The sequence below is a fragment of the Monodelphis domestica genome, chromosome X, assembly GCF_027887165.1.
Source record: "Monodelphis domestica isolate mMonDom1 chromosome X, mMonDom1.pri, whole genome shotgun sequence".
In the NCBI taxonomy this organism is placed as follows: domain Eukaryota; kingdom Metazoa; phylum Chordata; class Mammalia; order Didelphimorphia; family Didelphidae; genus Monodelphis; species Monodelphis domestica.
The window spans coordinates 43,811,515-43,955,693 of NC_077235.1; the positions used below are offsets into that span (position 1 = coordinate 43,811,515).

Genomic DNA, 144,179 nt, shown 5'->3' on the forward strand with positions numbered 1-144,179 from the left:
GAAATTGAACAAGCTATAAACAAATTCCCTAAGAAAAAATTCTCCAGGACTAGATTGATTCACAAGTGAATTCTACCAGACATTTAAGGAACAATTAATTCCCAATGCCTTCCTTCCCCAATGTATATTTCTCTTTCAATAAATGATGCTAAACTTTTCTATGACAGTTCCTTCATCTCATCTTTGCTCTGCAAAGTTCTGGTGTCAGTCAATTCATTCCAGTCATCTGAATGGGGATTTATGTTGATGTGGATTTGATTTTGCCTAAAAAGTTTTATAATACTGAAGGAGGGACTATTATTTCAAGTGTGAATCAAGTACCATGCAACATCCATTTCAGCTACTAGATTATCTAGCCGGATGGTCATAAATGGAACAAAGCTGAAACTAAGGCTATTCAATGGATAGAAGCAATTTGAATCCAAGATGAAGGACATGTTTTTAATAATAATAATAATAATAATGTTTATTATACAACATCAAATGAAAGGAAGCATGGTATAATACCTAGAGGGCCAGCCTTGAAATTAGGAAGACCTTAGTTCAATTCAAGTCTTGTGTCTGATATCTACAGGCTGTGTGATCCTGGACAAGTTACTTACTCTCATGGCACACCAGCAACTACTCTAAGCCTTAAATGTTGCAACTAAGATATATAATAGTTTGTGGGAGATGAAATCACAGGCACCACTTCACCCTCAAACAAAACACCCTATTAAACTCAAATTATATGATTTCATTTTACCTATGGATCATAAGCTTCCTTCTCTGCTTTAGGAGATAGTTTTCACAAGCAGCTGTTGCTTTAAAAAGAGCTTCTTCCAACTCAGTAAGGGAGTCTCTCACAAGGTCTCAGTTTCCTACTCTATAAAATAAGGTTGGATTTGAGGATCTCTGCCCTTCTTGCTCTATGTCTTATAGATATTACCATGCAGGTGTTAAACTTTTTTTCAGCCACAGGACACACTCTTAAGGCATGTTCTCTGGATACCCTCCATGTCTGAGATGTCCTCTCCTTAGGGGCAGATGGGTAGCTCAGTGGACTGAGAGCCAGGCCTAGAGATGGGAGGTTCTGGGTTCAAATTTGGCCTCAGACACTTCCTAGCTGTGTGACCCTGGGAAAGTCTAGCCCTTACCACTCTTCTGCCTTGGAACAAATACATATTACTGATTCTAAGATGGAAGGTAAGGGTTTTTTCTAAAAGAGATGTCTTCTCCATGGAGTCTCTGGATGCCTTAGAATCTCAGCTAAAATTGTACCTTCTGCTAGCTTTAGCTATAAGAGAAGAACAAGAAATTGAAGGAATTAAAGTAGGCAATGAGGAAACTAAACTATTTTTCTTTGCAGAGGATATAGTATACTTGGAGAATCCTAGAAAATCAACTAAAATTAGTTGAAATAATTAATAACTTTAGCAAAGTTGCAGGATACAAAATAAGTCTACATATATCATCAGTATTTCTATATATTTCCAACAAAGCCCAGCAGCAAGAGTTCAAAAGAGAAATTTCATTTAAAACCACTTAAGATAATATAAAATACTTGGAAATCTACTTGCCAAGACACAGAAATAGTATAAACACAATTACAAAACACTTTTCACACAAATAAATTTAAATCTAAACAACGGGAAAAACATTAATTGCTCAGGGGTAGACTGAGATAATATAATAAAAATGACAACCCTACCTAAATTAATTTACTTATTCATTGCCATACCTATCAAGCTACCAAAAACTATTTTTTAAAACCCCCACCTTCCATCTTGGAGTCAATACTGTGTATTGGTTCCAAGGCAGAAGAGTGGTAAGGGCTAGGCAATGGGGGTCAAGTGATTTGCCCAGGGTCACACAGCTGACAAGTGTCTGAGGCCAGATTTGAACCTAAGACCTCCTGTCTCTAGGCCTGGCTCTCAATCCACTGAGCCACCCAGCTGCCCCCTAAAAACTATTTTATAGAACTAGAAAAACCAATAACAAAATTCATCTGGAAGAACAAAAGGTCAAGAATATCAAGGGAACTAATGAAAAAATGTGAAGGATGGTGGCTTGGCAGTATCAGATCTTAAACTGTACTATAAAGCAGTGGTCATCAAAACAATCTGGTACTGGCTAAGAAATAGAAAGGTGGATCAATGGAATAGACTTGGGGTAAATGATGTCAGCAATTTAGTGTTTGATAAACCCAAAGATCCCAGGTTTTGGGATATGAACTCACTAAATGACAAAAACTCCTGGGAAATTTGTAAAACAGTATGGCAAAAATTAGGTTTAGATCAGTATTTCACACCCTATATCAAGATAAGATCAAAATGGGTATATGATTTAGACATAAAAGGTGATACTATAAGTAAATTTGGGGAACACAGCATAGTTTACTTGTCAGATCTATGAAGAAGGGAAGAATTTATGAGAAAACAAGAGACAGAGAACATTATAAGATGTAAAATAAATAATTTTGACTATATTAAATTAAAACAGTTTTGGACAAACAAAACCAATTTAACAAAGATTAGAAGGGAAACAGCAAAATGGGGGAAAATTTTATAACAATTTTCTCTGATAAAAGTCTCATTTCTCATATATATAAAGAACTAAGCCAAATTTATAAGAATTCAAGTCATTCCTCAATTGACAAATGGTCAAAGGATATGAATAGGAAGTTTTCAGATGAAGAAATCAAAGTTATCAATAACATATGAAAAAATGTCCTAAAGCCCTCTTGATTAGAGAAATGAAAATTAAAACAAATCTGAGGTACCACCTTATACTTATCAGATAGGCCAATATGACAGGAAAGGAAAGTGATAAATACTGGGAGGGATTTGGCAAAATTGGGACATGAATACATTGTTGGTTGTGTTGTGAACTGGTCCAACCATTCTGAAGAGCAATTTGGAACTATGCCCAAAGGGCTATAAAACGATGCATAACTTTTGATCTTGTAATACCCCTACTAGATCTGTATCCCAAAGAGATAAAAAAGAGGAAAGGATTTACTTGTACAAAAATATTTATAGATGCTCTTTTTATGTTGGTAAAGAGTTAGATACTGAAGGGATGTCCATCAACTGAGGAATGGCCGAACAAATTGTGGTACACAATGGTGATGGAATACTACTGTGATATAAGGAATGATGAATAGGATGATTTCAGGAAGAACTAGAAAGACCTACATGACGTGATGCAGAGTGAAATAAGAAGAACCAGAAAAACATCCTACATAGTAACAGCAATATTGTGGAATGATCAAATGCGATAGACTTAGTTACTATCAGCTACACAGTGATCCAGAACAAGTCTGAGAGACTTATGACAAAGAATTCTATCCACCTCCAGAGAAAGAACTTTTGGAGTAGGAATGGAGATGAAAGCATATGATTTTTCACTTGTTTATTTGGGTATATGTTTTGGGGTTTTTGGTTTTATATTATTCTCTTACAAAAATGAACAATATGGAAATACATTTTACATGATAATACATGTATAACCCAGATTAAATTGACTGCTAGCTGGGAGGGGGAGGCAATTTGAATCATCTAACTCTGGAAAACTTATGTGGAAATTTATTATATATAATTGGTAAAAATAAGTTAAAATGTAGAATTGTACATTCTACAGGAAGTCTATCTCCTTAATTCTAGCGCTTTTCTCCTAATGCTTATTATCTATGTGTCCTCTATATCACTCATTTATACATAGTTATTAGTATGTTGTCTCCCCAGGAGTTCCTTAAGAGAAAGGCTGTCTTTTGTCTTTCTTTGAATCCCTAGAACTTAGCCCAGTGCCTAGCACAAGGTAGGGTTCTTAATAAATGTTTACTGACTGACTGCCACTGAGGTGGCATATGAGAGCACATTGTCACTTTCATTCCTCACCAAGGACATAAAAATGAACATAATTCCCAGTTTACCTACTCCCTGGACTGTTTCAACTCTTCATCTACTCCCCTCCCCTTTCTAGCTCCCCTTTAAGCATTGTCTTACCCCAGGAAAATGTAAGCTCCTTGAAAGTATAGACCATTGTTTTTCAAAAATATATTTGTATCCCTGGCTCTCAGCATAGTAATTGCAAGTAGTAAGGATTTAACAAATGTTCTATATACCTCTGTTTCTAATGCCAGAGGCTGGTGGGGGTGGGGTAAGCAAAAAAATGGTCTGGATCTGAAGTCAGAGGTCCTAGGTTTACATAAAAACTTTGAAACTTACTACTGATGTAACATTGTCCAAGGCCCTTCATCACGGTTAGCACTGTGCCTGGCACTTTGAAGGTATTTTATTAATGTTTGTTAACTGATTCATTCACCTCTCTGTGTCTTTCAGTTCTTCAACCTGAAAATAAATTGGTTAGATAATCTCTATGGTCCGTCCCTTTTGATTCTAAATCTGTAATCACTTTTTTACTTTCTCACTATGACCTTGATGGTAAATGGGGGAATCATATGTTCTGGTTCCAGGCTTAGTGTTCTTTCCAACATATTAAACACATTGGGATTAGGTATTAGACTTTACTAATTTTTATATGCCCTCGATCAGCCAACACAATATTTTACCAAGAGTAGGCACATAGCACATGTCTGATGAAGTAATGAGCATTCATGGAAGGGCAGAAGAAAAAGAGAGACAGTTTCTGTCATATTGTTTCCCCTCATCCTTTACAAAGAAAATAATAAAGAAGCAATTGGCAAGCTATTGGAAAGCTGGAATAGTCAAGATAAGGAAGCTCTTCCTTTAAAACTGCAGAACTGATCTAAGAAGAGATACTTTCCCATTTTTTAAAAACCCTCACCTTCTTTCTTGGAGTCAATATTGTGTATTGGCTCCAAGGAAGAAGAACAGTAAGGGCTAAGCAATGGGGGTCAAGTGACTCGGCCAGGGTCACACTGCTGGACAGTGTCTGAGACCAGATTTGAACCCAGGACCTCCCATTTCTAGGTCTGGCTATCCATCCACTGAGCCACACAGCTGCCCCTCCCATTTCTTTTGCAGAATGGAGGAGCATAGAAATTGATTAGTTCTATGAGTTCCCCTATCCCCTTTTTTACATTTTAAAAATTCTTTATTATAAGGGATAGCTCTCTGGGAGAATAAAGAGAGGAATAAAAAGGGAAATATAAGTGATAAGAGTAAAATGGAGTTACTGGGCCTAGCCTACCATTTATTACACCAGGCTAACTAACTCTTGTTGAACTATACATATCTTCTAGTATAAGAATAATCCTCAATGGAAACAAAAGCATTTTCTAACTTTCTAGAGTTTCAGGTTCTTATACAATTTGTCTGAAAAGTATTCAGTTCTATTCTTACTAAACTCAATGATGAAGAGAGATTTATTAGTTCCAACAAGCAACAAAAATAACCTTCACTTTCTTGGATTATGTAATAATAGGTATGCATTATAAGCTATAGGGGAATGACTCCAATAGAAGAAGCTTAGGACAATAGGAGCCACATACAGAGATCAGGACTATTACCTTGGACTTTGTGGGTGGCTTTTGTTGTTGTTCTTCAGTTATTTCAATGTTTTTCTGACTCTTTGTGACCCCATTTGGGGATTTCTTGGCACAGATAGTAGAGTGGTTTGCCACTTCATTCTCCAACTAATTTTACAAATTAGAAAACTGAGGAAAATTAGGGCCAAATGACTTGCCCAGAGTCACACAGCTAGTGAATGTCTGAGTCCTTATTTGAACTCAGGTCTTCATGACTCCAGACCTAGCATTCTATCCATTGTACCACCTATCTTCTCTCCAGGGTGCATGCATTCAGTGAAATATTTAGTGATTCCTTTGGATAAAGAAGAATCAATAATAAAGGTGATGCCATATAAGGACTGGTTGAAGACATAGGGCATGTTTCTCTTAGAGAAAAGCAGATACAGGAAGACCATGCTAGCTATCTTCAATGACTATCACTTGGAAGAGAGATTAGAGGTATTCTTTTTGTCCCCAGAGACTAAAACTAAAAACAATGGGTAGAAATTTTAGTATGGCAGATCGAAGGCAAAAAAGGTTTTCTAATAATTAGAGCTGCCCTTAGACAAGCCAGTTAATTTAGCACCACCATACTAAATTTAATGCAAATTAAAAGGAACTATATATTAAATTAAAAGTTCTACATAGCAGATTTATGGCTTCACATACAATCCCTAATTTCTGGCTTTCTTTATACCTGGAAATGTTCATGTTTGTTGAAGATTTTCTAGTTCACAATAAAATTTATTTTCCCAAAATTCAAGTTGTCCCAAAGTAGAATGAAATGGATTGCCTTAGGGGGATGATCGGTTCCCCTAACATCAGAGGTTAGACTTTGAGACAAATAAAGCTAGACTTCTTGAACATTGAAGAATAGAAGATTCTTATTCAAGTATGGCTTGAACCAGATGACCTCTGAAGTAAATTTCAACTTGGAAATTCTATGATTCTGAATTTAAATACCTCTTTGGTACTATATTTCAAAAAAACAAAATGATATCAACTTTATATTACAGGAGCCCTGAGAACTTTTCATCACAGTAATGAAGGCATGCAGAGTAAATGTGGTATAATGTAAAAAGGAGACTAACCTAGGGGATCTCTGAGGTCCGTTCCAACTCAATATCATGAGTCACAGAAGTAGAGAATGTTAGGAGAAAAACCACTACATCTAGGAATCAAGAAAACTGAGGCTCTTATTGGACCTTTATTTGACCTTGAATAAACCATTTCCCTCCTTGGGCTTCAGTATCCCCAATTGTGAGGGCTGGATCAGTAACTATCTCTAATGTGTCTTGCAACTCTAAGATTCTAGAACTAATGAGTCAAGTCAGTTAGGACAGCTAAACTGATTTGTACAAGTTAACTCCAGTTGAATATATTAAATGTAGAAGAGTCTGCTCTTATGATAGGAAAGACATATTATTTCTATTTTAGCAATGGTTTGTGGGAAATTTAATCATGGAGAAAGCAGAAAATTGGTATCAATAATCCAAATATGAATCTGAGAAAAATATGTTTGGTTAGAGTACATATCATGACATAATCAATCCCCAGTTGGGAAGGGAGGGGAACCTAATGGTCTTGATTAGCAGCAAGTCCATCATGGATATTTTTCTTTATAAAGTAGCACAAACAGTAATGGACATATTTTCCTGATTTCCCTGCAATCACTCCTGAATTTTATTGTCTATTATATCCCTTTGTTATGTTTGAATACTATACTAATTACCAAATAGGATGGAAAAAACTCACTTCATCTTAAACAGGAATATTAAAGCCTCAATTTACTGGAATTTAGTTAGCCAAAACTCATGGTTAACTAGATGTGTGCTATACTAAATATTTTGGAGAAAAATGAGCAGAAACAGGAAACAAACTTATATCTATTAAAAAACCAACTATCAGGGGTTGTCCTGGGGTCAGTACAAATTCAACCCAAAATGCCTGCACCTTCTACATCTAGTCCTAAACAGTTCAGAATGATGACCCTGAAAGGTTAAATGAGGGTCACTGGATTGTTCCCAAGGCAGAACAGTAGACTAATATAGCTTAGCATTTTTAGCAAAAAGAGAAGAAATGAAAATGAGGTTCCAGTTAACTTTTTATTAACTATTCTTCAGGTTGCCAGTTGATATTGGACTGTGTCCAATTCATTGCACACTTGGTATTTTTTCACAGTGTTATGGTTACACACAACTCCATTCATTTGCTTGAATTAGTCTCCCCTTCCCATAAGGAGAGCACGGAACCATGAAACACCAGAATTGGCAATCCCGCACACACTATTTCCACCTCTAAACAGCCAACCCACTGATTCATTCTGCCTAGTTTTTGGCCTCCTGGTCAGCCGTTTGTGGTCCCGTGGGATCCAGTTTGTAAGTCGGATGGTCCAGCTATTGTCCGTCACCCTTGCTACATGACCCTCTTTGTGCGATTAACTGCTTTGGGTACATCTGCCACCCCTGACCTTCTGTGGAGCTCCTCATTTGTCATGTGGTCACACAGGAAGATTCTGCACATCAGTCTTTACACAGTGTGTTGGGTGACCGCAAGATCCTGCTCTTTGCTCATCATTATGAGCCAGCATCCTGATGTGTAGATCTTGGCAAAGCAGCACTATAGACTTGCATAATTCTTAATTTAACCCATTTTTCTGATGACCAAAAAATTGGCAGGTGAAATGAGTACTCCCATTTTGTAGTTTTAGATGATTTTTTACATTTCAAGCATGCTTCTTTTTTTTCAAATCCAATCCAATGTCAATTTATTATTTCAGACTACCTGTAGGCATCAGCCTCCTTGTGATGAACTGTCTGAGATAGCTGTTTCTTTTTAAGTTGGAACTTTGTGCCACTGAATTTTGCATGGTATCCATTTATTTTGTGTAACTGAACATGACCCCCTGAAGCACAGTGGGAACCATAGGAGAAATGAACCAATAAAAGGAAAACACACCCTTCTACGGATTTTCTGGATTTCACCATGTGCACTTTTTTCTAAGTACTTGAGAATTTGTAGTTGCCCAATTGGCTAAGAGAAAACAAATATGGGCTTCTACTACAGGATCAGAAGCAGTTGCTTAGACAGACTATTTACTAAGGAACAGGAAAACCAAAGTGCTTGGTTTCTTAAAGGAAAGGGGGAAAATAATCCCATATTACCACAATGCAGCATCAGTCCAATGCAAATGGAAAAGACTGGTGGCTTATTAATAGGCTCGGCCTGTAGCAAGGCTGCCTTCCCGGCTTCAGTTTGAAATTGATTATTTTAATACAGAATTCCTGAATGAAAGAGGTTCTTGGCCTTTTCCTGGGCTGTTGAATAATGTATGTGGGAGAAAGCAAATAGCAGCAGAGGGTCTCAGCTGCGGGCACAATGGGGAGCGCTCAGAGCTGAGGGGCCACATTAGTTTATCATTGCCTTGTCAATCCTCATAGCCTGGGAATCGTTGGACGGCCTGGAAAGCAGCAGCTGCCCGACGTGTGGTAAGCTGACCGGGGCACTTTCAAGAGACGACTCCATTTACCCATCTCAACACAAGATATTGATTTGCCTCCAAAGCTGGAGAGAAAGGAACTGAGTCAGAAAATATCCAGAGCTCACCGCTGTTTTTTCTGATCTATGTTCCCCTTTCCCCAGTCATAGAACCCTGGCTGCTTTCATCACTTCCCCTCTACCAAATAAGGTTTCTCTTCCTTCACAGAAATACTGTGACAAACATGAAGCTGATTAGTAGACTGACTTACTCCAGTGCTATGCAGAGAGTCACACTCTGTGACTCTGTGATTTGAGAGATGCCCCCCCCCCCCACTGAGTGAGGCAGAAGGGATCAATAGGTCATCTAGGTGGGGGGAGAGGGGAAGGGTCTTCTGGCTGGCAAAGGGGAGGTGGGAATACAGAACCCCTTTTAAAAACATTAAATCCCATCCCTGGTTGCTGTCAAATCAGCTGAGAGATCCCAAACCCTCAAAGCAGCCCAGTGTATTTACCTAATCAGGATCCAGAAATGCAGACAAAACTTTGAGACCAGCCCTGGTAGTTGAGCCCTCTGTTATGCTAAACAAGCTCAGGAGGAGGACAGGCCCAACCATCTGCTGGAGACATGCATAAATCGAGATGTGCATAAATCGAGTAGGAGAGAGAAATACTGGCTGGTGCATAATGCAGAATCCTAGGGCCCATCCTGGGAAAGATCCTAACAGGCTTGTTCCAAGAATGCAGAAAGAGACTCTGTATTCCAATTAGAGAGTTGTTTCTTTCTTTGTTTCCCTTTCCTGAAAAATATCAACTTGGCCTGAGGGATTCCATAGAGTGCCCACAGCACTGCCATCCTCCCAATCAGCAAAAGTGATCAATGAGCATACTTGAAAAGTGAAGTTTTTGTCTTATGACACCTCTGCGAACTTTGTTCCAGTCAAGTTAAGATTTGGTGAAGTCAGCCGTTGTATAAAGGACATGACCAGTACCTGCTATGACCGCAAAGGGTCAGGAAGAACCCAATGCTCCAGATGAATCTTTGCTCCTGCAACTGGCTAGCTGTCAAACTTCATCCCTTCAGCTTAAGATGCTGACTTTTTTTCCAAATGCAACCACCCTTGATGCTGCTTACATTTTTAACTCTCATCAGTGATTTGTATCTATTCTGATTGGAGGATGAGAACAGCTTTTGATAGTGTGTGTGTGTGTGGGGGTGGAATCCATGTTAAGTGTGTCAATGGAGTACCGTAGTAAGCCAACTCAGGATACCATAGGGAGTCTGGGGGCTCTAAAGTGATCATTTCACCAAATTTATCATATTACTTGGGGGCTCACTCTGAATAGGGTGCTCACATTTGTGTTGTAAAGGGTATACTGTTGGATTTGGTTTATAAGAACTGTGTTTGAATCATGCCTTTGACTCTTACTAGTTATATGATTGGATCAAGTCCAATAACCTCTCTGAAACTTGGTTTACTCATCTATACAATGGGGAGTGTGTCCTATAGACCCTACCCTACAAGGCTGTTGTAAAGTTCAAATGGGATAATGAATACAAAGTATAGTACAAAATTTTAAGCAATAAGCAGCCATAATTATAATTAATGATATTCTAAATGTGAACCCTCATCAAAAAAATATCAGAAGAATGAGATACTACTACTACTACTACTACTACTACTACTACTACTACTACTACTACTACTACTACTACTACTACTACTACTATTACTACTATACTACTTATAATAATCTTAGCAGATGCTTTTAGCCCTAAATTTTTCTTAGCAAAACAAGTCAGGAAAAATATAGACCTAATCCACAAAGTCTTCAAAGCTATGCCTTGTTTAAAACATTCATATTTGAGGAGCGCAGAATCTGGGAGCTAGCAGAGATCTAAGAGGTCATCTAGATCAGCATATCCTTGAACAAGAATCCATTTTACAACTTACTTGACAAGTTCCTAGCCTTGCATTTGCAGTTGACTGCTCTTTGGGGGCAATGCTAATTGTCAAGAAGGTTTTACTAACCTCAAACCTAAATCTGACGCTCAGTAATTTCTACCCAATGCTCCTGGTTATACTCTCTGGAATCAAGTATAACAAGTCTAATTTTTTAATCTTATAATTCAGCCATTTAAGTCTTTGATGTGGTTTCCAGGTAAGTATAGCAGCAGTCTAGATGCGGGATACTTCCTCTCCCCAGCACCCACTGAAATAGACTACCTCAAAAGAATATAAAAACCATTTTCAGAAGAATGGAGGAACTCTACAGTAGGGCGCAGCATTGAAGGTACGTGGGATTTGGGCAATTTCCACACTATAAGAAAGTAAAAAAGCTCCCATGCAAACGTGAGCTGATCTACCTGCCCCCACCCCACCTATGGAGCCAGAGTCAGAGCCAGCGCATGCCAGAATCAGTGAGTGAGAGAGGGGCACCTCTAGGTCCTAGGACTGCCGGGGACCTACTCCTGAGAGCAGTTACACCTGAAACCCCTGTGCACTGGGGAGTGCAGACCATGGGCGCTCTCATGAACAGTGGAGGCTGCAGAGATTCAAGAGCTTGCCTCAGGCAAAAACCTTGCTCCTTAACTCCATAAACAGAGAACCTTCCGTCTCACTCAGATTTCTGACTAAAAAGGGAAGGAAAAACCACCATAGTAATGGCTAATTGTGCCCAGGACCAACAAACACCCTCCAAGAAAAAAAGGAAGAAGGCATTGACCCTGGAAAATTTTTATGGAGGAAAAACTCAGGCAACAAAGGAAAAAGAGGAAGAAATTAAAACAAAATCAAAACTTTCCCCAAAAAATGTAAATTGTCCACAAGCTCTGGAAGAATTCAAATTGGAGCTTATCAAAAAGATGGAAGCCTTCTGGCAAGAGAAGTGGGAAATAATTCAAAGGGAAAACGACAGTCTAAGGGACAAGAACTCCCAATTGGAGAAACAGCTGGAAGCCACAAAAAGCAGGATAGACCAAACTGAAAAGGAAAACCAGTCTTTAAAGACCAGAATTAGGAAACTGGAAGACAATGATCTTGCAAAACAGCAAGAATTAATAAAGCAACGTCAAAAGACTGACAAATTAGAAGAAAACATAAAATATCTCACTGACAAGGTGACAGATCAGGAAAACAGAGGAAGGAGAGACAATTTGAGAATCACTGGTCTACCTGAAAAGCCAAAAATAAACAGAAATCTTGACATCATACTACAAGAAATCATCCAAGAAAACTGCCCTGATGTTCTTGAACAAAGGGGCAATATAGACATTGAAAGAGTTCATAGAACACCCTCTACACTAAATTCCCAAACGACAACTCCCAGGAATGTAACTGCCAAATTCCAAACCTTTCAAGTTAAGGAGAAAATTCTACAAGAAGCCAAAAAGAGAAAATTCAGATACCGAGGAGCAGCAATCAGGATCACACAAGATCTGGCAGCTTCCATACTAAAGGACCGCAAGGCCTGGAACATGATATTCAGAAAGGCAAGAGAACTGGGTCTTCAACCAAGAATCATCTATTCATCAAAACTGACTATATACTTCCAGGAGAAAGTATGAGCATTCAACAAAATAGAAGATTTCCAAGTATTTGTAAAGAAAAGACCAGAACTAAGTGGAAAGTTTGATATCCAAACACAAAGATCAAGAGAAACATGAAAAAGTAAATATGAAAGAGAGGGAAAAGGAGAAAAATGGTTTCTTTTATTCAAACTCTCTTCTTTAAGGGCTATAATTAGATCAAATTATATATACATACATATATATATATTAATATATGGGGAAATGTTATTTGTAACCCTCAAAAATTGTATTCATTATTATAGTGATTAGAAGAATCACTAATAGGAAAAGAGTGGGGCATTAAGGGCTATAAGATGATATGCAAAAAAAGAAAAAGGGTGGGCAGGAATCAGTGATGGTACCAAGAGATACTTGAAGTAATAAAATAAATAGAATAATCTTTTTCAAACAAAGATACACATGGGAAGGGGAGGGGAAGAATACTCTTATAAGAAGGAGAGGAAGAGAGTGCTAATAGGTAATACTTAAACCTTACTCTCAGTGAAATCAACTCTGAGAGGGAAGAGCATCTAGATCCATTGGGATCCTGAATTCTATCTTATCATACAGGATAAGGGAGAAGGGGAAACTAAGGGGGTAAGGGGTAGGGAGTAAAAAAATGGAGGGAACTTAAAAGACCTTAAACAAACAAGAAAGGAACAAAAAGAGAGGCACCAGAAAGGGAAGCATAACAAGGGAAGGGGTTAGGGGGATTGTTGAAAAGTAAACCACTGATTTAAAAGGATATAGCAAAAGAAGAAAGGACAGAAGTAGGAGAGGATATCAAAATGCTAGGGAATTCACAAGTGACAATCATAACTTTGAACATGAATGGGATGAACTCACCCATAAAACGTAGACGAATAGGAGAGTGGATTAGAATACAAAATCCTACCATAAGTTGTCTACAAGAAACACACCTGAGGCGGGTAGATACTTACAAGGTCAGAATTAAAGGTTGGAGCAAGACCTATTGGGTCTCATCTGATAGAAAGAAGGCAGGAGTTGCAATCATGATATCTGACAAAGCCAAAGTAAAAATAGACCTGATTAAAAGGGACAGAGAAGGTAAATACATTCTGATAAAAGGGAGTATAGATAATGAGGAAATATCACTAATCAACATGTATGCACCAAATAGTATAGCACCCAAATTTCTAATGGAGAAACTAGGAGAATTGAAGGAGGAAATAGATAGTAAAATTATACTAGTGGGAGACCTGAACCTACTAATATCAAATTTAGACAAATCAAATAAAAAAATAAGTAAGAAAGAGGTAAAAGAGGTAAATGAAATCTTACAAAAATTAGAGTTAATAGATATATGGAAATAAATAGGGACAAAAAGGAATACACCTTCTTTTCAGCAGCACAAGGTACATTCACAAAGATTGACCATATACTAGGTCATAAAAACATGGCATACAAATGCAGAAAAGCAGAAATAATAAATGCAATCTTTTCAGATCATAAGGTAATAAAAATAATGATCAGTAAGGGTACATGGAGAGCCAAATCAAAAATTAATTGGAAATTAAACAATATGATTCTCCAAAATCGGTTAGAGAACAAATCATAGAAACAATTAACAACTTCATTGAAGAAAATGACAACAATGAGATATCCTTTCAAACTTTATGGGATGCAGCCAAATCAGTACTCAGGGGAAAATTTATATCCTTGAGTTCATATATTAACAAATTAGGGAGGGCAGAGATGAATGAATTGGACATGCAAATCAAAAAACTTGAAAGCGAACAAATTAAAAGCCCCCAGAAGAAAACCAAATTAGAGATCCTTAAAATTAAGGGAGAAATTAATAAAATTGAAAGTGATAGAAGTATTGAACTATTAAATAAGACTAGAAGCTGGTATTTTGAAAAAAAAACAAAATAGACAAAGTATGGGTCAATCTAATTAAAAAAAGGAAAGATGAAAACCAAATTAACAGTATCATAGATGAAAGGGGGACCTTATCTCCAATGAAGAGGAAATTAAGGTAATCATTAAAAACTATTTTGCCCAATTATATGGCAATAAATATGCCAATCTAGGTGATATGGATGAATATTTACAAAAATATAAATTGCCTAGATTAACAGAAGAAATAGAATTCTTAAATAATCCCATATCAGAAAAAGAAATTGAACAGGCCATCAAGGAACTCCCCAAGAAAAAATCCTGAGGGCCAGATGGATTAACAAGTGAATTCCATCAAACATTCAAAGAAGAGATAATCCCAATACTATATAAACCATTTGACATAATAAGCAAGGAGGGATTTCTACCAAATTCCTTTTATGACAAAATATGGTACTGATTCCAAAGCCAGGAAGGTCAGAAATGTTCTCCATTCTCTAGTTCTCTAGAAAACTACAGACCAATCTCCTTAATGAACATAGATGCAAAAATCTTAAATAGGATACTAGCAAAAAGACTCCAGCAAGTCATCACAAAGGTTATTCACTATGTTCAGGTGGGATTTATACCAGGAATGCAAGGATGATTCAACATTAGGAAAACCATCCACATAATTGACCATATCAACAAGCAAACTGACAAAAATCACATGATTATCTCAATAGATGCAGAAAAAGCCTTTGACTAAATACAACACCCATTCCTATTGAAAACACTAGAAAGTATAGGAATAGAAGGGTCTTTCCTAAAAATAATAAACAGTATATATCTAAAACCATCAGCCAACATCATCTGCAATGGGGATAAACTAGATGCATTCCCAATAAGATCAGGAGTGCCCATTATCACCTCTATTATTTAACATTCTGACAGAAGCAGCTGGTGTATCCACATTAACCATGCTGCCACCACCTTTGAAGATGAACGACGTCGACGTCTCGCCAATGTGCGTGAACACCGACACAGGCCACAACCGCACCTCCCGTAACAACTGGCGTTCCATGCCCCATGTGCCACAAACTCTGCACCTCAGCCTTTGGACTTCAAAGCCACATGAGGGTACATCAATAGATGATAATGCACAAAGACAATTGTCATTCTCGGTAACCGAGAGACTACCACTACTACTATTTAACATTATACTAGAAACACTAGCAGTAGCAATTAGAGAAGAAAAAGAAATTGAAGGTATTCAAATTGGCAATGAGAAGACCAAGCTATCACTCTTTGCAGAAGATATGATGCTCTACTTAAAAAATCCTAGAGAATCAACTAAAAAGCTAGTGGAAATAATCAACAACTTTAGCAAAGTTGCAGGATACAAAACAAACCTGCATAAGTCATCAGCATTTCTATATATTTTCAACACAGCTCAGCAGCAAGAAATAGAAAGAGAAATCCCATTCAAAATCACCTTAGACAATATAAAATACTTAGGAATATATCTGCCAAGACAAACACAGGAAATATATGAACACAACTACAAAACACTCTCCAGACAACTAAAACTAGATCTGAGCAATTGGAAAAACATTAATTGCTCATGGGTAGGAAGAGCTAACGTAATAAAAATAACCATCATACCCAAACTTATCTATTTCTTTAGTGCCATATCCATTGAACTTCCAAAAAATGTTTTTACTGGATTAGAAAAAACCATTACGATAGGACGAGCCAATATAATAAAAATGACCATCCTACCCAAACTTATTTATCTATTTAGTGCCATACCCATTGAACTACCAAAATACTTCTTCACTGATTTAGAAAAAACCATAACAAAGTTCATTTGGAAGAACAAAAGATCAAGGATATCCAGGGAAATAATGAAAAAAAAACCACATATGATGGGGGCCTTGCAGTCCCTGACCTAAAACTATATTACAAAGCAGCAGTCATCAAAACAATTTGGTACTGGCTAAGAAACAGAAAGGAAGATCAGTGGAATAGACTGGGGGAAAGCGACCTCAGCAAGACAGTATACGATAAACCCAAAGATCCCAGCTTTTGGGACAAAAATCCACTATTCGATAAAAACTGCTGGGAAAATTGGAAGACAGTGTGGGAGAGACTAGGAATAGATCAACACCTCACACCCTACACCAAGATAAATTCAAAATGGGTGAGTGACTTAAACATAAAGAAGGAAACCATAAGTAAATTGGGTAAACACAGAATAGTATACATGTCAGACCTTTGGGAGGGGAAAGGCTTTAAAACCAAGCAAGATATAGAAAGAATCACAAAATGTAAAATAAATAATTTTGACTACATCAAACTAAAAAGCTTTTGTACAAACAAAACCAATATAACTAAAATCAGAAGGGAAACAACAAATTGGGAAAAAATCTTCATAGAAACCTCTGACAAAGGTTTAATTACTCATATTTATAATGAGCTAAATCAATTGTACAAAAATCAAGCCATTCTCCAATTGATAAATGGGCAAGGGAAATGGATAGGCAGTTCTCAGATAAAGAAATCAAAACTATTAACAAGCACATGAAGAAGTGTTCTACATCTCTTATAATCAGAGAGATGCAAATCAAAACAACTCTGAGGTATCACCTCACACCTAGCAGATTGGCTAACATAACAGCAAAGGAAAGTAATGAATGCTGGAGGGGATGTGGCAAAATAGGGACATTAGTTCATTGCTGGTGGAGCTGTGAACTGGTCCAACCATTCTGGAGGGCAATTTGGAACTATGCCCAAAGGGTGCTAAAAGAATATCTACCCTTTGACCCAGCCATAGCACTGCTGGGTCTGTACCCCAAAGAGATAATGGACACAAAGACTTGTACAAAAATATTCATAGCTGCGCTCTTTGTGGTGGCCCAAAACTGGAAAACGAGGGGATGCCCATCAATTGGGGAATGGCTGAACAAACTGTGGTATATGTTGGTGATGGAATACTATTGTGCTAAAAGGAATAATAAAGTGGAGAAGTTCCATGGAGACTGGAACCACCTCCAGGAAGTGATGCAGAGCGAGAGGAGCAGAACCAGGAGAACATTGTACACAGAGACTAATACACTGTGGTATAATCGAACGTAATGGACTTCTCCATTAGTGGCGGTGTAATGTCCCTGAACAACTTGCAGGGATCCAGGAGAAAAAAACACCATTCATAAGCAAAGGATAAACTATGGGAGTGGAAACACCGAGAAAAAGCAACTGCCTGAATACAGAGGTTGAGGGGACATGACAGAGGATAGACTCTAAATGAACACTCTAATGCAAATACTATCAACAAAGCAATGGGTTCAAATCAAGAAAACATCTAATGCCCAGTGGACTTTCGCATCGGCTATGGGGGGTGGGGGGGAGAGGAAAAGAAAATGATCTATGTCTTTAACGAATAATGCTTGGAAATGATCAAATAAAATATATTTAAAAAAAAAAGATAAAAAAAATAAAAAAAAAGAAAAAACCATTACAAAGTTCATTTGGAAGAAGAAAAGATCAAGGAGATCCAGGGAAATAATGAAAAAAATACAAAGGAAGGTGGCCTTGCAGTACCAGATCTCAAACTATACTATAAAGTAGTGATCCTCAAAACAATTTGGTACTGGTTAAGAGACAGAAAGGAGGATCAGTGGAATAGACTTGGGGTAAATGACTTCAGCAAAACAGTGTATGACAAGCCCCCAAATCCCAGTTTTTGGGACAAAAATCCACTATTTCACAAAAACTGCTGGGAAAAATGGAAGACATTGTGGGAGAGATTAGTTTTGGAACAACACCTCACACCCTACACCAAGATAAACTCAGAAAGGGTGAATGACATGAACATAAAGAAGGAAACTATAAGTAAATTATGTGAACACAGAATAGTATACATGTCAGACCTTTGGAAAGGGAAAGATTTTAAAACTAAGCAAGACTTAGAAAGAGTCACAAAATGCAAAATAAATAATTTTGACTACATCAAATTAAAAAAGGTTTTGTACAAATGTAACCAATGTAACCAAAATCAAAAGGGAAATAACAAACTGGGAAATAATCGTCATAACAAAAACCTCTGACAAAGGTCTAATTACTCAAATTTACAAAGAGCTAAATCAATTGTACAAAACATCAAGCCATTCTCCAATTGATAAATGGGCAAGGGACATGAACAGGCAGTTCTCAGCCAAAGAAATCAAAACTATTAATAAGCACATGAAAAAGTGTTCTAAATCTCTGGTAATCAGAAAGACGCAAATCAAAACAACTTTGAAGTATCACCTCACACCTATCAGATTTGGCCAACATGACAGCAGTGGAAAGTAATGAATGCAGGAGGGGATGTGGCAAAGTCAGGACATTAATTCATTGCTGGTAGAGTTGTGAATTGATCCAACCATTCTGGAGGGCAATTTGGAACTATGCCCAAAGGGTGCTAAAAGAATGTCTGCCCTTTGACCCAGTCATAGCACTGCTGTGTTTGAACCCCCAAAGAGATAATAAGGAAAAATACATGTACAAGAATATTCATAGCTGTGCAGTTTGTGGTGTCAAAAATTGGAAAATGAGGGGTTGCCCTTAAATTGGGGAATGGCTGAACAAATTATGGTATATGTCGGTGATGGAATACTATTGTGCTCAAAGGAATAATAAAGTGGAGGAATTCCATGGGAACTGGAATGACCTCCAGGAATGGATACAGAGCAAAAGGAGCAGAACCAGGAGAACATTGTACACAGAGACTGATACACTGTGGTACAATCGAATGTAATGGACTCCTTCATTAGTTGTAATGCAGTGATCCTGAACAAACCAGAGGGACATAGGAGAAAAAACACTATCCACATTCAGAGGAAAAACTGTGGAAGTAAAAACACCAAAGAAAAACAACTGCTTAATGACATGGGTCAAAGGGGATATGATTGGGGTTGTAGACTCTAAATGAACATCCTAGTGCAAATACCAACAACATGGAAATGGGTTCTGATCAAGACGACACGTAATACCCAGTGGAATTGCATGTCAGTTTTGAGAAGAGTGGGGGGAGGGGAGGGAAGAATAGAAAATGATTTTTGGAACCAAGGAGTAACGTTTGAAATTGACCAAATTAAAAAAATAATGTCAAAAAGTCTTTGATGTTAGCTATCATGTCTTCTCCCTCAGCTCCCCATCCCGTCAATCCTCAGGCCTCCAAACAATACTCTTTAAGGTGGGAACTTGAACTTCACTATGCCTGTCATTTTCTACTAGACATTCTCCAGCTTATTAATTCCCATACTGAAAAATGGTACTCAGAATTGAATATAGTCAAATCAGGACAGAGTCCAGTGGAATTATTACCTCCCTTAATCTGGACAACATGACTCTCAATGTAGCCTAAGGCTGCTATAGCTATTTTGATTTGAACCTAAGACCTCCCATCTCTAGGCCTGGCTCTCAATCCACTGAGCCATCTAGCTGTCCAACTTTTTGACTGCTATATCATGTTAGTAATTCATATTGTGCTTGAAAACTAAGAAGAAGAACAATATTTGACAATTAGACAGTCTTTTATTCACTTTACAGATAAGGCAACTGAAGCACAGAATAGGTAAAGTACTTGTCTACTATTATAGAGGTAGCAAACACCAGAAAGAAGATTCAAATCCAAGTCTTTCTGACTTTGTCTTATACTCGGTCCCTTATACCACATAGAGATGATCATTTATCATTTATTAATATTGTTTGAGCCTAAATGCTCAGAGACTGGATGCACTCAGAATGTTGTCCTGATCTCAGTAATTCTCTAGGAATGCTGGAGATAACAGCAAGGAATTCTGGGTTCTACCAGGTCCTGGTTTCACTCAAAATATTCTTGTTTTGGCTCCCTCCATTCAAGTTTTTTTTATCTTTGCTCATATTTTTTGAATGTTTATATTTCCTAATATGTATCTCAATCTATACTATATAATATAAACCTTCTAGAACCTGAGCAAGAGGGAGCCATAACTCCCTTCTGATTCACTCTCCTTTAACAAATGACCTAATAAATTTCTAAAACTATTTCAGACGTTGGGATTTGTCCTCACAAACAACATATTCTACTATCATTATTTACTTCATGCAATGGTGTCTTGCTGATATCCTCATTTTGTACTTTTGACATTGATTTTTTTGAACTCACATGTATAACTTTACATTTATTTCTACTAACTTCCATCTTACTAGTTTTAGGCCAGTATTCTAGCCCATCAAGATCTTTCTGAATTCTGACTCTTTCATCCAGGGTGTTAGTTATCCTTCTCAACTTTGTGTCATATGTGGATATAAAATAGATAAATATACCATCTATGACCCCATCTAAGTCACTGCTAACAGCAGAAGGCAAAGTATGGCTCTCTGAGAGAATCCACTAGTGATTTTCCTTCAAAATGACATTAATTCATTAATGATACTTATTGGGTCTAGGCATTCAGCTAGTTCTGAATCCACTTAATAGTCTTATAACCTAGCCCATATCTCTTGCTACTTTATAGATAAGGATAGCATAAAACTGCTTTGATGAAAACTAAGTAAACCAAATTTCTTGCATTCCACTAATGTATCATTCTAGTAACCCAGTCAAAAAAAGAAATGAAGTTACCTTAGCGGAACCTTTTTTTTTAATAAGGCATATTCCTTCTTTATGGTCATTGCTTCATTTTTTGATATTTACTAGTCATCATCGTAATAATAAAGTCTAGAGTTTACAAAATCATTTATTTGTAAAATCTCATTCAGAAGGACACTAGGAGATTATAAGCAGTGTCACTCATGAAAAATAATATGAAACAGAGAGATAAACAAGTTCACAGAGAGTATGACAAAAGACCCACTTAACTCAGATCATCTTGAAAGTCTTTTAAGATGAAATTGGAAGGGAGGTGCAACAGATAAAAATGGAAAAGATATTTATAGATTTCTACTGTGTTTGTTTTCCATTATTGGCAGTAGAACTCTCACATTCCGAATTTAATATCATAGTAAGTCATATATTGCAGGAAAAATTAGAAATCGCACTGAAAAAGGCAAAGATGAGAAGCAGCGGGACTAGAACAAATATGCAGAGAAAAGGTTCATGATGGAAGAGGATTTTGAAGGGGGTGAGAGGAATGATTCTCAGATTATTTAAAAGAGATACCAAATGTCTTGGAAAAAAATCAGTGTAATTACTGTCAAAAAGGAAGGGGTTAGTGGGGAGCTCAAATGAAGAAAGATCAATAATGACTTCTGGCTAAGAAGGCTGACTGAAAGGAGGCAGAACACCTATCTCCTAAATATAACATCTAACAAAAACCTAAAAATAATGCCAGATTCAATGATTATTGAGAAATCCAGTGTCAAATTTCTAGGAAAGCCTTATTCCATTCCAGAAGAGAAAAAAATATGTTAGGCAGAAGCCTACAAACAACAAGAAAGGCAGAAACCAGAGAAGAAACCTTCAAAATAGGCAAACAAGAGAGTAGTCTCCCAGTACCAGAGATCAGCTAGAGACATGGGTAGCCTTCAAGGCTCTGAGTCTCAATTCAGTAAGAAGAAAAAGTTACCATAAAGAACCCCAGGTGGTTATAAAAATCCAAGGTGGTTGCAAGAAGTCCTAGAGTGCCTCAGTAATGAATTAGGATCAGTAACATTCAGACTAGGACAATCTAGGTGCATGGGACAGGAGTGGGCATTAAGGTGCCTGACACTCTGTGTACTAAGATGCTGCAGACAGCCCTGAATACACACAACTCTGAATCTCATAGGATATGGGCAAGGAGGGTAGGAGGTTAACCTTGACAGGTGGAGATTGGAACATGAACCCACATACCCCACACTGAGACTAAGTAGAGACTTCTATCCTACCCAAAAGCATAGCAGAAGACAGAGCCAGGTCCTAACACAAAGTCTCAATTCAGGATTTAAAGCTGAAGAGATGATTAAGTAGAAGACAAAGATGAATGCAAAGAAATAAAATAGTTCCAAAGATAACACCACAATCCAATCTAGAAAGAGAGAATTTTGTAACTTTAAGCAAAGACCCAAAGGAAAAAGTAGATATTCCACAGACTACATGAATATCTAGAAGAAATGAAGTTAGAGATAAAAACTGAAATAAATTCTTGGAGGAAAGAAATAAAAGAAGTAGCTTAAAAAAGAATGTGGTTAATTTTATTCTTTTAATAGACTCCCTGAAAATTAGAGTAGACTCAACAGAAATGAATGACTATAAGGCAGAAATATTGGAAAAAATAAAAAAGATGGAAAACCAAGCAAATATAAGGAGTCTGCTTATTAATGATTTGGAAAACATGACAAGAGGATATAATTTAAGAATCGGTAGACTCTAGAAGCAGCTCAGTAGCACAGTAGATAGAATGCTAGGCCTACAGTCAGGAGAACGTGGGTTCAAATGTGGCCTCAGACACTTTCTAGCTGTGTGACACTATGCAAATCACTTAGCCTTGATTACCTAACCCTTATCGTTCTTCTGTCTTAGCAATCGTGATTTTAAAAAACCTGGATATTATATTTCAAGAAATTATAAATGAAAATTGCCCAGATATTTTAGGATCAAAGGGCAAAATAAAGATAGTTACCAATAACATCCAGAAAGAAAGCACAAAAGAAGGAATACCAGAAATATCATAGTCAAAATCCAGAACTTTGATTTTTTTAAAAATACCACAAGCGTCCAGAAAGGGGCAGTTCAAATATCAAAGAATCAAAAATTATACAAAATCTAGTACCTTCTACCACAAATGAGATCTTGGAATATTATTTTCAAAAACAAAAGAGATATATGTTTGCAAACACAAATAACTTATCTAGAAAAGTTGAGTATAATCCTGTAATAGGAAAAAAACCCTGATCTTTAACATAATAGACTACTTTCAAGAATTTCTGTTTCTTAGTGTCTCATAAAGTCATTAGCTTCTATTTGCCCAATTCTAATTTTTAAAGACTGACTTTCATCCATGACCTTTTGATCTTCCTTTTCCATTTGGTCCATTCTACTTTTCATGGAACTCTTCTTCACCAGATTTTTTTACCTCTTTTCCCAGTAGGTTAAGTGTGCTTTTTAAAAAAAAAAAACTCTTTTCTTCATTGGATTTTTGTGCCTTTTTCCACGTGATCAATTTTGCTTTTTAAGATGTTATTTTCTTTTAGCATTACTTTCATTTCTTTTGCCAATTTTCCTTCTTATCTGGTTTTTAATTCCTTTTTGAGCTCTTCCAGAACTCAAGACCAATTCCCATTTTTCTTTGAAGTTTTACGTGTGGCTGCTTTGCTTTCACTACTCCCTACTGAATCAGTGCCTTGTTCTTGTTTGTTCCAATAAAAATTTTCTTTGGTTTGGTGTTTTTTTTACTGTTTGCTCATTTTCTCATCCTTTTTTGCCTGTGGTCTGAGAATTTGGAAAACTTCTGATTCAGTCTTTTCTGCTAATGGCTTGCAGGACTTAGAGCACTGTGAGCTATTTTTTTCCTGGGACTAGGGGCTTCACAGAAGCCTTGAAAGGGCCAAGATCTATCGACTTCAGGGCCTCACTATTGGCTGGTGCCAGGGCTTGGGACTTCAAGGGGTGGGTGTGGGGAGCTCTGCTATTGGCTTAGGCAGAGCCCTGGGATTCTAAATTGGCCTATGCCCAGGTTCAAAACCTGGTGCAGTAGATTGGGGGTGATTGGTCTACTACTCATCTGTGGGTAGTTTTACTTCTAGTTCCCTCATATCCTGTGAAAAACCAACTCTCTCTGCCTGCCTTTTGCGTGGATAGAATTTGCTCCCCTGAACTCTCTTACCCAGTATCCCATTTATGTACTCACACTGAGTGTGAACACTGTGTGTGCATATACATGGGATAAAGTTTTGGTGTGATCCTGCCTCTCTCTTTTTTTCTCTGAACGTGGCTGCTGAAGCTGGCTTTGAGCCAGGCAGGAGAATTTATACATGTGGTCTTAGTTTAGTTAGATAATTAGGTTTTGTACATCTATTTTTTTACTTCTTCTACTTCAAGTGCTTATTAATAAACTTTATAAAAATAATACTTGGAGTTATTGATATTAATTTAAATCTTATACTTTCAAATTGCTTTCTAGAGGAGAGGCCCTTCACTCCATCACCATATTGGTTCTGTGACTTCAGTTGTTTTGAGGAGCTATTTTAAGGTTTGTTTAGAAGGATTCTCAGAGTGATTCCAGCTTTTACTGTTACTAAGCCACCATCTTGGATCCACCCCCTATCTCTCAAGAATTTCTAATGAAAATGCCACAGCTTAGTAAGAAATCTAAATTACAAATGCAAGAATCAAGAGAAATTAGAAAGGTAAATAGGGGGCAGCTAGGTGGCTCAGTAGATTGAGAGACAGATGGGAGGTCCTGGATTCAAATCTGGCCTCAGACACTTCCTGGCTATGTGACCCTGGGCAAGTCACTTAACCCCCACTGCCTAGCCCTTACTGCTCCTCTGCCTTAGAACCAATATTGGCTCTAAGACAGAAAGTAAGGGTTTAAAAAAGAAAGGTAAATATATTGGAGCAATTGGCAAAGGCTATATGATGATCTAGTGCTAATATTCTGTGAATGAGACAAGTGCTTTAGGAATATCACTTTGGCAGCTCTATGCAGGATGGATCAGATCAGCAAAGCAGTGTGATATAGTATATAGGGAGTCAGCCTATAAGTCAGGAAAACCTGAATGACAGAAAGACTTGCCAAGGATGAGCTGCCTCTGTGGTCATTTTGTTGTTCTGTTTGTACAGTGCCTTAGCAAAATGAGGTAGTCATTGCTTGTCAGGGAGGGATGGGTGAACAGGTTTCACATCTCAAGTCAACTGAAATCTGGTTTATTTTCATCAGTGAAGTATATTTCGAGGACTACAGGGCCACAGTAGGCTTCATTCTTGAATGTCATCAAATAGCCTAAGGAAATCCTTATAATAATTGCTAACATCTAGATAATACCTATGAGGCAGGCACTGTGTTAAATGCTTTATAATTGTCATCTTATTTGATCCTTATGACAATCCTGAGAGGTAGATGATATTATTATCCCCATTTTACAGATGAGAAAAGTTGAGCAAACAAAGGTTAAGTAACTTGATTCATTGCAGGATTTTTCATACAGCTGTTAATTTCTTCAGATCATATTGTCAACCAGGTCTTAACACCAGAGAAATAGAGTAAGAGACATAAGGGACAGAACTTGATTTTCCTGAGGACCCTGTGAAGAGCAAATAAATACAAAGATTTAATTACATGCCACTTGGTTCTCAGATGTTGAAAACAGGCTGATTAAAGTGCAGGTGCCTACTGAGAATCACTTTAAAGACAGCTATTTTAACATGCAGTTTTGAAAGCATCCTTTTTTGTGTGTAAATTAGGTTATAAAGTATACCATGTATACCTCATCAGTTACTTTTGCTGACACTGAATCCTGCTGCTACTCGATGTAAATTAGGCTAAGAAAACCTAAGAATGAATTCAGTCTACAAAACTCTAAAGTTTGAGGGGTCAGGCAGTGGGTAAGAACAAATGTCCATCTACAGTATCTACACAAGATGGTGAACTGGGCCCACAAATGAATAAAAAGAAAGACATCAAAGTAGATTTTATGTACAGTATTTCTCAATGACTCCAAGATACTCCTGGGGAAAAATCTTTTAAAAATTACAATTCTTTAGGAGATATTAGAAATATTAGAATAACACAATTTATTAAGAATCAAAACTATAGTTCATGTAAAGGGTAATGGGGAGCTATATGCCAGGGATAAATAGGATATAGCTTCTTAGTAAAGAAAAATTCCTCACCAGATTAAGCATAAAAGATATAAAAGAGATTTTCCAGCAACTGAAATAAAATTTATTAAAATATATCATGCAGACATTACCCTGTCCTTTTGGAAAATCAAATCTTTTGTCCTTCTTTAGTTCAGTGGCACTGTTACTCTTCTCCTTTTAAAGATCACTGATAATGGCTTAGCATTTCTGTTACTTCTTTCAGTCTCATGGGATACAGTTGGTCTGGAACAGGTGACTTGAACTCACAAATAGTAGAGAGTTATATACTCTTACTTATCTTGAGTAAAACACTGCGTTAACCATTTTTATGCTGTTTTCCTGTCTAAACATTATTGCCCCTGGCAAAACAAGTACAAAAGAGTTGAGAACTTTTTCCCTTTTGACTTTTTAATATCTATTATCACTTTTCCATCAACCTCCAAGCACTACACTTTCTTGAAGATACAAAAAATCAAGACATAAAGTACAAGAAAAACAACTGCTTGATTATGATTACATGGGTTGAGGGGATATGGTTGGGGATGCAGACTCTAAATGAACATCCTAGTGCAAACAACAGCATGGAAATGGGTTCTGATCAAGGACACAAGTAATACCCAATGAAATTGCTTGTCGGCTGTGGGAAGGGTGAGTGGAATGGAGGGAGGGAAATTTCGTGATTATTGTAACCAAGGAATAATGTTCTAAATTGACTAAATAAATTAATTTAAAAAGCAAACAAAGAGAAAATAACTCACTGGGAAGGGCTTAGGCAGTTGTCTTCCAGTGTTTCCTGCCTTAAAAACACATGACTGCTGGATCTCATTTTTTCCTTTTGATTTTTAAGAATTGGCATTTTTAATGTCTCATTCCTTTTGTACTATATCCCACCCATTCTCCTTTTAACCAGAAAGCCATCCTTTGTAATAAAGATTTTTAAAAGAAAAAATAACTATTAGACCTATATCCCCAAAGAGATCAAAGAAAAAAGAAAAGGACACATATGTACAAAAATATTTGCAGTATCTCTTTTTGTAGTGGCAAAGAACTGGAAACTAATGAAGGGCCCATCAACTGACGAATAGCTAAACAAAATATGGTATGTGAATATAAAAGAATGGTAAAATGCAATAAGAAATGATTACCCAATTGACAAATGGTCAAAGGATATGAATAAGCAGTTTTCAGATGAAGAAATTAAAGCTCTCAGTAATCACATGGAAAAAATGTTCTAAATTCCTATTGATAAGAGAAATGCAAATTAATACAACTCTGAGGTATATAATACAACATCTCCCACCTATAATATTAGCCAATATGACAGTAAAGGTAAGTGATAAATGTTGGAGGGGATGTGGCAAAATTGGAACACTAATGCATTGCTGGTGGAATTGGAACTGACTCTAGAGAGCAATTGGGAACTATGCCCAATGGGCTATAAAACAATACATACCTCTTTGATCTAGTAATACCACTACTAGGTCTATATCCCAAAGAGATAAAAAGGGGAAAGGACCTACTTGTGCAAAAGTATTTAAAGCTATTTTGTTGTGGCAAAGAATTGGAAATTGAAGGAATGTCCATCAATTGGGAAATGGCTGAACAATTTGTGGTATATAATGGTGATGGAATACTATTGTGCTGTAAGAAATGATGAACAAGATGATTTTGGAAAGAGTTGGAAAGACCTACATGAACTGATACTGAGTGAAGTTAGCAGAACTAGGAGAACATTGTACACAGTAACAGCAATATTGTAGAATGATCAACTATGAAAGACTTAGCAACTCTCAGCAATACAGTGATCTAAGAGAGTGAAGGCAAACCTATGACATACATGCCAAAAGGGCACACCTGCAGCCACCCACCAGAGTTTGTTATTACAAAGCTCTACTCAGGGTGGAGCTGTTCCCCTCCCCCTCTCCATGCACCTGAGGACATTTCTCATTTCCCCCACTCCTCTGCCCAGTAGTCCAAAGGGAGCACTTTCTCCCTCCCCTGTCTAGGGCAAGGCACTGGGCAGAGGGAAGGAGGACTCACAGTCTGCATGAGGGTGTGGCACAGATGGCAGCCTGTTGAGTTTGTGGTAAAGGTGATTCCTGTGATGGGGTTGGAGAGAAGCTAAGTTTGAGGGAAGCATAGCTCAGAGTAACACATAGCTGGAGGGAAGCTGAGTAGGAGAGGAGTAGAGACTTCGGGCTAATCTCCCCCTCTGCACACATGCCTCTCATCCTCTACCCCTCTGCCCAGCAGCCCAATGAGAGTGCTTCCTCCCTCCCCTGTCTGGGATGAGAGGGGATCTGGGGGTTGAAGTGGGGGTGAAGGGCACAGCACTCAGTCTGGGGGGCACTGGGGGCAAGACTGGGCACTCCATCTCTAAAAGGTTTACCATCACCGATCTAGGAAAATTAAGAGGGAATTATGACAAAGAATGCTATGCACCTTCAGAGAAAGAACTGATGGAGTTGGAATGCAGATGAAAGCATGCAATTTTTCACTTAAGTTTATGTGAGTTTTTATTTTGGGGTTTTTGTTTTTTATTATTCTCTTACAAAAATGAACAATATAGAAATATGTTTTACATAATAATACATGTATAACCAAGATCAAATTGCTTATCATCTTGGGGAGGGGGGAGACAATTTGGATTGTTTAATTTTGGAAAACTTATGTGGAAATTCATTATATGTCATTGGAAAAAAATAAAATATCTTTATAATAAATAAATTAAAAAAAATAAATGATGATGGTTTCAGTGAAACCAGAGAAGATGGGAAATTTAATGCAGAGTAAAGTGAGAAGAAGCAGGAAAAGCATCAGTATCAACATAAGTATAGTGTAAGAGGACTGGAAAGGTGTGAGGGGGATAGTTTATAAAGGACTTTGAATATCAAGTAGAGGATTTTGTATTGGCTCCTACAGATAATGGGAATCCTCGGGAGTTTATTGTGTAGAAGAATGACATGATCAGACCTGTGCTTTAGGAAAATTATTTTGGTGGATGAATGGAGGATGGATTAAAGTGGGGAGAGACTTGAAGCAGACATACCTATTAGCAGGTCAGGGAATAAGGGCCTGCACTGAAATGGTGGCATAATCAGAAGAGAGAAGAGACATATTTGAGAGGTACTGACATGATGAAATTAATAACTCTTGGTAACAGATTAGATACAGAGGGTGAGACACAGTGATGACTTGACCCCAGGTTGAGGACTTGGGGGCCTGAAAGGATAAGATTGCCCTCTATAGTAGTAAGGAAGGTAGGAAGGGGGTGAATTAGGGGGAAAGATAATAAGTTTGGTTTTGGACTTGTTTCCTTAAGATTTATACAATTAACAACAACTCTGTGAAGGTAAACAACTTTGAAAATCTTCAGAACTCTGATTAATGCAATAACTAATCATGATTCCAAAGGACCCATGATGAAGAACCCATCCTCCTGTGGAAATGGAGAATGAGATATACATTTTCAGGCATAGTCAATGCAAAAATGTGTGTTGCTTGACTATATTTTGTTTTTACTTTTTTTTCTAATGGAAGAAAGAGAGGTGAGATGGTAAAGAGAAAAAAATAAATACTTATTAATTGGAAAAAGTAAAACAAAATTAAAATGCTATTAAAAAGAGAATAAAAGTAGTTCAGTATAACCAACCAACCATGACTAGTAGTAGATATAACTTTTCACCCTTGTAATACCTCTGTATTGAAAGGAAGAGGTAGATTTTCTCAACCTTTCTCTGTGGACTATTAAAACTGACCTGTTTCTTTTTTGATATGAACTTAGAGGGTTAATTGCCCTAATGACTAGGCAATTAGACTAACCAAACCATCACCAGGTATAAAGCTTAAAAACAGGCCTGGCTGTAGATTTTCAATATTTTATTAATCAGAAAGGAGAAAGTGAGGGATGAGAGAGAAAAAGAGTAGAGGTAGAAAGTTTACTCTAATCTAGTTTTCCCTTTATGCTGGATGTTCTACAGCAGCCTCAGTCAGTAACCACATAGAAGTAGAAGAGAGATCAAAATGTGCTCTGACCCCGATTTATCAAACTTTCTTTCTGCCTACTGACTCTTACATGTCATGCCTCATGAGCCAACTATCACCCTCCTTTGCCTGCATGCCTAGAGGACCCTCCAGGGGACATTGGCTTGCTTCCTGCCTAGTTGTCCCCTACCCTATATTGCTGGCTTTTGTGTTAACCAGAGGGGGCACCAGAATTTGTATTCTATCTTCATGCTCAAAGTCCCCTCAGTAACTTCCTTCACACAATCGAAAGAGCTAAGATAGAGGAAGTCCATTAATACCCAACCCAGGTACAAGAAATAGAGGTTTTTAATAGGATAACCTTGTATCAATCGAGTCATAGAGCAATGTACTAAGCCTCATAAGACAATGGAATAGGCTGCATATTCTCTATGGCAAAAGGCCCTTACTTCTTTAACAATTTTCATCCCTCTCTTTGGGTTGAGAAATCTACCAATGAAAGTTTCTCATCCATATCTTTCTTGGCAGAAGTGTGCAGAATTCGTTGTTTTAATTAAAAGCATATTTCTCTTGTCTTTTGGCACATACCAAATTGTTGCTAGCTAAATGAGAAACACAGCAAAGTCAACTTGTGCCAAATCTGTGTTCTCCCAGTTAAGGAAGAGTAGAAAGCTAGCATTTTCCAATGGTAAACACAGTAGTTGGGGCAGATGTACCTTTCTTCACCATGGTCTCTCAGAGGGTACAAATGCTCTGTACCAGTCAGTCCCCAACAGCTAATATGCATTCTTGAAATATTGGGGAGGTTAGCATGTAACTTATAGGTGTGTAAACCCTTCACAAGGGATTTCTTTTGATATTCTGGAGGAGAGCAAACTGATTCCTATGTAACAATGTACTTTCTCCATCCCTGCACAAAGAAAGGGTTATACAGAGAGTGATTAAGAAAGGAAGTTCTCTTGGCACCACTCAGATGTTGAGGCTTTTGTATTGTAAATTTAGTCAAGAGTAAAGGAAAAGAAAATTATATTAGAAAAGTAATGGCCTTCCAAAAACTCCATCTACAATATTATTAAGATCCACTATGGTCTTGGAGAAATAAGCCCTGATGATAAGTTCCATGTGCTCTCACTTTAGGGGGGAAGAATGTAATTATACTGTAAAAAATGTCAACTCCAGCATGTTTGCAGAGTATTACTTTATTTTGTTTTGCTTTGTTTTCTAGGTCATGCATGCATTATCATGCAAAACATATTTCCTTATAATTTATTTTTGTATGTGAATAATCTTATAAAACCTAAACCTCAAATTATATACCCAAATAAACAAGTGATAAATCATATGTTGCCATCTGCATTTCTGCTCCCACAGTTCTTTCTCTGGAGGTGGACAGTATTCTTTTTCATAATCACCTGGATCACCGTATTGCTGTTAGTAGCAAAGTTTGTCATATTTGATCATTCCACAGTATTTCAGTTCCTGTGTATAAAATTCTCCTGGTTTGCAGAGAATTACTTTGAACACCCTTGAAAAACAAAGAACAGGTACTAAAATTCCTGACCCTGCTAGGCACCCAGACAGGTCAGGAATCAAAGTAGAAATTACTCAGCCTGCTTCACTTCTGATGAGGTGGCTCAGAATAAACTTCCAACAAAAAGTGACTGACTGAAGCCACTCTCAGTTGTGTCTAGTTAGCATTCAACATCATCTAGGACACCTCTATAATAATTGGCACAAAATTTCAGAACTAATGGCAAAAAAAGACAAGGTCTTTATTCCAAGTAGAGGAATTCTAAACGCATGTGGATAGAGGAAAAGACTGCCTGAGACATGATTTTATTCAGACATCAGAAAGGGAAGATATCTGATATAAGGAGGAAATTATTTTTAGTTGATTACAGAGCTTTCAGGCTAATTTAAGAGAAAGTGAAGGGGAGGGCAGATAGAGAAATTAAAAAGTGCTATCAAACCTTATATTTGTGAAACACGTCATAAAGCATGTTTATAGCTATTCTGATTGGAGCTTCTTCACAGCCTGTGAGGTAGGTTAAGTCAGGTCATTCTTCTCATTTTATAAGTGAATGAACTTTGACTAAGAGATAAGTGACTTAAAGAAGTAGTAGCAGGGTCAGAACTAGAACTCAGGGCTCCAGATTCCTCTATTGGTATTTTATGATATTGCCTCTCTAATGATGCTGGAATGTTGATACCTGTGATGTTAAGCTTAGAGAAGAAAAGATTGGGTGGTGGTTGGGAAAGGGGGAAAGTATAACAAATGTTTTCAAAATTTTGAAATGCTGTCATGTGGAAGAAGGATGTGACTTGTTCTGTTTGATCCCAAAGGATGGAACTAGGTGCCATAGGGAGAAGCTACAAAGAAGCAGACTTAAACCTAATGGTAGGGAAAATTTCAGAATAAATAGAGCCCTAGGTAGAATGAAAGGAGGTAGTGAATAGCCTCTTAAGAGAGGTCTTCAAGCAGAGATTGGATGCCCATCTCTCAGGCAGTGTAAAAGGGAATTCTTCATTCTCTTTGCCAAGTTCTATGATGGTGAACCTATGACACATGTGTCAGCACTGACACACAAATCCATTTTCGATGACACGCAGCCGCATATGGATGTATACAGAGAAGTATGGGGCCACATGCTGAGAAGGATATTTTTTTTCTCGAAGTGACACATCACCTGAATTATGCTTGTTTTTTTATTGAATTTTGACACACCAACCTCAAAAGGTTTCCCATCACTGGCCTAGTAGGAGCTAACACTTTGGTTAACAATAATTTAAGTACCTCACTGGATTGTGAAGACAGGATTAACTCCCTTTGTCTACCTTTTGATTGAATTAACATAAGCTTGAACTAGGTGGAGGAGCTCATAAACCACTTGGTGAATTCACACCCTACTTAGTGCTAGGTGAGAAGCCAGTAAGATACTTGGAAGAGCTCCACCCCTTTTTAAAACTCAGTCAGAAACTTGTTCTTTAAAGAATTCACAAGAGAGTTCACACCCTCAGAAACTCAATCACTCAGTAACTTGTAAGAGTTCACACCCTGGGCTAGACAATGTGCTAGACAATTTTGGAAACTGTGATTGGCCCCTGTGAAGAGGGGCAGAGACAAGGAGTCATCATAAAAGCAAGCCCTGAACTCAGTCTGGGGAGATGGTCTTAGAGAAGATTGTCTGAAGAGACTGTCTTCTGGAGATTATCTAACTGGGAGAGTAGTCTTCGAGGGAGCTTGCTGGAGACTGAAGCTTGGATAGTGGACTTGGAGCTTGGCTTCAACTTCGGCTCTGACACCTGGACTACTTTTTTGGGTGAGTGAAAGGCTGACTACTTTCCTAGTTTCCTAAGAGACTAGCTACCATCTTGGAGGAGGCTGTGTGGTTACTCACCACTAGCCTCCCTGGTTGAGAGCTTTTAGGTTTTTATCCCCATCACATTTCTCTTCTTTACTATTCCCTCTCTATTTGTAAATATTAGTAAATAAATTTTCTGGCTCAAGATATAATAAATATTGGCAACCATATAATTTTATAAAATTATTGTCCAACCATTAAATTAAACCCTTACATTTCTGGCAGACCATGGAGATTGTGACAGTACCCTCAAAATTTTCCCACAATTTTCTTGAATTTTCCTTCACTTAGGTACTATCTCAAGTCAGCCTTTTTCTGTTTGTTTTTCAGGTAAAGAATGCACTTGTATGGCCACTGAGGTCCCTCTAAACACTTGAGATTCTTTGGAATTCACTGCTCTCTCACATTTAAACCAGTCTAACAATTTTATGCTGCTTATTTCTGAAATTAAGTCGCCTGAAACATCCAATAAAATTCTATGGCAGTACCTAGCTAGCATTTAAATTGTTTGATCCAGTCAATTTTACTGTCAAATAGAATATCTCTTCCCTTGTTCATAGAAATAGAGGAGTAAAAGAAGTATAGGCCTGTGCTATAAATTAGTAGCTGGGGTCTCTCCTGGGCCTAGCATTCAAACTAGCTGACTCAGTCCTCAAGAACTACTCAGCTCACTGGGAAGAAAAGGCCAAATAGTGATCTGGCAGTATTCTTCAGTGATTTCACAGAACTGACCAGTCATTTTTTAAAAACTGTCTCTGCCCTAACTTGTGTGGACAATCTAAAGCTACTACTACCCAGGACTGTCTTTTTGGTCAAGGCTTCAGGCTCCTGCCCCTGCCCCCATCCCCTATTCAACCAGGGCTCAACCATCTGGCCTATTGAAATGTCCCTGTCCTGTACTTAATTCCCTTGGGGTCAGGATCTGTGCCTTCCCAGGTGACAGGCCATCTGATACTCTAACCAGGAATGGTCTCTAGGGAGACTCCCCCACTCCCTAGGCAACAGGTAATGTGTTAGTAAGGTTCTTCTGTAGACAATGTTCTTCTCCTTTGTTAGCTAATCCAAAGGAGCAGGAGTTTCTGGTCAGTTATTGGTGGGGGGATATTTGGGTGTGTGTGTGGGGTACAGAATGGCTGCATCATGGCAGGCTGAGGCAGGGCAGAAAAAAAGACCAGAATTAGAATTCAGGGGCAGGTGAGGCCCTTTCAAAGCACAGCAGAAGCAGCCACTTGCTATATTCCCCTATACAAAGGACTAGTCCAGGCCATATGTTCCATTCCGTACTTGGGTGCACACTGGTTGCTGCTGTTCCATCACAGCAGATCCTTTGCATTTTGCATTATGGATTACTGTGGGCTTATAGGTTTTCTTGGCCTAATTTACATAGAGCAGCAGAAGGGCTAAATGTAAGCAAGAGAAACTGGCCAGGTATATACATGGTGTGCTTTATCATCCAAATCACACACAGAAAAAAGATGCTATCCAAATTGCAGGTTAAAGTAGCTGTCTTTCTAGTAATTCTCAGAAAATATCTACACTTTAATCAGCCTGTTTTCAACTTCTAAGAACCAAATGGTATGTAATTAACTCTTTGTACCTGGGTACTTTTCACAGGGTCTCTAGGAGAATCAAGTCCTGGCCTAAAGAAATTAATGGTGTCATAGAATCATCCTATCTGCATAAGGACTTCCTTAGGCCACTTGGTGACATTCTAGAATAAAGCCTCCTGTGCCCCTTTAGTCCCTGAAACATACTTCACTGATGAAAATTAACCAGATTTCTGTTGACTTGAGAAGGGAAGCCTGCTCACCCTTCCCTTCCTGACAATCAATGAGTGCCTCATTTTGCTAAGGCACTGTACAAACAGGACAGCAAAATGACCACAGAGGCAGCTCATCCTTGGCAAGTCTTTCTGTCATTCAGGCTGTCCTGACTCATAGGATGACTCCCTATATACTATACCACACTGCTTTGCTGTTCTGATCTATCCTGCACAGAGCTGCCAAAGTGATATTCCTAAAGTACAAGTCTGTACTTGTCCCACCAGTGGCTTTCCAGTGCCTGTAAAACAAACTTCCATGTTGGTCATTTAAAGTCCCCTGAAAACAAGATTAAGGTGAAACATGGATACCCATTATCACCCCCATTATTCAGTATTATAAGAGAAATGCTAACTATAGCAATAAGATAAGAAAAAGAAATTGAAGGAATAAGAATGGGCAATGAAGAAACAAAACTATCATTCTTTGCAGACTATATGATGGTATACATAGAAAATGCTAGAGAATCAACTAAAAACTAGTTGAAATAATTTACAACTTCAGCAAAGTTGTGAAAGATAAAATAAACCCACATAAATCATTAGCATTTTTATATATTACCAACAAAGCCCAGCAGGAAGAGATAGAAAGAGGAATTCCAGTGAAAATAACGGCAGGCAGTATTAAATAATTGGGAGTTTACCTGGAAAGACAAATCCAGAAACTATATGAACACAATTACAAAACACTTTTCAGACAAATAAAGTCAAATCTAAACAAAAATAAAGTTAAATCTAAACAACTAGAGAGATATTAAATGCTCATGGGTACGTAGGCCAAACCAATACAATAAAAATGACAATTTTATCTAAATTAATTAACTTTCCATTCAAAACACCAGAAAATTATTTTATAAATATAGAAAAAGTAACAAAATTCATCTGGAAAAACAAAATATCAAGGGAATCAGTGAAAGGAAATGTGAAGGTAGCTTAGCAGTACAAAATATCAAACAGTATTACAAAGTATTAATCATCAGAATAACCTCATATTGGCTAAGAAATAGAATGGTAGATCAGTGGAATAGATTAGGTACACACTACCCAGTAACAAATGACCAGAATAATTCAGCTTTTAACAAGTCCAAAGATCCATGATTTGGGGACTAGAAATCAGTATTTGACAAAAATTGCTGGGAAAATTGGAAAGCAGTTTGATAGAAACAAAGTATAGACCAACATCTCATACCATATACTAAGATAAGATAAAAATGACACACAAAGGATGATATCATAAGCAAATCAGGGGAGCATGGGATATTTCACCCATTAAGATTTATGGATAAAGGAAGAACTTATGACCAAACAAGAGACAGAAAACATTATATAATGTAAAATGGTTAACTTTGATTGTCATACTTAAAAAGTTTTGCACAAACAAAACCAACGAAGGCCAGATTAGAAGAAAAAGAAAGAAATTGGGGAAAAAGGTCTCCTTTCTCAAATAGATAGAAACTAGGTGAAATTTATAAGAATAAGTCATTCCCCAATTGAGAAATAGTCAAAGGACATGAAAGGCAATTTTAAGAAGAAGAAAAATGAAAAGTCATGTAAAAATGCTCTAAATATTTAATGTTTAAAGAAATGCAAATTAAAACAACTCAGAGATATACCACAAACCTATCAAACTGACTAATTTGACAGGAAAAGGAAAATGACAAATTTTGGAGGGGGATGTGGAAAAATAGGAACAGTAATGCACTGTTGGTGGAGTGGTAAACTCATCTAACTATTCTGGAGAGCAATTTGGGAATATGCCTTAAGGTCTATAGAACTGTGTAGACCCTTTGTCTGAGCAATACTACTACAAGGTCTATATACCAAAAGAGATCAAAGGAAAAGGGAAAAGACATATACGTACAGAAATATTACAGGGTTTTTGTAGTAGCAAAGAATTTTAAACTGAGGCATTATTTATATGCAAGAGGAGTGTGCCTGAATAAGTTGTGGTATATGATTGTTAAGGAATACTATATTGTGTTATAAGAAATGATGAGCTGGGTAGTTTCAGAAAAACCTTGGAAGACCAACATGAACTAATGAAAAATGAAATAAGCAAAACCAGAAGAACATTTTACACAATAATAGCAATACTGTAAGGACAACCAACTGTGAATGACTTATTCTGAGCAATAAAATAATCCAAGATAGTTCTGAAGGACTAATGATAAAAAAAGCTATTTGCCTCCAGAGAAAGGTCTGATGAAATTTGAAAACAGATTGAAGAATACTTTGTAAATCTTCATTATTCTTATTTTGGGAATCTGCTTTTCCTTTTGCCACATGGCTAATAATAGAAACGTTTTATATGGCTGCACATGTATAATCCATATCAAACTGCTTGTCTTCTCAAGGAGGGAGGGGAGGGAGGGAGAGAGAATACGGAACTAATTTTTTTTAATTGAATATAAACATTTTTATATGTAATAAAAAAAACCCAAAAATTCAATTTAAAAAAATCTCCACAATCTGGTTCTTGCCTACCTTTCCCAGATTTGGGTATATTATTCCCTCTTCACATACTCTATGGTTTTGTCAAACTGGTCTACTGTTTTCTCTACACTGCATGGTCCATCTCTCTTATCCCTGTGCTTTCTCACACACAATCTCTCCTGCTCCCTTCTTCAAATTCTGACCTTCTGTCAGAGCCCATTTTAATGCCATCTCCCAGCTGCTAAAGCTCATTAGAAGCTATTTTTTAGATATTTTATAATGTGTATGAATTATATTTCCTACAGGATGTGGGCTCTTTGAGGGCTGGGTCTGTGTGCTTTTTTACCTTTGTATCTCCAGCACCTAGCATAGTGTGCAGAAAGCAGTTGCTCAGTAGATTCCTTGCTTTGGGGACTGTTGTCTAGCTACTCTACCAAGGCGCTTGCCCTGAATACTATGATTGAATATGGTCAATAACAGTATCTGATATTTCTCTGGCACTTTAATGGTTATAAAGTGCTTTACATGATCTCTTTTATGCCTCACAATACCATGAGTTATTCTTTTTGGGGGGCTTGGATACTCTTTCTTTTATCTTAAAAACATTCCCACATAAGATTTCCAAAATTATATGATCCATATTATCTCCCTTTCTTCTTCCTTCTTCCCTCCCAGAGCTGACAAGCAATTCAATCTGGGCTATACATGCAATATCACACAAAACATATTTCTATATTATTAATTTTTTTTGTGATTTTGGCATGATGAAATGCTTTTTTTCTATTTATTTTATTTTTTATGTTTTATCTTTATTTTATTTTAACAAGTTTCCATATAAATTTTCCAAAGTTATATGATTCATGTTGTCTCCCTTCCTTCTTCCCTTCCCCCTTCCAGAGCTGACACACAATTCAGTCTTATACATGTATTATCAAGGAAAAAAATTCTGAATTGTTCATTTTTGAAAGAGAATAATCTTATAAAACTAAAACCCCAAAACATACCCAAATAAACAAGTGAAAAATCATATGCTTTCATCTACATTTTGACTCCAACAGTTCTTTCTCTGGAGGTGGGGAGCATTCTTTGTCATAAGTCCCTCAGAATTGTTCTGGATCATTACATTGCTGATAGTAGCAAAGTCTATTATATTTTATTGTTTCACAGTATTACTGTTAATGTGTACAATGATCTCCTGGTTCTGCTTATTTCACTCTGCATCCGTTCATGTAGGTCTTTCCATCTCTTTTTGAAATAAAAAATTCTATCTATTTGCCATTTCTTATAGCATAAGAGTATTCCATTATCATCATATACCACAATTTGTTCAGCCATTTCCCAACTGATTCCCCAAAATCCCTTTAGTTTATGATGAAGTATTTTTATCTCCATTTTACAAATAAGGAAACTAAGGCTCTGGGTAGAATATAAACTCCTCAAAGGTAAAAGTTGTCTTCATTTTTGTTTGTATCCCCAATATCAAGTACAGTGCTTAGGACCATGTTTCCTGAATCAAATTGAAGTGATTTGCCCTTAGTTGCCCTGCTAAGAAATATAAGTGTATCTGAACCCCAACCAATAGATTGTACTGGCTCTCACAATCATTCCTGAGAAGTAGAGACAAAGACACTGTGGTAGTCATATAGGATCAGGAAAATGAGAGCAGTATGCATTAAGAGTGAGAGATAACAGATGGACAATGAAACTGGTTTCCCCATTGATGCCTAGAAAAGCACAGATAAGCATAGAACTGTCATAGAAAATAACTCCTTTTGAAATCTGGCATAGGGTTGGTGACTATATATGTTGATGAAGTACCAGAAGTCACTACCCTTTCTCTAGAAACAAAATAAAAGCACTGGACATGAAGATATCCAACCAAATTTATAATGCACTGGTCCTTTGTCACATCAACTTAAAAAATTATTTTATTGATTAAGAAAAATTTTCCATGGTTACAAGAATCATGTTCTTTCCTTCCCCTCCCCTCATACCCCTCCCATAGCCAATGCACAATTACACTGGGTTTTACATGTGCCATTGATCAAGACCTGTTTCCATATTATTGATATTTGTACTAGGGTGATTGTTTAGAGTCTCCATCCCCAATCCTATCCCCATCGACCCATGTGATCAAGAAGTTGTTTTTCTTCTGTGTTTTTGCTCCCACAGTTCTTTCTCTGGATGTGTCACATTCACTTTTATGGCAGTGGTTCTTAAACATTTTTGGTTCACTTCACCAAGCAAACTATTTCACAGAGTGACTCACCCACCTAGTTTAAAAGCTGTTCCCACTTAAATAAAATCTCATTTTAAAAAGACTAGTATTACTTTTCATAAGGTGCTAACACCAACAAAATATGGAGAATAGCAGGTTGAGAATAAAAGATAAAGACCTAAAACCATTATAATCTAATGCATACCAAAATCCTGAGGCCTAGTAGAGAACTATCTAGGATCAGAGAACAAATACCCTCTTCTCCCTAGGTTCTTAGGATATCTCTCTTCTGATTTTCCTCCTATCTTTCTGAATACTCCTGTCTCCTTTGCTAGATCCTACTCTAAATTACTCCTTCTAACTATAAGTGTCCCTAAGGATCCTATCCTAAGCCCTTTTCTATTTTCCTTTTATACTACTTCATTTGGCAATCTCATCAGCTTCTAAAGATTTAATTATCATTTCTATGCTATCCATTCTCAAATCTACCCACCTTACCCCAATCTCTCCATTGAACCCCAATTTCACATCTCCAAATGCCTTTCAGACATTTCAAATGTAGACATCTGAAACTCACTATGTCCAAAACAGGCCACCCCAAACCCTCTCTATCTCCTATCTTCCCTATTAGGCTAGAGGACAACACAATCCTCTCAGTCTCTCAGGTTCAAAACCCAGAAATCCTGAATTTCTCACTATCCTGCAACCTTTCCCCCTCCCATATCTAAGCTGTTTACTTTTGCAAGATCTTTTTTTTGGTAAACCCTTAACTTCTGTCTTGGAATTAATAGTGTGTATTGGTTCCAAGGCAGAAGAGTGGTCAGGGCTAGGCAATGGGGGTCAAGTGACTTGCTCAGGGTCACACAGCTGGGATGTGTCTGAGGCTAGATTTGAACATAGAACTTCCCATCTCTAGGCCTGGCTCTCAATTCACTGAGCTACCCAGCTGCCCCCTGCAAGATCTTTTGAATAAACCCTTTTCTCTCCTCTGACACTGTCACCACTCTAGTGCAGGCCCTCATCACCTCACACCTAGACTATTGTAATAGCCTGTTGGTGGATCTGCCTGCTTCAAGTTTCTCCTCAATCTATTCCATTCTCCCCATTCATGTCACTTTCCCCCCTACTTAATAAACTTCAGTTACTTCCTATTGCTTCCAGGAGCAAATACAAAACCTTGCTTGGCATTCAAAGCCCTTCATAATATAGTTTCCTCCTACCTTTCCAGTCTTCTTACACATTACTCCCCACACATACTTTTTGATCCAGTACCACCAAACCTTTGACTGTTTCATGAACATTTACATGGGTACAAGATTCGTATTCTTTCCATGCTCTACCCCCACCCCTCTCCCATAGCCAACACCCAATTCCACTGGGTTTTACATGTGCCATTGATCAAAACCCATTTCAATATTATTGATATTTGCACTAGGGTGATCCTTTAGATTCTACATCCCCAATCCTATTCCCATTGACCCGTGTGATCAATCAGTTGTTTTTCTTCTGTGTATCTACTTCCATAGTTCTTCCTCTGGATATGGATAATGATCTTTCTCTGGACATTTTCACTATAACTCCTTCCTAGGACACTCTTCTCTCCTCTGCTCTGAACACGAACTTCCCCGGCTTCCTATAAGTCCCAGCTAAAATTCTACCTTCTACAGGAAAATTCCCTCAAAACCTTCTTGTATTTTCTAATTCTTTCCCGTTTATTCAGTATATAGCTTGCTGTGTTTATATTGGCTCACATGTTTTCTTCCACCTTAGATTGTAATATCCTTGAGAGTACTGAATGTCTTTTGCCTCTTTTTATATCCCCAGCACTTAGAACACAATACTGCCATCCAATAGACATTTAATAAATTTTTATTGAATGAGATAAAAGATACCCAGAGAAGACCACCAAGAGTCTTGACTAGAGTAGATAAGTAGACCTCAAGACACTGTAAAGGCCAAGGAAGCATTGAGACCCAGGGAGAACTAGAACATGCACCAGTATTCACAAGATATAAATCTTGAAGCATATTCTGCTTATCCCCCTTTCTGAACTTGTCCTGTCCAAGGCAGGAGTCAATGGTGGAAGATCTAGGCTGAACCCTGCAGCAGGGAATAGCTAATTAGCAACACCTGGCTTCTAAAAGGAACCTAAGGGCAGAGGCTGAACAATGCTCTTGGTAAGGAAATACTGAAGCAACCAACAAAGGCAGCCATTAAGAAATTAGTGATTCATGCCCTAAACCACAGTATAGATCCTGCCAGGTTCAAAACATTAATATCTCAGGGGACAAGCCTACAGACCACCTAGAGAGACCACCATAGGTCATTAGTGACTTTATAGGCCCCTTCAAGAACTGTTCTTCTATCCAAGCATTTGTAAAGAAAAGACCAGACCTGAACAGAAAATTTGATTCCCAAACAACAGAACTCAAGAGAATCATCAAAACTAACTAAGAAAGGGGAAAAAACCAAAATCAAAACAAAACAATAAATAAACAAACTTTTCTTAAGGGACCCAATAAGTTAAAATGAGATGAATCCCTACAAGAAAAGAGGATATTGATAACTCTTAAAAATTGTTATTATCACCTGGGTACCTAGAAGAATTATACTTAGAGGGAACAGTGACAAACTGTATAGGATGAAATACCAATACGTAAATATGTATATAGATATATGTATGCATAAATATATATATATATATATATATAACTAGAGTTTTAAAAAAGAGGTTAGTACCAAAAGAAATGGGAAAAGAAACAAAATGGGGTGAATAAGAAGGGATGGGGGAGGGAGGTAGAAAGGGAAGTAAAATAAGGGTGGGAATTAGGGGGACCAATTAAAAACAAAACACTGGTATAGAAGGAAATAGTGAAAGAAGAAAGGGCAGGACTAGGAGTGGAAATCAAAAGGCTGGGAAATACAAAGCTGGTAATCATAACTCTGAATGTGAATGGAATGAACTCACCCATAAAACACAAGCGAATAGCAGAGTCGATTAGAAACCAAATCCCTACCAATATGCTGTCTACAAGAAACACACATGAGGAAGGTATACACATATAGGGTAAAAATAAGAGGATTTTGTAGATGACAAGATGGTCTACTTAAAGAATCCTAGAGAATCAACTAAAAAGCTAGTGGAAATAATCAACAACTTTAGCAAAGTTGCAGGATACAAAATAAACTCACATAATTGATCGGCATTTCTATATATTCCAACACATCCTGGCAGCAAGAATTAGAAAAAGAAATTCCATTTAAAACTACCCTAGACAATATAAAATATCTAGGAATATTTTTGCCAAGACAAACACAGGAACTATATGAACACAATTACAAAACACTTCACACAATCAAAACTATATATAAATAATTGGAAAAACATCAATTGTTCATGAGTAGGATGAGCTAACATAATAAAAATGACAATCCTACCCAAACTAATTTACCTATTTAGTGCCATACCAAGAAACTTATTTTACTGAATTAGAAAAAAACAATAACAAAGTTCATTTGGAAGAACAAAAGATCAAGAATATCAAGGGAAATAATGAAAAAAAAATGTTAAGGAAGGTGGCCTAGCAGTACCAGATCTTAAACTGTACTATAAAGCAGTGGTCATCAAAACAATATGGTACTGGTTAAGAGACAGAAGGGAGGATCACTGGAATAGGCTTGGGGTAAATGACCTCAAAAAGACAGTGTATGATAAACCCAAAGAGCCCAGCTTTGGGGACAAAAATCCACTACTTGATAAAAACTGCTGGGAAAATTGGAAAGCTGTATGGGAGAGATTAGGTTTAGATCAACATCTCATACCCTACACCAAGATAAACTCAGAATGGGTGAATGACTTGAGTATAAAGAAGGAAAATATAAGTAAATCAGGAGAACATAGAATAGTTTACCTGTCAGATCTTTGGAAAAGGAAAGATTTTAAGACCAAGCAAAATTTAGAGAATATTACAAAATGTAAAATAAATAATTTTGATTACATTAAATTAAAAAGTATCTGTACAAACAAAACCAATGTGACCAAAATTAGAAGGGAAGCAATAAACTGGGAAAAAAATCTTTATAACAAAAACCTATGACAAAGGTCTAATTACTCAAATTTATAAGGAGCTAAATCAATTGTACAAAATAATCAAGCCATTCCCCAATTGATAAATGGGCAAGGGACACGGATAGGCAATTTTCAGATAAAGAAATCAAAACTATCAATAAGCACATGAAAAAGTGTTCTAAATCTCTTGTAGTCAGAGAAAGGCAAATCAAAACAACTCTGAGGTATCACCTCACACCGAGCAGATTGGCTAACATGACAGCAAAGAAAAGTAATAAATGTTGGGGGGTGTGGCAAAATTGGGACATTAATGCATTGCTGGAGGGCAATTTGGAACTATCCCCAAAGGATGCTAAAAGACTGCCTGCCCTTTGATCCAGCCATAGCACAGCTGGATTTATACCCCAAAGAGATAATAAGGAAAAAGACTTGTACAAAAATATTCATAGCCACACTGTTTGTGGTGGCAAAAAATTGGAAAATGAGGGGATGCCCTTTGATTGAGAACTGGCTGAACAAATTGTGGTATCTGTTGGTGATGGGATACTATTGGGCTAAAAGGAATAATAAACCGGAGGAATTCCATGTGAACTGGAACAATCTCCAGGAAGTGATGCAGAGTAAAAGGAGCAGAACCAGGAGAACACTGTACACAGAGACTGATACACTGTGGTACAATTGAATGTAATAGACTTCTCTACTAGCTGCAATGCAATGATCTAGGACAATTCTGAGGGACTTATGAGAAAGATCACTATCCACATCCAGAGAAAGAATTATGGGAGTAGATACACAGAAGAAAAACAACTGCTTGATCACATGGGTCGATGGGAATAGGATTGGGGATGTAGATTCTAAATGTTACACCCTAGTGCAAATATTAATAATATAGAAATAGGTCTTGATCAATGGCACATTTAAAACCAAGTTGAACTGGGTGTTGGCTATGGGAGAGGGGTGGGGGTAGAGCATGGAAAGAATATAAATCCTGTAACCATGTAAAAATATTCTAAAATAATTAATTAAATAAAAATTTCCAAATTAAAAAAAAGAAACAAGCTAAAAAGAGAATAAATAGATGGGAAGTTCTAAGTGACTCGCACTTTGAGACAGCTATGTAGATACCCAATGGAATTGCTTAGGCTTATTTTCCTTATTTTGTACTGCTATAGAAGGTTGATATTATCCTGACCTGGAATAAGTAAGGTCTAACTGCAAAAAATACTTCAAGGCTCAACTTATTTATTCCTGAAATAAATCACAAAATGTTGTTACTACACCCTAGTAGACTTCTGTTCATGATCTGCCGAGGCCAGAAAACTTAAATGAGAGACCAACTTTCTTCTTATGTGCCTCTTCACACTCAGGACTGCTGACTGTCAAATGACTAACAGACACTTCATCACAGCATCCATAATGGAAGCCTTTCCAACTAAATAGGACCTGCCAGAGCTTATGTACCACTGACATAACCTTAAAGAGCCCAAGTTCACTTCTTTAATGGGCAAGGCCTCTTAAGAAGGCTCCAGCAGAAGTGTCCTCTATCATCACAAGAATTAAATAATAGTAATGGAGGATTTGGCTAAATGCAGCATGTGATGAAATGCCAAATAGGAGGAAGAGTGAATAAGTAGTAGTGATAACCTTAATTACTCTAGCAGACAGAAGAGAGGCAGAGAGACCCACAGACAGAGGCAAAGGTAGAGAGAATGAGGAAGGGAGAAAGAAGGGGGAGGAAGGAAGGGACAGAAGGAGAGGGGGGTAGGTGGGTAGATAGTGTTGTGGATGTCTATATTGAGAGAGGGGTAGGATTTGGGTTAGGTCTTGAAGGGATAAGTAGGATTTAGAGAAGTAGGGAGGAGATAGGAATTCTAGGTAGGTAAATTGAGTGAACAAAGTTTTAGAGAAAGGAAAAGGAATGACTTGGGAAATAGGAAGAATCGTAGGTGGGTTGACTATTTAAATGATCACCTCAGTTGTCTCAGAGTAGGATTGGAAAGCTGCCACCAAAACAATTCTTTCAATGGGTTTGTTGTACATGGCATTTACTATTGTTACTATTTATTGTTGTAGATATAAAGATTAGTAAAAACTCTCAGTATGACACTTGATATGAGGATTAGAAATATGTTCTTCTTTCAGTCTTAGATGATAAAGGGGCCCTTCTTCATGTCTCTGCCATGAGAGACTTCACTCTGTCATTCCCATTTCCTATCTTGACTTCAGTCTTTCACTATTTTCAGGATCTCTTCCCCAAGCCTACAAACATGTTCAGTTCTATTGTGTCCTATAAAAATCTTTCCCTTGACCTTGCTGCCCCCCACACTATTGTTCTATATTTCTTCTATATCCTGTGTATACATGGTTATTTACATGTCACCACCAACAGAATACGCTCTCCTTAAGGGTAAAGATAGTATGTTTGCACTGTTTTGTACCCCTAATGCTTAGCACAGTGCCTGGAACATAGTTCTTGCCTAATAAATGCTTGCTGATTGCTTAGCTACCAGGTTATCTTTGTCAAATGCTACCAAAAAAATAACATCAAGGAGAATGAAGACTATGAAAAGGCCATTGGATTTGGTGACCCTAAGTCGAGCAGTTTCAGTCAAGTAGTGGAGACAGTGATAACCTTTTAATTCCTATGCTCTTGTTTTTGAGACAGCCCAGGACACTGAAACCAAGACCAGTGAGCATAAGAGTACCCCCAGATCACCAGACATGCTTCTAGCCTAGTCCTCACAGCTATCACTGAGGGGAGAAATCATTGTAGAGATGAGGCCTATTTTCCTCATTAAACAGGAAGACGGGCACAGTAGCTGTGGTAGTGAAAGCAATAAGCATCATTAGGGGAAACAACCGCTATGAAGAAGTTGCCCAAAAGTGGCTGTAGGCCCATGACATTCACAGGCCAGGTTAGCCAGCCTACTTGAAGCAACCAGGCATCCTGAGGAAGAAGAAAATGGCTGCATGTGCCAGGCAAATAAAACTACCAACACCAATTGACCAACATCTCCCCTCTTACCTTGATGGAGAAAGTCCAGGAACCTGAACCCAAGAGCTTTTAGAATAGTAATGTTTCTAAACTAGTGCCTGCAGCCATCATCCTGAGAAGCAATCCTCCTGCATGTGCTATAGCCATAGCTACCGAAGAGCCATAAATGAAATCTTTTCCCACCAAAGACCCTGGCCCTGTCAAATGACTCAGCATTAGAACCTGATATGATTTTCTAAGTGGAAATGACATTAAAGAAAAGAAATTACTATCCATTCTGTTGCTGTAAACTAGGTACCATGGGAACTTTCCATCTGATTTGCAGCTGGAACGCTACAGTGGTATTTTCTATCCCTACAGAATGGTCGCTCCTTAAGAATAGAGATTGTCGTACTTTTTTTTTTCTGTAACCCTAGCACTGAATTCAGTACTTTGCATATAGTAAGAGCTTAATAATTTTATTTAAACATTTTCAAATTTGGAACTATGCTCAAAGGGCTATAAAACTGTGCATACCATTTGATCCTGTAATATCATTACTGGGTCTGTATCCCAAAGAGACAATAAAAAAGGGGAAAGGACCTACTTGTACAAAAATATTTATAGCAGCTCTTTTTGTAGTGACAAAGAATTGGTAATTATGGAGATGTCCACCATTTGGGGAATGGTTGAATACATTGTGATACATGCTGGTGATGGAATACTATTGTGTTATAAGAAATGATAAACCGGATGATTTTAGAAAGAGCTGGAAAGATCTGCAGAAACTGATGCAGAGTGAAATACGCAGAACTGGGAGAACATTGTACATGGTAATAGCTATATTAGATGATGATTATCTAGGAAAACTTAGCTACTCTCAGCAACGCAATGATCTGGAACAATCCTGAAGAATTTATGCCAGGGAATGCTATCCACTTCCAGAAAAAGAAACTATTGGAGTCATATTTCACATCAGTGTATTTATGGTTTTATTTGGGGGGAGGGTTGGTTATGTATGACTTTGCTTGTACAAGAATGACCAATATGGAAGTGTGTTTTGCATGACAATAAAATAAAATAAAAATAATAATCTTTTAAAAATTAAAAATTTAAATTTAATTAAAATTTAAAAATCCATCCATTCATGCAGCTTAATGCTTCATGCTCTGTAATCTGACTTCTGACTTTATCTCTCTACTGAAACGCTTTCCTTAAGATCACTAAATTCAATGACCTTTTCTCAAGTCTTCACCCTCCTTGATCTTTTGGTAGCATTTGACATACTTAACTGGGCATATAGTCAGTTAGCAAGGATTTTAAAAAGTATTTACTATGTTCTGGACACTGTGCTAAGTGTTGGGTATACAAAGAAAGCCATTAAAAACAGGATTCCTGCTTGACTCCAAAGGGAATATATTCTAATATGAGGGAAAACAAGTAAATCACTAGGTACATGCAGGATAAATATAAAATAGAAGGGAGGGAATCAGAAAGGAGAGGTATTAACAGCTGTGGGGGAGCAAGAAAGGCCTCTTGCAAAAGGGAGGGTTTGAGCTGAGTCTTGAAGAAACCTTGGAAAATTAGGGGGCAGGGAATTCCAGGCAGAGGGTCAATGCAAAGGCAGGAAAAAGGGAGCTGCATGTAGACCACTACTGATGGATTGTAGAGTATAAAGAAAAGAGTAAAGTATGAGAAGCGACCAGGTTGTGAAGTTTTAAATGCTTTCCTAATAGAAGACTTTATATTGGATCTTAGAGGAAGTCAGGAGCCACTGGAACTCACTGAGCAGAGGAAAGCCACATTCAGACATATATTTTAGTAAAATAACAGTAACAATAGCTAACATTTAAATATAGCTCCTACTCAGTGCCAGACACTGTGCTAAGTGTTTTACAACTATTAGCTCATTTGATCCTCACAACAGCCCTGGGAAATAGGTGCTATTATTATCATCCCTACTTTATAGATGAGGAAACAGAGGAAAACAGGGATTAAGTGACTTGATTCTATGCAGGATGATTTCATATAGCTGTTAATTTCTTCAGGCCATACCATTAGCCAGGTTGGAGAGGCAGAGTAAAGGGCATGGGGGACATAACGATTCTCCTGGGAACCCTGTGAAGAGCAAATACAAAGAGTACCTATTAAGTGCCAGACATTGGGCTAAGCACTTTATAAATATTATCTCATTGGATATTCACAACAGGGCACCATTATTATCCCCATTTTATAAAGAGGAAACTGAGGCAGAAATTACTTGCCCAAGGTCAACCAGTTAGTAAGTGTCTGAGGCTGAATTTGAACTGGGGTCTTCTTGATTCCAGGCCTATGGCTCTATTTGGCTGACTCAAAAATCACCTAGAAATGTACATCTTGGAAAATCACCTTGGAAACTCAGTGGATATAAACTGAAGCAGAGAGAGACTTGAAGCAGGAAGACCAATCAGAAGTATACTGCAGTAACTCCCGTGAGAAGTGATAAAGACCTAAACGTCGATGGTAGCTATGTGAGTGGACAGAAATGGGCATAAATGTGAAACACTGTAATGGTAAAAAAGACAAGATTTGGCAACACAGTGACTGGGCGAGATGAATGAGAAATGGAGGATGACAGTGAAGTTGTAAGAATGGTGGTATTCTCAACCACCTTTGTCCTTTTGCTTCTATGGCACTGTTTTCTTCTGGTTTTCTCCCTGGCATGTGATCACTTCTCAGTCTCTTTTGTTGGTTTCTCCTCTTTTTGTCCACTAGTAGTAGTAGTCTCTCGGTAACCAAGGATGATGATTGTCTTTGTGCATTTTCATCTATGATAAATGAGTGTGCACAAAGACACTTGTGTGTGAAGGAGATTTAAGTGGAAAAGTCGGTTTACAGAGACAGTCCCACTCTCTTGGTGTTGGAAGCCTGGGTCCAGTGGCACGAAAAGTCGTTACACCTGGAGACTTCCTCAGCTGCATTGGGTGGCCATGTTGTCTTTTGTGCTCCAACATGCCCTAAGCACTCCACAGTGCTTTGTTGCGTCGCCCTCTCAGCCGTTGAACCTTCTTCCTTCTGTTCGGCCGAAGCAGTCTTCACATTCTGGGTGAGCAAGGCCCTGGTTCACCAGGGGTCTACGACGTGATGGCCCGATTTTTGTCCACTAAATGTTGGATATTCCTTAAGGTCCTTTTCTGGCCTCTCTCCCTCAGTGATTCTAACCACTCCCTCTACTTATGTTCATGTGGATGACTAAATATGATAAATATGCATCCTCAATTTCCCCTCTTCCATCTTTCCAATGCATATTGGAAACTAGGTATTCTTGGGCCCCTCAAACTCCCTTCTGGGTCCCAAAATCTTCCCTTTCCTCAAGGTTCTTTATTTCTACTGATGCCACCATCATTTTCTCAGCTACCTAGGTTTCTCTTCTCACCATCATCTTTGACTTTTCCCATTCTCTTACCCCTTACGATCAGGTGCCAAATCTTAGAGATTCTAACCTCACCCGTTTCACATCTTGCTCACAATGAAACCAGCTTAGTTTAAGGCCCTTCTTGCCTCTTGCTTTTGTGATTTTAACAGCCTCCCAACTACTTCTTCTGCCTCTACTAAATTCCCCTTTTCAATCTATCCTTCATACAGCTGCCAAAATCATCTTCCTAATGCACAGGCATGATCATATCACCACTACTTAAAATCTTTCATTAACATCCTATTGCCCCTAGGATAAAGTAAAAAAACTCATTAGCCAAGCACTGAAGGATTTTAACCACTGGCTTCCAATCAATTTTTTCCCCAGCTTTATTTCACTATATTCCCTTTTAGTCACTCTTCTAACTAACCAAATGGCATCATCAGCTCTTCCCAATCTTTTCCTGTCCTTGCCTATCTTCCTTAATTCTCACAGGCTATTCCCTAAAATGGAAACAATTCCTCTCCACATTTCCAGTTGTTGAAATTCTCAAGTTCCAATTTAGGGGCTGCCTCCTTGAGAAAACTTTCCCCAATCACCTCTATCCTTTCTCCCACTCCCCAAGAGACCTCACTCTTCTCAAGTCCCTCTACCTTATATTACTTTCTACTTTTGTACATGGTTTCCCTATTAGATTTTAAGTTTCGCAGTTAGGACTATTTTCATCAAGGTCTTCATATCTTCATCCCATAGTGTGGTACCTGGCACAGAGCTGTCACATGAGAAAGCCTTGTTGAAATGAATTGTTTTTTCATTTGTTAACTGAGCTGAATTGGTTTTTATCTATTTATCAGTAGGTCTTGCATATGTCCTGCATGTTGATAATACTCAATATTGACTATATATACAAGGAAACACACAGTAACAAAATTTTATATAGAATTTGATAGTATATGAAAAGAGCTTGCTTTCTTTGCCACCAATAATAAATGTATAGTTAAGTCATTTGTTTAAAATCACTCCAAGTTTAATGGGAAAATGTAGTAAAATAGAGGTTTAAATCATTAGAAAGGTCACACACCTGTCTTTCTTGCCCCCTCCTGCAAAAGACGCTGGGAGATCGTGTCCACACAAAGACTTATTCCTAGTCTCTTGCACTACCCACTAGACCAGACTGTATTTAAAAGGCAAACATAGTATTTAGATTTCACTTGCTCAGATTCTTTCCTCTAGAGAATGCCAAACTTCAGTTGGGTTCGGGCTATAGTCTGCTTTTCCTATTTCTATCCAGGCTACCCTTTTACAAACTATTTAATCTGGAACTGGTTACTGGTTTAGTAGATAACACAGTTTTAATTTATTTGCTAAAACACTTGGCCTCTCAAACCCTTACCACCAGTTATTTACCCACTATTGTTAAGACACAATGCCTCTGCTCTGTGATAGAAGCTTCAGTCACAAATGGACTTGTGTTATCTAGGCTTTATGGTGGCTTATAACAGTGATTATTTCTTATCAGTTCCTTTTTTCCTATCAATCCTAATCAGAAGGGAGACCTGGGCAAAGCAAATCCAGGACTCTTCCTCTCTAGTAAAAATGGGGGTGAATGCCTAGTTAAGAAACTAGGCATAATGCAAACCTTAGTCAGATCCAGTGTTCTAATCTCTTCTCCCAGGAGGTCTCCTTCCTAAATTTCCTGATCTTGGAAAGAATGCTGGGACAAGAGAAGGAACACTTGGGCCCATATCTCATCTCTGGCACTTACCAAAGACAAGACTCATCCTCTTTAATGAATTTCTCCATCTATGAAATGGGAAGACTACCTGTAGTACACACACGTCACAGGATTATTCTGAAGTCCAAATGAGATAATTTTTACAAAGCATGTTTACAAACGTGAAGCACGATATAAATAGTAATACTGTTCTAAGGCAGAGGAAACGAAACAGAGGATACAGGCTGGAGTATAATCACCAACAACATATTCTCAACCAATACTAAATCACTTTCTTGAAAACTATTCTGGAATCTTCCCTCATGGCCCCTTACTGACATAATCCCTAACTTTTAGTTCTGTGCCAGTTACTAGTCTTCCTAATTACTCACATCTCTCTCTCTCTGACTCCTTGTCTTAAGCTCAACAGCCTATCAAAATTGATTTTAAAAATTCCCTCTGCTAATTTTTACAATATGGTTTTCTACAATATGTCATTATATAAACCATCTTGGTCTAAACCATCTTGTTTCTGGATTTTCCAAATCAATACCAAAGGAAGTAGGCAAGATCTGACAGACCATAAAAGGCTAGAAAACATCAGTTCTAAGCCAAGAACAGATGGTAAATTGGTTGTCTCAGGAATTAAGTTCAGAGCTTCCATCAGAAGGTTGTTTACCAATTATAATCCAGAAGGGTTGAGATCTGTGTTGGTAAAAGGAATACCTAACTGGATAGAACTCTAGACCCTGGAAGTACTTATGTAAGTAAAGAGTAGCCTAATTAGTCAACGTAAGAAATGTTAGAGGAAAGAGAAGTTTGTGGGGAAACTATTGTTTCTGATTTACATTTAATGCTTGAAAATATATCCGAGAATCAGAAAATCTTAGAATTGGAAGGAATCACATAGGCTATGCAGTCTAACCTGTACCTGAACAGGAATCCACACTACAACATCCCCACCAAGTGGTCATCCAGTCTCCTTTAGAAGAACTTAGTGAAAGTGACTCTGCTACCTCCCAAGGTAAACTATGCCATACTGAAACAGACATCATTTGAGGGGAAATTTTCCTTATCTTAAGCTTACATCTATCTCCACAACTATTACCCATTAGTCATAGTTGTGCCCCCTAGGGTCAAGAAGAATAAGACTAATACTTTATCTGTATGCCAATTTGGCAAATCCTTGAATGTAGTTAACATGTCTCTTCTACCTTCTAAGACATCTTCAGGAATAAACTAATAAAATTCAACATTTCTTCGTATAACATGGGAGTTAACCCTCACATTATCCTTCCCACTCCCAAACATTCTGGCTTGACAATGTCTTTTTCATAAAGAAAAATTAACTAGGGGAGCAAGCATTTATCAAGCATCTACTATGTGCCAGGCATTGTTAAACCACATAAATCTAAAATGAACACAACACTTTAGCCTAGGCTTGATATGGACACAATGACAGTGCTCTCCTATTGTATAGTATATAACCACTTGCATTTTTGGGACATACTAATAACTTTTTTTGGATATTTGAAACATTTATTAATATCTTTTGTTTTTAAATCTTTTTCATTTTCTAATATATTTTCCCTACCCCATCACTACCCAGAGAGGTATCCCTTGTCAAGAAAGAATAAATTAAGAAGAAGAAAAAGTTTAACTCAACTAATCTATGCATCAACCACAGTGTATCAATTCTTCCACAACCATAATATTTTATTTCTGCAAATGGGAGATTTGTATTCTCATGTCTCCTCCTCAAGGCCAGGGTTGGTCATTATATAGTACAATAAAGATATATTAAGCATTTACTACATGCCATGTACTTTGCTAAGTACTAGAGATAAAAATAAGGAAAAAACAGACTTTACCTCAAGAAGCTTAAAATTTAATGGGGACAACACACAAAAAGATGATGAAAAGGAGGGTAGTGTTCCCAGGCAGGGGCATAATGATGGTGGAGTTGAAACCAAGCATTGTTGCTAGTGGGAAAGGAAACGTTGGCTGAGCTTCTGAATCTTTGCCTTTAGTTTCCATTTTGTTTTGCTATTCTTTCAATTTATATCATTGTGATCATTGTACAAATAATTTTGCTGGTTCTATTCAAATCACTTTTTATCAGTTCATAAGTTTTTCCAAGGCTCCTTTTATTCTTCATATTCACTGTTTCTTATGATATAGTAACATCACAGGTATGGACTACGATTTGTTTTGCATTATGCCAGTTGATGGCTATCCACTTTGCCTGCAATTGTTGCTACTTAAAAAAAGGTGATGCCATACATATTTTGGCATATATGGGGCTACCTTTGACCTTCTGGGCTTATATGCTTGTAGTAGGGTTTGGGGATTAAAGTGTATAGACATTTTGATCACTTTCTTAGCACAATTCAAAATTGCTTTCTAGAAAGTTTGGACCAATTCATAGTTCTATCAACAGTATTTAGTGTGCCTGTCTTTCCATAATTCTTCCAATACTGCTTAAAATTCCAATCTAATTCTTTTTTTTCTGAATTGCTGGATATGAGGTGAAATTTCAAGGTTGTTTTGATTTATACTGATATGATTATAATATCTTGAAGCAATATTCAAAATGGTTGTTAATGGTTTGCAATGCTTTTTCAAACTGTTTGTTCATATGCTTTGACCACATATTCTCTGGGAGAATGGATCTTACTTAGTCTTATATATTTGTGTTTGTTTCCTATAAATCTTGGATATCAGACACTTGTCAGAGATTTGATACTAAAAAATTTTCCCGATTGATATCTTCCTTTCTTATCCTTGTTATGTTAGTGCAGAAGCTTTTTAACTTCATGTATTTGAAATTATTTTATCTTTTTCTGATCATATCTATCCCTTTCTTGGTTAAGAATTGTCTCCCAAATGATAACTGGGAAAGGTACTTCATCTGGTTCTCTTCTAATTTTTTAATGTGACCTTTAATATTCAAATCCTGCATCCATTTTGAGCTTATTGTGATATATCCATGTCACTGACTTATAACGAGAATGTAGTCCACTAAAAATCTCTGATCTTTTCATAAGCACTATAGGTTAGCCATGCCTTCTCATTCTGCACTAGTGCAGCTGAAAGGGGACCTTATTCCAAGGCTTTATACTAGCTCTTTCTCTTTTCTTTCTATACTATTTCATTCAGTGATCTCAATAGCTCTCACAAATTCATTTATTTTCTATCTCTATGTGGATGATTCCTAGGTCTATTTGTCCAGCCCTCATCTATCTCCTGTGGTCCAGACCCACATCACCAGCTGCCTGTTGGATATTTTCAACTTGATGTCCTGCAGGCATCTCAAAGTCAGTATGTTCAAAGTGGAACTAATTATCTTTTCCCAAAACTCTCCCCTCTTTTGAAATTTCTGCTCATTTTTACTACTGTCCAGGGCTCCGCCATCTTTTAGTCACATATCTTTACAATCTTGTGGTCACTTCTTGATCTTCTTTCTCTCTAATCCCCACATAGACAATCAATCGCCAAATCTGAATCATTTCTTTATTTACAAAAATCTCTCCCACAGGACCCCTTCACACCACTGATTCAGCCATCACTTTAGTTTGGACTCTCATCATTTCTCATCTGAACTACTGAAATAGCCTTTTCATTGGTCTCCCTATCTCAAGTCTCTTGCTGTACCAATTTACCTTCCAAAAATAGCCAAACTGGTTTTCCAAAAGAGTAGGTCCACCTGTGCAATAATCTCCAGGGACTCCCTCTTACCTCCAGGATGAAATTAAAACTCTTTTGGCACTGAAAATCAAAGGTGTGTAAAGTACTGAGCAGAGTGGCCAGGTTGCTTTCTTTCTGCCCCACCTCACTTAATTCAGACCATTCCTACTTTCTCTGTCTTCTTAGATTCTCCTCTCTTCAAGGCCCTCTAAAATTCAAACCTATTGGCTTACTTGTAGCTCTTCACATGAAACTTCACCTACCATCTTCATTTTGTTCCCCATTTTTTCTGGAAATGTTTTCCCTTCTAAACTTTTACTTTTAGGATCCATAGCTTTCTTGAAGACTTAGTTCAAAGGGCAATTAAGTGGCTCAGTGGATAGAGTGAGGTTTGGAGACTGGAGGTTCTGAATTAAAATGTGATCTCAGAAACTGCTAAGCTGTGTGTGATCCTGAACAAGTCCAATTGCCCAGCCCCTGCTGCTCTTCTGCCCTAGGAGATTCTAAGACAGAAGGTAAAAGTTTTTAAAGAAAAGACAACTCAAGCACCAACTCCTTTGGAAGGCCTTTTCTGACCACTCTTTCATTCCCAAATGCTAGAACCTTCCCCTCTAGGTTACTTTTCCTCTACAACTCCATATCTATCTTATATGCTATGATTTATAGAAATTACTGTTCAGAAATTGAGCTCCCCATTACAGTTTGAGCTCCTTCAGGAGATGGACTATTGTTTAACTTTGTATATATCCCCAGCACTTAAGATAGTTCCTGGCCTGGCCCATCAAATTTAATAAATGCTTGTTCATTATCTCTCATTCAGTTTTATCTGATTGTATTCTATTATAATTATAGCATATCTGTATTCTATTCTATTATCATTATTCCTATTCATTATATTTAAATTCTATCATTTCAACCTAAGGTCTTCTTGGATCCTGACTCTTTAATCTAACATATTGGCTGATACCCCAGCTTAGATTCATTTTTAAATTTAATAACCATGCTACCTATGCTTTTATCCAAGCCATTAATAAAAATGTTGAAAAGCAAAGATGCAAGGACAGGTCCTGGGAGTACTTTCTCTCCATCCTACTCTTTGGGTATTGCCATTTCAATTCTGAATCCATCAAACTCTACTCTCTCCCATCCCACACTTTCTCTATAAGAATATCTCACATTTATAAAGCACTGTTTACAAAGGCTTTCCTTAAAACTTGCAAAACAGGTAATGAAATATAACTATCACCATGTACAAATGGAGAAACTGAGAGGTGCTATGGCTTGGTCACAGCCACGGAGCTAGTAAATATCAATCGTAGAATTAGAAACCCAGCCTGCTGACTCTAAGTCCAGGATTCTCTCCACTAGATAATAGTTCCACAATGACAACATGAGAGATCATCAATTGCTGCACATAGTATTCCCCTTAAAGACTGATCTAGTAACCCTGAAAAAAGGAACTGAGGTCACTCTCACGTTACTTATTCTTTTCCTTTTATTTTTTCTTTAATTTTTTCTTTATTTTTCCCCAATTACAGGTAATAATTTTAACATACATTTTCTAAAATTATGAGATCCAAATTGTCTCCCTTGCTCCCTTTAGGTCCTTCTTCTTGAGATGGTAAGAATTTGATTTGGGTGATCGTGCAAAACATTTCCATATGGGATATGATTTGTTATTAAGGAATCTTTGCTGCCAGTTAGTGCTCATCTTTCTGAATGGTTACAAACTATTTCTTAAATAATATGATCTAGAATTTCACTTAAAATTTATATCAAGCTTGCCAGCTTATAATTTAAAGATTACTTTCCCTTTTTAAAAAATGTACCATTTTCCTATCTCTAGTCCTTTAGAAGCTCTCCAATTCTCCACTTTGATATCCTTCTTGCCCTTAACATAACTTTTTTCTTTATTATTCTATGCATCTATCCATGGCCTCATAGATGAAGCCCATTCTAAGCTTTCTTACTCCTGAAATTATTCTTAAAGGACAAAGCTACTCTTTCACATTCATCCTTAGTTACTTGCCCTTGTTAGCATTTTCTATGTATCTTTTAAAAATCTCCAGTGGTTAATAGGTTTCCTGTGAATCCTTATCAGTCTCTAGAGACAGCTTTCCCCATTTCTTTCTAAGATCATTTGGTTTTTCGTTATTAGAATTTCATTTTTTGAGTGCTTGCAAATTCCCTTGGGGTGATTTCCCTGGTAGAATGTCATATGATAAAATACTACTTATCCTTCCTCTGAAATTCTAAAAACCAGTGTTCCCAAAATCTGAGGTGTAAATCACTCTTCTCTCTTGAAAATTCAAAGATGGAAAGGTTACTTCCTCTCAAGATTCCCATCTTTTGAAATTCAGAAAACAGTTCTTCCTTGTTAATTAAGATCATATCCAAAAAAGGTTTTTTTTCCTTTATAGCTTCAAGCCTTTTAATAAAATTATCACAAAGGATGCCAAGAATTTTCAACTATTCTGTTTCTATCAGAGAAAGAACTGTAGCAGATATCCACATTACTAAAGACTTTTTTTCTACTTTACATGGAAGGTTTCTGATCTGTTTCCTGAACAATCAGGTTTCCTTCTTCTGTATAGACAGTACCCTGGCACTGCTATTGCTCCCCCTTCTCCCTCTGATCTTAATTCCAGTGTTTTCATGAATATGAGAGAGAAAGAGAGAGAGAGAGAGAAAGAGAGAGAGAGAGAAAGAAAGAGAGAGAGAGAGAGAGAGAGAGAGAGAGAGAGAGAGAGAGAGAGAGAGAGAGAGAGAGAGAGAGAGAGAGAGAGAAACTAAAATTATCCTTTTGGTCTTTTCCTTTTGAATAAGACTGACCATTTCCTAGCCATATGCTAGATAGGAGTTTCTGCCCATCCAAGACTCAGTGATATCAAAGAATATATCAATTATCTAATGCATATACCAAGTTTATTTTGATCACTAGTTATACTTGGTAAATTTTCATAGAGCATCCGAAGTCATGAGTTTTGCTGAGTATTGTCTCCTGTGGAGTACCAGTCTTTTTTTACTATTATTCTACTTCCTATGCTGTAGCTGCTACTTGCCATGGTGTCTGACTTAGTATAAATACATAGGCAGTTTTTTTCCTTTTTGCCTCTATTGTTTGATTAAAACTCTCTTGATCAGATTTTTCAGGGCTAAGCAAATAATAGTTTTTCCTGGCTCTCATTAAGTGTACTCCATCCTTCTTCCTCATGAGAGCTTTTCAAATACCTGAAGACAGATACCATATTCTCCTCCATGGCTTTCCTTCTTGGAGCCAAACAACTCCACTTCCTTCAACCAGTCCTGGTGCAATTTAATCTCAAGGCCTTTCCCCTCCAGGTCAACTTCCTCTAGATGTATTCCAGTTTATCACTGTTCCCTAAATTTTCTCTTCTCTGACCTAAACATTCTCATTTCCCTTAAAAGACCATCACATGGTCTTCAGTTGTTTCCCTCACAAACTACTAAAGCTTCCATTTCCAGACAACTTGAATGCCAAATTCAATAGCTGTTTCTCAGTCACTGACACACAAGTAATTCCTAGTGTCTTTACAAAATCACACTTCTCAAAAACAAATGAGCAGATATCTTAAATCTCTAAGGTGGAGAACATCAGGATACTTTCTGTACTCTGCAATATGATACAGCTGGCCGAAGAGACAGAGTTTGTACATTCACTGAGGTTCTTTTCCCTATTTCTTCTGGTACATAATGGGTTAAGCTGAATGCGCCTGCTGCTCCCAGGCTCAGTTCACAGAAGCCTATACAATGCTTTGCACACAATGTATGCTCAATAGCTGTTGACCATTGTGTGTAGATTCCATCTGCTCAGCTACCTCTCCGCCTCCAAATGACTTCTGGGTCAGTCAGGATTGGAGCCCAGAGCTAGGAAAGACACCAGTAAGTTCCTTTTTTGGGAGGAGACAGGTTGGGGGGTGGGGCAGAGCTACTATTTTGTTTCTCGAAAAATGCTGAAAAATACACACCAACCACAGTCCAAACTACAAGCCATCCTCAGGACACAAACACTCAAGAGTTTCCTTTCAAAGGATATGCCCCAGCAGTAGGAAGAAGAGCTCTCCTCTGCTTCTGGGGCAGCCAGGGGAGGGAATTCCCTTTCATCTTCAGACCTGGGAGACCGGAGAGGAAAGAGATATGACTTGGTTTCCAGGTTAGGACTTCAGAGATTCAACTTGGAATTTATGGTGGCTTTTGTAGGTTAACATGGGAACCTACCTATCATATATGCCATCATTTCTACGGAAAAATGTTTTCCACGCTCCAAATAACCAGCTTAACAAATTCTTAAAAAGCAGGCTGATGTTAAATTGGTGACTGACTACAGGAAAAGGTAGCATGTATCTGCCCTAAATTCTGTTATCTAGCCACTGCTTTTCTGTTTCTCATGTATGAAGAGACGACCTACAGTTATGAATTAGGAAGGATTTGGAATATGCTAATGATTGATACTTGCTGACTAATGATAAGAGTGACAAAACAGGACAGCAATATAGCTGATAATTAAAAGGACTGTTACAGTTTGTAAAGGACCATGCACACATTATTTCATTTGCACACCAACCACAACAATCTGATGAGGTATAATCATCTCAATTTTAAAGAGGAGGAACCTGAAGTTAAGGGACTTGCTAGTAAATTTCACTAGGAGGATTAAAATCCAAGTCTTCTTAACCAAATCTAAGTCTAAATCCATTCTACTATGTTGAATCTCATAATAATGTAAGCGTTCAAAAGAGCTGGGATTCCCTGAGGTGAGTGCCTACCGAGCACGAGTGTAGCCCCTTTCATGCCCTCCTAGATTGTCTTCATGAACTACTGAGATAAAAGCCATTATCACCTGGTGGCCTGCCTTCTGGTGCACCTCTTTTCCAGGCGGGCCCTTAGATAGTAACCACAAATTTAGTTCTCTTAACTGAAGCCTTTCCAACTTGGTAGATGTTAGTAGAATTGGTGTTCTTTTTGGTGTTGTCTTTAAGAAGTCAGTCACCTCACATCACTGTAAGCCATAGGAAGTAGGACTTTGGTGGAAGAACATCAGAGTAACTCAGTTATAAAGTGAAAATTTCAGCCAAACAGGTTCCTTTGTCCATGTGATACCAAATCACAAATTTAACTAATTCATTCCCCACTCTACTGGTCAAGTGCCTGGGTACCTTTCAAATCATGAAGATACGATCTCAGTTTCTTCTTGAATAACTCTGCTTGTTGGTTGACAAACAACAACAAAATATACACAATGAAGAAGAGAAAAAGGAGATCACACAGGAAGCTGTGAATCTCTATAGGTGCCATGCTAAGCACAGTTTCTTATGATACAGCTTAGAAATCTTTTAGTACTGAATTCTGTCATTGGGGACACATAAAATATACTCAAAGTTAAAGAAAAATCCAGATTTCTCTCTCTGAACAAACGGTAGGAATTAAGCTATTTCTGGTCTCTTGAGTTGTGTTCATTTTTTTCAAGGGCACTTACTGTTGTAACAGACTAAATAAAAACAAAATAAATTAAAAACTACTAATTACCTCCTCCCTGCCATTGCTCTCAAGTTTTCTTCCTTCTAAATATTCTAAGAACCATCTGTTGTTTCTAAGTACATTTCTTCACAAGATCATTAATTTAGAACTAAAAGGGACCCTGAAGGTCTGTCAGTTCAGTATCATCACTTTACTGATAAACTTAGTTATTTGCTGAAGGACACAAGAGCAAAGAGTGGCTTAGCCAGAATTTGAACCCAGGTCCTTTGACTCCACATCTGGCACTCTTTTTGCACTGTGTCTCTTTGTCTTGTTCTTATTTGCATACATATTTGTGCCATATGTAAGTATAGGCTTTCCAAATCCAAAATTGTATAATTTGGTGGAGAGCTTCCATTGGGCATTATTCTGATAAAAAATGGCTAAGGTGCCATAAAGGGAATCTGTTGCACATCCAGAAAATAACCCAGCTATGATCAATGGGATAACCAATCACAACTCCAAATGACTGATGATGAATTCTAATTATACTCTTTTACAGAGAAACTGTGGATTAGAAGCACAATATTAATCAAAGATTTTCATATAGGACCAATGTGTAGATTTGTTTCATTTAACTGTACTTATTTGTTACAGGGGAGGGATTATTTTGGAGAGTTAGGGGAACAGGGATTGGGATGCCAAAAAAGAAAAGGAGCTTAAATGAAACATTTTAAAAATACATAGAAGAGAGCAGGAGGTCCAGAAGGGGACATAGATAAGCAAGGCAATGCTTGAACTACTATATAAATTTAATACATGCTCTCATAAAAAACCTGAGCTACAAGAAATAATTGTCATAGCTCTATATGTGATCCTCTTTTTCTGTTCTTTACTGTGTATAGGAATGTTTCTCTGGTCAATATTTGTCAAATTCATAATAACAAAAAAGGGATAGGGATAGGTAATTGAGCTATGGTTTCATTAGTTTAGAGAATTTCTGCTAAGAAAGTTCCCTCTACCAATGCAGATCAGCACCTTTTCTATAATTTAGGAGTCTTAGTGAGTTTCCTAGGGAACTGAGATGTCAAATACCTTGCCCAAGTTCACACTGCCATTACAGGTCAGAGGCAGGACTTGAATACAGGCTGCCCTAATTTTGAGGTCAACTCTAACTATTACAGAAGACTACTTTCTATAATAAAAATAAACATATAAAATAAATCATTTAAATAAAACCCAAAAAAGTGGAAAGGAAAAAAAGAAAAAGAATGTATCTAAGCTATAATAACTATTTGACAAGGAAATTCAGTGAAGGTGGCAAAAACAGCATTGAAAAGGGAATGAGAAGACTTGGATTCTAATCTTGACTCCCATTTACTATTTTTGTGGACTTGGCCAAGACATTCAGTTTCCTCAAGGAAGGAAGGGACAGAGGAGGGAATTTGATTAGATGGCCTCTGAGGTCTCCTTTACCTCTACATCTATTAATTCATTCACACTTATTAGCTGTGCCACATGGACAATTGAATAACCTCCCTGGAAGTCAGATTCCTCATCTGTAAATGTTCAGATTGAACCAGGTAACCTCTCAGGTCCCTTTTCAGCTTAGTGATTCAGAATTTTTTCTCCACTGATTTTGTTGTCAGTGCAATCTAATGAAGAAGGCAACCTGTTTTGGAAAGATAATCTAAAAAGAATCTCATCTTCACACCTGAAGACAAGCCTTTCCCATTTTGCTTCAGAGAAACATTCCACAAAAGTTAACTGTTCTTTTTCAACATATATCAGGTAACGACCTAAACAGGTAATCACCTCTAGACCTAGAGGGAGCTAACACTGGAATCTTATCAGTGAAAAGAGATGTGTTTTAGAGTAAAAACAGTGGGAAAATAGATCATTTATCCAAGCCCCTTGCCAGGGATTTTCTAAACGATGGAAGAGAGAAAAGTCTTTGAGAGCAATGGGCTTGACTTGGCTGGCATATTTCAGAATATCGGAGATGATCACAAAATCTAATGAGCAAAATGAAGGCTGAATCTGTTACAATAATAAAAGGTATAGTTTTATTTTTTACAGCTTATAAAAGTGATATTGTTTTTACCATAATGCTCTTAATTTGGCTCCATGGGATGCCAAGATCAAAATAATTCATGAAAACTAAGTATAAGATGCTTAGGATCACAGATTTCAAGCAAGAAAAGACTTAGAGATCTTCTATACAAATGACAGTAAACTTTTTAGAGACTGGGTGCCCAAACTGCAACCCTCACACCACATGTGAGGCCCCACTCCCACCCTCACCCCTGCCTTACCCCAAAACGGGATGGAGGAAGAGCTCCCATTAGGTTGTTGGGCAGAGGGGCAGGTGATGGGAGATATGTCCTCAGGCGCATGTGAAGAGAGGGAAGGGAGCACCCCTCCAGCACACGTGAGATAGGTTTGCTAACAGGGTTCTAGACCAACCCCATCACTTATTATCACCTAACAAAGAAAAGTAGAAAGCAAAAAGGAGAGAGTGGTCATTTCCTCAATTTATGATCGGATTAAACAGTAGAAATCAAGCAGTCTTTTGGCCAAATCCAAGATTCTTTCTACTATATCGTGCTACTTTTTTTAGCTTGTAAACCATTCACTATATAAGTATGAGCTGCTATTGTTGTTCAGTTACCTTCAAGTCTTTATGACTCCATTTGAGGGTTCTTAGCAAAGATATTAGAGATGTTTTTCAGTGCCTTCACCAACTCCTTTTATAGATAAGGAAACTGAGGCAAAGAGGGTTAAGTGACTTTTTTGGGGTCACACAGCAAGTGTCTGAGGCCACATTTGAACTCAGAAAGATGAGTTCCTGACTTTGGGCCTGGCATTCTATCTACTGCATTGCTACCTTGATGCTCAAATAGGAGCTACACAGGAAAAAACACTGAGACTCAGAGAAAGGTTATTTAGCCATAGTAACATATATTAAATAACAGATTCAGAACTTAGTCCAAGGTCCTCTAATTCCAAGGCTAGTCCACCTTCTATAACACTATGCATTCCCTCATCATTGAACATGAATTGTAAATTACACAATAACATTGTGAACAGTAACAATTTCTTCTCAAAAGTAGGGAGGTGATTCAAAGTAAGGTGCATTTTAATTTAAAATCCAGGAATTTTTGATTTTTTGTTTGAGATTGTATTTTACATAAAAATCTAAGATTTTGATTTTGTTCAAGAAAAGATCTTCAAGAAAGAAGCTTGATAACCCCTGAATCCAAAGAATGAACTATTACAGAAAAATGCAGAAAACCTACATTACATCCAGAAGATCAAGAATGAACTTTGGATATGGTTGATTGAACTGAACTTTGATTGAACATTTATTGTAAATGTACACATTTATGTCAAAAGGGACTGCCCCTAATTTGGCTTTCTGTCAATGCGCCCAGCAAAACATTGGTTTTGCTTTCTTTCTTTTCTATTTCCTCCCTTACTACTCTATTTTCCTCTTAGAAATTTGAATATTGTGTATATCTATAGTTAGAAGTGCATTTAGGATTATAAGATGATTATGTTAAATGATCAATGGGGAGACTAGTATCCCAATGATCATCAGGGGGGAATTGTGAACCTTAAAAATTCCCAGACCCTACTTCATAAGGCTGGGTTAAGACCATTCCCCATTGGGACCAATCCCCATTTAAACAATGAAGGAACTTAGATCAGAAATGTGAGAACTCTACTTATATCAGAAATGTGAAGACCTCTACTCCACCCATACTTAAGCCTGCTTTAGGGGAGAAAACTCCTTGCTAAACAATGAAAAGTACTTAAACCCATACTTAAGCCATGCCTATTTTTGGATATAATACAAAGGGGTGCTAAGTACCTATAAAGGTCAGGCAAATTGTGAATTTACAAGGAACAAAGAGGTGAAAACTTACTCAGAGATTCTAGTCTACTCTGGTGTGAATTACTCAAGAAGATTAGTCTACTCAGGTGTGAACTAAGAATGGTCTGTCCTTTAAACGTCTACTGTGATTGGTAGATATAAGGACTTAGGGGAGGTGACATAGGAGAAAATGCCCTTTAAAAGGAGATGAAAAGCTCTCTCTAGAAACAGTCATCTGGGAAGGGCTGCCTTGAAGGGTCTCTCTAGAGACTCTCTCGGGGACATTTCAGATTGAGGATTGAGCTGGTGAAGGCAGCTGAGATGGAGCTGGCCTGGTGTCACTAGAATCCTTGCTTGGACAGATCTTGTGGTGAGTGATTAAGTACTGACTGATCTTTTCTCTTAGGGCTTAGGCCTGGGTTGGCCAGGACTGGCCAGGGCCAGCTTACCCTTTTCTCATTATTTCCTTTTTCTCTCTTTCTCTCTTTCTTTAATTCCTCATTGTATCAATTAATTAAAATCTCTATAAAACCCAGTTGACTTGGGTATATTTCATAATTGGGAATATTTCCTTGGTGACCACCTTATATATTGATTTAAAAACAAGACACTGTAGTGAAAACATATTTTCTGCGGTCACAATTTACTCGTCCACTCTTATATCTATCACAATTTAAATCTTCCACTATTTTAACTCACTACAGTTTATGACCTCAACCATTTTAATTATTATAGTTTATGGCTCCCACTCTTTTAAATGTTACAAAGGGTAGGGCAGTGTGACACTGGACAGAGTATCAGATTAGGAGTCAGGGTTCAAATACCACCTCTGATATTTATAAACTGCGATAATGGACAACAAGTTTAATCTCAATATATTTGAAGTTTCTCAAATGTAAAATAGTGATAAAAACATATGTAGTTTCTATCTCAAAGCACTGGTATAAGGCTCATAATGTTAAGTGCTTTATAAATCTTTAAAAATCCTATATGAATATCTGCTATCAAATTTAGCCCCCATGTAACCTTAGGAAAATCCCTTAACCGCCATGAATCTCCATTTCCACATCTGTAAATTGAGGATGTTGGATCAAATAACCTTTGGAGTCCCTTCCAACTCTCCATCTATGATACTTTGATTTATAAGGCAAAGTTGTTGGCCTAAAGACCATATGACATCCCTTCATACCCTTTATCTGCCATTTATTTTACTTTTTAATTTTTTAAAAATTTTAAACCCTTATCTTCTGTCTTGGAATCAATACTGTGTATTGGCTCCAAGGCAGAAGAGTGGTAAGGGCTAGAAAATGGGGGTCAAGTGACTTGCCCAGGGTCACACAGCTAAAAAGTGTCTGAGGCCAGATTGGAACCCAGGACCTCCCATCTCTGGGCCTGGCTCTCAATCTACAAAGCTACCCAGTGGCAGCTACCCCCCTTCATCTGCCATTTAAAAAATAAGCTTAAACATTTCTTATGGAGCCTTCTCCAATGTCAAGTTCATGTAAAATGTACTTAAAATTCAGTTCAAATTGAGATCTTTTCAATATCAAGAACAAGAAGAAGTAGTTTGAGATTCTAGCTTTAAAAATATTATGGATTTTGGGCTAATCACATCTATCTGTTCACTCCATAGCCTTCCAAACTCATGCCTGGTATATTCTTCACATTCTTACTAATTGCTACCTGGACCTCTCTGTGTCATAGCTGGAAGACACACAGTCTTAATATTCCCTTTGCTAGTATGGAGCTAGTTACAGTAGGTAGTTCCAGGACTCAGAAAGATAAGAGAAACAGGCAAGCTTTTATTACATGCTTCTGATACTGTCATATTCAAGAAATTTACTCCTCGATTACCCCTTATTAACAATTTTATTCCAATTACATAGTGTATTGGCATCATTAAATTTAGTCTGATTCTCTTACAGACCATGACTAGTTATTTATAAATGCTATTAGCTATTTAAACTTCTTACCTGGATAAGAATTCATCTCTTATTGAAAGAGAGGAGTGCTTGGCACATAGTAAGAGCTTAAATGTTTGATGGATTTAAAAATCTGGCTCTTATGACATTTCTATGAGAGATATGAAAGTGATCACCAGACTTACCATTTTTTAAATTAAGTGTGTGACAAGTTATTCCCCAATTGACAAATGGTCAAAAAGAGATGAACAAGCAATTTTCAGATGAAGAAATCAGTTACCAATAATCCTATGAAAAAAATGTTCTAAATCCCTCTTGATTAAAGAAATGCAAATTAAAACAACATTCAGGTACCACCACACTTATCAGATTGGCGAATATGGCAGTAAAGTGGTAAATGTTGGAGGGGATGTGACAAAATTGGGACACTAATGCATTGTTGCTGGAGTTGTGAACTGATCCAACCATTCTGGAGGGCAATTTGGACCTATGCCCAAAGGGCAATAAAACTGTGCATACCCTTTGATCCTATAATACCACTACTAAGTGTTGATCCAAAAAAGATCACAAAAAAGGGGAAAGGACCTACTTGTACAAAAACATTTATAGCAACTCATTTTGTAGTGGCAAAGAATTGGGAATTGTGAGGAATCATCAATTGGGGAATGGATGAACAAATCATGGTGCATGTTGGTGATGGAATACTATTGTGCTATAAGAAATGGCAAGCAAGACAATTTCAGAAAATGCTGGAAAGATATGCAGGAACTGATGCAAAGTGAAATAAGCAGAACTGGAGAACACCGTACACAGTAATAGCTATATTAGATGATGATTATCTAGGAAAACTTTGGCAATGCAATGAGCTAGGACAATTCTGAAAGACTTACAATGGGGAATGCTCTCCACTACCAGAGAAAGAAGTATTGGAGTTGTCCTTCACATCAGTGTATTTATGATTTTATTTGGGGGTTTTGGCTATATATGAGTTTTCTCTTACAATGACCAATATGGAAGTGTGTTTTGCATGACAATAAAAATAAAATAATAATAAGAAATTGAATGGGTGAACTAGTGAAACAAAGAGAATAACAAGACTTACTATCCTGCCAAGAGCTTTACCATTTCTGTAGCTTTTTTTAATGAAGCACGGCTTTTACTAGTATTTAGCTTAATCTCACATCCCTCACATGAAGAGAAGTTTTCAGGAGTCCAAAGATATCCATGGTTAAGGAAAGAATCTCACTGGGTCGCTGTCAAATGTACCTAACACTGTATACCAGAGTCTCAAAAGGCACCACATCTAGGAAGCCTCTTGCCAGTTCACAAAGGTCATATTTACATGTAATCAGTGGAATTTCCTTGTTGCCTTGATAAGATAAAACAAGGGGAAGTGTTCAGTTCCAGGTGAGTGGGAAAGGGTAAGAGAAATGAGAAGATAACAGTGTTTGAGACAGGTGGGAATTTAACAGGTAACATTTCACTTTGTTACACATTCAAGAGGCAGTCAACTAGCCCTGCAGGGTTTCACTGATTATCATCTAAAACTAGATGTGACTTTTGCAAAGCTTTCCTCACAAGGAGAGCTGCTTAAATTTTCTTTTTCTATAACACATATAGTGTGCTTGCTGTTGATTTTTAATGTTACTAGCTTGAGACTCACTGGATGTGCTTCAACGAGGTCCCTATGGTTTGAAGAAGAAGAGCTAAAAAGGAAAAGATCTTCCATTGACAAGACAATAGATGTTCAAAGCAGCACCATCAGAGGGAAAATGGCTAAAAAACCTGTGGCATATACATTTAATGGAATCCTATTTCCTTGCAAGAGAAGACACATGTGAGGAATTCAAATAAATATAGGAACATTTATATAAACTGGTAAAGAATGAAGTAAAACTAGAAGAATAATATACATAATGACTAGAATCATGCAAATTCAATGAATAGACACAAAAAGCCAAAGGCGGTGATTTAGCTGGGTCTGATCAGAGAAGAAATAAGGAAATATACTGCTCTCCTTCCCTTGGAATGGTGAGGGTCTTTCTACTCCATCACAGCTATTTCAAAATGAGGGATCAGGCAAGATTAGAGGCAACAAGATGTAGTAGAAAGAATCCTTGCCTTGGAGTCGAAAGTATTGATGTTTCAATCCTAGCTGTGAAGCTTATACTCTGAGTGACTTCAAGTAAGTCATTTACCTCCCTCACCTTTCCTCATCTGTAAAATAGGGACATTGGCTTTATGAGAGTGATGGCAAACCTTTTGGTGATGGAGTGCCAGGACCTGCCCCCATCCCACTCCCTAGAACAAGTGCCAAGCTCACCCACCCTCAGCACGTGCTGGGTGTGCACTGCCCTCCAACTTATCTCACACAGGGGAGGAAGAAAGTGGTCTCATTGGGCTCCTGGCTGGAGGGGTGGGTGAACTGAGGAATATCCTCAAGGAGTGTAAAGAGGGGAAGGAGAATGGCCTGAGCATTCCACCTCCCTCCATTTCTGCTGCCTGTGAGCTGCCCACCTTACCCCTGTGCACTCCCATTGGGCTGCTGGGCAGAGGGGAGGGTGATGTGAAAAAATGTCAGGGAAAGGAACAGCTTCCCACTGGATTCCCTCTGCCTTTCTAGTAATGAACTGAGGTGGGGGGAGGCGGCAGCATATATGTCCACAGAGAGTGTTCTGCATGCCATCTTTGGCACCCATGCCATAGGTTTGCCATCACTGCTATATGACTTTTAAGATCCCTTTTAGCTCTAGGCCGATCTGTGACCTTGTTTGTAATTTTAGCTGTCTATCAGCTGAAACAGTAAGGCAGGTAACAAGTATTTAATAAGCCATTACTGTATGCCAGGCACTGTGCTCAGCCTTAGAAGTACAAATAAAAGTGAAAACATAGACCCCCATTTGAGAAACTTCCATTAGGCACATGGGCATTTTACACCTTCTAAAGAGAAGGAACTAGCAATTGGGACTGGGGAAAGAAAAAGGGAATTAGACAACCAGAAAAAGCTTCATGCAGAAGTGAGATCTGAGTTGAGTTCTGGCCAGAAGATGGAAATTAGAAGTGTTCCAGACTGGAGATATAGCCAGTAAAAAGGCAGGAGATGAGAATGTCTGCTTGAGTAACAAGAATATCACGTGTGGGGCAGCTAGGTGGTTCAGTGGATAGTGAGCCAGGCCTGGAGACCAGAGGTCCTGGGTTTAAATCTGGACTTCAAGCTGTGTGACCCTGGGTTAAGACCCTTAACCCCATTTGCCTAGCACTCATTGCTCTTTTGGCCTTGGAACCTATAGTTAGTACTGAATCTAAAACAGAAAGTAAGGATTTAAAAAAAGAATACCACAAATTCTTTAATCCAGTGACACTGGCCTCTAGGCCGTTGCATTTAGATTATTCCTTCTTGGCTCTGGGCATTTTCTCTGGCTATCTTTCATACCTGGAATGCTCTCTTTCCTTAATCCCACTTCTTCCTTAGCTTTCTTTAAATCCCAAATAAAATCTCATCTTTCAGAAGCCTTTCCTAACTCCTTTTTATTCTAGTATCTTCCCTCTGTTGATTATTTTCTATTTATCCTGCATATAGCTTGCTTTGTACCTATTTGTTTGCTTGTTCTTTCCTGCACTAGTTTGTAAGCTCTTTGAGGGCAGGGACTATTTTTTGTCTTTTCTGGATCTCCAGTGCTTGACAAAGTGCCTGCCATATATAGACTCTTAATAAATATTTATATATTGATGGACAGGACAGCTAATTCAAAGCTGGCCTTAGACACTAAATTAGTTGTTGACCCTGGACAAGTCATTTGAACTTTGTTTCCTCATCAGTAAATGAGGAATTATAATAGCACCTACCTGCCAGGGTTGTTAGTAAGGATAAAATTAGAAGATATTTGCAAATGCTTTGTAAACCTTAAAACACTTTGTAAATGCTGGCCAATATTTTTTGTTTGAGTGAAAAGTTAAGAATAACATTGAGGTTGCTGCTTGCCTGGGTAACTGGGAGGGTGGTATTGTCATCAACAAGAATTGCCGAATTGAGAAGAGGGAAGGGCCAGAGCTAGAGCAGTCTGAGAAGCATTTGCCAGAAAGATGAAACCACCTCAAACCTTGATGGGGATAATCTAGAACCTTTTACCCAAGAGTACCAGTCCTGTTTCCAGCCCAACCCCCATAACCATTGTTGAAAAGAGAAGGGAGAAAGAGCCCACCTTTCTCATCACCACTCAAAATTGCCACTGATGCATGCATTCCATCCATCCAGATCACCAGTATTGCTTCTAGCCCAGCCTTCCTAGCCATCAATTAATGGTTATGAAAAAGAGTCAAGTCATCCCCATCTGATGTCAAACAACTGTTACACACAAGGCAGGGAAACCAGTCTAGATGAAGCAACAAGGCACCCTGAGGGAAAGCCAGGAGGTAGCATGGGACAGTTGGTCAAACCACCATCTTGACAATATCATCTTTGATTATGATGGAGACAATTCAAGTTCCTGAACCCAAGAGCCTTGGGATTGGGATTGTAGTCCAATGACTGCAGCCATCATCTAGAGAAACAAGCCCTACGGAGATGCTGCCTGGAAACTTCTCCTACAGGGACCCTAGATATCCCTACTTAAGACTGAGAAAAGATAGCTCTTGCTGCCAAAGACTGGCACTGTCAAATAGTTTAATTAAGCACCAGAAAGTAATATGATTTCATCAGTGGAAACTGTCATTTCTGTTTTGCCTCTATGCCTTCAAAACCATAGGATCGGGGTTTGCTGGGTAGCTCAGTGGATTGAGTTAGGCTTAGAGACTGGAGGTCCTGAGTTCAAATTTGAACTCAGACACTTTCTGGCTGTATGACCTTGGGCAAGTCACTTAATTTCCACAGCTTAGCCCTTACTGTTCTTTTGTTTTGGAACCAATAATATTACAAGACTAAAGGTAAGGGTTTTTTAAAAAATCCCATAAGACAGTGATGGCGAACCTTTTAGACATTGAGTGCCCAAACTGCAACCCTCATGCCACATGTGAACCCCCCACCTTACCTCAGACAGAGGAGGAAGGAAGCCCTCCCATTGGGTTGCTGGGCAGAGGGGCAAGTGAAATGTTATCAGGCGCATGTGGAGAGAGGGAAGGGAGCAGTCTCCTCTGGCAATGTGCCATAGGTTTGCCAACACAGCCATAGGACCTTTCCATCTAACTTCTAGGTGAAACCTTCCCTATGTGCTATCTCCCCCCTTAGGGTGTGAGCTCCTTGAGAGCAGGCACTGTCTGACCTTTCTCTTTGACCCCCCAATTTAAAATTTAAGCACAGTATTTTTTCACATAATAAGTTTAATAAATGCTTCACTCATTCATTACACTATCCAAGGAGAATATAAGCTCCTTAAGGGCAATGCCATTTTTCGTCTTTGTATCCCTAGTACAGTGCCTTGCCTATAATTGTACTGAATTATTTCCCATTTCCTATTCCATATACAATACATCTCTGTTTCTCTGGAATCCTCTAATCAAAATGTTCCCACCAGGTCACTTTACTTTTTTATGAAGAGAAAACAACCCAATTATCAGGAATTGGTTCAAGTAAGCTACTTTTAGAGAAGAATGGAAAATTACATGTAGAATAAGCATGGATGCCAAGGGTATAAGATCTATTGCTAGGCAGGACCATATTGGTGGTTATCAGTTCTGTGTCAAAATCACTATTATCTTCCTTTTACATAAACTGCCTTGCAATTCTCTAAACATGTCTTCACTACTACCTAGCCCTCACACCCTCCTTACCTTAAACCAAAATAGCCCAATCACCCAGTTCAGCTGTTTAGCTAAGAATGAAGTTATTTGATTAGAGTAATACACACTAAAAGGTGAATGACATGACTGAGGAGCCCTGGAAATTCTGTATGTGTAACTTTAGACTACATTTTAGTGATGTCTTCAATTCAACCTCCAATCCCTCCATCCTTAAGTTCTTTCCTATGCCACCACCCTATACTGGCTATACTGTACTCTCATCCCTTCCCCACCTTGACATCCTGGTGAATCTATATTGTCTTCTCTCCAATTTCTTCTCCTCTTATTCTATAGAAAAATCTTGCCCTTCCCAACCTCAGTCTTGGATCATACTCACCATCTTGCTCACACACTGCTGAATGAAGCTAAAGAAAATTACAAGATTATGTAGACACTTACTTGCTATATGACTCTGGGAAAATTTGCATCAGTTTCCTGATCTATAAAATGGGCTAGAGAAGGAAATAACAAAACCATGCCAGTATCTTTGCCAAGAAAACCCCAATAATCAAACATGACTGAAACCAATGAAAACAACAATGCTGATTGGGTTCACTAAATATTTATGTTCTATAATCTCAAGTGGACCTTTACTGGGACAAGCTAGTCCTATTACACTTCTCTAATCAATTCACTATCCCAATTACCACAATAATTTCTGGAACTTTTTCATCCCTCCTCAAAGTTCCCACAGTTCCCCTACCTTCATCTTCTCAACTGAGAACTTTGCGTGCATATCTCCCTTTTAAAAACTGGGGACATCTGCCAAGAACTTCTTCCTTGTTCCTCATCTCAGATGGCTTCTGCCAATATCTCCTTAAAGTGTTTCACATGAAAAGGTGGCTCTTGTCCCAGGCAAGACTAACTTCTTTACTCACAAAAGTGATCCCATTTCATTCCATCTTCTGTAACAGATTTTCCTTCTCTGTCATCCTCACTCTCACTAATTTTCAGTCTCTCCCTCTGCACTATCTGCTTCTCTACTTCCTACAGTTTCTACCCATGCCCCCCCCAATCCTCAAAAACCTCTCACTTTATTAATACATTCCTACTAGCTATCTTTTGTATTTGAGGAAGCTAGATGACATGACGTGTGGAGTGCTGAGCCTGAAGTCATGAAGACCTGAGTTCAAATTTAGCCTTAAACAATCACTTCCTGAATAAAAAATAATAAAAGAAATCCAAATCAAAGTAATTCTGAGGTTTCCTCTTATGCCTAATATATTGGCAAAATGGCAAAAGATGAGGAATGGTAGATGTGGGAATGGCTATCGAAAGAAAGACACAGAAATGTACCACTATTGATGGAATTGTGAACTAGAACAATTCATTCTGGAAAGCAATATGGAATAATACAAATAAAGTGGTGGAAATAACCAGACTCTTTGATCCAGAGATTTCTATTGCTAGGTATATACTCCAGAGTGTTCAGTGACAAAAGGGAGGTTTCAAATACAACAAAATATCTATAGCAGAGGAAGCTAAGTGGCAATAGTGACTAGAACAGCAGGTCTGGAGTTGAGAGGACTTGGGGTCAAATTCAACCTCAAAAACTTCCTAGATGTGTGTCCTGGAACAAGTAATTTAACCTCATTTGCTTATTAGAGCATACTACTATTCTGCCTTGGAATTGATACTTAGCACCAATTCTAAGCTGGCAAGATTTGGGTGGGGGGAAAACTATGGCTCTCTGGAAGAGTGAAGGAGGGGCAATATAAGGGGAAATCTAGGTGATATCAAAACAGAAGATATAAATAATTTTTTTAATGTTTTGAAATCTTTAATTTTAGCATCATCCAAATTTCCCAACACATTCCTCTCTCCCCTCTACTACTCCAAGAGGTATCTTTTAAAACAAAGGAAAAAAAGAGAAGAAAAAGTTCAGCATAACTAAAATAAGGAAAAATGCTGCCATTATATAGTTTTTCCCATCTGCAATCCCACACCTATGCAAAGAAGGGGGAAAGGTTCTCATAGCTTGTCTTTGGGGCTAAGCTTGGCCATGACACTTTGGTACGATCCAGCGTCAACTGTTCTGTTGTTCCTTCCCATGATACTGTTGTAGACCGGGTGTATTTTGCTTTCCTAATTGAGCTAATTCTTTTTGTTTCAGTTCATTTGCTTCTCTGTATTCATCATGTTCATTATTTCATGTAAAAGTCCTATTAAATTCATGAATGAGTCAATAAATATTTATTAAGTGCCTACTATGTGCCAGGCATTGGGCATTTCAGGAGAGACAGTAGGAACTTGGAGCGAGAGCAGTAATATTCTCTTTCTCTCAGAGAGAAGACCAAACTGGAAATCTGATGGAATGGAGTCCCATCCCCTTCTCACTGGCAAGGCACTAGTAAGATAAAATAGTATTTCTCTTTCCACAGGAAGCTGGAGACTTGTAAAGATCAGTCAATCACACAAAGAACAAAGTTATGATACCTGCTTCTCCCCTTCCAACTCCCACCAGAGTTTGGAGTCAAGGCAAAAGACTCATAGAAATCAGGAATGAGCCAAATAGACCATGATGGTAAGGTACCCTCCTCTCCTCTTTCTTCTGAAGGTAGTACCATAAGAAATGACAAAATGGAAAATGGCAGAAAATTTAGAGCAGTATGACCTGACAGAATAAAGTGAGAGGATCCAGGACTTCAATTTATATAAGGACAACAAAGTTACAAAGATAAACAACTTTGAGAAGCTTAAGATTCATCAATTCATCAGGCAACTGTATTTCCAGAGAACCTATAATGATGCATGTTACATACTCCCTGATAGAGGTAATAGATCCAAATGAAGAAAGAAACAAAATTGTTTTGAACATGGCCATTGTGAGGATTTGTATTAAATAATTATGCTTATTTGGTATAAGGGTTTAGTACAACAACAACCAAAAAACCCTACAAAAACAACTTGTCCACATAATTAATCAGAATTCCTAAAAGAAATGATGTGAGACAAAAAAGAATTTAAAAATAGTATTATAAATTAAATGAGAACAACAGAGGAAAAACTTAGAAAAGAAATAAGATATTTGGAGAATGGACTTGGAAAGAGAAAACACAGTTTGGACTAAAAGGTACAAAACTCTACCCAAGCAACACAATCCCTAAATATTAGATTGGATGGAGGGGGTAGAATCGAGATGGCTGAGAGAAAGTCAGCTTTTTTGCCTAAATGTTTTAAAATATTTCACAGCAACCTAAAAAATACTCCAGATCAGATTCTTATTAGTAAAGGCAAGAAAAAAATCACTGTAAGACATTCTTCTAGCCTATGATAGCTTTTAGGAAGACAGAGAGGTCTTCAGACACAGTGGTAGGAGAAATAAGAGCAAGCAGATCCCAAGAAACTCCTGAACTAGTGCTGGGAATAGGAATAGGTACTATCTTATACTTCTATTACTTGTTATCCAGTTTTAGGTAATGGATTCAGGCAGAAAGAAGTAGCCATGACCAAATATAGGGCCCTATCTGAGTACAACGCACAAAACAAATTCCAGAAATTTAGCTGTGTGGCTCTGAGTCTAGGCGCAATGTAGCAGTTCAGTTTTAATATTTATCCCATGCATAAGCCTACAGTGGAAGGGAATATTCCATAGAGGGAAAGCACACAGATAGATAGCACCTGGGCCAGAAGCACCAGAGCAAAATAAGGTGCCAGGGGACTCCTCAAGTAGCCCTGGGAGCAAAAACAGGTACCACCTGGCAGGTCTGTCACCCATTACACATTTCTGTATCACAGATTCAGGGAGAAGAGGATCAACTATGATGGAACATATGGGCTTAGCTGAGGATAGAACACAAAACAAATTCCAGAAACTTATCTGTGTGGCTTTGAGCACAAGGACAGAACAGTTGTTCAGTTCTAATCTTTAGCCCCATATAAGCATGCAGTGGAAAAACCAGAGCAAAAGACCAATACCAAAGGAGAACCTTTGGGCAATAACTCTGAAACTGCAGAACCTAGCAGAGGGCTAGCAATGACTGAATCCAGCAGCAGTCTACTGAGACTCCAATAAAGCCAAAACTGGGTCAGGAACTTACAGAGCTCAGATCAGGAAAGTTGAAAACAGATCTCTCCCCAAATTACACCACTTTGGAAACACCAAAACCTTTTAACACCCCCAGACTGAGCTATGAAAGTTGTAGAAGCTCAGGTGAGATGTCCCTCTTCCTAAGAAGTGAGCTGAGCACCAAACTAACATAAAGCCCAAGTCAAGGAGACTGGCAGAATGAGCAAACAAAAAAGGAACTTGACCATAAAGAGCTACTGACATGGAGGCTCAAGACACAAACATAGAGGAAGAAAATAACTTGATAATATCTGTAACCAAAGTCTCAAAGAAAAAATTTAAATTGGACACAAGCCCAACAAGAATTCCTAGAAAGGTTTAAGAGAGAGGAAAAAATTATTATAAAAACACAAGAGTAATAGATCAGAAAATGAAAAAAAGAGAAGTAAATAAGAAAATATCAAAAAATTGAGCTTAGTAAAAAATGGTACAAAAATTTATTGAAGAAAATAACTACTTAAAATTGGAATTAGCCAAATGGAAACTAATGCATTCATGAGATGTTTTAAAAAAAATAATTGTTTTTAAAAAGTCAAAGAAATCCAAAATGAGCACAGCCTGGAAACACACTCTCTTTTCATTTCCCCTAAGACCTAGCTCAAATATCACCAAGCTTTTTGTGATTCTCCTAAATGCTAGGGCTCACTCTCACTAATTATTTTATTCTATATGTATCTATGTTCTCCTCTGAAAGAAAGCTCCTTGAGGACAGGACATGTTTCATTTCTATTTAGCCTTAGTGTCTAGCAAAGTGCTTGGACAATAAGATGTTTAATAAATGCTTACTGATTAATTGAATGATTTTATAATGTAAAGGAACTGAAGTTCAGAGAAGGTAAGTAGCAATTTATCCACAATGATAATGTCAGAGTTGAGGCCTTCTTCCCTGACCTGTCCATTATACCATCCTGTCTCTTGTATTTCACATATTATAACATGGTTACAGCTGATGTGAAATTCAAATTTAAGGCATATATTTTGTGTCTTTATGCAAGTCTCTCTCTTTTTTGCCCTCAAGGAACTTATAATTTAATGAGAAAAAAACATAAAAGGAAGCAGACAAGATTGGAGGTTAGGGGGAGTAAATAGAAGAAGATACTGGTTACAGGAGCATATTTGTTTACACAAGTCTCTAACCCATTCTGGACCTCAGTTTCCATCTATGTTAAAAGGAGGAGGAGATGAGAGGCTAGATGATTGCTAATGTCCTTTCTAGCTCTGAGATACTCTGGCTTTAAGATGGAACATAAAAGAGGTTTTACAATGACTAAAAATAATTGCCATTCACAGTAAAGATTATTTCCCAGCTCTAATCTGTTATAGGCACAGTAAGTAGAATAGAATGCATTATTTGTCTCATACACACTAATGGCCAAGGCAAAAACGAGGTATCCCTAAAGGTAAAGTGTGAAGTGCAATTATTTCAGGATGGTTAAATTACATCTGCTTTTGTTAAAGGCATAATGGCCAGTGGTGAATCCAGCTAATGGATGTATGGATCATTCACAGTATAGGTCTAGCCCGGCTGCAAAAAATGATTATCAAATTACTTGCAAAGTCTCGGGCAACAACATCCAGTTCAGGGCAGGGAAAGGAGTGGTGGATTTAGAATCAGAAGACACAGCTCTACCACTTACTACCAGTATGACCTGAGCCAAGTCACTTAACCTTTCTGGGACGCCTCAGTTTCCTCCTCTGAAAAATGAGAAGACTATACTAAATCACTGCTAAGGTCTTTTCAGCTCTAAGTCTATTATCTCATGCATCCTAAGCGTAAGAGGATGAAAGCTGCCTCAAAAAAGGGTGGGAGTGGGGGAGTTCCATATGATAATGAGATTCTCAAAGAGAAGATACTTCATAGCTCAATTAATGTTTAATTCAAATGGTTGCTTTCTAGACTGAAAACAAGGTATACATGACTAGAGTAACTCAGAAATGCTGCCATTTTTAATCACTCACTATGAACATGATTTTACCTCTTAATAGACGCAAGGTTTCTGGCTCATATGAGATCTGACAACTAAAAATCCAATTCAGAAAAAAAGTAGAGGGACATTAAAATCTTTCTAACATTGTGAAATGTACCATCATTTCACAAGCTTTAGTTATACATTACAGTTTTCATATTTTAAAAAGGTTTATTCACCCCCCCCAGAAAAGGGAATCCATAATTTAAGTACACTGTTGTTACTAGGTAATGATGGTACCCTGGTCACAAAGTCCAAGCTATATAGGGTATGAACTTTGCCTAAGATTCAGATGACACACTTTGCTCACACACATAAATATTTACCAAGACTTCTGTTTACATTTTCAATGCACTATTAATTTCAATGCACTATTAATAAAATACTTTCAAAGTAAATGTACATTAATATCATTAGAAGAGACTTAGGATCAGTTTTAAAGAAATAAATGCTCCCAAAGAGCACTGGGAAGTAATGGGTTAACATTCAACAGATGCTCCATTGGCAGATCAATAGAACAAGTGGGTAGCAGGGTAGTGAACCAGAAACAAATCCAAAGGGTCTAAGAAGGAGCAGAAAGTATGCAGAGGCCAGTTCACTAAGGTAGGATACTGAAGAAAAAGGGAAGAATAAAATGTAAAAACCAGTAGTCAAAATCATCAAGAAGGTAAAATTACCACCAAGCTTGGTTAAGACCAAGACAGGCTAATTCATGGGGTTTAGGGGAAGGGGACAGAAAAGGAGGACACAGAAAGAGAACTAGGACATGGCTGCCATATTTAATATTTTATTAGTAATAAAAGTGATTTTAATAGCAAGCATTATATACTGGCTTATGGTTTGCAAAGCACTTTATATGCTATCATATTTGATCCTAAAGAGAACTCTGTAGGATGGCTATTTGTATTTCTATTTTATTGATGAGAAACCAAGGTTGAGAGGGCTGTAAGTGATCTGCCCAGGGTCCCACAGCTGGTAACTCAGCTCTTCCTGACTCCAAGTTTCACTCTAGCCACCTAAGTGTCTTAAAATTGAGACCACCAGAGAAGCCTAAAGTATTGATAATTTTCAATGACTCAGTCTTCTTATGTTATGTCAAAGAGAAATTCTTCCCAGGATTCTACTAGACTCTGAAGCTTCAGGCCAGCCTGGTAGCCAAGTCCCTTGGGACTTCTCCCCTCAGCTGCCAGCAGCTTTGACCATTCTAGCAAATTTGGTTTAACTAATTCTGAATTAAATCACAGATGAGGCATTTGGTTGCTTTATAGCATATGTAAAAATCATCTTACTAGTAATAACCGGTAGGTTCCAGAGTCTTAAAAGCCTGTTTACCCTTTGCTGGCAAAAAAAGAACTAGACAATTGTGTGATGTCATTGAAAGCATAAAGATCCTTGGGGATATGTGCTCTATAATTACAAGTTTTTCCATGAAGATGCTCCTGCATTTTATTATTTTTGAGAGCAGCTCCCTCGAGGTGTCCTATATTTACTTCTTTAGCTAGAACAACGTGTAATTTCATTCCCATGAACTACTGGTTAACTTTCCTAATATACAGTATGGTTCTACTAACAATGCACTAGAAGAAGGAATATCTTATTTGAGGAAGAACAAGGAGACCAGTGTCACAGGATTGCACGGTATGGAGGAGTGGGGGCATGTGGGAGGGGATTAAGAATACCAGAAAGGGGTGGGCAAGTTATGAAGGGCTTTGAGTGTCAAACAGAAGATTTCATATTTGATCCCTGAGGTGATAGGGAGCTACCGGAGTTCACTGAGTGGGGGGGGGGGGAATAAAAAACAGCCAGGATTGTGCTTTAGGAAAACCACTTTGACAGCTGAGTGGAGGATAGATTATAGAGGAGAAACTTGTGGCATGAAGACCAACAAGTAGGCTAGTTCAATGATCCAGGCATGAGGTAACAAAGTCCTGCAACAAGGTGGCAAGTGTTGGAGGAGAGAAGGGGCCACATGCCAGAAATAGTATGAAGGAAAACTAGTCCTTGGCAAAAGAATGAGAATAATGGAGGAGGAAAGAGTGAGGAGTTGAGGATGACATGTAGGTTTCAAGTTTGGATAACTGAGAAGATGACGGTTCTTTCAACAGCAATAAGGAAGTTCAAAAGAGGAGAGGGTTTGGGGGAAATATAATGGACACAGAGCTCTCAAATCTATAGGGGATATGGGCAGACAACTTCAGTCCTAGGGATAGGACCTGTTGGCAGAATATCTGAGGGGCATCTGTTAGCAAAAAGTTGCTTTGGAGAAAAGCTACCCTCCAGGTTTCAGTGAAATGATCTTGAAGATGGAAGAGAATGGGTCCCCACAGCACATAGGGAACTGGTGAGGTTTTCCTAAAAGTCCAATTGTTCCCCACTTTTATGGAAGTCTTTTTTGCTTTGCTCTGAGGCAAAGCTAGTTGCTAAGGGCTCCCTTCTTTAAGTACCTGAGGTTCTTCTAATCAAAATAAACACTTAGCTTTGACCTTCTATGTTGATTCCTTTATTTTAACACCCAAAATTGAAAAATAATTTACGAAAATTCAGACCACTTTTTCTTCAAATATTTTATTTTCCCAATTACAGGTAATAAAAAATTTCAACATATACTTTAGAAAGTTATAAGATTCAAATTGTCTCCTTCCCTCCCTACCATACCCCTTTCAGGAGATTCAATCTGGAATATATATGTATTATCATGCAAAACTTTTCCCGATATTGTTCACTGTTGTAAGAGAATACTCTTATAATACCCAAACTCCAAAATACAAATAAACTAAATTGAAAAATCATATGTTTTAATTTGCATTGTGAATCCAACAATTCTTTCTCTAGAGGTAGAGAGCATTCTTTTTCTTTTTTTCCCCATTTGAATTAGTTTATTTAGTCAATTTAGAACATTATTCCTTGGTTACAATAATCACATTGTTTCCCTCCCTCCCCTCCACCTACCCTTCCCACAGACAACATGCAAGTTCATTGGGTATTACATGTGTCCTTGATCAGAACCTATTTCCATGTTGTTGTTTGCCCTAGGATGTTCATTTAGAGTCTACATCCTCAACCACATCCCTTCGACCCATGTATTCTAGCAGTCGATTTCTTTGGTGTTTTTACTCCTGCAGTGTTTCCTCTGGATGGGATAGTGGTTTTTCTCGTAGGTTCCTCCCAGTTTTTCAGGGTCATTGCATTGCCACTAATGGAGAAGTCCATTACGTTCTATTGTACCACAGTTTATCGGTCCCTGTGTACAATGTTTTCCTGGTTCTGCTCCTCTCACTCTGCATCCGTCCCTGGAGGTTGTTCCAGTCCCCATGGAATTCCTCCACTTTATTATTCCTTTGAGTGCAATAGTATTCCATCACCAACAGATACCACAATGTGCTCAGCCATTCCCCAATCGAAGGGCATCACCTCATTTTCCAATTTTTTGCCACCACAAAGAGCGCAGCTATAAATATTTTTGTACATGTCTTTTTCCTTATTATCTCTTTGGGGTACAAACCCAGCAGTGCTATGGCTGGATCAAAGGGAAGACAGTCTTTTATCACCCTCTGGGCATAGTTCCAAATTGCCTTCCAGAATGGTTAGATCAATTCACAGCTCCACCAGCAATGAATTAATGTCCTGACTTTGCCACATCCCCTCCAATATTCATTACTTTCCTTTGCTGTCATGTTAGCCAATCTGCTAGGTGTGAGGTGATACCTCAGAGTTGTTTTGATTTGCATTTCTCTGATTATAAGAGATTTAGAACACCTTTTTATGTGCTTATTAATAGCTTATTAATAGATTTCTTTAACTGAAAATTGCCTATTCATGTCCCGTGTCCATTTATCAATTAGAGAATGGCTTGATTTTTGTACAATTGGTTTAGCTCGTTATAAATTTGAGTAATTAGACCTTTGTCAGAGCTTTTTGTAATGAAGATAGTTTCCCAATTTGTTGCTTCCCTTCTAATTTTGGATGCATTAGTTTTGTTTGTACAAAACTTTTTAAATTTGATGTAATCAAAATTATTGATTTTACATTTTGTGATTTTTTTCTAGCTCTTGCTTGGTTTTAAAGTCTTTTCTTTCCCAAAGATCCGACAAATATACTATTCTATATTCACCTAATTTGCTTATAGTTTCCTTCTTTATATTCAGGTCATTCACCCATTCTGAGTTTATCTTGGTGTGGGGTGTGAGATGTTAATCTAAACCTAATCTCTCGCATACTGTCTTCTGATTTTCCCAGCAGTTTTTATCAAATAGTGGGTTTTGGTCCAAAAAACTGGGAACATTGGGCTTATCATAGACTGTCTTGCTAAGGTCATTTACCCCAAGCCTATTCCAGTGATCCTCCCTTCTGTCTCTTAGCCAGTACCAAATTGTTTTGATAACCACTGCTTTATAGTATACTTTGAGATCTGGGACTGCAAGTCCTCCTTCCTTTTCATTTTTTTTCCATGATTTCCCTGGATATCCTTGATCTTTTGTTCTTCCAAATGAACTTTGTTATGTTTTTTTTTCTAATTCAGTAAAAAACTTTTTTCTGGTAGTTCAATGGGTATGGCACTAAATAAGTAAATTAATTTGGGTAGGATTGTCATTTTCATTATGTTAGCTCGTCCCACCCATGAGCAATCAATGTTTTTCCAATTGTTTAGATCTAGTTTTAATTGTGTGGAGAATGTTTTGGATTTGTGTTCATATAGTTCCTGTGTTTTTCTTGACAGATAGATTCCCAAGTATTTTATATTGCCTAGGGTGATTTTAAATGGAATTTTTCTTTCCAATTCTTGCTGCTAAAAATGATAGCAGATATATAGAAATGCTGATGACTTATGAGGATTTAATTTGTATCCTGCAACTTTGCTAAAGTTATTGATTATTTCCACTAGCTTTTTGGTTGATTCTCTAGGATTTTTTAAGTAGACCATCATATCATCCGCAAAGAGTGATAGTTTGGACTCCTCATTACCAATTTTAATACCTTCAATTTCATTTCCTTCTCTAATTGCTACTGCTAGTGTTTTTAGTACAATGTTAAATAACAGGGTGATAATGGGCATTCTTGTTTCACTCCTGATCTTACTGGGAAGGCTTCTAGTTTATCCCCATTGCAGATGATGTTTGCTGATGGTTTCAGATATATACTATTTATTATTTTTAGGAAAGGCCCTTCTATTCCTATACTTTTGAGGAAGACCGCCAGCAGTCCCCCCAAGAAAGGAAAGATAGGAGTTTATCACTTGGGGGAAATGATCTGAAGTTGGGAGGGATGGAAGAAAGAATCAGATACTGAATCATAAGTGGTAATCGAGCTGTACAGATAGCTTAGCCAGCCCCTCATTTCCCAAGGACAGGAGACCATGAGGTGACTATAAAACAACCCATGGGAATCAGAACTGTGTTCAGAGATCGGTAAAGAGCAAAGCCCAGTCCCATAAAGCCTCACTTTAAGTACGAACTGTTATGGCTAGTGTTTGGGGGGTAGAGCAGGAAAGGTGCCTCTGAGAGACAAAAGGAACCACATAAGAAAAGCCGAGCATGGCCCGCTGAGCTCCAAGAGAGATAAGTGGAAGGAGTGAAAGGAAGGAAGGAAGGAAGAAAGGAAAGTGAGTGGGCTGGCCCTGTGTGACTCATCTTTTATTAACATTCATATGCAAATATACATAATGCATATTAATGGGGGACATAGTGGATTGCCATTGGTACAGATATAATAAAGGCACCTCCCCTTTCAGCCTGGTGAGAACAAAGAAACCTGATTTCACGTCTAAACCTGTTAGGATCAAAGGTCAGTGCCTTTCTTGCCATGTACAAGACAGAGCATGCGCTATCCTAAGACAATCTTTACTGATCAGTTATTTCCCTAGCACATACACAGTTGTGGGCTGCTAAAACTTTCTAGTGTTTTGAATAGGAATGGGTGTTGTATTTTATCAAAGGCCTTTTCTACATCTATTGAGATAATCATGTGATTTTTGTCAGTTTGCTTGTTAATATGGTCAATTATGGGGATGGTTTTCCTAATGCTGAACCATCCTTGCATTCCTGGTATGAATCCTACCTGGTCATAGTGAATAACCTTTGTGATGACTTGCTGGAGTCTTTTTGCTAGTATCCTTTTTAAGATTTTTGCATCTATGTTCATTAAGGAGATTGGTCTATAGTTTTCTTTCTCTGTTTTTAACCTGCCTGGCTTTGGGATCAGTACCATGTTTGTGTTGTAAAATGAATTTGGTAGAACTTCTTCCTTGCTTATTCTATCAAATAGTTTGTATAATATTAGGATTAGTTGTTCTTTGAATGGTTGGTAGAATTCATTTGTTAATCCATCCGGACCTGCGGATTTTTTCTTAGGGAGTTCTTTGATGGCTTGTTCAATTTCTCTTTCTGATATGGGGTTGTTTAGGTAATTTCTTTCTTCCTCTGTTTGTCTAGGCAATTTATATTTTTGTAAGTATTCTTCCATATCACCTAGATTGCTATATTTATTACCATATAATTGGGCATAATAGTTTTTAATGATTGCCTTCATTTCCTCTTTATTAGAGATGAGGTTTCCCTTTTCATCTTGGATACTGACAATTTGGTTTTCTTCTTTCCTTTTTTTTAATTAGACTGACCAGTACTTGGTCTATTTTTGTTTTTCTTTTTGTTGTTTTTTCAAAGTACCAGCTTGTAGTCTTATTTATTAAATCAATAGTTCTTTGACTTTCAATTTGATTAATTTCTCCTTTGAGTTTTAGGACCTCTAATTTAGTCTTCATCTGAGGATTTTTAATTTGTTCATTTTCTAGTTTATTAATTTGCATGCCCAATTCATTGACCTCTGCCCTTCTTAATTTGTTAATATATGAACTCAAGGATATAAATTTCCCCCTTTGCTTTGGGATGCTATGGGATGCTTTGGCTGCATCCCATAGGTTCTGAAAGGATGTCTCATCATTGTCATTTTCTTCAATGAAGTTGTTAATTGTTTCTACAATTTGTTCTTTAACTGGTTTTGGAGAATCATATTGTTTAATTTCCAATTAATTTTTGATTTACCTCTCCATGTAACCTTACTAATTATTATTTCCTCTGCACTGTGATTTGAAAAGGTTGCATTTATTATCTCTGCTCTTTTGCACTTGTTTGCAATGTTTTTATGTCGTAATACATGGTCAATTTTTGTGAATGTACCATGTACTCCTGAAAAGAAGGTGTATTCCTTTTTTGTCACTATTTATTTTTCTCCACGTATCTACTAACTCTAATTTTTCAAAGATTTAATTTACTTCTCTTACCTATGTCTTTTTTATTTTTGGTTTGATTTATCTAGTTCAGATAGAGGAAGGTTCAGGTCTCCCACTAGTATAGTTTTTTATCTATTTCATCCTTGAGTTCCACTAGTTTCTCCTTTAGAAATTTGGATGCTATGCCATTTGGTGCATACATGTTGAGTACTGATATTTTCTCATTGTCTATACTGCCTTTTATCAGGATGTAATTACCTTCCCTATCTCTTTTAACTAGATTTATTTTTACTTTGGCTTTGTCAGATATGATTGAGATTCCTGCCTTCTTTCCATCAGTTGATGCCCAATAGATTTGTCTCCATCCTCTTACTTTCACCCTATACTATCTACCTTCCTCATGTGTGTTTCTTTCATACAGCATATGCTGGGTTTTGGATTCTAATCCACTCTGCTATTTGCCTGTGTTTTATGGGTGAGTTCATTCCATTCACATTCAGAGCTACGATTACTAGCTTTGTTTTTCATTTCCTGATGATTTATCTTAGTTTTCAAGTTCTCTTCCCAATTGTCTTCAGCCTCTCTTAATTGTGTTTTGAATTGCATTGAGTTCTTCCAAAGCCTGTATCCAATTTGCTGGGATTTCTGATTTTTCCTTTGCTGATCCCTTCCCCTGTGTTTTGTTTGCTCTTTGCTCGTGACTTGTACAGATGCTGTCTATTGTAATTTCTTGTTAAGTTTGAATTTCAGTCCCCTAGGAGCATTCAGTTTGTGATCAGTAAGGAAGGGTTTTCAGAGGTCTGAACTTTTGCTGCTTCTAAGCCGCCATCTTAACTCCATCTCTCTGATAACAACAGTTTTTAAGAGTTACCAACGACCTCTTTTCCCTCTTGTTCCAGAATATTGGGGCAGTTTTCCTGAATAATTTCCTGTAGTATGATGTCAAGGCTTTTTCTTTTGTCATGGTCTTCTGGTAGACCAATGATTCTTAAATTGCCTCTCCTTGAACGATTTTCTAAATCCTCTCTTTTGTGAATGAGATGCTTCATATTTTCCTCAATTTTTTCATTCTTTTGGTTTTGTTTTATAGTGCCCTGGTGTCTTGTGGGGTCACTTGATTCTAGTTGTTGTATTCTGGTTCTTAAAGACTGGATTTCATCCCTGGCTTTTTGGTCATCCTCCTTCTGGTCTGATTTTCTTTGGAGGTCCTCTTTCATTCTCTTTACCTCATCTCTTATCTCCTTTGCCTCATCTTTCAACTTCTTTGCTTCATCTTTCAGCTTCTTTGCCTCATCTTTCATTTCCTTTGCCTCATTTTCAAGCTGGTTGATTTTGGCTTTCAAAACACTATTTTCTGTTTCCAGAGGACTTATCTTAGTTTTTAAGTTCTTGTCCCAGTTGTCTTCAGCCTCTCTTAGTTGTGTTTTGAATTGCATTTTGAGTTCTTCCAAAGCCTGTGTCCAATTCGCTGGGATTTCTATTTTATTACTTGCATACTCTTGTGAACTGTTTGTTCTTGGTTTGTTGCCTGTGCAGAAGCTGTCAATTGTAATTTCTTTCTTCTTTTTCTGTTGTTTGTTCACATTTACCCCTTCTTTGCTCTTTTGCTGTGTCTGTGCTCTTGCTCCTCTCATTTTTTTGGTTTTGAGGCTGTGAGTCTCTCCTTTTGGAGCTTTGACAGAAGATCTCTCAGTGCAGTCTGTGGGGGAGGGGTGTTGGAATTTGCCCTTCCCTGTTCTCTGGAGGCTTTTGATTAAATTAAAGTCCACCAATCAGTGTTGCAGCCTAGGCTTCCCAGAGTTCTGAAGACTTTTGATGGGATTAAGTTCAGATGGGTTGGGCTAGGTGTGCTCTGAGACCAAAAACCTCCTGGAAGGCTGGAGTAGTATGGAAGATCTCCACGGCTCTGACCAGGCTACCAGCTCCCTCTCCAGCTCCTTCCCCACCATCTGTGCTTGACGCTCTGAGCTTGGCACTGCCCTGCCCTTGAGGTATACCCTCCAGACCAGCACCTTTGCCTGCCCAGAGGATCCTGCTGCCGCTGGAGGCCCAGTGCTCTAGGTGAGGGAGGGGATGGGTCCTGGGACATTCCTTATGCCTTTTCTTAAACCTAAGTGTTCTCAGATTCTGGCTTTTGGGGGGGTGTACCTTTAATTTAGTCCAGCAGGAGGGTTCCTTGGCTCTATCTTGGTGTTGGGTTTGATTTTCAGTCCCCTAGGAGCATTCATTTTGTGATCAGTAAGGAAGGGTTTTCAGAGGTCTGAACTTCTACTCCTTCTATGCAGCCATCTTGACTCTGCCTCCTCCATTCTTTTTCTTAAGTCCTTCAGAAGAGTCCTGGGTTACTGTACTGCTGAGAATAAGAAAGCCTTTCACAGTTGATCATCATACAATATTGCTGTTACTGTGTTCAATATTTTTTCCACTCATTTAGCTTATTTTACTCTGTATCAGTCCACAGAGGTCTTTCCAGCTCTTTCTGAAATCATCCTGTTCATCATTTCTCATAGCACAGTAGAATTCCATCACCAACATATACCACAATTTGTTCAGCCATTCCCCAGTTGATGGACATTTCTTCAATTTCTGACTCTTTGGCATCCCCAAAAGAATAGCTATAGATATTTTTATACAAGTTGATCCTTTTTAATCTCTTTGGAATAGAGACCTAGTAGTGGTATTACTGAACCAAACGGTATGTACAGCTTTATCTCCACCTTTCTTAATGACCCTTTGCCATTGTCCAAAGCATAGTTTCCACTGATTGGGGAGTGGGGTGAGGATCCACTTGGGTTATATCTCCATTAGCTGTGGTCCACATCTGGTATTCCCTCTTCTAATCCCATTAGCTGTACTTTCTTATTCCTTGGCTTATCTTCTCAGGACCAGGTCTTCCTTGCCTTTCCAGGTAACATTTAGCTAATTTAATCAACTCCTTTGCCTAATTATATTCTAAGAATATTACCCCCAAATGGTTTTCCTCCTTAAGAGGTTGTGGACAAATAGTCTGGGGAGGGGTGAGGGGGATGTTTCAGGTTGCTTGTTTGGCCACCCAGGGGAGGTTTCCATATTATTCTGGAGAGAGTGGCATTTGGGAACTGCTTTTCATCGTGTCTGTTTAGGACTGTGGTATGAATTATGGCAAAGACAAAACCATCTCTGTCTAGTAACTATCACAGTGCCATGTACAGAGGAAATACTTAACAATCTAGTTGATTCATGATCCTATTGATATGGGTTATTCCCTTCAACAAAGCAGATCACAGCCCCATCAACATCTGTCCCATCTTATGTGATCCTTGTCCATGTTCTCCCCCAAATCTGTTAGACTATGTTCAAGATACTATAGGCTCTCTTCAATTTCCCCTGATAAGGTGACAAGAAAGGAGATGATAAATATATATTAAAATGAACTGAATCAAAAAGGTACTCATCAATGAAGAAATATTCTGCCTGCTGCTTGTGTGAAATGCCCCCAAAGGTAGCAGCTGAATTAGAGAGCTCCATCCCCAGAGAAGAAGATATGAGGTCTCAAAGCAGCTCTCTTCTTTACATGGCTATCATCTTAGTTCAGTTTTTTGCCACTTCCAAGACTTACAATAATAAGAATAAAAATAAAGTAACTAGCATTTCTATAGCATTTTATGGTCTGCAAAACTTTTTTATTCTTATAACTATTCTGGAAGGTAGGGCCTATTATTATCTTTACATTACAGATGAGGAATCAGACTTGGAGAAGTCACTCATCTAGGAAGTGTCTGAGGCTAGATTTGAATTCAAAGCTTCTTCTGACTCCAAGTCCAACACTATCCACTGAGCCACTTAGATATCTTAAAATAGCCTCCTGGTTGGTTTCCCTAGATCTAGTCCCTCACTTATCCAACAGATTCTCTATACAGCTGTCAAAATGAAATTCCTAAAGCAGAAGAAGTTTGTACATGGCACTCCTGTGCTCAAAACACTTTAGGCCTCTAAAGTCCTTCAAAATATGACTTCAGTTTCTTCATAGTCTGATTTTATATTACTCTCCTTTGTAAATGGTCTATTCTGACAAAACTAGTTCACTTACTGTTCTCTAAGCATGAAAATCTGTCTATTTTCATGCCTTATCAATTGCTTATGCCTTGGATATATTCCTTCATCATCTGTATCGCTTAGAATATTCAGTTCCTTCCAATTCAACTGGAAAGCCTTCTTGTAAAAGAGGACTTTTTTTATTCTTGACAGTATCAGCATTCCCCTGCCCTATCCACTTGCATTTCTCCCACAAATGACTATCTGTCTTTATTTCTATGAGCTATTACTTATCTGTGAAAAAGACCAATACGTACAAAAATTTTATAGCAACTCTTTTCATGGTAGCCCCAAACTGGGAACTAGTGGAATGCCCATCTAATGAGGAATGGCTAAACAAACTGTAGTACTTGCAGATGACTGAATGTTATTGTGCCACAAGAAATGATGAAATGGCACTTACAGAAGAAACTGGGAAGTGATATAAAGTGAAGTGAGCAGGAACAGAAAAACAGTTTTATACAAACAGAATAACATTTTAGAGAGCAACAACTCTGAAAGATGTTAGAACACTGTTCAATACAATGATAAGCCATGAGCCAAGAGAACCAAAGATGAAACATGCTGGGGGCAGCTGGGTAGCTCAGTGGATTGAGAGCCAGGCCTAGAGTCAGGAGGTCCTGGGTTCCAATCTGGCCTCAGACACTTCCCAGCAGTGTGACTCTGGGTAAGTCACTTAACCCCTATTGCCTAGCCCTTACCATTCTTCTGCCTTGAAACCAATACACAGTATTGAATCCAAGACAGAAGTTAAGGGTTTATAAAAAAAGATGAAACATGACACTCACTTTATTTTTCAGTTTTGTTTTTGTTATTCATTTGGGAATAAGTAGTTGGAGAGTCAGATTACAAATGCATGCCAAATTATTATTTTAAAAAACAAATTTTATGTAGGCTGGATTTGAGTAGACCGAGATTAGAGGCAGGTTAGCCCAATAGTCCAGTGGAAGAATGATGAGGGCCTAAACCAGGGTGGTCCCAGTGTGAAAAGAGAGATGAGGATAGACAAGAAAAATGGTATCAAGATAAAAATGGCAGGATTTGGCAACTGAGAGGCTATGTGATAGAAAGGATAATGCCAAGATTATAAACTTGGTTGGCTGGAAAGGATGTTAGTAGTACCCTCACCAAAGACACAATAGTTTAGAAGTGTTATCATGAAATAATGAGTTTTGTTTTGGATAGGCTGAGCTCAAGATTCCTATGGAATATCCAGTCTGACAGTTATGGAATTGGAGAGCGAAGAAAGACGTGGGCTAGACATAAAGATTTTGGCTCAGAGGTAATCATTAAACTCATGTGAGACAATGAAGTTAGAGTGAGTATAGAGAGAAAATAGAAGGTCTGATCCTCAGGCTACCTGCACAGGAAAGAGGACATATCAATCAGTTAATCAATAAGAATTTATTAAGTTCTTGTTGGAAAAGACATGAGGGGATGGGGTTAAAGACGCAGGAAATGAATTCAACAGAGGAAACAAGTAGGCCTACTGCCCAAGAGCCCTTCCCAAATGAAGATATCAGTGGATTAAACTAGGTGGTAAAAAGAACACTGGAATAGAGCATGCTCTTCCATTTACTAGCTGTGAGACTCAAAGCAAGTCCCTTCCCCTTTCTGGACTTTAGTTTATAGCATGGTAAAATAAAGAGGTTAGACTAGCGTGATGCTGGATATCAAGAGGACCTGGGTTCAAATTCCATACCTGCCTCTTACTACCTACATTATCTTTGAGCAATTCACTCAACCTTTCTGGGCTTCAGTTTCCTCAACTCTAAAATGAAGAGATTAGATTACACAACATTTAGGTTCCCTCCAACACTATATCTATGACATCATGATCTTTGTTAAACAGAAATTGGTTATTTAAAAAAATCTCATGACACTTTGATAGCTATGTCTCCTAACTTTAATAATCTGGATTTCATGATCATACAGACAAGTCTCTCTTTTATAATTCTACTATATGCATATCCAACTGCTATTATTGGGTGTTCCCCATGCTTGGAATGTTCTCCTTCCTCATCTCTACCTCCTGACTTTCCCAGATACCTAAAAGTCCTAGCTAAAATCCCGCCTTCTACAGAAAGCTTTCCTCCATCCCCATTAATTTTAGTTTCTTCATTCTGTTGATTATTTTCAACCTATCTTATATGTAGTTTGTACATGGTTGTTTGTAGGTTGTCTCTTCTATTAGATTAGGAGTTCCTTGAGAGTAAGAACTATCTTTTGCCTTTCTTGGTAATCCCAGGCACAGAGCATGGTACACAGTAGGTGCTTAAATGTTTACTGACAGACTGACCGATATGAATTAGCATGTAGATCAAGTCCTCAAGGATATGTGAGGATTAAAATAGGGGTTTTGACAAAATAAGAGAGAAGCTTTTAATACTTTAAGTTTTAATGAGAATATAGTAGAGTTGTAAGTTAATACTATCCCATTAAGCCAGAGAAAAGAAAACTTCTAGCAGCTTTTAACAATGAAGAATTTAGTTTAATTAAAATAGAGATAGTAAAAGAAAATAATAAAATGAATATAGTAAAGAAGAGAAATATAGGAAAGAGGTATAGAAATAAATTTCCCAATACCTAACTAGTTATCTTATAACTATCTATAACGGCTTATAATTAAAACTGCCTATATTTACCTATAACTGCCTATAATTACCTAACAACCACCCCACAAAGTTCCAACCCAATCCACCTAATCAAAACCAACTCAATCAATATTTAATCCAACCCCAATTAAGTCTGTAAATAAAGACCAGACACCTTCCAAAAAGTTCAAGGAAGGGAAAAAACCCTAACAGCCCAAACCAAAAGCCCAAAACCCAAAAGGCAAAAAAAGCCCTCTAAAGGTTAAAGCCAAAAGCCCTCTCAGTAAGCTCAGGACTGCCTTAATATCCAGCAACTAAATGCCAATCACCAATTAATCATCAACCCACATCACCAGCAACCAACCCCCAAGGACCAACTCTCACCCAGCAGCCAACTCCCCACAACTACCATCCCTAACTGTCAGCAACTGGCAGGCTGACCAACTGAGCTTTACTCCTTTTATAACCTTCTTTTACCTCACTTCCTGTCTCTATGGTTTCTACTTCCTGCTACTGTGGGATGGTTAATGTAGCAGCCCACCCCTAGCTATGGGCAAGGGGAAAACAGTCAGTCTTGAGCATGCTCAGTATTGCTCATGGCTGGGAAGGCCTCTGACCCTTGACCCCAGCTTCTCCCAGGTTAGGCGGGAAAACAGGTTTCTTTGTTCTCACCTGGTTAAGAGAAACCACACCTATGCCTTGTCATTAACCAATGAGAATCATCCCTATGTACTGTGTATATTTGCATATCAAAAACTATAAGTAGCCCAGCAAGCTCCGCCTCTCTCTCTCTCCCTCTCCTCTCTTTCATGCTAGCTGATGGCTGTCCTTGCAGGAGCTTGGCCTCTGGCCAAGCTCCATCTTTAATCTTTCTCTATTCGCCTCTCTGACCTGTGTGGTATGGATCTCAGGACTGGTAAAAGCCTACGGAATGGTCCTTTGATCAGAGCTTAGCTGTGGCTCATTGATAATTAATAAAGACTCATTCTGACCACCTCATATCTCTAATTGGACTCCGTCATCCCTCTCGTGGGATTCAAAACTTCTATCCTGTCTCTATCTTCCTACCTTGTGGCTTCTCTCCCCTCTGAGAGAGCCACAGTTAATCCCTACACATCTCTATGATAAGAGGACCTCCAGGTCCCCTGTTAAATTAAAGAAATTAAAGAATTCCTTTTTATAGATAAAACCATTTTGGAAAGCAATTTGGAACTATGCCCTCAAAGTGATTAACTTGTGCCAGTCTTTTGAGCCGACAGTACAACCATTAGACCTATACCCTAAAGAGATTAAAGAAAGAAGAAAAGAGCCTATACATACAAAATATTTTTAGCTTTTCTTTTTGCAGTAGCAAAGAACAGGAAGCTAAAGGAGTGCTTAACTGGTGAATGGTTGAACAAAATCATAGTAAATGAACATAATAGAATGATTGTGCCATAAGAAATGATGAAAGGGACAGTTTCAATGAAACCTAGGAAGACTTGTATAAACAGCTGCAGAGTGAAGCAAGAAAAACCAGAAGAACCATTTATATAGCAACAAACAACAATGAAAGGCTTGTGAACTCTGATCAACACAGCTGGCAACCATAATTTGAGAGGATTCATATTGAAGCAAGTTATCCACCTTCTGTTAGAGAAGTGATGAACTCAGGGTGCAGAGACATATTTTTAAACATGGCCTACTCAGGGATTTTTTTTGCTTGACTATTTGCAGTTATTACAAATCTTCTGTTTTCCAATAGTGGGAAAGGGGGTAGAAAGGAAAGAAAACTGATTTTTGCTCATTAAAAAATCAAAGAAAACTCTAAGTCATTACTTTGAAAAGAGAAGTAATTTAGAGGGGCAGCTGGGTGACTCAGTGGATTTAAAGCCAGGCCTAGAGACAGGAGGTCCTGGGTTCAAATCTGGTCTCAGATACTTCCTAGCTGTATGACCCTGGGCAAGTCACTTAACCTCCATTGCCTAGTCCTTTCTCTTCTGCCTTGGAACCAATACATTGTATTGATTCTAAGACAGAAGGTAAGGGTTTTAAAAAGATATATATTACTGCTTTCCCACTAAGATTATTGCCAAACTATCCTGTGAATAAATATCAGTTGTAAGCAGATGTTGACATGCTGTCCCCCTCATTTGACTGTGAGATCCCCAAAGGAAGAGATTGTTTTTCCCTTTCTTAGTATCCCAGAATTTAGGAGGTTCATAAAAATACTTGTTGACTTAACCTGATAGTATTGGGAGTTAACAAACAATATGCTTCTTGGGTTCATTCATATTTCACAAGAGGCAGGTAGGGATAACTAGCTGTGTGACCCTGAGAAAGTGCAAGACCTCTTTGAACCCCAGTTTCTTTATCTATAACATGAGAATAGTAGTAGCACCAACTTCACACCAGTTTGCTGTGAAGATCAAATGAGAGAATGTATCTTACCTTAGGAAGATTCCTTTTTCCTTTCTTCTTTCTCTGCTTCCTTCAAGGTGGTTCTGCTCTAATTCCTCTCTATCTCCTCAGCCACTTGAGCTAACAGCCTAAGAGATGGAAGAAGAGGAATTTTTTAGGATGAGGGGCAGGCCTATGTCTACTCTAAACTGAAAGCCAGGGAGAATCTTCTGCAAATAGCACATCAGGAGACAGATTACCTGACAAGTTTAGTAAGGTGGTAACTGGGTTGTAATTGTTTAGAAGCTCTAACTGTACATGCTCTAAGTCAGGGACTGTCTGCACAGTTTGGAAAAAATGCTATGCATTGATAACTTCTTTGGTTTGGCTGGGAACTCTTTAATTTTTCCTTCAAGAAGCACCACCTTCTATATGAAGCTTTTCATGATTTGTCACAAGTGCTAGTTCCTTCAAACCCCAAGTATGTTGTATTTATTTGCACTTTTTGTCTCCATGCAACCAAAAAAATATGAGGCAGCATAGCATTTTTATGAGGAAAATTATGAAGTGATTTGCCCATAGACAGTAAGTGTCTGAGGTCACACTTAAACTCAGGTCTTTCCTGGCTCTAGGTCCATCACTCTATCCTACCATGCCACCAAGCTGTCAACAAGGCAGTTAATAGCCCCAAGGATAGACCTTGCAGTCAGGAACATCTGGAGTCAAGTCTCATAATCTCAAAGTATCCTAAGCAAATCTCAGGGATTATGATGTTCAGAGAAATTGAAGGATTCTCTTGGGAAGAAGGAGTTTCTACACAGGGAAGTTCCCCATGCTGATGAAGGGACAGGTCCAATTCTGTCAAGCCAAAACTTCCAATGACTTTATCAAAAAGATCTTTTGGATATTCACAAATCCCCATTATTGTAGGCACGTGAACAACATCCAGCATGATGTCTACTAGGAGATATATAATAAGTGCTTTTCAATGAACTGGTTTAATATTTTTAAGTCATTTGCATATTGTAAAGAAGTTTACAGTTCCTTTGGTCATTTGGATCTGGACTTGCTTTTTTTCAGTATATCAGAGAAATGACAAGAGGAGGAACATGATGGCTATATCTGTGAAAAAAATAAGCCTAGCAAGCTAGGGGAGAATAATCTAGCTGACTAAAGAGAGGGAGTTCAAGTTTAGGTTGGCAGAGTCCTGGGCCACTGAGAGCCCAGGAAGCATACCTTGAAAGTCATAGATGTCTCCTCATATTCTTACCCTGGCATACTCAGTTACAAAGACTCAGCTCTGAGGAAGAAGAAACTATCTACTAGAAAGACTTAGCTCTACAATATAAGCAATGGGCAGAAAACACACAAGAGAAACTGTGTGAATTCCAAGAGGGAAGCTGAGCCAGAGACCCAGCTGCAACAAACTGAAACCAGGAATTGGGATCTTTTGTTAAAAAATAACTGCTTTCAAATGGAGCTCAAAACAATTAAGGAAAAGTTTGAAACGCAGATTTCTGAAGGCTACCAACAGATCTCTGCATCAGAAGATGTCCTTGCACAGACTAAAGCAATTAAAGATCAGTTCCAAAAATATATGAGGGGATAGAACAAGCAAATGTGATTTGGAAAGAGCAAAATGAGCTACTACCATGTCTTTTTGAAAGACTTCAAGCAGGGGCTGAATCGGACCATTAAAAGAAATTCCTTTCTAGAGTGAACTTGATGAGAAAGACAATCTCCTGGAATCTGTTCAAGGACTGAAAGATGAAGCCAGAGACCTAGCAATGTAACAGAAACAGGAGAAACTCTGAAGTTCAATGCACTATTCATTGGAAGTACAGAAGACTGACATAGTTGATAGTTGTTCAGGTCATCATGTCTGGGTCATCCACATCTGTAGCACACTAATGACCCAATGCCAGTGTAAACACACCTGGATCATTCAGGAGAGGACTGGATGTCACTTATGGGAGCACTCCTCTCATGCAAGCTGCCACAGTATCTGCACTGAACATTGTAGGAGACTTGTTTTTGGTAAGTTAGAGCCCTGGAGTCCAAACTTGAATACCTCCTGAAATTGTATATGATCAGTCCCCAAACACAGCAAGTGTTGCATTCTCAGGAGTGAGGCCTCAGGACCAGAGATGGTGGTGACAAATGGCTAAGCAGCACCAGTGGGCCTTTGGGAGGGAAAGGATTAGGAAAACAACTGGAATTTGGAAAGCTACCTTCCAGTATTCCATCACCATTACTGTGATCATGACAGGGTATAGTCAAGATGCCGCTTTTAGAATCACAAGCATAGGGGGCACCTGGATAGCTCAGTGGATTGAGAGCCAGGCCTAGAGATGGAAGGTCCTAGGTTCAAATATAGCCTGAGATACTTCCCAGCTGCGTGACCCTGGGCAAGTCACTTAACCCCCATTGCCTAGCCCTTACTGCTCTTCTGCCTTGGAACCAATACCCAGTATTGATTACAAGATGGAAGGCGAGGATTTAAAAAAAAAAGAATCACAGGCATGAAAAACCTTGGTTTTGTAGTTTTAATATAATTTCTTTTTGAAACTAATCTTTTTAAATTAGTTTGAATGACATAACAAACAGGATAGTAGTTAACTCCAAGTCTGGAGAACTGACCTATAGGAAACAGGTTTCATACCAAATTTAGTTTGGTGTTGCCACTGTCTACAGTGTAAGACTGAGTATTTACTATCACTTGTTTATTTTATTATATGTAATTTTATTTTACTTTTTTGGTTACAATACTCACTTTATTTCCCTTCCTCCCCTTTATCCACCCTTCCCACAGCCGATGAGCAATTTATTTGGGTAATATTTGTGTTCTTGATCAGAACCTATTTCAATGATGTTGTTTGCATTAGGATGTTCATTTAGAGTCTACATCCCCAAACCACATCCTTTCGACCCATGTATTCAAGCAGTTGTTTTTCTTCAGTGTTTCCACTCCCACAGTGTTTCCTCTGAATGTGGATAGTGTTCTATCTCATAAATCCCTCCAAGTTGTTCCGGATGACTGCATTGCCACTAATAGAGAAGTCCATTACATTCAATTGTACCACAGTGTATCAGACTCTATGTACAATGTTCTGAGCATCAATTCCTGGAGGTTGTTCCAGTCCCCATGGAATTCCTCCACTTTATTATTCCTTTGAGCACAATAGTATTCCATCAACAACAGATACCACAATTTGTTCAGCCATTCCCCAATAGAAGGACATCCCCTCATTTTTCAATTTTTTTTGCCACCACAAAGAGCGTAGCTATGAATATTTTTGTACATGTCTTTTTCCTTATAATCTCTTTGGGGTACAAACCCAGCAGTGCTTTGGCTGGATCAAAGGGCAGAAAGTCTTTTATCGCCCTTTGGGCATAGTTCCAAATTGCCCTCCAGAATGGTTGGATCAATTCACAACTCACAATTCACAATTCACAATGTATTAATATCCCGACTTTGCCACATCCCCTCCAACATTCATTACTTTCCTTTGCTGTCATGTTAGCCAATCTGCTAGGTGTGAGGTGATATGTCAGAGTTGTTTTGATTTGTATTTCTCTGATTATAAAAGATTTAGAATACTTTTTCATGTCCTTATTAATACTTTTGATTTCTTTAACTGAAAATTGCCTCTTCATGTTCCTTGTCCATTTTTCAATTGGAGAATGACTTGTATTTGTACAACTGTTTAGCTTTTTATGAATTTGAGTAATTAGACCTTTGCCAGATATTTTTGTAATGAATATTGTTTCCCAATTTGTTGTTTCCCTTCTAATTTTGGATGCATTAGTTTTGATTGTACAAAACCTTTTTAATTTGATGTAATCAAAATTATTGATTTTACATTTTGTGATTTTTTTCTAGCTCTTGCTTGGTTTTAAAGTCTTTCCTTTCCCAAAGATCTGACAAGCATACTATTCTGTGTTCGCCTAATTTGCTTATAGTTTCCTTCTTTATATTCAGGTCATTCACGCATTCTGAGTTTATCTTGGTGTAGGGTGTGAGATGTTGATCCAAACCTCATCTCTCCCATACTGTCTTCCAATTTTCCCAGCAGTTTTTATCAAATAGTGGGGTTTGGTCCCCAAAACTGGGAACATTGGGCTTATAATAGACTGTGTTTCTGAGGTCATTTACCCCTAACCTATTCCACTGATCCTCCTTTCTGTCTCTTAGCCAGTACCAAATTGTTTTGATAACCACTGCTTTAAAGTATAGTTTGAGATCTGGGATTGCAAGTCCTCCTTCCTTTGCATTTTTTTTCATGATTTCCCTGGATATCCTTGATCTTTTGTTCTTCCAAATGAACTTTGTTATGTTTTTTTTTCTAATTCAGTAAAAAAAGTTTTTTGGCAGTTCAATGGGTATGGCACTAAATAAGTAAATTAATTTAGGTAGGATTGTCATTTTTATTATGTTAGCTCATCCCACCCATGAGCAATCAATGTTTTTCCAATTGTTGAGATCTAGTTTTAATTGTATGGCGAGTGTTTTGTAGTTGTGTTCATATAGTTCCAGTGTTTGTCTTGGCAGATAGATTCCCAAGAATTTTATATTGTCTAGGGTGATTTTAAATGGAATTTTTCTTTCTAATTCTTGCTGCTGAGAATGATTGCAGATATATAGAAATGTTGACGACTTATGATAGTTTAATTAGTATCCTGTAACTTTGCTAAAGTTGTTGACTATTTCGACTAGCTTTTTGGTTGATTCTCTAGGATTCTTTAAGTAGACCATCATATCGTCCACAAAGAGTGATAACTTGGACTCCTCATTGCCAATATTAATACCTTCAATTTCATTTCCTTCTCTAATTGCTACTGCTAGTATTTTTAGTACAATGCTAAATAACAGGAGTGATAATGGGCATCCTTGTTTCACTCCTGATCTTATTGGAAAGGCTTCTAGTTTATCCCCATTGCAGATGATGTTTGCTGATGGTTTCAGATATATACTGTTTATTATTTTTAGTAAAGGCCCTTCTGTTCCTATACTTTCTAGTGTTTTCATTAGGAATGGGTGTTATATTTTATCAAAGGCTTTTTCTGCATCTATTGAGATAATCATGTGATTTTTGTCAGTTTCCTTGTTAATATGGTCAATTATGGGGATGGTTTTCCTAATGTTGAACCATCCTTGCATTCCTGGTATGAATCCTACCTGGTCATAGTGAATAACCTTTGTGATGACTTGCTGGAGTCTTTTTGCTAGTATTCTTTTTAAGATTTTTGCATCTATGTTCATTAAGGAGATTGGTCTATAGTTTTCTTTCTCTGTTTTTAACCTGCCTGGCTTTGGGATCAGTACCATGTTTGTGTTATAAAATGAATTTGGTAGAACTCCTTCTTTGCTTATTCTGTCAAATAGTTTGTATAATATTAGGATTAGTTGTTCTTTGAATGGTTGGTAGAATTCATTTGTGAATCCATCTGGACCTGGGGATTTTTTTCTCAGGGAGTTCTTTAATGGCTTGTTCAATTTCTCTTTCTGATATGGGGTTGTTTAGGTAATCTATTTCTTCCTCTGTTTTTCTAGGCAATTTATATTTTTATAAGTATTCATCCATATCACCTAGATTGCTATATTTGTTGCCATATAATTGGGCATAATAGTTTTGAATGATTGCCTTCATTTCCTCTTTATTAGAGACGAGGTTCCCCTTTTCATTTTGGATACTGACAATTTGGTTTTCTTCTTTCCTTTTTTTAATTAGACTGACCAGTACTTGGTCTATTTTATTTCTTTTTTCAAAGTACCAGCTTGTAGTCTTATTTATTAAATCAATAGTTCTTTGACTTTCAATTTGATTAATTTCTCCTTTGAGTTTTAGGACCTCTAATTTAGTCTTCATCTGATGAATTTTAATTTGTTCACTTTCTAGTTTTTTAATTTGCATGACCAATTCATTGACCGCTGCCCTCCCTAATTTGCTAATATATGAACTCAAGGATATAAATTTTGCCCTGAAATTTATGCTTTGGCTGCATCCCATAGGTTTTGAAAGGATGTCTCATCATTGTCATTTTCTTCAATGAAATTATTAATTGTTTCTATGATTTGTTCTTTGACTAACCAGTTTTGAAGAAACGTATTGTTTAATTTCCAATTAATTTTTTATTTACCTCTCCATGTACCCTTACTAATTATTTTTTTCATTGCATTATAATCTGAGAAGGTTGCAGTTATTATTTCTGCTCTTTTACACTTATTTGCAATGTTTTTATGTCCTAGTGCATGGTCAATTTTTGTGAATGTACCATGTACTCCTGAAAAGAAGGTGTATTCCTTTTTGTCCCTATTTATTTTTCTCCACATATCTACTAACTCTAATTTTTCTAAGATTTCATTCACTTCTCTTACCTCTTTCTTATTTATTTTTTGGTTTGATTTATCTAGTTCAGATAGAGGAAGGTCCAGGTCAGCCACAAGTATAGTTTTTCTATCTATTTCATCCTTGAGTTCCACTAGTTTCTCCTTTAGAAATTTGGATGCTATGCCATTTTGTGCATACGTGTTGAGTACGCATATTCCCTCATTGTCTATACTGCCTTTTATCAGGATATAATTACATTCCCTATCTCTTTTAACTAGATTTACTTTTACTTTGGCTTTGTCAGATATCATGATTGTGACTCCTGCTTTCTTTTTATCAGCTGATGCCCAATAGATTTGTCTCCATCCTCTTATTTTCACCCTATATTTATCTACCTTCCTCATGTGTGTTTTTTGTAGACAACATATGGTAGGGTTTGGGATTCTAATCCACTCTGCTATATGCTTGCATTTTATGGGTGAGTTCATTCCATTCACATTCAGAGTTATGATTACCAGCTATGTATTTCCCAGCATTTTGATTTCTACTCCTGTTCTTGCCTTTTCTTCTTTTAGTATTTCCTTCTATACCAATGTTTGTTGTTAATCAGTCCTCCTAGTTCCCAACCTTATTTTACTTCCCTTTCTACCCTCCTCCATTCTTATTCCCCCCTTATTTTCTTTGCACTCATTTTAAAACTACCCCTCATACTCTCCCTCCCTTATACTACTTCCCACCCCACCAGTCCATTTGTTACCCTTCTACTCCCCTATAGGGCACAAATCTATTCTCTGCCCCAATGGATTGGATTGTTCTTCCCTCTTTGGGTCAATTTCAATGCACGTAAGAGTTCCTATCTCCAACCTCTTTATCCTTCCAGTGTATTGATGTTCTCCCCCCTCCCACCATGAGCTTCTTTGTGACATATAAATTTACCCCCTTTGGTTTCTTTTCCCATTTATTTTAGTATTAACGTTTTTTTTAGCTCTAGTTGTGTATATATACATATATATACACATGTATATGTATTTATGCATGCATATAACTATATACCTATTTATTTCTTGTCCTTTCATCCTACACAGTTTGTCACTGTTTCCTCTAAGTATAATTCTTCTAGGTGCCCAGGTGATAACAATAGTTTTTAAGAGTTACCAATGACCTCTTTTCTTATAGGGATACATATCATTTTAACTTACTGTGTCTCTTATAAAAAGGTTTTTTGATGTTTTTTATTCTTTTTTCCTTCTTTTTAATTGCCTTTTGATGATTCTCTTGAGTTCTGTGCTTGGACATCAAATTTTCTGTTCAGGTCTGGTCTTTTCTTTACAAATTCTTGGAATTCTTCTATTTTGTTGAATGACCATACTTTCCCCAGTAAGAATATAGTCAGTTTTGCTGAGTAGTTGATTCTTGGTTGTAGACCTAGTTCCCTTGCTTTCTGGAATATCATATTCCATGCCTTTTGTTCCTTCCAGATCCTGTGTTATCCTCACTGTGGTTCCTTGGTATCTGAATGACTTCTTCTTGGCAGCTTGTAATATCTTTTCTTTGGTCTGGTAGTTCTTGAATTTGACTATAACATTCCTGGGTGTTGTCAGTTGGGGATTAAGTATGGGAGATCATCTCTGGATTCTTTCAATCTCCACTTTTCCCTCTTGTTCTAGAATATTGAGGCAGTTTTCTTGAATAATTTCCTGTAGTATTATGTCTAGGCTTTTTCTTTTGTCATGGTCTTCTGGTAGACCAATCTTTCTTAAAGTGTCACTCCTCGAACAATTTTCTAAATCTTGTTTTGGGAATGAGATGTTTCATATTTTCCTCAATTTTTTCATTTCTTTTCATTTTTGTTTAATAGTGTCCTGCTGTCTTGTGAGGTTATTTAATTCTAGTTGTTGTATTCTGGTTCTTAAAGACTGGATTTCATCCCTGGCTTTTTGGTCATCCTTCTCCTTCTGGTCTGATTGTCTTTGGAGGTCATCTTTCATCCTTTTTGCCTCATCTCTCAACTCCTTTGCCTCATCTTTCATCTCCTTTGCCTCATTTTCAAGCTGGTTGATTTTGGCTTTCAAGACCATATTTTCTGTTTCCAAATGATTTATCTTAGTTTTTAAGTTCTCTTAACAATTGTCTTCAGCCTCTCTTAATTGTGTTTTGAATTGCATTTTGAGTACTTCCAAAGCCCTCATATATAGATATATACTTCCAAAGCCTGTATCCATTTCGCTGGGATTTCTGATTTATCATTTGCTGATCCCTCCCGCTCTGTTCCATTTACTCTTTGCTCATTGACTATACAGAAGCTGTCTATTATAATTTCTTTATAATATAATTTCTTTCTTCTTTTTCTGTTGTTTGCTCATATTTACCCCTTCTTTGCTCCCCATACTAGTCTGTGCTCTTGCTCCTCTCATTTTTTTGGTTTGGGGGGTTTCTGTCTCTTGGAGCTTTGACAGAAGATCTCTCCCTGCAGTCTGTGGGGTAGGGGTGTTGGAGTTTGAACTTCCCTGACCTCTGAAGACTTTTCATGGGATTAAGTTCAGCTGGGTTGGGCTGGATGTGTCCTGAGGCCAAAACCTCCTAGATGGCAGGAGCAATATAGAGGGTATCAGCTGCTGTGACCAGCCTTCCTTCTCTTCTCTCCCTCTCCAGCTCCTTCCCCACCGCCTGTGTTCAACGCTCTGAGCCTGGCACACTTCTGCCCACAAGGTACTCCCTCCAGACCAGTGCCTTTGCCTGCCCAGAGGTTCCTGCTGCCACTGGAGGTTTAGCGTTGTAGGTGTGTGTGTGGGGGAGGGGTCCTGGGACCTTCCTTCTGCCTTCCCCTTAAACTTGAGTATTGTCAGATCCCGGCTTTTGGAGGGGCATACTTTTTGGATTGAGTTCAGCAGGAGGGTTCCTTGGCTCTGTTCTGTTGTTAGGTTTGATTTTCAGTCCCCTAGGAGCATTCAGTTTGTGATCACTACAGACGGGTTTTCAAAGGTCTGAATTTCTTCTGCTTCTAAGCCTCCATCTTAACTCTGTCTCCACTATCACTTGTTTATTGCAGAAATGACTCTAACTTAATTGTGACCAAATACCTGACCAGTTAAGATGTTATGACTGGTTTTACAGCCAGGGTCATGTTTTATTTGTCATTGATTCCCTGTATATGTGCCCTGCTGATCCTACTGGCCTGCCTCCATACTTCTTTTTTTTTATTTTATAATATTTTATTTGATCATTTCCAAGTATTATTCATTAAAGACAAAGATCATTTTCTTTTCCTCCCCCCCTACCCCGTAGCCGACACATGATTCCACTGGGTATTACATGTGTTCTTAATTTGAACCCATTGCTATGTTGTTAATATTTGCATTAGGGTTTCCTTTAGAGTCTCTCCTCTGTCATGTCCCCTCAACCGCTGTAGTCAGGCAGTTGCTTTTCCTCGGTGTTTCTACTCCCACAGTTTATCCTCTGTTTATGAATGGTGTTTTTTCTGCTGGATCCCTGCAGATTGTTCAGGGACATTACACCGCCACTAATGGAGAAGTCCATTACGTTCAATTATACCACAGTGTATTAGTTTCTGTGTACAATGTTCTCCTGGTTCTGCTCCTCTTGCTCTGCATCACTTCCTGGAGGTCGTTCCAGTCTCCATGGAATGCCTCCACTTTATTATTCCTTTTAGCACAACAGTATTCCATCACCAACATATACCACAATTTGCTCAGCCATTCCCCAATTGATGGGCATCCCCTCGTTTTCCAGTTTTTGGCCACCACAAAGATCACAGCTATGAATATTTTTGTACAAGTCTTTTTGTCCATTATCTCTTTGGGGTACAGACCCAGCAGTGCTATGGCTGTATCAAAGGGCAGATATTCTTTTGTCGCCCTTTGGGCATAGTTCCAAATTGCCCTCCAGAATGGCTGGATCAGTTCACAACTCCACCAGCAATGAATTAATGTCCCTACTTTGCCACATCCCCTCCAGCATTCATTACTTTCCTTTGCTATCATGTTAGCCAATCTGCTTGGTGTGAGGTGATACCTCAGAGTTGTTTTGATTTACATCTCTCTGATTATAAGAGATGTAGAACACTTCTTCATGTGCTTATTAAGAGTTTTGATTTCTTTATCTGAGAACTGCCTATCCATGTCCCTTGCCCATTTATCAATTGGAGAATGGCTTGATTTTTTGTACAATTGATTTAGCTCTTTATAAATTTGAGTAATTAATCCTTTGTCAGAGGTTTCTATGAAGATTTTTTCCCAATTTGTTGTTTTCCTTCTGATTTTAGTTACATTGGTTTTGTTTGTACTAAAGCTTTTTAATTTGATGTAGTCAAAATTATTTATTTTACATTTTGTGATTCTTTCTATGTTTTGCTTGGTTTTAAAGTCTTTGCCCTCCCAAAGGTCTGACATGTTTACTATTCTGTGTTTACCCAATTTACTTATGGTTTCCTTCTTTATGTTTAAGTCATTCACCCATTTTGAATTTATCTTGGTGTAGGGTGTGAGGTGTTGATCCAAACCTAATCTCTCCCACACTGTCTTCCAGTTTTCCCAGCAGTTTTTTATTGAATAGTGGATTTTTGTCCCAAAAGCTGGGATCTTTGGGTTTATCATATATTGTCTTGCTGAGGTTGCTTTCCCACAGTCTATTCCACTGATTTTCCTTTCTGTCTCTTAGCCAGTACAAAATTGTTTTGATAACTGCTGCTTTGTAATATAGTTTAAGGTCTGGGACTGCAAGGCCCCCATCATATGTATTTTTTTTTCATTATTTCCCTGGATATCCTTGATCTTTTGTTATTCCAAATGAAGTTTGTTATGGTTTTTTCTAAATCAGTAAAGAAATTTTTTGGGAGTTCAATGCGTATGGCACTAAATAGATAAATAAGTTTGGGTAGGATGGTCATTTTTATTATATTGGCTCATCCTATCCATGAGCAGTTAATGTTTTTCCAATTGCTCAAGTCTAGTTTTAGTTGTGTGGCGAGTGTTTTGTAGTTGTGTTCATATAGTTCCTGTGTTTGTCTCGGGAGATAGAATCCTAGGTATTTTATTTTGTCTAAGGTGATTTTGAATGGGATTTCTCTTTCTAGTTTTTGCTGCAGAGCTGTGTTGGAGATATATAGAAAAGCTGATGACTTATGTGGGTTTATTTTGTATCCTGCAACTTTGCTAAAGTTGTTGATTATTTCAATTAGCTTTTTGGTTGAATCTCTAGGATTCTTTAAGTAGACCATCATGTCATCTGCAAAGAGCGATAACTTGGTCTCCTTCTTGCCTATTTTGATGCCTTCAATTTCTTTTTCTTCTCTAATTGCTACTACTAGTGTTTCTAGTACAATGTCAAATAGTAGAGGTGATAATGGTCATCCTTGTTTCACTCCTGATCTTATTGGGAATGTGTCTAGTTTATCCCCATTGCAGATTATATTAGCTGATGGTTTTAGATATATACTGTTTATTATTTTTAGGAACGACCCTTCTATTCCTATGCTTTCTAGTGTTTTTAATAGGAATGGGTGTTGTATTTTATCAAAGGCTTTTTCTGCATCTATTGAGATAATCATGTGGTTCTTGCTGGTTTGCTTGTTGATGTGGTCAATTATGTGGATGGTTTTCCTAATATTGAACCAGCCCTGCATCCCTGGTATAAATCCTACTTGATCATGGTGGATGATCCTTCTGATCACTTGCTGGAGTCTTTTTGCTAGTATCCTATTTAAGATTTTTGCATCTATATTCATTAGGGAGATTGGTCTATAGTTTTCTTTCTCTGTTTTTGACCTGCCTGGTTTTGGAATCAGTACCATGTTTGTGTCATAAAAGGAGTTTGGTAGAACTCCCTCTTTGCTTATTATGTCAAATAGTTTATATAGTATTGGGATTAACTGTTCTTTGAATGTTTGATAGAATTCACTGGTGAATCCATCAGGCCCTGGGGATTTTTTCTTAGGAAGTTCTTTGATGGCTTGTTGGATTTCATTTTCTGATATGGGATTATTTAAGAATTCTATTTCTTCTTCTGTTAGTCTAGGCAGTTTGTATTTTTGTATATATTCATCCATATCACCTAAATTGGTGTATTTATTGCCATATAATTGGGCAAAGTAATTTTTAATTATTGTCTTAATTTCCTCTTCATCGGAGGTGATGTCCCCCTTTTCATCTTTGATGCTGTTAATTTGCTTTTCTTCCTTCCTTTTTTAAGTAGATTGACCAATACTTTGTCTATTTTGTTTGTTTTTTCAAAGTACCAGCTTCTTGTCTTATTTATTAACTCAATAGTTCTATCACTTTCAATTTTATTAATTTCTCCCTTAATTTTTAGGATTTCTAGTTTGGTTTTCTGCTGGGGGTTTTTAATTTGATCGTTTTCGAGTTTTTTTTAGTTGCATTTCCAATTAATTGATCTCTGCTCTCCCTAGTTTGTTGATATATGCACTCAGGAATATGAATTTACCTCTGATTATTGCTTTGGCTGCAACCCAAAAGGTTTGAAAGGATGTCTCGCCATTGTCATTTTCCTCGATGAAATTAATAATTGTTTCTATGATTTCTTCTCTAATTAAACGATTTTGGAGTATCATATTGTTTAATTTCCAATTAGTTTTTGATTTGGTTTTCCATGTACCCTTACTGAACATTATTTTTATTGCCTTGTGATCTATAAAGGCTGCATTTATTATTTCTGCTTTTCTGCATTTGTGGGCCATATTTCTGCGACCTAATGTATGGTCAATCTTTGTGAATGTGCCATGTGGTGCTGAGAAGAAGGTGTATTCCTTTTTATCCCTATTTATTTTTCTCCATATGTCTATTAATTCTAATTTTTCTAAGATTTCATTCACTTCTTTTACCTCTTTCTTATTTATTTTTTGATTTGATTTATCTAAATTTGATAATGGTTGGTTTAAGTCTCCCACTAATATGGTTTTACTATCTATTTCTTCCTTCAATTCTCCTAGTTTCTCCATTAGTAATTTGGGTGCTATAGTATTTGGTGCATACATGTTGATTAGTGATATTTCCTCATTATCTAAAGTCCCTTTTAACAAAATATAATTACCTTCCCTATCCCTTTTGATCAGGTCTATTTTTGCTTTGGCTTTATCAGATATCGTGATTACCACTCCTGCCTTCTTTCTGTCAGTTGAGGCCCAGAAGGTCTTACTCCATCCTTTAATTCTGACCTTGTGGGTATCAACCCGCCTCACGTGTGTTTCTTGAAGACAACATATGGTAGGGTTTTTGATTCTAATCCATTCTGCTATTCGTCTACGTTTTATGGGTGAGTTCATCCCATTTACGTTCAAAGTTATGACTGTCATTTGTGGATTCCCTGGCATTATGATATCCTTCCCTAATTCTAACCTTTTCTTCTTCAGCTCTACCTTTTAGTCCAGTGATTTACTTTAAATCAGTCCCCCTTGTCCCCTCCCTTTATATGTTTCCTTTTTTAGTCACTCCCTTGTTGTTCCCTCCCCCCTCTCTTTCCCTCCCCTTTTGTTTTCCCTCCCCCCTTTCCCCCTTGGTTTTCCCTTCTCCCTACCCTTGTTGGGTAAGATAGAATTCAAGATCCCAATGGATTTGGGTGTTTTTCCCTCTCAGAGTTGATTTCCCTGAGATTAAGGTTTAAGTAAAAATTCTCTTCCTCTCCTTCTTATAGGAGTTTCCTTCCCCTCCCCTTCCCATGTGAATCTTTGTGTGAGAAAGATTATTCTATTTGGTCTTTCTTTTCACCCTATTTACACATTACATTTTCCCCACATGTTAGTATACATAGATTGATATAAATGTAGTCCTTAGAGAAGAGAGTTTGAGTAAAAGAAGAAGATAACATTTTTTCTCCTTTTCCCTTTCCTTCATATTTACCTTTTCAGGTATTCCATGCTCTTTGTTTTTCAGTGTCGAACTTTCCACAAAGCTCTGGTCTTTTCTTTGCAAAAACTTGGAAATCTTCTATTTTGTTGAATGCCCATACTTTCCCTTGGAAGTATATAGTCAGTTTTGCTGGATAGCTGATTCTTGGTTGAAGGCCCAGCTCTCTTGCCTTTCTGAAGATCATGTTCCATGCCTTACGATCATTCAGAATAGAAATTGCAAGCTCTTGTGTGACCCTGATTGGCATTCCTTTATATCTAAATTATCTTTTTCTGGCTTCTTGTAGGATTTTTTATTTTGTTTGAGAGCTTTGGAATTTGGCAATTACATTCCTGGGAGTTGTCTTTTGGAGGTTTAGTGTAGAGGGTGTTCTATGAGCTCTGTCAGTGGCTGTATTGACCCCTTGTTCTAGAATCTCTGGGCAATTTTCTTTGATTATATCTTGTATTAGAATGTCGAGTTTGCTGTTTATTTCTGGCTTTTCTGGAAGTCCAATTATTCTTAAATTATCTCTTCTCCCTCTATTTTCCAAATCTGTCACCTTGTCAGTGAGATATTTTATGCTCTCTTTTAATTTCTGGGTCTTTTGGCTTTGCTTTATTAGTTCTTGCTTTAAAGCCTGGTTTTCCTTTTCAGTTTGGTCAAACTGGTTTTGTAAAAACGTGACTTTCTTTTGCATTATTTCCCATTTTTCCTCCCAGAAGGCTTCCATCTTTTTGATCATTTCTGATTCATATTCTTCATGGGTTTGTGGAGAGTTTCCATTTCCTTTGGAAGGTTTTGGAGCATTTGCTTGTGTTTCCTCTTCTATCTCCTCTGTGTTTAGTATTTTTGCTCCATAAAATGTGTCCAAAGTTGCCCCCTTCTTCTTGTTTTTTTTTTTTTTTGAATTTTGGGTTTTTTGTGCTCCTGTGGAGTTTTAGCTTTTCTTATCTCTGTCTGGAATTCAGAGGTTTTATCCCTAGGCAGATTGTCCATTCTATGGCTTGGCCCTTGTTTCTGTGCCTCAGCAGGCTGGAAGAGCCAGCACTCTGAGGGGGGAGGGGCTGCGGCTTCCTGGAGCTCTGAGGGCTGGTGATAGGATTAACCTCAGACTGAGTATGCCCTCAGGCAAGAACCTTCAGTGAGACTCAGATGGAAGGATCTGGTCAGGGGGCTACAGGCTCCTCCTGTCTCTCTCTGTTTCCCTGCTGTCTGGGTGCCCCCTCGACTGGGTCAGGTTGTTTTCAGGATTCGGTCTTCAGCTCCGAGGCCCTTTTGCCAGCCCTGAGGGTTACTGTTGTTTCAGAAGACCCTGTACTCTGAGGGGGGAGATGCCGTGGCTTCCTGGAGCTCTGAGGGCTGGTGATAGGATTAACCTCAGACTGAGTATGCCCTCAGGCAGCGACCTTCAGTGAGACCCAGATGGAAGGTTCTGGTCAAGGGGCTACAGGCTTCCCCCATCTCTTTCTGCCTCCCTGCTGTCTTGGTGCCCCCTCGACTGGCTCAGGTCGTTTTCAGGGGGCGGCTCTCAGAACAGCTGGCTCCCGAGGCCCCCCTGCCTGCCCTGAGGTTCCTGCTGCTGCCTCAGACTCATCACTCTGGGTTGGGGGGATGGGTCCTGGGACCTTCCCTTTGCCTTCCCCTTAGATCCGAGTGATCTTGGGCTCCAACTCTTGGGGGGGCCGTACCTTTTGATCCAGGTCCAGGAGGAGTGTTTCTGGGGTCTATTCTGCTGTTTGTTTTGAATTTCGATGCCCTAGGAGCATTCCGTTTGAGATCGGTAAGGAAGGGTTTCTGGAGCTCCGAACTTTAGCTTTCTCTAAGCTGCCATCTTGACCGGAAGTCTGCCTCCATACTTCTAAGAGCCCCTTTTCAATTAAAATACACTACTGAGAGTGATATATTTTGTCCAGAATGGAATTTCCAATGCTGTACAGACTTATTAAGGGATGGTTTCATGTAAATTATTTCTAGGAATACAAGGGTAATATTCCTGTAGAATATCTGTTTTTAAAAAGGCATAAATGATAGAGGGAGCCCTCTTAATCTAGCTGGAGCTTTTAAACCTATTACTGAGATATTTAAGCATTTCATCCTAATATTATTTACTCCAGGTCCAAGCTAAATTTCATTTTGACCAAAAGTCAGTAAAAGTTGGAATTTTCTTTTTTTCTTTTTCTCCTTTTAAAATTTTATTTAGTCAATTTAGAATATGATTCCTTGGTTACAAGAACCATATTCTTTCCCTCCCTCCCCTTCCCCCACCCTTCCCATAGCCGACACGCAATTCCATTGGGTTTTCCATGTGTCCTTGATCAGAAGCTATTTCCATGTTGTTGATGTTGCAGTAGGGTGATCTTTAGAGTCTACATCCCCAGTCATATCCCCTCGACCCTTGTAATCAAGTAGTTGCTTTTCTTCGGTGTTTCTACTCCCACAGTTTTTCCTCTGAATGTGGATAGTGCTCTTTCTCATAAATTCCTCCGAGTTCTTCAGGATCACTGTATTGCCAATAATGGAAGAGTCCATTACATTCGATTGTATGACAGTGTATCCATCTCTGTATATAATATTTTCCTGGTTCTGCTCCTCTCACTCTGCATCAGTTCCTGGAGATTGTTTCAGTTACCATGGAATTCCTCCACTTTATTTTTCCTTTGAGCACAAAAGTATTCCATCACCAACAGATACCACAATTTGTTCAGCCATTCCCCAATTGAAGGGCATCGCCTCATTTTCCAATTTTTTGCCACCACAAAGAGTGCAACTATGAATATTTTTGTACATGTCTTTTTCCTTATTATCTCTTTGGGGTACAAACCTAGCAATGCTATGGCTGGATTAAAGGGTAGACAATCTTTTATTGCCCTTTGGGCATAGTTCCAAATTGCCCTCCAGAATGGTTGGATCAGTTCACAACTCCACCAGCAGTGCATTAATGTCAAAAGTTGGAATTTTCTAAGTAAACTGGAATAACTGACCATGTGAATCTACTTGCAGGTGCTGAATTCATTTTCAGGTTTCCTGAGACAAATTGAGGCAGGCTACCTACACCCAAGGTAATCTGTATTAAACAGGCTTCATTCAAAAGCTTATTTGAATAACTACAAACTTCCTTTAAATAGGTCTAAAATGAAGCTTACTTATTTCAGAAGATTTCCTTTCCCCAAGAAAGGTCTTGTAAGAATGCATAAGACAGAAAGGATCCTCAAAAAAATTAGCTGGAAAAGGAAATGGCAAACCATTCCTGTATCTTTGCCAAGAAAACCTCAAATGGAGTCATGAAGTGTTGGATACTACTTAAAACAACTGAATAACAAGGATTAGTGCTGAGCCAAAGCCACAAATAATTTAGCAATTTTTTTGCAGCATTCCAAAATATTTTTTAAAATAGTTAGACTAATTAAAAGTTCTGCTAACACCATATTATCATTCATTGTACAATCATATCTCCCACATTCCCTTTATTCCCCAAGGATGGATATAGTAAGACAGTTTTTCAAATGCTTTGTTGAAATAAAAATAAATGCTATATCTACACAGCAAAAAAAAGGACATGGAGGATTCTATACATCTGCAGTATTCCTCACTGCTTGTTGGCAGCAATTGTTACATATCTTCAGTCTTGATGGGGGAACCACACTAACTTCAGGGGCATATTCCCATCTTGATGAATCAAAAACCTTTGTTTTTGTAAGGACAGAAAAATTCTTTGAGTTGGGAATATGGCTTTAATTGCTATTGAAATTATTAAGTGAAATGTTTCCACTGTTGTTTATTAATCCAAGAAAAATTCTTAACTTCTATCAGAAAATGTGCTTTATTTTTCTTAAAAAATTTTTTTGGTCTAGAGAAGGTAATGTTTTGTTTTATAATTAATCAATAACTCCAATATAGTTACTTAATGCCATTATAAAAAGGCACACACCTTAGCTAATGTCTCCAATTGGTTCTACAAAAGCACAATATTGGATGAGATGACTTTACAGGAGATCAGTTAGGTTCCATAGAAAATTATTGTAAATGGGCATTCAGTCAAATGATGTTACAGTGAAGTTTAGTGACATTATATCAAGGTATGGTTATAATTTGCTAAGGATTTAATATTGTAAAATGATATTGATTAGACCAACATTATATGTTGTCTTTCTATATACTTTGTCATGTGGTTTAAAGCCTTGTTTTTTTAAACAAGTAAATGGATATGAATTATCTTTGAAAAAAATTATTTCCACACAGGCCAGCTTTTTAGAAACATGATATTTCAGGTAAGGGCACTGATAAAGGTGTGCTAATACTATCATTTTGATGGGTACTTTTTTACTTTCTATAATTGAAATTAGCAGTCCTTAATTTCCTTCACTTGAAACCTACCTTATCTGACTGAGTCAGTGTACAATACACAATAAAATTTGTTCTTAATGAAAAAAAGAATTTGGGTGTGCTAGGCATCTCAAATAACTCTAATCAAACTCCACATGCATAATGTGACACTTGATTAGACAGACTCCTTTCCCATAGCTCCTTGAACCAAATGTGATCTTCTCCATAGGCTCACTTATACTTCACTCAGTATTTACTGAGCAGTGGTATTACATGATCACAAGTCTTTTAGTCATTACTAAAAGTCATATTTCCAGAAGAGATGATGAAAAATCTCCAGTGGTAGGGTGCTTTCTACTTAGCATGATGGATCACGTGAAAAAATCAAGTTGTACAAATAACTTTGTACTAATAATTCATGGTTTGTGTAAATAATGAACTATGCTACCAAAGAAAGCTGTTTCAAAACTTGTGGAGTTTTTATGTCAACAGTTAATATTTTTCCTACACAGGTGGCTATATTTCGCTATTATTACACATGAAATCTGAAACCTAACATTAAAAAAATCAGTATTCATGATATTTGATTGAATTTAGAAACCTGATAAAATATATACACCTACCAATTTCATCTTCTGTAAAATCAAGGTGTGGGACTATGTGTTCTCTGTGGTACTAGTCCACCTATAACAGCCACAAGAAAGATGAGCTGGGCCTCCAAAGTAATGAGACTGTTCTAACAAACTGACCAGGACAGATTCATCCAAATTGTTAACCTTCAAAGTGGTCCTTTTGGGAAGCTAGGCACAGATGCCCATGATGCTGCCAGTATTCAAAATGTTTGAGCAGCCTTCTTTGGGAATTGCCTTAAAAGTCATTTTCTTTTCACTATCTTCATCCTCGAAGAATATATTTCATCACCAGAAACAACTGCAAAGTCAAGCCTGGAAAATAACACTCTTGGGATCCTAGATTTAGAAAACAAAAGAACAGTCCTTGCCCTCAAACAGCTGACTTTATATTTGGGTTAGATAAAAGATGGACAACTGGAAAGGGAAAGAATGGCATACTCACTGGGGGCAGGGCTGGAAGTGTTCAGAAAGTTCTGTAGAGTCCTGGAAGGGAGCACAATAAGGCCAAAGCTGACTCATCCAAGGCCAGGTTGCTTCTTTAGGTAGAGTCCAGTTTTCCAGGGGGGTAAGGTAAAGACCTGAGTGGAGACAGCATATGGCTAGATAAGTCTGAGAGTCCTCAAGTCTAACAGTTTTTATAAAAGGGGAAACAGAAGCCCAGAAAGACCACCCTGATTAGAAGTACTCTGACTCTGAAGGCATACCTCAAACATAGTTTGAACAATGGCAACTTTTCTACAATCAATGCATTCTCTTTTAAGGCAACTATTTTGAAGGAGCGAGGCTATCAAAGCTCAGGCCTAACTCTGGTCTAACCAGCCACATCTATGTTTAGTCACTTCTCATATTGTTTTGGGTTTATTGGTTTTTTTTGTCTCTAGATGTCATTCTGGTATTTTACTCCAATGTTTCATATTGCTATTTTATATTTCTAGATCTTCTTTTCAAGAGGAAATCTCTTAGAGTGGATGGAATGCTAGCCATGAAATTGGGAAGACAGAGTCAACTTGTGCCTCTCATACACACTAGCTATGTGAGCACACAACAAGTCATTTCACTTTTCATTGCCAGTGCTGCCAGGAAACTAAGACTGTAAGTTTCAGAACAGGCAGTCATCTGTGTTTATGAAAGGAGTTTCATATGTCCAGATAAAAAAAAAAACAAATAAATTGTAACATATGTGTATGCACAGATAGATACAAAGATATCAATTCTCAATTCAAAAGGAAAGCAGCTTATTTGGGGCCCAGCTATATGCTTTTTGGCACAGGAATTCTCTAAAAGCCAGATTAAGGGATTCAAGTTAAATAAAAGGATGTCTTGTCTTGAGTAGTTCTCCTTTGCCAGATTTGCTCTAAATTGGACAGCATAGACAAAAATAGCTCCAGAGGGAAAAAAAGATGAAGGCAGGTGCAAGAGGGAAGATGCTGTTTCCTCAGAGAAGGTCTTAGGTAAGTAGCTACAAGAGTTTCACATGGCAATCAACCCCAGGCAAGGGTCAAGCTCCCTCTTTGTGTTCAGACAAAGACTAACTGCCCCTCCATCACTGGAGAATCTGGGGGGCATTAATACATAAGAGAACCTAGTAAAACATGTGGCTCCAGCCTCCCAACAACAACAGCAGCCTTGATGGTGGCCAAGTTGAGGCCCCCAGGAACCAAGAGCCTGTCAATCCCCTACCTGGGCCTCAATGGACCCCCTCCCACAGCAGCTTAACTGACCAGGCTGCCAATAGAGAACAAAATCAGGCAGTTAAAGGATAATCTTAAAGGATGGCTGTGGATACATGACACCAACCTAAGAAGCGGAAACATGAACAACTAAAAACCTGTTGTGTTTGTTTGTTTTTTAAAGACCATAATGCTTCAGTTTGGACAAGTTCTTCCCTGAATTCATTGCTTCTTTTGGTTGTTTAGCTCACATCGATATCCAGATTATATTAAACAATGTGAGTTTTTATTTGTTTGTTTTAGTAAACAGATGAGATATCATTGGTATCATCAACTTCCAGTGAACAAACTCCACTCTCAATGTAAACCCATACCAATTCTGTAACTATTAAAGAATTGGCTAACTTAGAAACTTGGGGAATTTAAATGAAATCATAGGATCTAGAGTTGGAAGGGAGATCATAGAACAAAGAGTTCAAACTATTCATTTTACAAATAAGGAAACTGAAGCTTTGAAATGTTAAATGACTTGCTTAGAGTCACATAGCAATCAAGTGCCACAGTCAAGATTTCAACTAGGTCTTCCTGGCACTGCACACAGTCCAAACTTACTGACACCAAACTGAAAGGCATAGCCATGGGAATTATATAGTGATCTTAAGAGATGTCATGGCATAAAAAAAGATAGAAAGTTGGCCTTGGAATCAGAGAGATCTGGGTTCTAATCTTACCCCTGACACAGACTAACTGTAACAACAGACAATTAATTTAATCTCTCAGAATACCAGAAAAATCTCTAAGAATATTAATTATATGTAGGTTTTGGTTCTTCATTAGTCTTTTTTTACAATTATTCATCAATTGATAGGCACCCCTGAGTTTCCAGTTCTTTGCTGCCAAAAACAAAAAAGCTGTTTTATATATATATACACATATATTTCTACACATGGGCCCTTTTCCTTTTATACCTTTGGGATATGGACCTAGCAGTGGCATTGCTGGACATGCACAGTTTTTTGTTTTTGTTTTTAAATTTATTTCTTTTAATTTTTACTTAATTAATTAATTTAGAATATTTTTCCATGGCTACAAGATTCATGTTCTTTCCCAGTCCTCCTCTGACTCCCTCCCACAGCCGATGCATAGTCCCTCTGGGTTTTACATGTGTCATTGATCAAGACCCATTCCCATACCATTGATGTTTGCACCAGGGTGATCCTTTAGAGTCTATATCCCCAATCATATCCCCATTGACCCATGTGATCAAGTAGTTGTTTTTCTTCTGTGTTTCTTTTCCCACAGTTTTTCCTCTGAATGTGGATAGTGTTCTTTCTTATAAGTCCTTCAGAAATGTCCTGGATCATTGCATTGCTGCTAGTAGAGAAGTCTATTACATTTATTTGTACCACATTGTGTCAGTCTTTTGGTTCTCCATTAGTGAAGGGAGTTTCCACACTAGAAATTCCCCTTGCCAATGAAATCACAGGTTTAGAACTCCATCCTACCCTACAACAAAAACAAATTCCACTTTGCATTTTTATTTCTTATTCCTATCCCATCTATCAAGGTAGCACTAACAATCTCTAAAAAGTAGACTGTTCAAAGACTTATAATGCAACTAGAAAAAAATTAAGTAATTACAAAGTGACAAACTACTATGATAGCCTTACTTTTCTACACCTCAGGAAAAATACTTGACAGATATTTGGGAAGTCCTATAAAAGAAACTCTGAATTGAATAGGAACATGTGACAAATATGGATTCTTGCTGAGGCACAGCTCGGACTAGATAGCTACTGAGGTCCCTTCCAACTCTGCGACTCTATGAAACATATAATTCTTAGTTCACTACAAGTAATGTAAAAAAAAGTCATTGAAATGATAGGATTTTTAAAAAGTTTTGGCAAATGTGACAATGCAACAATTTTTTGTTCATTTCTGTTTATCCCATTAGGCTTATCAAACCTATTAGAAATCAGATTCTATTTTCATTCTTTGAACAATTAGCACAATAAGAGAGCCAATCCCCTTTTTAATACTTGTGCCTTCTTCCTGAGATTATTTCTGATTTATCCTGTGTATATCTTATTTGTACCTAACTGTTTGTTTATGTGTTGTCTACCCTGTTATCTCTTAAGATTTGTGAGAGCAGGAGCTATTTTTTCCCTTTTCTGTATCCATAGTAGTAAGCATCCTTCCTGGTGCTATACTCAGTAAACACTAATAAATATTTGTTGATGTCACTTATGGGCCCAATGATAGAAACACAAAAAAATCCCTGCCCTTTACCCCAAGGAAATCCAAATTCTACAGAATACCTCAAATTACCTGTATCTACCTGAGGAGCCCCTAGAACAGGAACTTATCTATGTCAGGATGGCCCTGTAGCCAAGGCTTTCCTCTAGGCCTACCTAAGTTCAAATTCAGAGTCCTGAAGCTGGACACCAGGTAAAGTGAGAGCATCTCAGATATACAATTCAGAGACACTTTCTAGTTTGCTGATGTGGTTCTTGTGAGAGAGAACCTAATGACTTTGATTAAGGTACATAGTGTTAAAAAACAGCCTAATCCAGAGGTAAATAATTTTGTTTTAATTAGAAAGCTATATAAATTATTCCAATGAATCCCAAGTAGATCAAAGACTGTTATGAATGATGCATATTTCTCATACAGCATAAAACAACAAAAAAGACATTTTTCACATAATACAGATAAATGGAAATAAGCAAAAACTCATTGCATTCTTTCAGATTTATCAAAATCTTAAAAAAACCACTGCCAACTCAAGGACTTCTCTTGTACCTGTTTGTTGTGAACTAAGAATTAAGAATTATTTGTTTCATAGAATCTGAGTTGGAAGGGACCTCAGCAGTCATCCAGTTCAACCTATGCCTCAGCAAGAATCCACTCTACAAAATACTTCATAATAATACATGTCTATTCATTAAAGGCTGGTAGGGAGTGCAATGGATAAGGCACTGGGCCTGGAAACCAAGGTTCAAATCTAGCCTCAGACACTCACTAGCTGTGCTGACCCTAGGCAAATCACTTAACCTCAGTTTGACTCAGTTCTCTCATCTGTAAAATGGGAATGATTATAGAACCTACCTCTAAAGACAGTTGTGAGGAGAAACTGAGATCATATTTGTAATGTACTTTGTAAACCTTAAAGAATATAAATGCTCGTATTATTACTATTATTATTCGGCATTTATTTAAAGACAGGTGAAGAAAACCTACTACCCTTACCTCAAAGGCAGCCTATCCCTCCTTTCTCATAAGTGTAAATATTGTCTCTCTTTCTTATTTCAAGTCTAAAGTCACTTCTTTAACACTGCCACCAGCTAGGTTTGTTCCTAGATGTGTCCTCTGGGGCCAAATAGAACAAGTCTGGTTCTAGCACTATCATTTCTGGCTTCAATTCATCGCCAAAGCAAGTAACTGTCATTTGTAATCATAGATTCTTTTTTTTCTTGAAGTCAAGAAAATGTTGGTTCATAACAGGCCTTCAGCATTGAAGTTGATCCATTTTATACACTGAAGCAATACTACTAGAGAAGTTCTACACCAATTGCATTATACCTTTGGTCATAAAAAAAGAAAAAATTTATTAATAAGATCTTAGAAAAAATCAAAATCAGTTTATTCAACTACAAGTTTATATTCATTCAGCAAATTTTCTGATCAACCCACTGCCTATGTCTATATAGTATACAAAAGAAGGTAGGGTTACAAAAGGGTATGTTTTCTGTTTCCTTACACTTCTGACTCATTTAGTTTTGTCTATTATGTGTACTTTGGGTGCCATCAAAAAAGACAATTATGGAGTGTTCAATACCACCCTTTAATTAGTTACCTTTAAGTTCCAAGAGAAAACAAGTTGTTGATTGAAATGTGGAAGAATGAGAGTGAATTGGACAAGGGCCAAAGGCTATGAACAGGCAACTTTCCTTTGAATTATTTGTTAAACTATCAATAAACCTATAAAATATTCCAAATCACTAATAATTAGAGAAATGCAAGTCAAATCAATTCTGAGGTTCCACTTCATATACATCAGATTAATAAATATGACAAAAGGAAAATGACAGTTTTGGAGATGTTGTGAGAAACCAGGCAAAATCATTGACTGCTGATGGAACTGTGACTTGGTCTAGCCATTATGGAAACATATTGGAACTTTGCCCAAAGAGTTCCTAGTGGTATCACTTGGGTCAAAGGGCTTAAGGAACTCTTTGGGCAAAGCAGCACTGGTGAAGGTTTTCAAGTTCGAGTGCCCAGGGGGCAAATTGAAGCTGCCTTTGAAAACTCTGGAGGAAAGCAGAGGGAGGAAATGCTTGCTCTGGGCAGCTGGACAGTGGGGTGGAGCATGCAAAAATGTCCTCCTGTGCAGAGAAGAGGGGGAACAGAGCAGCTCCACCCCCCCACCATGTGGCTTGGCAGGCATGTCAATACTTCCACCAATACTGCTCTAAAGACATATAAGAAAAAGAAAAAGAGCCCATGTATATAAACATATTGCAGTAGCTCTTTTGTGGTAGGAGAGAACTAGAAAGCAAAGGTGGGCCCATCAATTAAGGAATAGCTGAACAAATTGAATGAAACAGATTACTGTATGATAAGAGTGACAGAAAATGGCTTCAGAAGAACCATGGAAGACTTAGGCGAACTGATACAGAATGAAATGAGCAGAACCAAGAGGACAATTTATATAATAATAACATGGTAAAGACAAACAAGACTTTAAGAACTGTAATCCATGGGGATCTATGATTCTAGGATAACTATGATTCCAGAGAAATGATGAAAAGAATGCTACTCATCTCCTTCCAGGGAGATGATAGATATAAAAATGAATGAGAACACGTTTATTGTAAAAAGTCAATATGAGAATTTCATTTGCTAAACTGTAGGTTTTTGTTACAAGGGAAAAAATTTAAAAACCTGTAGGTTTAAAGAAAATAAAAGTTTAATTTAAAAGTTCTGTGTGGTATAGCGGGAAGAGTATTTATTAGGTTTCTATTCAAAAGTCCTGGGTTTAAATACTAGCTTCTTAATTTACTGGCTGTGCAACCTTAGGTTTGTCTATTTGCCTCTCTGAGGCAGTTTCCTTGTGTGTAAACTAAAAGTCAGATTAGATGGCCTCTAAGGTCCCTTGCAGATCTACAGGTCTCAGATCTATTATTAGTAGTTCCAACTCAATAGTGATAAAAAGTAAAAGACAGCTCCCTGAGAAGACATCAGAAAAAAAAAACGAAACAAAACTGGAGAGAGGTTGCTTTTTTCTAAGTACAAGAAGAGGAAAAGCATTAGCCTTCAGGTTTTACAAAAGAAAACTGTAATGACAGATTCCTACAGGACATGTCTGCCTATGAAGAGCTTTTTGTAGTTTTTCTTAAGCTAATAGCTTAATTTCACTTCATTTTCCCAGCCCCAACAGATGCAGATTCTTATAGTCTCTTAGAAATGGGGAGCTTATTATCTTTGCAAGGATCAATATCATGTTCAACTAAAAGTTGTTTATTTCCTCTTCTGCCCAACTCCCCAGTTCTAGTCTCACAAGCATTTTATGCATATTTTAGTTCCAGTGAATTGTATATTTTCACATGATGTTAAAATTCCCATTATTCATTCAAATAAAAAATCACTAATAAGAAAGCAAATCTGGAAAGTTTTTATTTTTTGCACTGATCCATTCCAGTCCCCTTTGGTTTGATGCTCAATGAAGTAAGAAAGTTTGCAAGGTAGCATCCGATGTTTATTTACCTCTATTGTCTGCATGTTTCCCACATAAATATATTCTGTTTTGGAAATGTACAAAGCTGGGGCAGGCCTTCTCACGCTGTTGGGTCAGTAAAATATGGCTGGCCACATCTCTCCAAGGGCCTGCTGACAAATAGGCTCTTGTTGTCTAACTTTCTCCCGGCTGAGGTTAATGATTAAGTGGTTCAGAAGGTTAATTCCTAGAGATAGTGTTAGCTTTGGCTTGAACAGATGTTGGTGGTGCTTTAATGTGGTTATCAAACTCCACTGCCCTTCATTCTTGGCTCTCTGGAGCTCTGGCTATTGTTGGGTCCCGCATTCCAGTCCCACTCTATGGAGATCCAGCAGAGCCGAACATCCCAGAGCAGTGCTTGGCCAGCACAGGCTTCTCCTGAGGTCACAGTGGATATTGACAATCTACAGCAGCCCAGGCTGATAATGATGGACTTGAGCCTTAAAAGATCTGCAAATATTTGTAAATGCATAAAGATACAAAATACCTTTTGATGCTCTCCTGGAACAATCTATAAAGCTACTCCCACTCATTATGGGTTCAAATCCTTCAATGGCCTCTATAGACTAGGCTTTTCTATGGCTCAATTCAAATCCTCATATCTTATTAGGCATATACATCTCCAAAGTGTCTGGAATAATTAATGGACGGCCATAATCCGTAAGTCCCTGCCCATGAAAATGAGACAAATACTATTTGGGACTCAAAATACCCAGCAAGTATGGCGGGTGGCTGGAGCCAGGCCATCTTTGTTTAGAGTGGTGAAATTCCAATGAATGGGAGCAGGTATTCTCTAGAGATAGGTTTCTCCCTAAGCAGAGAATCCTTTTCTTTTTAAGAACTGCTGTCAAAACAAATGGAACTAAAATAGTGGCATCCAAATGACATCAGCAGTATTTTCTGCAGGGCTAGGTATTAGGAAAGATTCAAAAGCAAGTTAAGATAGTCTCTGCCCTTGAAGACTATTTTGGACTTGATGGAGAGACATGGCTTACACAGAAAAAACAATGATGGAACAATGCAGGTCAGTGCCAATGGGTGTGGCACATAGAACAAGAGTAACGGGACGGGAAATTAGAAAGCAAGATAGTCTTTCCTCACCCTGAGAAGAGTGAGGGATTAGAGTCACTTCTGCTCATAGGGGCTCCTCTGAGTGTTCAGTATTCTTTCATTTATGGAGGCCAAGAGTGAACCCAAAGAAAAAAGGGGAATGGCAGTTCATATTGTCATCACCTGGTTCATTTTAAGCAGAGACATAATTAATAAAAATAGCCTAATTTTTTGTAGAACTTCACAATTTACAAAGTACTTTCTTCACAACATGAGGTAGGTAATATGCACATTACTGACCCCATTTTACAAATGAGAAAACACAGAAAAACTGAATTATTAAAATGATTAAACAATTAACTGAGCTCCTACGGTAAGCAGAATACTCTAAGAAGGTAAGGTCTATAAAAAAGAAAAAAGCTACAATCTCTTCCCATAAGAAGTTTACAATTTAATTAGGAAACAGGAAAAAACCCTATGAAAGGTACATATAAATATTCAAGGAGACTTAAAAACAAATGCAAATCAACATAATGCTATCGACATATAGCAATACCCCAGATCACTGGTGTCAAACACAAATAGAAATGGGAACCACTAAACCCTATATGAGAATCTTTGCTATTCATATTGACTTAGGAAACTACATATTAACATCAGTTATGTTCTAGTGTATTTTTATTTATTTTGTTAAGGATTTCCTAATTACATTTTAATCTGGTTCAGGTCACACTCCAGAGCATGAGGGCCAATTATTTGACATCTCTACTCTAGGTCTCTCCACTATGATTATCTGAGGTGTAGTGGAAGGAATACTGAATTTGGAGTCAAAAGCCCTAGATTCAAATCCTGACTCCAATACTTATTACCTATGTAACCCTGAACAAGTTGCAAACCTCATTTATCTTTTCTTTAAAAAGAGAATACTGCTTGAACTGCCTACTTTCCAGGTTTGCTGTGAGAAAAGCATTTGATAAACTTTAAATCCTAATGGAAACAGTTGATATATGCTACCTTGTTCTATATTTCTCTATATATTTCCTTTCTCTCTATTGCTCACCAACACATTGTGTACAATGCTACCTCAATGCCTTTGTTTAGGCAGTTCTATCTTCCTCTACTGCTAGTTTTAGCTGTCTTCTCTCCTGTTCTCTACTTATCCAAGTTAGACCTATCTTTAAAGGCCTAACTCCTCCATAAGTCTTCTCTGCTTCCACTTCCTACAGTTATTTTGTTCTCCTTTGATCTCCTAGAGACCTCTACCTTACATTTTGCTCATTTGGCACTCAGCATTTATCATCTGATGCTGTTACTTATCTCAATGTATCCATCCTATTTCCCCAAGTAGGCTGTGAGCCCCTTGTGGACAGGGGTCATTTCTCTTTTAGCAATTTGTATCACCACCAGTACCCTAGCATAGGGCTTTACATGTAGCCAATGCTCAAAAAATGTTTCTTGATGCTGTTGTTATTGACATTTCAATGAGTGATCAATAGAGCCTGAGTGACTTCCAGCTGGAAAAGACCTTGGTTATCATCTCATCATCATTATCTGACAGAAAAAGAAAACAGAAGAGGAGTGACTTTCCCAAGATCACACAGCAAGTCAGGGTTAGAGATGGGACTAGAATCCAGACCTCCTCAGAATATGGAAATAAAGACTGATTCTCCAACTGAAACTTATACATTGAAAATGACCTCCATCTTTGAAGTTTCTGCCTCTGATTGAATGGCTCCTCTCAGACCCTCCATTTGAGGATGTTCAGACCACTACATCTCATTCCTCAGCATATCATCTATTGTTGCCCCCAAACACACACAATGGGTACCACTGTCTTTCCCATAAATACACTCTCTCTCATGTATTATCCTCCTTATTAGAATGTAAGCTCCTTGAGGTCAGGGACTACCTTTCTATTTATGTTTATAGCCCCGGCACTTAAGCACTGAAGTCAACTGAATGACTGATTCCACAGAATAGATAAGTAACTGGAAGTAAGCTATTCTCAAGGTTCACACTGGATAACTGTAAGCCACAAACTGCTTAAGCAAGACATTAGCAAAACAGTACTTGGGGGTGGAGTAAGACAGGAGATAAGAGTTCTTTGAGGTATGACCTCTATAGCACAACAGATATTCAGATCCTTGTACTTCTACTGGAAACCCAGCAGAGGGAGCACGAGAATGTTTTTCTTTTTAGAGGCCAAGAAAAGATGAGAAGGTGAGGAGGAGCTTCATTTCTGAAGCACTGATCATTGTATATAGACTATTTAGTTATAGATAAGATGGTAATCTCACAATGAGACTAAAAAAATACAAGGAGCTAGCCAGACATTTTAATTTCTCTTCATTCGATGTCATTTTTTTGGTCAAGAGAACTCATATATTTCTTTTACAATCAATTGGCAGTAGTATCATAAGAAAAGCCTTTTGATGTGACCAGCTGTGCAGAGTTTTGTTATTTTGAAACTCAAAGTTCTTCAGGGGGAGGCTTTAGAAGAAAACTTCTGGGACAATACTGATGCCAATGAATGCTAATGAGGAACTGACTTCTTCCCCATCTTGGAGATAAACAGTTGGCTAGTTAACGCCAGATGTAGTATAGGTGAGCCAGAGTTGACACTGAAAGGACAACTGGTGGTATCTGTCTTTGAGTCTTTCCCATATCCTATTATTTCCACCTTGTGGTACCCTTCTTTCCTCTACCTATAGTCACTTGAGGTCACCAGATATCCAAAGCTCCAACGCAGTACCCCATTTAGCTTCATCCTCTCACCCATAACTGTCTCATGATCCAGAATTAGCCTTAGCTAATTTCCTCATCTCAATAGGTGTTATGAGCTTATTTGACTAAAGTAGTGTATAGTAATAGTATGGTTGGTGAGATAGCTGGATATAATGGAAAGAACACTAGACATGAACCCAAGGTGGTGGATCAAGTTTCAGCTCCATTCATTTAGCCCTAAGTCCCTGAACTTCTTCAAGCCTCTGTTTCCTGCTCTCTGAAATAAAAAGACGACATAATGCGTCCAAGGAGACTTGTTGCTATTTTAATCTGTAATAATTTAAATTAAATTAAAATGTTTTGTATGTGTCCTGCCTAGATCAACAGACTGATTCAAATGAGGTATTACAAAGCATTTTATGCCATTTAAATGCGTTATCATTATCTTTTTAGAAAGTCTACTGGAGAGTCAAGAGACTTAGCATTGATCCTAAGACAGAAGGTAAGGGTTTAAAAGTTTTAAATTTAAAATATGCATTAAGTGCCTAGTATATACACTGAGGATCTTTGGTTTTGGTCCAGAACTATGAGTTTATTGGTTTAAGAACTCCTGGTGAAGAAATTCCCTCTACTAATACAGATCAGCAATTACAGAGCTGCCTGAGGCACTGAAAGGTTATAGTAATTTGCCCAGAATCACATAATCTGTATGTGTGACAGGTAAATATTATGGTCTTAAGGGCATATTTTTTAAAGAATTAAAGTTTAATTAATTAATTAATTAATTTAGACTATTTTTCCATGGTTACATGAATCATGCTCTTTCCCTCTCCTCCTCCCAACCCCCCTCCCATAGCAAAGAAGCAATTCCCCTGGGTTTTACATGTGTCATTGATCAAGACCTATTTCCATATTATTGATATTTGCACTAGGGTGAACACTTAGAGTCTCCATCCCCAATCATATCCCCATTGACTCATGTGCTCAAGCAGTTGTTTCTCTTCTGTGTTTCTGCTCCCACAGTTCTTCCTCTGCATATGAATAGTGTTCTTTTTCATAAGTCCCTCAGAATTGTCCTGGATCATTGCATTGCTGCTGGTAGAGAAGTCCATTACATTTCATTGTACCACACAGTCTCAGTGTATAATGTTTTCCTGGTTCTGCTTATTTCACTCTGCATCAGTTCCTGGAGGTCACTCCGGTTCACATGGAATCCCTCCAGTTCATTATTCCTTTGACCCCAATAGTATTCCATCATGAACAGATACCATAATTTGTTCAGCCATTCCCCAACTGAAGGGCATCCCCTCATTTTCCAGTTTTTTGCCACCACAAAGAGCATGATTATAAATATCCTTTCTTTTTTATCTCTGTGGGGTATAAATAAACCCAGCAGTGGTATGGCTGGATCAAAGGGCAGGCAGTTTTTTAACTCTTGTTAAGGGTAATATTAAAATGTTTTAATTAATTAAACAGTGCCTGCTCTAGTTTCTAACCTTAACATAAAAATAGCCTTTAAGTCACAAGATATAGGTTTAAAAGAAAAGGAGAGCCAAAGGGACTACATATTTCTATTTGTTACTGTAAAATGTATGTTCTAGCTCCCATTTTCTCAGGGCTAGACAGGTGACACCACCCCTCAGGTATACTGAAGAACTACAGGGGATGTCTATCTTTCTTCTGCCATTGTCTCCCATAGTCATATTCCTCTTATTTGTTGGAGGAGGCAGTAACTAGCACCCCCAATTCCATTTAACCACTCAACTTTTACATAGGAATATTTACTTCAAAAATATAATCAAAACAAACATACAAACATTTCCTCCCAAAACCTCAGAACCATAATCCTTCCCCAAACCAACTGGGTTGGCCAGAGGAATGAATTAGGCTCATAAATCAGTTCCTACATAGCAATGGTCCCACCAAATTCATATCCCAAACGTGTGAGATCACTGCAGGATGAGTTCTTTCAGTGAACTGAGGACCCAAAAGTCACTCATAGGTAAGCACCTTGTACCCTGTGGTATAAAACCTGTTGGCTGCTAAATCTGGCCTTGATTCTGACTCCTAGATCCCTGTGGCTTACACTCTTGGTCTAGATCAGAGACTCTATGCTATGAACTTTGAAATAATGAATAAAAAAGCCAAGGAATTTTTGCTTCTTGAAGGTTATAAAATGGTTTTGGGGGTATGAAGGCCTCATTCCCTTTCCCTTAGACCATATTTTCTCAAATGAAACTATGAATTAAGAAATCACTTTGTTCTCTAGACATGAATGCAGCAAAAGACAGCCAGAGCTGAATCAGACCCTCATGAAGATACCAAGAATTCCATCTCAACAGCGAATGGAAAAATACTCCTCCTAATCATATGGTGGGAGCAGTTAGATTGTGCAATGAATGAGTGTGGTGCCTGAAGTTAGGAAGATGAGTCTTCCTGACTGAGTTCAAATCTAACCTCAGACACTTGCTAGCTATGTGACCCTTGGAAATGTCATTTAACCCTATATGCCTCAATTCCTCATCTCTAAAATGAGCTGGAGAAAGAAAATGGCTAACCATTCCAGTATCTTTATCAAGAAAACCCCAAATGGGAACATAGAGTGTTGGATGTGATTGAAACAACTGAATCACAACAAGAACCATATTGTAAACCAACTGGAACCAGTTATATAATGTTAATACGTGTTCCAGTCTCTCCAAAGCAGTTCTCTTACATGTCATCATAATTCTCCTAAAAGTAACCTCCTAGCATTTTTCTTGAGGAGACATCATCTTAGAAAGCTTATGAGGTTTGCAGATGGTATATATCCCTATTGCATTACTAAAAGGAAGAAAATGACCATGACCTAAATACTAAATATCATGTCATATGATTAATGATTATTTGTGCATGACCACAAGAGGTTTAATACATCTAAAACTACCATCTTCTCAACCTGCCCAACACCAGAAAGTATACAAATAAAACTGTTGCAATGCATTAAAACGTTCATAAATTCTCAAGAATTTCAAAAAACTTGAAGGAAAGAATTTGTGCATGATCCACTCTTCTTTGTCTTTCTTCCTATGATGCTATTTTTGCACTTAAGAATAATGAAAGTTCATAGCAGAAATGTTCAATTAACTGTTAAACACCCTCATCAATTAAGAGATCATTTCCAAATCTGATGGATGAGTTCAAAATATCCAATTCATTCTAACCATCAGGCGGAAGAACAGTCCAACTCTCTGGGAGAACAGAGTAGATAAACATGTAAATGAACTCACAAATCTTTAGAAGTACTCTATATCAGAGCCATTGGAATATTAATGTTTAAAGTTTCCAAGTATGGAAGAAATGTATATGATTAAAGTTGATGTTGAACAAGAAAAACATTCTATTTTGTAAAATATTTTCAAGCAACATATTCTGGAATATTGGGTAGGTAGGGGAATATGTCCTATGTTTTTCATGAATAGATTTTTAAGCCCCATTATGTAGATATAATTATGTGTAATTTGGGATGGGGGAAGAGGGATATCAATGAAAAGGTGTGATTATGTGACCAAAAAAGGATAATGATAGCAATGAATTTAAGGGGAAAATGGAAGGAAAGCTTACTTACAAATGAAAGTACATTACAATGTAGGAAGACTTCAAGAGGTCATTTAGTCCATCAGCCTATGATTGACATTGTAACCCAGCAGTACTACAGAGAGTATGTGAACTACATAGTAAATAACTGCATTGCCTTTTTTCATATGCAGGAAGTATTTAATTGGTTTTTTAAAAAGGAGGATAAAACTGATACTATTAGAAATGGTTTAAGACAAGCAACAGCCTTGTTTTGTTTGGGCACATAAGGCTTATCAGTAAAGAGAGAAACTGACTCCAATAACCTTCTAATAAACAAGAAATGGTACAGCTATAGCTGTATGGTTATCTTCCTTGGTGGAAATCTACCCTGTGTTCTGGTAACAGGATGATCCACTGGGAAGATAGACAAGGGAATAACTGTGGCACATCTGTACTTTTTATCAACCCTCCTCTAACCTGCAAAGATTGTGATAAGAAGTTGACATATATATAGTTCAGGTATATACTGGATCAGAAAACTGTTCTTAGGGGGCAGCTGGGTGGCTCAGTGGATTGAGAGCCAGGCCCAGAGACAGGAGGTCCTGAGTTCAAATCTGACCTCAGATACTTTCTCCATTTGTGACTCTGACTCCCCCCCCCTTGCCTAGCCCTTACCACTCTTTTGCCTTAGAATCAATATTGATTCTAAGGCACAAGGTAAGGGTTTAAAAAAAAGAAAACTGTCCTGAGGCTGTTCCATAACCCTTCCAATGAGTTTGAAAGCTATAGATTCAAGAATGAAAACTTTTCAATTTGTTTAAAACTTCTATAGAATAATACTAGTGACACTATCTGAGATAAAAAACATAAATCATATAATATACATTAAGCATTTAACATTTTCATTTTCAGTTCAAAACCTACTTTATCAGAATTATTTAAAATAATCTGAAGTTTAAAGAATGGTGTTCTATTAAAATAGAATAGATAGGAGACTAAATGAAGTGGCAGAGTTAACAAACAGCCCAGCTGTCTACTGAGATGATTCCACAGAGGTCTAGCAAGTGTACCAATCCATAGATGAAAAAACTGAAAGTTAAAGAGAGGGCTGAGGGGAAAACTAGAAAACAAATGAGAAGAGGGCAGCTGGATATCTCAGTGGATTGTGAGCCAGGCCTAGAGACAGGAGGTCCTGGGTTCAAATCTTGCCCCAGGCACTTCCTAGCTATGTGACCCTGGGCAAGTAGCTTAAACCCAATTGCTAACCCTTGTTGCTCTTTTGATTCTAAGACAGAAGGAATGGAAGGAAGGAAGGAAGGAAGGAAGGAAGGAAGGAAGGAAGGAAGGAAGGAAGGAAGGAAGGAAGGAAGGAAGGAAGGAAGGAAGGAAGGAAGGAAACTGAAAAGTCAAAAAAGAAATTAATGAATCAATAACATAAGAAAAATATTAAAATAGCATCAAGAGATGTAAAAATAGAAAAAAATTTAAGGTAACCCATAAAAAAATTGATCTAGAAAAGAGATTAGCAAGTCACAGGACTGTCAGGAAAACATCATAAAAAAATGAGCCTAAACATAGTATTTCAATCAATTATAAAAGAAAATTGCCCAGATGTCTCAGGATAAGAAGGAAAAGTAAAAAGAAATTATCCACCAGTCACCCTTTGAAAAAATTCCAAACTAAAAACTCTTAGGAACATTATAACCAAGACCCAGAGCTTCCAGGTCAGTGAAAACACTGATATCAATTAGAAAAAAAAGAATTCAAGTAACAGAGAGTGACAATGAAAATCACATATGATTTAACAGTCAACACTATAGAGGAGTGGAGACTCTGCACTGCAATATTCCAGAAGACAAATGGTATAGACTTATATCCAAATATAACTTACCTAACAAAACTAACTATACTCCTACAGAGAGAAAAACAATCCTTTAATGAATAAGTGGACTTCTAAGCATTCTGGATGAAAATAACAAAGTGACTTAAAACTTCAAAATATAAATACAGGAGTCAAGAGAAACATTAAAATGTCCATCATAAGGGATGGAGATGAACTACTTCTCTTGTGATATTGAGAGATGACATATGACCCCTGTAAATCCCATTATCAATAGTTATTTGAGAGGGAGTCTAAAAAATTAGAAGGCCTAGGAGTGTTTTTTTAATGCTCTGATGATCTTAAAACAAGAAAGGAAAATGAAGAGAAAAGAGATAGGAGAGGAAGGAAAAGGAATGAGGGATATAATTTTATATAATTGGGTAGCTATAGAAATCATAGACTACATACAGGAAGGAATGGGGTAACTGTGCAACATTTCAAACTCACTATCATAGGAACTGACCAAAGGAGGGAAGAATATACACATACAGCTGGATGTAGAAATACATTTCATTCAACAGGGTAATAGAAGGGGAAAGAGAGAAGAAAGAACAGGCAGTAAGAGGGTAGATTAAGGGACAAACTAAACCGAGACAAAACAAATTCTAACTGGGAAGGTGATTGAGAAGAGACTTTTAAAAGGAAAGAAAAAAAGGTAAGGGCCTGTGATTGGTCTCTGGATGAGGAAAAGAAAAAAAATGGGAAAAAAATATTACATAAATCCTAGAAAACTAGAATTGAGCACACTTTTATTATGATGCTTTTTAAAAAATAAAGATGTGATGTGAAACAAAGAAAAAGTACAGAAAAGTCTAAGAGAATAGAATCGAGGGAAATACACAGTGTTCCCAAATGTGAATGCAAATAGGATGAATTCACCCTTAAAAAGGAAGAAGATATAAGAATGAATTAGAGAGGTCAGCTGGTTGGCTCAGTGGATTGAGAGCCAGGCCCAGAGATGGGAGGTCTTGGGTTCAAATACAGAGTATTGATTCCAAGATGGAAGGTAAGTGTTTAAAAAAAAGAACAAAAAAGAAACCACAATTTAAGAATATGATCTTTACAAGAAATATACTTGAAACAAAATTAAAGACATAAAATATAAAAAGGGGTAGGAGGAAAAATCTATTATTGTTCAAGCTAAAGTGAAAAAGGCAGGAATAATAATCATGATCTCAGAGTAACAGCAAAAATCACATTTAATTTAAAAATGAATACCACAACTGGGGTATTTCCCTACACTAAAATAAATTCCAAATAACATTACTTAGATATATAAAGAATGACATAAACAAATCAGAAGAACAAGGAATATATTACCTATCAGTCTAAGGTAAAATGGATAATTGTGATTACAAAAATTTTAAAAGCTTTTGTATAAACAAAAATTAATTTAGGGGGACAGCTGGGGGACACTGTGTATTGAAAGCCAGGCCTAGATATGGGAGGTCCTAGGTTCAAATCAGACCTCAGACACTTCCTAGCTGTGTAACCTTGGGCAAGTCACTTAACCCACCTTGCCTAACCCTTATTACTCTCCTGCCTAGGAACCAATATATTTTATTGCTTCTAAGATATAAGGTAAGAGTTTTTAAAAACTAGTTTAGCTAAAATTAGGAGAGCAGTAGGTAAATAGGAAAAAACTTGCAATAAAATTTTCATTTCTAATGAAGTAAAATATATGAGAATCAGAGGTATCCCATAATTGGTAGTTAACAGATGTGAAAAGGCAGTTTTCCCCTATAAGAAAAGAGGTCATTGGCAACTCTTAAAAACTGTTGCTATCACTGAAGCAGCTAGAAGAACTACACTCAGAGGGAACAGTGACAAACTGTATAGGATGAAAGGACAAGACATAAATAGGTATATAGATATATGCATGCATAAATACATATACATGTGTATGTATATATATATATATACATGACCAAAGCTAAAAAAGAAAAGAGGTTATGACTAAAAGAAATGGGAAAAGAAACAAATGGGGGTAAATTTATATGTCACAAAGAAGCTCATGGCGGGAGGGGGGAGAACATTGATACACTGGAAGGGTAAAGAGGTTGGAGATAGGAAATACTCAACTCTAGATCCTAGAGATTCAACCAAAAAGCTAATTGAAATAATCAACAACTTTAGCAAAGTTGCAGGATACAAAATAAACCCACATAAGTCATCAGCTTTTCTATATATCTCCAACACAGCTCAGCAGCAAAAACTAGAAAGAGAAATCCCATTCAAAATCACCTTAGACAAAATAAAATACCTAGGAATCTACCTCCCGAGACAAACACAGGAGCTATATGAACATAACTACAAAACACTCGCCACACAACTAAAACTAGACTTGAGCAATTGGAAAAACATTAACTGCTCATGGATAGGACGAGCCATTATAATAAAAATGACCATCCTACCCAAACTTATTTATCTATTTAGTGCCATACGCATTGAACTCCCAAAAAATGTCTTTACTAATTTGGAAAAAAACATAACAAAGTTCATTTGGAATAACAAAAGATCAAGGGTATCCAGGGAAATAATGAAAAAAAAAAACACAAATGAGGGGGGCCTAGCAGTCCCAGACCTCAAACTATATTACAAAGCAGCAGTCATCAAAACAATTTGGTACTGGCTAAGAGACAGAAAGGATGATCAGTGGAATAGACTGGGGGCAAGTGACCTCAGCCAGACAGTATACGATAAACCCAAAGATCCCAGGTCTTGGGACAAAAATCCACTATTCGATAAAAACTGCTGGGAAAATTGGAAGACAGTGTGGGAGAGATTAGGAATTGATCAACACCTGACACCCTACACTAAGAAAAATTTAAAATGGGTGAAAGACTTAAACATAAAGAAGGAAACCATAAGTAAATTGGGTAAACACAGAATAGTATACATGTCAGACCTTTGGGAGAGGAAAGACTTTAAAACCAAGCAAGACATAGAAAGAATCACAAAATGTAAAATAAATAATTTTGACTACATCAAATTAAAAGGCTTTTGTACAAACAAAACCAATGTAACTAAAATCAGAAGGAAAACAACAAATTGGGAAAAAATCTTCATAGAAACCTCTGACAAAGGTTTAATTACTCAAATTTATAAAGAGCTAAATCAATTGTACAAAAAATCAAGCCATTCCCCAAGGGACTTGGATAGGCAGTTTTCAGCCAAAGAAATCAAAACTATTAATAAGCATATGAAGAAGTGTTCTAAATCTCTTATAATCAGAGAGATGCAAATCAAAACAACTCTGAGGTATCACCTCACACCTAGCAGACTGGCTAACATGACAGTTATGGAAAGTAATGAATGCTGGAGGGGATGTGGCAAAGTAGGGACATTAATTCATTGCTGGTGGAGTTGTGAACTGATCCAGCCATTCTGGAGGGCAATTTGGAACTATGCACAAAGGGCGATAAAAGAATGTCTACCCTTTGATCCAGTCATAGCACTGCTGGGTCTGTACCCCAAAGAGATAATGGACAAAAAGACTTGTACAAAAATATACATAGCTGCGCTCTTTGTGGTGGCCAAAAATTGGAAAACGAGGGGATGCCCTTCAATTGGGGAATGGCTGAACAAATTGTGGTATATGTTGGTGATGGAATATTATTGTGCAAAAAGGAATAATAAAGTGGAGGAATTCCACGGAGACTGGAACGACCTCCAGGAAGTGATGCAGAGCGAGAGGAGCAGAACCAGGAGAGCATTGTACACAGAGACAAACACACTGTGGTATAATCGAATGTAATGGACTTTTCCATTAGTGGCAGTGTAATGTCCCTGAACAATCTGCAGGGATCTAGGAGAAAAAACACTATCCATAAGCAGAGGACAAACTGAGGGAGTAGAAACACCAAGGAAAAGCAACTGCCTGACTACAATGGCTGAGGGGACATGACAGAGGAGAGACTCTAAACGAACACTCTAATGCAAATACTAAAAACATGGCAATGGGTTCGAATCAAGAACACATGTGATACCCAGTGGAATCACGCGTTGGCTACGGGGGGTGGGAGGGAGGAAAAGAAAATGATCTTTGTCTTTAATGAATAATGCATGGAAATGATCAAATAAAATACTATAAAATTAAAAAAAAAGAAAAGGCAGTTTTCAAAAAAAATAATTCAAAACAAAAAAGAGCTTAGTGGGAAAAAACACTCCATATCACTAATAATTAGAGATATGTATATTAAAGCAACTCTGAGGTTCCACCTCACATCCACTAAACTGTCAAAATTGAAAAAAAAGGAAAATTACAAATGCTGGAGGGTTGTCCGGAAATATATAAATTAATATACTTTTGGTGAAGCTGTGAACTGATCGAGTCATTTTTTTCCATTTGAATAAGTTTATTTAGTCAATTTAGAACATTATTTCTTGGTTATAGTAATCACATCATTTCCCTCCCTCCCCTCCACCCACTCTTTCCACAGCCAACGTGCAACTTCATTGGGTATTACTTGTGTCCTTGATCAGAACCTATTTCCATGTTGTTTGCACTTGGATGTTCATTTAGAGTCTACATCTTCAACCACTTCCCTTCGACCCATGTATTCAAGCAGTTGTTTTTCTTCTGTGTTTTTACTCCCACAGTGTTTCCTCTGAATGTGGATAGTGTTCTTTCTCATAGATCCCTCCAAGTTGTTCCAGATCACTGCATTGCCACTAGTGGAGAATTCCATTACATTCGATTGTGCCACAGTGTATCAGACTCTGTGTACAATGTTTTCCTGGTTCTGCTCCTCTCACTCTGCATCATTTCCTGGAGGTTGTTCCAATCCCAATGGAATTCCTCCACTTTGTTATTCCTTTGAGCACAATAGTATTCCATCACCAACAGATACCACAATTTGCTCAGCCATTCCCCAATTGAAGGGCATCACCTCATTTTCCAATTTTTTGCCACCACAAAGAGCGCAGCTATAAATATTTTTGTACATGTCTTTTTCCTTATTATCTCTTTGGGGTACAAACCCAGCAGTGCTATGGCTGTATCAAAGGGCAGACAGTCTTTTAGGGCCCTTTGGGCATAGTTCCAAATTGCCCTCCAGAATGGCTGGATCAATTTACAGCCCCACCAGCAATGAATTAATGTCCCAACTTTGCCACATCCCATCCAACATTCATCACTTTCCTTTGCTGTCATGTTAGCCAATCTGCTAGGTGTGAGGTGATACCTCAGAGGTGTTTTGATTTGCATTTCTCTGATTATAAGATATTTAGAGCATTTTTTCATGTGCTTATTAATAGTTTTGATTTCTTTGACTGAAAATTGCCTTTTCATGTCCCTTGCCCATTTATCAATTGGGGAATGGCTTGATTTTTTGTACAATTGATTTAGCTCTTTGTAAATTTGAGTAATTAGACATTTGTCAGAAGTTTTGGTTATGAAGATTGTTTCCCAATTTTTTACTTCCCTTCTAATTTTGGATGCATTACTTTTGTTTGTACAAAAACTTTTTAATTTGATGTAATCAAAGTTATTGATTTTACATTTTGTGATTTTTTTCTAGCTCTTGCTTGGTTTTAAAGTCTTTCCTTTCCCAAAGATCTGACAAGTATACTATTCTGTGTTTGCCTAATTTGCTTATAATTTCCTTCTTTATATTCAGGTCATTCACCCATTCTGAGTTCATCTTGGTGTAGGATGTGAGATGTTGATCCAAACCTAATCTCTCCCATAATCTAGTCATTTTGGAAAGTAATCTGGAACTATGTCCCAAAAGTTGCTAAATTGTGAATATTCTTTCACCCAGTTCTCCTTTCACCCAGAACTTCTACAAGTTCTATACTTCAAAAATCAAATAAAGAGAAAAAGGACCCATACATACAAAAATATTAATGGCAGCTCTTTATGTAGTGGCAAAGAAATGAGAACTAAGAGTACTTATTAATTGGGGAATGAATAAATAAATAATGGCATAAGTAAATTATAGTGTTTTAAGAAACAATGGACATAAACCAATGTAACCAAAATTAGAAGGGAAGTAACAAATTGGGAAACAATCTTCATAACCAAAACTTCTGACAAAGGTCTAATTACTCAAATTTACAAAGAGCTAAATCAATTGTACAAAAAATCAAGCCATTCCCCAATTGATAAATGGGCAAGGGACATGAAAAGGCAATTTTCAGTCAAAGAAATCAAAACTATTAATAAGCACATGAAAAAGTGCTCTACATCCCTTATAATCAAAGAGATGCAAATCAAAACAACTCTGAGGTACCACCTCATTCATACCTAGCAGATTGGCTAACATGACAGCAGTGGAAACTAATGAATGCTGGAGGGGATGTGGCAAAGTAGGGACATTAATTCATTGCTAGTGGAGTTGTGAATTGATCCAGCCATTCTGGAGGGCAATTTGGAACTATGCCCAAAGGGCGCTAAAAAACTGTCTGCCATTTGATCCAACCATAGCACTGCTGGGTTTGTACCCCAAAGAGATCATAAGAAAAAAGACATGTACAAGAATATTCATAGCTGTGCTCTTTGTGGTGGCAAAAAATTGGAAAATGAGGTGATGCCCTTCAGTTGGGGAATGGCTGAACAAATTGTGGTATCTGTTGGTGATGGAATACTATTGTGCTCAAAGGAATAACAAAGTGGAGGAATTCCATTGGGATTGGAACAACCTCCAGGAAATGATGCAGAGTGAGAGGAGCAGAACCAGGAGAATATTGTACACAGAGACTGATACACTGTGGCACAATCGAATGTAATGGAATTCTCCACTAGTGGCAATGCAGTGATCCTGAACAACCTGGAGGGATATATGAGAACGAACACTATCCACATTCAGAGGAAAAACTGTGGGAGTAAAAACACAGAAGAAAAACAACTGCTTGATCACATGGGATGAGGGGAAATGGTTGGGGATGTAGACTCTAAATGAACATCCTAGTGCAAACATCAACAACAGGGAAACAGGTTCTGATCAAGGACACATGTAATACCCAGTGGAATTGCGTGTCAGCAACGGGAAGGGTGGGGGTAGGAGAGAGAGGAATAGAATATGATTCTTGTAACCAAGGAAAAATGTTTGGAATTGACCAAATAAAATAAAAATAAATTAATTTTTTAAAAAGTTTAAAAAAAGAAACAATGGACATACATTGAGAGAGACCTGAAAAGACTTGTATGAACTGATGCATAAAAATTGAGTAAAATCAGGAGAGCAATTTACAAAATGATAACAATAGTGTAAAGAGAAATATCTTTGAAGAACTTCAGAAATCTGATCAAAATAGTGACCAAATATGATCCAGGGAACTCATGATGAAGTATGATGCCTACCTCCTAATAGAGAGATGATAGACTCAAGATGAAGAGCCCAGGATACATACATATGTATATACATAAATATATATTTTTCTTTTTTCAGGGGGATGTAGTCATTAAGAGAGGGTTTGTTAGGTGGAACCAAGAGGGTGCAGTGCACAGAAAGTTCAAACCTCTCTCAGAATCCTCTCCAACCAACTTTAAAATAATGCCTCAAAACTAATATTGGAGGGACATGATAAAGAGGCTGAGTGAAACAACTTGGGAGGCAGTTAGAGAGAGTCTGATTCATTGTGGTGTGAGAAATGGGAGCAAAGTATACAGTAAGCCCATGTAGCACCTGCAACAAGACCACACTAAGGAGTACCAATGTAAGACAATAGCGAGCCCCATTGCACCACTTCTACAGCTCCAGGTTCTAAACCTGGGCCCAAGCCAACTTCAAGACCCCAAGACCTTGCCTAATCCAATAGTAGAGCACCTTGTGCCCATCCTTTGAAGTGTGAAGCCTGCAGCCAGGCCCCAAGACCTCACATAGGGCAATCTAACACTGTGGCTGTCTGGTACAAACCCAGAGTGAGGCTCGGAGCCTCAAAGCAACCATCAAGTGAGAACCTGAGACCTAGCACAAATTAGCTCATACTGTTCTAAGCATTGTAAGCCATTAGAAGTCCCTGGGGGAGACTTTTTTAGGAGTGGAGATTGGCTTTTGGAGCTCTTAGCCCATAGGCTATCATACAACCTGGGAAGAAATGAAACTTACAGAAATCCAGAACTAGAGCTGAGAGTAGCAGTAATGAAAAACCAAAGTTTAAGAGAATACCCTCTCTACCCTGAGAAAAGAGCCTATCTTTAAGATTAAAATAAAAGTTGAGAAAGAGTCTAGGAAAATGAACAAACATATAAAACCTAACCATAGAAAATAATTGTGGAGATAAAGAAGAGCAAGGCACAGACTTAGAAGGGGACTGTGACATCAAAGCCGCAACAAACAAAAATTCAAAGAAAAATGGGAATTAGTTTCAGGTTCTGTTAGACCTCAAAGAGCAATTAAAAATCAAATGAGAGAAGGCAGAGGAAAAATGGGGAAGAGAAATTAAAAGAATGCAAGAAGAAAGTAACATTTTAAAAAGCAGAATTGGCCAAATGGAAAAAGACGTTCAAAAATCCAAGGAAGAAAAGAGTTTTTTAAAAAGTAGAATTGGCCAAATGGAAAAGGAGGTCCAAAAGCTCATGGAAGAAAATAATTCCTTAAAAATTAAAAGTGGGCAAGTTGAAGCTAATGACATCCTGATACATCAAAAAACAATAAAACAAAATCAAAAGTATAAAAAATAGAAAAATATGAAATATCTTATTGGAAAAACAACTGATCTAGCAAACAGATCTAGGAGGGAAAATTTAAGAATTATTGGGTAACCTAAAACCCATGATTTTTTAAAAAGTCCAGAAATCATAATATAAGAAATGACTAAAAAAAACTGCCCTGATATTCTTGAACAAGAAGGTAAAACAGACATTGAAAAAATCTCCCAATCACCTCTTGAAATAAATCCCCAAATGACAACTCCCAGAAATATTAAATTCAAGAGCTCTCAGATCACAGACCAAAATATTGCAAGCAGCCAGAAATTCGATTATTATGGATCTGCAGTCAAGATTACATAGGACTTAGCAGCTTTTACATTAAGGGATTGGAAAGCTTAGAATATGATATTCTGAAATTAAAAGGAACAATATTTACAACCAAAAATTACCTACCCAGTAAAACTGAGTATATTCTTTCAGGAGAGAAATGGTGATTTAGTAAAATAGAAGATTTCCAAGTATTCCTGGTGAAAAGATCAGACCTAAACAGAAAATTTGATGTCCAAATACAAGACTCAACTGAAGCATAAAAAGGTAAACAACAAAGAGAAAATTTAAGGGTTTCAATAAGGTCAAATGGTTTATATTCCTACATGGAAAGATGATATTTGTAACTCTTTAAATTTTTTATCATTATTAGGGCAGTTAGAAGTAGTATACATAAACAAACTAATGGTCTAAATGCCAATGTGTTTTCTTTTCCTCAAAGGATTCTATCTCTGAGGTTAAAAATCAGCATCCCAATGGTAATTCAAATGGTGAGACTAAGGCATGGATAGATCAAATAAGATCCAGATTTGTGCATAATCTCAAATTTAAATTATCTCATTTTTGTTTTGATCTTGGACTTCAGCTTTTAATTTTTACAATAATAATTTATAATAGATAATATTGATTTCTAAGGTCCCTCATAAATATTATATCATAGATCAAGGAGGTGCTAAGAAGTGAAACTTTTTTTCTTTGCAAATATAAACATGTCAGAGGCTAGAATTGCCCACATCTATTTGTTCTTATATCATTTCTTATCATAATCTTAACTATGACCTCAAATAATTTTCCAAATTAACAGTGATGAAGAATCTGCTCTGTAAACACAACTGAACTACATTTTGAATATTAATTAATTTACATAATTTTGTCCCAGAATTACAAGTATGTTAGCTATGAATTCTCCCACCTTAATTTCCAGTGTTGTTGTGTAATACTTATTTCCAAATTCTTCATGTTGTGAAAGAAGACACAGAGCAAGTCAAGAAAAACTTATGAAGGAAATATGACAAGAAGAGGTGTGGTTTGATCTGCATTCATAATTTAACAGTGCCTTCTATGGTATAGATACCACTTTTCATTATGAGTTTTTTGGGATTGTCTTGGATCCTTTCATTGCTGATAATAGTTTAGTTTGGCACAACTGATCATTGTACATATAATATTTCTGTTACTGTATATAAGGGGTGTATGGGGTGTTCAGGGAGGGGTAGCACCTTGGTATGGAGGTCTTATTGTGCCCTCTTAGGGCAGCTCTCCAGCCTCTGACCCTCACCTGACACCCAGCTCTCACTTGTGGCTCCCAGTAGCTGCTAGCATGTGGCAGTGGCCACACCCCGAGCAACGGCTTCGACAGGCCGGCCAAACTTCGTGAGGGTAGCCATCGGGTCATCGACCCCTGGTGAACTAGGGCTTTGCTCACCCAGCATGTGAAGACTGCTTCGGTGGAAGAGGTGGAAGAAACCAACATGAAGGTTCAATGGCTGAGATGGCGATGCAGCAAGGCACAGTGGAGTGCTCAGGGCGTGTTGAAGCACAAAAGACAACACGGCCACCCAATGCAGCTGAGGAAATCTCCAGATGTAACGACTATTCGTGCCACTAGACCCAGGCTTCCAACGCCGAGAGAGTGGGACTGTCTATGTGCGCTGACTTTTCCACTTAAATCTCTTTCACGCACAAGTATCTTTGTGCACACATGCACAAAGACAATCATCATTCTTGGCTTCCGAGAGACTACTACCACATAAACAGAAGGTGTGGGAATAAGTTAATTAGGATGGCATGATATGCAAAAAAATTTTAAAAAAGGGGATTGCACTGAAATAAAAAGGGAAGGGAGATGTGGAATGGGGTAAATTATCTCACCAAAAAGGGCACAAAAAACTATTACAGTGGATGGGAGGATGAGGGTGGTGATGAACAATGCTTAAACTGGAATTGGCTAAGGAAGGACATAACAATCATAATGTGGGAAGGGGAGTGATTAAAAGCAAAATAAATGTGAGAAGAGACAAAGGGAAAGACCAGGGATGCCCATTATCACCTCTATTAAATAGTATTGTACTAGAAATGATAGTGATAGCAATTAAAGAAGAAAAAGAAATCGAAAGGGATTAAAGTAGACAATGAGGAAACTAAACTATCACTCTTTGCAGACGATATGATAGTATACTTAAATCATCCTAGAAAATCAACTAAAAGGCTAGTGGAAATAATTAACAACTTCAGCAAATTTGCAGGGTACAAGATAAACCCACAGAAATCATCAGCATTTCTGTATATTTCCAACAAAATTCATGAGCAGGAGTTAGAAAGAGAAACTCCATTTGAAATCACTCGAGACAATATAAAATATTTAGGAATCTATCTGCCAAGACAAACACAGGAATTATATGAACACAACTATAAAACACTTTTCACACAATTAAAACTAGATCTAAATAATTGGAAAAACATTGATTGCTCATGGGTAGGCCAAGTTAATATAATAAAAATGACAATCCTATTCAAATTAATCTACTTATTCAGTGCCATGCCTATCAAACTACCAAAAAACTTTTTTATAGAATTAGAAAAAATTGTAACAAAGTTCATCTGGAAGAAAAAGAGATTAAAATATCAAGAGATCAAGAATATAAACTGTGAAGGATGGAGGCCTAGCAGTATCAGATCTTAAACTGTACTATAAAGTAGTGGCCATTAAAACAATATGGTACTGGCTAAGAGATAGAAGGGTGGATCAATAGAATAGACTAGGGGTAAATGACCTCAGCAAGCTAGTATTCGATAAACCAAAAGATCCCAGGCTTTGGGACAAGAAGTCACTATTTGACAAAAACTTCTGGGAAAATTGGAAAACAGTATGGGAAAAAATACGTTTAGATCAACATCTTATGCCCTATACCAAGAAATATTCAAAATGGGTAAATGACTTAAATATACAGAGTGAAATAAGAAATAAATTAGGTGAACAGAGAATAGTATACCTGTCTGTGGAAAAGGAAGGAATTTAAGACAAAGCATGAGATAGAGAGCATTACAAAATGTAAAATGAATTATTTTGATGATTATATCAAATTTAAAAGTTTTGGTACAAACAAAACGAATGCAACCAAAATTAGAAGGAAAGCAACAAACTGGGGGGGGGTTTAGAACAAAACTCTCTGACAAAGGTTTAATTTCCCCAAAAAACTAAGTAAAATTTACAAAAAACCAATCCATTCCCCCATTGACAAATGATTAAGTGACAGAAATAAGCAGTTTTCACATGAAGAAATCAAAACTATCAATAAGCACATGAAAAAGCATTCTAAATCCCTCTTGATTAGAGAAATGCAAATTAAAAAAAACTCTGAGGTACCACCTCACACCTAGCAGACTGGCCAATATGGTAGCAAAGGAAAGTGATAAATGTTGGAGAGTATGTGGCAAAATTGGGACACTAATACACTGCTGTGTTGTGAATTGGTCCAACTATTCTGGAGAGCAATTTGGAATTATGCCCAAAGGGCTTTAAAAATGACTGCCCTTTGACTGAGCCATATCACTGCTGGGTTTGTACCCCAAAGAGATAATAAGGAAAAATACTTGCACAAAAATATTTATAGCTACACACTTTGTGATGGCAAAAAATGGAAAATAAGGAAGGGTTTCCACTGATTGGGGAATGGCTGAACAAACTGTCATATTTGATGGTGATGGAATACTATTGTGCTGAAAGGAATAATGAATGGGAAGATTTCTATGTCAACTGGAAAGACCTCCAGGAATTGATACACAGTGAAAAGAGCAGAGCCAGGAGAACACTGTACACAGAGACAGGCATAATAGAATGTAATAGACTTTTCCACTAATAGCAATTCAATGATCCAGGACAATCCAAAGGAACTTGTGAAAAAGAACATCATCCACATCCAGAGAAAGAACTGTGGGAGTAGAACCACAAAAGAAAAACATAATCAATCACATGGTTCAATGGGAATATGATTAGGGTTTTGATGTTAAAAATCACTCTACCACAAATATGAATAACATGGAAATAGGTTTTGAACAATGATAGATGTATAACCCAGCAGAATTTCTTGTCAGCTCTGGGAGAGGGGAGGGAAAAGGGGTGGGAAAAACCATGAATCATGTAACCATGGAAAAATATTCTAAATTAAAACAATTATAATAAAAAATAAAGAGAAAGACCAGGATCAAAAGGGAAAAATAAGATGGAGTGAAATACACAGTGGATAATCATAACTGT

The 144,179-nt window shown here is 37.6% G+C and overlaps 1 pseudogene; it reads left to right on the top strand.

Annotated features, from left to right (window-relative positions):
* The first annotated feature begins 46,921 nt into the window (after positions 1–46,921).
* LOC100619548 (nuclear distribution protein nudE homolog 1-like) lies at positions 46,922–97,446 on the top strand (annotated as a pseudogene).
* The last annotated feature ends 46,733 nt before the right edge of the window (positions 97,447–144,179 follow it).